Source organism: Lichenostomus cassidix, chromosome 12, assembly GCF_008360975.1.
Source record: "Lichenostomus cassidix isolate B80296 chromosome 12, HeHo_3.0, whole genome shotgun sequence".
NCBI classification, from domain to species: domain Eukaryota; kingdom Metazoa; phylum Chordata; class Aves; order Passeriformes; family Meliphagidae; genus Lichenostomus; species Lichenostomus cassidix.
Genome location: NC_139493.1, coordinates 3,215,655 through 3,320,115, shown reverse-complemented (window position 1 = coordinate 3,320,115; position 104,461 = coordinate 3,215,655). Strand labels below are relative to the sequence as shown.

The window sequence follows — 104,461 nt, the reverse complement described above, 5'->3', positions numbered from 1 at the left end:
AAGAAAGGAAAAAACACTTTAGCTGCTTCTGATTGTTTCCAGTCTTTCAACTTGTTGCTTTTAACACCTTTATTTTAAAGCACTACATGAACAAAGGTGTCCCTAAGACATCTCCATCCCTTTCCAGCCAACTCCTGGATGCAAAGGTCTCCTTCCCTCCCCTCTGCATAAAATCTGACTTCTGAGTAGAGGTTTTTTTTTCGTTTTGTTTTCCCAAGTATTGATACTTCTCTCACAGACTCAGCAAGCCTCAATTTTGGCTGAACAATATTAAAGCCCCAGTTATCTCTGAGAAGTGTCTCAGTGGATTATTTCTGGAGAAGCAAGGCTTCCCTTTCCCACAGACACTGCTGATCCTGAGCACTGCACCCGTGCTGGGTAATTCAGCCACAGGTGAAATTCCCATCACCCCACATGGAAAAACTTCCCACCCCAGCCCTGCAGAGGTCATGCAAAATTGCCATCAATCAATCAATCAATCAATCAATCCACAACAATCAACATCCCTTATCAGCTCCACAACCAGAAAACACAGTTTTACACAGCTTTCTCCAGCCCCTGCTGAGCTGCAGGAAGGTCCTGAGTTCAGCCCTGCAGTTTGGGGAGAGCAGGGCAGAGCTCTTTTCTCCTCAAGTGCATTTTCCCCCTCCTTCTCTCAGAGTTTGGCAGCTCCAGTGTGGATTTTATTGCTGCCATTTAGAAGAAAAAGTGCTCCCTGACACACAGGATGGGAAAGGTTTCTCCCCCAGGGAACAGAACACAGAGACTGATTAAGCAACCAGCAGGTATTTAAGAACATAAAAAATATTGGCAGGTGAGGGTTGCAGCTCTCACTGAGCAGGAGTTGGTGCAGAACAGAGCTCACCTGCTGATTTCCAGCAGGGAATAGCACTGGTAAAGAATGAGTCCTTTAGCTTAGGATTTTTTTACACTTTTTAATAAAAAAAGGTTGAAAAGTAATCAAAACTTGCTTCTCCAGAGGAGAGAACCAGGTAGGTGTCCTTCTGCAGACACTGACTACAAGCAGATGATTTACAGCAGCCACCCCATTTCAACCACAGAAATTAGCTAACAAACTGTATCAAACTGACTGGATTATTTGAACAGTATCAATGCAAAAAGGGATAGATAAGTAGGCCAAGGCTGTGGGCCAGACTAACAAAGCCAAGACTACACAGGGCAGGTTTGCTCTCAGTCCTGTTCCAAGATTCACAAACCATGTTGCTCCTTCACTCTGCTGTGGTAGTACTGAGAGCAAATGCAGAAAAACATTAAATAATTGAGATTTCTGTTCTTTGAAGTGTCCACACGTAGAAACATTTAAAAAACAACACAGAAGAATGAATCTATGACAAAACAGCTGAAAGAACTTGTGGAAAAACTGCAGAAATATAAACTTCTATCTCTTAAGACACATAAGATACAACCATTGGATCTTGTACTGATGACATAGAAATTCTTCTATTTTGCACAAAATTAGAAAATATATAATTTAAAATAATTCACCATCACTATTTAAACTTTTAAACTTATAACCATTATTTGACGTGGTTTGCTATAAAGCATTTTAAAATAAAGTAACAGTACAATGTCACAAACAATTTTATACAAACATAATGAAGATATTTTTCAAATAAATCCCAACAGCTAAAGAAAATTAAAATTAGTCATTTCAGTTGTAATTAGGGCATCCATTCTATCACTAATTAAGCTTAATGAAAACTGTTACTAAAAGTTTATTGAAATGATACATTTCACATCAAATCTGAGACTCTTGAATTGGAGAAAAATAAAAATTAACTGTGAGAGTATTTATCACACAGTCTTATCAATTCTTTCCAAAGCACTCTTGTCTTCCAACAAAAAAGAAAAACATCTTTGTGCAGCTCAGGACAGCCTTGGGACAGCTTGTTATAGAACAAGCTGTGAGCTCCTGGGTCACACTGTGCTCCTGCATGGTCTTTTAGTCCTCATCTTCATTTATGCTGCAGAGAAAAAGCAGTGGGTTTGGCTTGGGAGACACCTCCAAGAAATTTCCCTTCCCAGCAGCATCTTCTGAAAATCTGTCAGGCTCGGCTACAGGATTTTCTTCTTGTTCCTGTGAAATGCAGCCTGCAGTAGCCAATCCTTCAGGCTGCTCTGAAAGCCTCATTGCAGAGTGGATTTGCATTTCTAATTCTTCCACCAATTTTCCAGGAGGAGAGGTGGATTGCGAGGAAACCTTTGATTTTCCATCAGCAACCTCCATCGCCCAAGTGCTTGTGCCCTGCCTCAATCCATTACAGTCAATAAGTGGAGCTGTCCTCTCCTCCTGGAGCGAGCCTTGGGAAGAATTTATTTCCCCATCTTCACTGGTCGAGGACTCCTGCTCATCTGAATCAGAGCCTTCTGTCTCAGATGATGAAGTGCTGCTGGATTCTTCAGAGTCACTTGTCTCCGACTCAGAGCAAAGCAGCTGTTGCTTGGAAACTGTGCCAGCAGCTTTTAACGCCTTCTCTTCCTCCTGTACCAGCTCTGCTGCTGCTTCCAGCTCCTCCAGCTCCAGCCCCAAGTGGGACTTGCTGAGCGTGGTTTTCTGCAAGGACTCACAGAGTGCAGCCAACTTTTTTGACCTTTAACAAAGAACAAGATATGTTATTGAACCTGACAAACAGAACTTTCCCATTTGATAACGGGAGCACGGAGCTCAGACGTTTTTCATTTGCTTGGGATGCAAAGAACTTTCTTCTTCAAGCCTGATTGTAAAAGTAGATGTTACAGGAGGAAAAAAAAAAGTATTTATAATTACAATTATTTGGGGTAACTTTTCCCACAAGGTCAGACAATATTCCACTGAAAGGCTTTGAGGATACTTTCAGAAAAGATCCTGCTGCTTGATGCTTCAGCAGTGCACAGTGAGGCAGATTACAGAACAAACCTTTCCAGGTTTGCTGCCTCCAGCAGCACACTCTGCAGCACAGGGCTGGCTGGCTGAAGTTTATGTGCAGCAAAATCATTCTGGTTTCCTACCCTCCCAGATCTCTCTGTGAACTGCATATGAACCAAGAGAACACTCTGATTAGTGATGCACCCTCCTCCTCTCCTGTGCACCCATGATCACAGGAGGTGTTCAATACTCTGTCTGCAGATGTACTTTACCTTTCACTTGGAACTCAGCTGAAATATAATTCAACAGGAATACCAGGACCATTTAGATAAATGCCCCTAATAAAGCAGACACACCACACTGGCTTCAAATCTCTGGTCCAGCCCTATCCATTTCCTCGAGAGTTGGAAGGCAGCATGTGCTTTACCAGAAAAGGGCACCATGGATTTATAAATAGAGACTAAAAAGTAAGAGAGTGCTTTGAAACGGAGGGGGGTGAGGGCAGAGGGGAAAACGGGCATAAAAACCCAAACATACATCCTGTTTCTTGTTGTGGAGTTTTGCCTCAGACTATCAATCAGCTTTTCACCACTTCCTGCAGCAGCAGGTCTGCCATAAATCCTGCAGTAACTGACTGGGTTTCATTTCCTCTGCCAGAGCTGTGAACCTGCAAGGCACGACACACTGACACTGGAGCAAGGAGCTGGGGATGTAATACACGACTCCTGCGAGGCAAAACTTAAAGTGCTTGTTCTCTCACTTGAATGATTTTAAAGATCTTTATATTCTATTTCCCAGGGGGCATAATTATTCAGTATAAAGTAGATGCTTCCCACTTGGGTTTTTTTTTTTTTTTTTTGCTCCTAAAGGAATTGTATTTTAAGTGGGGGAAGGGAAATTCAGTGCAGCTTCTCACACGTTTTACAGACAGTGCAATATTTAAATGCTTTAAAGACTTTGAATACAACACACTAAACTTCCTTAGTTCAACCCATGGACTAGGAAACTGAAAAACAACTTTCCAAGAAGTAAAGCAACAAAATAATTTCTATTTCTAGAATTTTCAAATCTAAAGCTAAGAATTAACTACAACACCATCCTAATATAAAGAAGGGTACCAAATTAAAAAAACCTGCTTACTAGGCATTATTCTAATGTTTTCTTTCTGGCAATTTATTTCCTTTTCTTTGTTAAGAACTCAAATTCTTCTTGCAAAGTTATGGAGGATTTGAGAAATTGCCAACCTAATTGAGAACAAAGAAAGCATTCTCCCTGCTCCATCAGTAAAGAGAAAGGAAAAGAAGCCAAGTGATACATTGAGAGGTTCATGGAGTCTTGCAGGTAGGTGGGAACAGAACAAGTGGCTGCAGGGAAATCTGCTTCCTGAGCACACTGGGGAGAGGCTGATTTATACCCTGAGTCACTAGAGTTTATATCCCTTTCAGAAAGCATTTTGCTTTGCTTTTGAAACGATCTCTTTCCTTCCTTCCAACTCTGTGAGCACGTGTGCCTTTCCCCTGTGAGAGCAGCTCAGATCATGAAGCTGCAATTCCTTTTCCTCTCCCACTCCCTGACTGTCCACAGCCCCAGGAGCTCCAAAGGCTGCACTTGCCCTGTCACAGAACCTTGTTTGTCCCCTTTTTATGTGGTTCCCTTTAATTTCACTGACACCACGAGCAACTCACCACACACCCTCTGGCACCAAAATTTCCTCTGGTGATTCCCCACAGCTCCCAGTACACTACCTGTCTCACCCACCTGTTTTACTGCTGCCATTATAGACAGAAAAGCAATTTTCAAAGTCCTGTTTCTCCTCACATTTCCATCATGTCTGTCAATTTGTTTCCCAATTCTATATGGGTTTTTTCCTTCTTTTTCCTCTTTTTGCTCTTCTGCCTTTTCATGCCTATTTGCCCTGCTCCATCCTCTCAGTCCTTAAAATCCTCTCCACCTCCTTCACTATTCTCTTATAATGCAGTTTATATATGAAGATACAGAAACAGATCACATAACTGCATCAAGTATTAAGGAGTTGTATGACATAATGTGCTTTTCTGGCATTAAGAAATCCTTCATAGTGTCCAGGTTGCCTAATGCCAAATGTCAAGGAAGAAAATACACAGTGATAAACTCATTTGACTCAGCACACATTATGCTACTAAATTCAATGTGGTCCTACTGTCAGATAAAAAATGATTTCTCAAAGCAGTAAGTTGGTTTTTTAGCTCTTGGCCACGTCAGGTATTTGATGTCCCTGCTCATTGCAGGGGGTTGGACTAGATGGCCTTTAAAGGTTCCATTCCAACCCCAAATATTCTGACTCTACAAAAAAGTCTCATTTTGTTCACTCACTCACTTTTCTCAGCAGGTCAAATGCTTCTTCCCAACTTTCACTCTGGTCATCCAGTCTCTATCAGACTCTACAGAGCTCGATTTTTCAATATGAGACAAAACTGTCACATCTTGAGGAATTTATACATAAACCCAAAAAATTCCACCCCCCAATTCTGCAACCTTATATTGAAAAAAACAACAACAAGAACACTTGAACAGGGATGTTTCTTTTCTGCCCCTGTGCAAGGGACTAAGAGAATTACAATTAGCCATCAGTTCATCTCATTTAAGGCAATTATCTAATTTGAAGGAGAACCAAGTTTCAGGAGTGCATTTTACATCAGCTGTAAGAAAAGGTGGCAGCACTCCCAGGACAAAAAACAAGGCAAACAGCTGAAAATTTAGAGCATGGAAATGCTTTCAAAGGGAGACCATGGGTCTCTGAGCTAATGGCTTCCCAAGCTAAAAGCTAAACAACAATTCAGGAAACAAAAATGAGACAGCAGAAACGAGATCTTGTGTATGAGAGACCTGCAGTAAACAGGCCCTGCTGTTTCCAAAATCTTTCGAGTAGTGTTTGAGAGATTAGACAGCAAATACTTTAATTTTTCAAGTATGATTAATGGAATCCATGATTACTTTAAGACATGCTCATTCAGTATGCACATTTGTGGTAATGATATCTTATTATTATGGTAATAGTGTTCTTACATAAACATGCATAATAGGTTTTAAAGGTGCTACACATGATAATTATTAGTTATCACGATGTCAGTTGCTTAAGGAAAATGTTTAATTACAGGTTAAACTGATCAGATGCATGTTTTGTTTAATGCATGGCTTTGAGGAACAGATAAGAGAAGCATCTCGGGGCTTGTCCATGTAGTCTGGAATTAAAATTCCAAGACAGAACTACAGTAATCCTTGTCTAGGCACAGGAGAGTTTCTTCAGGTGCTAGAAGAAGAAAAAAGTCTTGTTCTACAGATCTTAGATTATAAAGGAGTGAAACTGGGCTGAGAAGAACAAAGAATCAAAGGAGATTTAGCAAATAAAGGGAGATGGATAAAACTGTGAGAAAAATAAAAAGAGGATTATGGCAATGGGGAAGGGAAATCATTAGAGGTTTACAGCAAAGGCCACCTGTGGCAGCAGGAAGTGCTGGTGATGGGACTGACTGCAGGGCTGAGACATGAGTGACAAGCTGGGTGGGAACAGAGCAGGACACAACTCCAGGTACAGACAAACTCCTACAAGCTCCAGTTCTGTTCCAGGGAGTACAGAGAGCACCAGGATCTGAAGAGGGAAGATAGCTGTTATCTCTGGAACATAAAGCTATGAGGAAGAAGTCTCACTGCAGACAGACATCAGGGATTTGATTGTTTCCAAGGAAGATTTCACATAAGCTGGAAGGAAAGACAAAAGTCAACCCAGACACTGAGAGTAAAAAACAAATGCAGGAGTTGGGGGAGGGAGGGGTGTATATCCAGCCACAAAATCCTCTTATCTCTGCCAAATTATGAAATAAGAAAATAATTATGTTTCTGCATACTATGTCCATCAATCAGCACTACAAAAGGAAAAAGGTTTAAAGAAAGAGTGTTAATGACTCAGATCTTCCCATCTGCCTGGTAATTCCCTTACATCCAATACTCTTGTTTTAGCAGTTATGTTAAAAAAAACCAAACAACTCAAAGAGAACTTGAAAATATGAAATTCAGCATTCTGCTCATTCTGAATGATGGTGGCACTGCATTCTCAATCATGGCAGGGGAGCTACAGACCTAAAACACTCTGCAGATTATTTGCAAACATGGGAGTGAATGCTGCTGCCCAGAGCAGCTGTGGCTGCCCCATTCCTGGAAGTGTCCAAGGCCAGGCTGGACAGGACTTGGAGAAACCTGGGATAGTGGAAGGTGTCCCTGGGTTGAAACTGGCTGATCTTTAAGGTCCCTTCCAACCCAAACCACTCCATGATTCTGTGAAAGAGTCCCAGTGGCAGCACAGCCTCCCAAAGCTGGAGTCAGTAACATCCTACCGTGGAACGAGAAGTGACTTTTCCTGCACAGGCACAAGCTCCAGCTTGCTTTTGTTTTTGTAAACAATAGAAGGATTATTTCTACTGCCTCATCAATTTGGCTTTGCACTCACAGATGTATCCAAACATCCCCTGTTCTCAAGTACACAGTGTAAACAAGGTGTAAGCCATAGCAAAACACAGCAGAATCTCCCTGGTATCTCCCCTGGCTCAGTCCTGGCCAAGTGACAGCACAGAGCTGCCAGGGCACATCTAACTGCTCCTGCCCCAGCACAGCAGGAAAGGAACCAAGCACAGCACCCTCAGCATCACAAACACTGACAGCAGCTTTGCTGGCCAGCCTGGTGTTTGAATGTGACCTAAGTGATCTTGGAACTAAGTAAAGATGATGTTGCTCACACGTGGTTAGGGCCCACTCAGTGCTCCAGTGGGAATCAGTCCTCCATGCTGGCAGGACTCAGCTCCACAGGGCTGACAAGCCCTGTTTCAGAGTGTGAAACACTTTCCATTAATTATCTTTAAGCCTTGCAGGCAAGATAAACAAGTCTCAAAGAGGCAGCAGAGACTTCAAGCACAGACGTGCCTCCGGAGCGGCGTGGGTTCCAGCGGGGATGAGAACGGGGCTGTGTCCCTGCCAAGCAGCCAGCCCTGGGAGGCCTGCAGCTCCTTAGGATGCATTCAAACACAAACCAGCAGCATGCTGTGCCACTCTGCAGGCCTGACAGATACAGAAAGGGCAGTTATTTAACTTATCTCCACCCAGCAGGAGCTCTGGACACACAGGATCCATCTAATAGTAAAGCTGTTGCATTAAGCAAAAGGCTCCCTGTCTGCTGCATCACAAGAGCCTTAATTTTGTGTGTTTAACTGACAAGAAGTCACTGAGTTTAAAGAGAAAGCACCAGGCTATATTTACACTACCTTCCTCCACAAGGCCTGGCAAAATGCAGACTTAGGAGAGAAAGTTTCACAGACAACCTCTTTCTTTGATAAAACAGATAAGATACCAAGCAAAACAACCAGACAAGTATCCCACTTTCAATGTGTTCCAAATTGCATACCTGGCAGCACTGCTTGCAATTTCCCACAATTATTCATTTAGCCAGAGGCACTGTAAGTATTAAGACAATTCTAGAGTTAATATTATCTCAGCTATCACCAGATATTATCCCAGAGTCTCAGCAGTTCAGATAGAAAGTGTGTGCAAATTTACTATCTGCGAGACATTGAAATGTCAGTTAAACTATAAGGAATAATGAAACTTTCTGCCTTGCCACCAGACTGGCTGAGGACAGGCTGCAAATAGGGCATCACTGGGGTTTCTGCACTCTGTCACTAGTGAACAAAAGGGCACCTGCAAAGGGACAGGACAGGCTCTCCACACCCTTCAGTTGGCCTCATTTCCCCCCTGCCCACAGTGGATCTTGCTGCTCCATCCATCCCTGTCTTCCAGCCCAAGCCTTATCTGCCCAGACATAAGGGGTATGAAGAGACATTGTTCAGTGTTCAGTCTCCTGATAATGCCAAATGAAGTCCCCACAGGAGCTCTGTCACTGATGGAAATGAATATCCCAAAGGCAGTAAGCCTACAGCTCAAGTTCTCTCAAAGTAGAAGGCTCAACGAGTTAGAGCCAAACATGAAAGCAGAAGAAAGTGAGGTCATGCAAGAATGACACAGCTGGCAAAGCAAACAACCAGTCCATCAAGAAGGAAATAAATTGTTCTTTGCTCTAAAATTCAGATGCAGCTTCTATCTAGTCCTGAAAAGCTACTGGAGCAACCAAACTGGTGATCTTTGGGGAAAGCTGGAAGCTGATGAGATCACCATGATCACTGATCAGCACATCCTGAGAGCCAGGGGTGGAGGATAAAGCAGAGCACAGACACATCCTCAAATGGCTGTAACAGAACTTAAACTTCAGGGGTTTAGCCCAAAAGTAGCATGATTCCATCAGAAAGGCAACTAACAACAAGAAACATCCCTCCACACCTGATATACATTTCCAAGCAGCTTGAAAGAAAAAAAAAAAAGATGGAATTCTTATGATACAGAATTGACAGACAATTTGATTTTAATAAAATATTCAAGACATGAAAGAGTCTAGGTTTGATCAGCCCTGACTGGTAAGACACAGGAGCGATAACGATGATGGCATTGAATACTAAAGCAGAATTCATTAATGCAGAAGCAGCTCAAGTCAACAGGAACAAAATTGCATAAATGGTCCAACAATGAGGTTAGATCACAAAACCCCTCCAGTTCAGGAAAAAAAGCCCTTACAAATGGACATTTAGGTACAATAATAAGAAACTCATCACACTAAAGGCACCATCCATTTGCCCAAACCACTCTTTAAAAAGTCATGGGTTACAAAAGAACTTGAGCCTCAGAATCTGCCTGGAGACAAGAGATGAAGGCTCAATTACACCTTTTAGACTGTGTTTTATAGCATCTCACATATTTCACCATTTATTGTTTCACTTTCAAGGTTATTTATAATGAGTGCTTCAATTATACGTCAGTCAGTGACCTCCAACCATAGTGAAATAGCTTTGAAAAAGCAAATTCAGAATCAGGGAACAAAAGTACTCCAAAGGAAGTTCTGAAGGCAATTTGGAGCAGAAAGTAGTCTTGGTAAATGCTACTAAATAGTGCCACTCACTTTGCTTGTCCTGTACACTGCTGTATTACAGACTGTGACAACAACTATCTTTACACTGGTTTTATTGCTAAAGTACCTTATTACACACTTTTACCCCAATTCCCCACAAGTCTGGGAAATCTGGGCACACATTTTATTTCATCCAGCTCTGGGAACACAACCATTCCTTTTAAGCTAAAACTTAAAGCCCAACATTACTACTATGAGGTTTAAGGCATGACCTGGAAAATACACATAGCACCTGAACCCTTTCATGGCAACAAAAGGCCCTCATTGAGAACAGCACAGAAAATATTTTTAGAATCATCAGAAAGATGAATATGTAACATCTGCTGAAGTCCTTCCCAGCTTTTATTAGCTGGTTAGCTCATCATACCCTGCCTGGCTTAGCAGATCTGAAAGAATCACACAATAGGTCATACAATTAACAGAGATAAACACAAACAGCACTATCCAACAGTTTCATGTGCTCAGTTTATTATACACTTTTATAGTAAGAGGCAGAAGACATAAATAACTCCATTAAAATCTCATTAGCTCTGATCAATGAGTACAGAAGATAATGGAAGAATGCTAGTAAAGGAGAAACAGGACCATTTTCTTCAGGACTCAGGTAAAAATTGACCTAAACTTTAACTAATCTTCTACCTTATCTGCAGTAAAAGAAAGACAGATGAGTGTAAACACTACAGCAAAAACACAACATTTGTTCACATGAATTAGTCCTGGATTAACCACTGTTTTCATAGGAAAGAAACAAACCATCTCCCCAACACACTAAAGACTGCTTAGTTTTTATTTCTAGAGTCTGTGCTCAAAAAAAAAAAGTGCTCAGTCTGTGCAAGATCTTTTATGCAACTGCAGGTAGGAATTCACGCTTTACATCTCTCAAGATGATGGATTCTGATTTTTAGCCCAAATGACTTAGCTTTACACAGCTGCACTGTCCATGTCCATACTGACTAAACCATTTCCTTTCTGACAACTCCTGGAAACATCAGGCAACTTCACCAATTTAAAAGCAACTAGAATTTAAAGATCTTTGAATTCCTACAAATTTCATGTAAATAAGCAGAGGTATAGATCCTGAGGCTGCTGAGAAAGGCTGGCAGGACACAAGGGCAGCTGATCCCTGCTAACTCCAGCTGTGGATATGTCCTGTGCCTGGTGGAGGTGTCAAAGGATGTGGGGAAGAGACAAGGGCACAAGGCTTGGGTTGGGTAGTTTTTATAAAATCTTTTTTTTTTCCTCCTTCCCTCATAGATACCAGACAAAGCTGAGATTGGAAAAGCATTCCCTGCACAGAAAATCTTCATTGCAAACACAGGAAAACCACACTGGAAAAAGGGAGTGCTGGGTTCCAAAATAAGTCTGGAAAATGCATCCCATGTGAGCAAGATGCCCCCACTTCAAACGGACAGGGCTGGAAAAGCAGAAATGCAGCACAAAAACTACTTTGGACATGAGAAACTCTCCATTCCCTGCAGGTGACAGAACACAGTTCTGCCCCATAAACAACAGCTGATGGGGCAGAATCCAGCAGGCTTAAGGGGAACATGAAATGCTTTAATCTTGGAATTCTGGCTTTCAAAGGGCATTAGGTGGATTCTGAAACCCAGAGAGTGATGTACTTACTCTGCAATCCAACTGGCAGTCTTGTAAACATGAACTGCTATCTACAAAGCTTAAAGTATTACAGTTTGTTAACCATAAATCAAATATAAAACATAGCACCATCGTTTCAATTTAAGTGACTTCTTTTATGTTAATAAGGCTGAATGTTTCAAGTGACTTTCCCCCCCATATTTATTCTGAAATTCCACAGTGCTTCTTTCATAATGAATCTAAATACTGCATGAGCTGAACTTCACATTTATAAATATTTAAAAAAAAAAGATGAAGCTTTCCAATATAACATCTTACTTTCATTACTTGGTCTTTTTGATAAGTTGAAACCAAACAGATCATGGATTATAAAAGAAATCAAGTACAGCTTACTTATGTAGATGATATTATGAAAATATTCATAAGAGAAAACAGACTTGGAATTAATATTGGACTATAAAAAGAAACTGAAGAGTATTTATATGTTTTAAGAATAGTTTAAGGGAGCTTTGTTGCCAAAATAGCTCCAGTAACTTGCAGCCAGTCCAAACATCTAATAATGGCACAGCTTCCAAAGTCATATATGATAAGCACAAATAATGAAAGATGAATAGATAACTCACCACAAAACAGATGCAGAGAAAGAAACAGATTTTATAGAACGATAGCAATATTGGCTCTGTTACAGAAATGGAACACTGACAACTGTTCTGTATTAGCCTCTTTTCCCTCAAGTTTCTTTGCTGCCATTATCTAGAACTTGGTGTTCACCATCACTGCTGGTGATCTAGGAGAAAATTCTTCTCATACTGCAAATTAACCAATTTGTGTTGCAATTACAGGATGGAAGGTACTCACACACAGCAGGGCAGAAAATGTGGATTTTAGTGTCAGGATAATGCTAGCAAAGTCCTGTATTACAAAAATAACAATGGCAGGGACTAGGCTTCAAGGCACAATTACTCCAACATGATCCAACCCCTTTACAGTGGAATTTATCCACCAAACAACACAGTGGGGTTGATCAGAGTTTAACTCTTCCACTGCTCCATCACTCTGACACCCAGAATCTTTGAAGGGAAAACACCACCTACAGCCTTCTCACTCAGTCCATTCTCAACTCACACAGTCTGAACAGGAAAAGACATCAAACCTGAGCATCTTGCAAATTCCTGGCAGGGGAAGCAGATTTTTGCAAGGGCTTAAAGTGGACAGTCTGCTCCCAGCTTCTCCCACACAACCCCTCTTCTGTTTGGGCATCTGTTATCAGCTGCTCTGGGGCAGCACTGAACATGGGGGGAAGGTTTGAAACTGCAGGAGGGTCCAGTTAGATTAGATATTGAAAAAGTTTTTAACAATAAGGGTGATAAAACACTGGAACAGGTTGCCCAGAGAAGCTGTGGCTGCCCCATCCCTGGAAATATTCAAGGTCAGCAGGTTGGATGGGGCTTGGAGCAACTTGACCAAGCTGAAGATGTCCTGCTCATTGCAGGAGGGTTGGACTGGATGCCTCTAAAGGTCCCTCCCCACCCAAATTATTCCATGATTCCATGATCATGCCTCACAGAAATTATTATTACTATTATTATTTATTATTAAGCTAGCTGCTGAGCAGGTTGGAAACAATGCTCCCAGCCTGGAGCTCCCAGCAGGAAGATGCTCCCAGCCTAGAACTCAGCTCCCCCCTTGGACCAGAGCTGCACATTCCACCTGCTCTGAAAGGCATCGACTGCACAAATTCATCCTTCCCCTCATCAAACCAGAAATCCACTCAGCTGAGCTGTGCTGACTGAAAAGACATGACACAGATCACTGACCCTTCTGCAGGCACAGAGGAACTGCCTCCCAACAACTTTGGAAAATCAAAGCAGTAGCCTGAGGGGAGAAAAAAATGGCTTTCTTCTTTGCCTTCTCTGCCCACAGCAAGGTGCATTCAGACACAGCCTGAAGGAATATGAGCTATAGAAAAGTGATGGAATAAATAGGGAAAAACAACAGAGGGCAGGAGAGCAAAAACATCAAAGGAAGCTGCAGCTAGCAGCTGGAAGGAGAGATTAAATCCCTTGTTAAAAATCCATGTTTTACAGGGCTTGCTAAAACATACATGAGGGCGAATTTCTGGTATTCTACACACCTGTCTATCACCTTTTTGAGCCCTCAGGGCAGTGTTTTGCCTCAAGGCTCTTAAATCAGTGTACTGTATTAGTTGGGTATTGTTATTTACAAGCGTGCGCCTCCTGCTTTACAGACAATTGAAATGACAGCTTAGGCCTTCAACAAGATGCACCACCTAAGGAGAGGCATTGGCAGCTCGTGATGGCAGCAAACAAACAGAAAATGTATTAAAAACATGCATCAAAACAGTGAAAGAGGAGACACATAGAACGTGCCTGTAAATTATTAGTTACTATTTTAAAATCCAAGAATTGTGATCCAAGATGTAAGAGCAGATGACCTGAGATGAAAATAAATAAATCTGGGGTTTCTACCAACAGTCCATGGACTTTGATAAACTGGCAAACTCCTATCCAAGTTTTAAGGAAAACGATAGCATTTCCTGTTTTAGTAGCACAAGAAATTGCTCAGAATCTCCAGTACTTTCTGCACCAGACCTAGAGCCCAAGTTTGAACCACGAGGTGTTTATCTGAGCTGTGCAATCTGGATAGAAACAAGTCAGAACTACCCAGCAACACAGGGAGAATGAGTCAACTCAGAATTACTTTTCACTAGGAGAATGTGAAAACTTACTGCTGTCTGAATTTTCTTCTGTTCAAGAAGACTAATGTGTGTTTGCTTTTGGTTTTTTGTTTTTTTTTTGTTACACAACTCAGTGGCTAAAACCTGAAATCTCTGTCCCATCATACTCGTAAAACAACTCCTAACCAACCTTTAACTTCCTTACCAATGAACTACTCCTGAGTTTATTTGGTGTCTTGCCTTAACACAGGTCACTCAGACATTTACATTCATGAAGCATTTTTCCCCCTAATCCTCTCCATTTTTCAACATCTTTTTGAAGAAGCACTAGAAGCAGTGTTTTAACACAGTCTTACAAATGATGCATTTTAAGGTCATGCCACTTCCTTCTTCTAAATGATACTACTCTGCTTCTTCAGCTGAAGTGTACTCACCCTCTCACCTGCTCAGGCTCAAACTGTTCTCAAGCATGACCCAACCTATTTTTCTGAAGCTGCTGCCCTCAACTGTCTGTTATTCTCCCATCCATAACTGTGCTCCACAAGCTTTTACTGAGTGTGTCATTTTAGACTTGCTTGTATGAAAATGCATGTTGCTCAAATAAGCAGTTATGGCCAGTCTGGGGCAGCCTGTGCAATTCAATTTCTACCTTTAAATAAATAACATTTAATGCTGCCAAAAAAATATTATCTTACCAGATACTGCATTTTCCTACAGATTTTTACATATGCATAAAATGAACCTCAAAGAGTCCATCTGAAGTAGCCACTCCCATTATTGGTAAGAGCAGCTGGGACAGCTCAAAGTTAATTCAGCACTCCAGGCCACCAAGGAAGTGAATGGGAAGCAAACCCAGCACAGCACGAGAACTCCACGCAGGCAGCAAACAGTGCTGCACACTCAACTGGCTGCCAGCAGTAGTAATGCCAGCTTGTAAAACCTGCTAAGAAGGAATTACAATAATTGGGGATTGTAGTCCTGAGCTACAATAATTGGGGATTGCAGTCCTGAGCTACGGCAGCAAGTCCTCACAGGACAGTGAGGGTGCAGAGTGAGGAACCCCAGCTGCCTCAAGGTGTGATCACAAGCAGCACCAAGGTTTTAGGGTTTGTCTTTGTACCTGCATGGCTGTTATTAAATGAGAAGAGCAAAAGAAAGAATAGCCTTCAAATTAAAAATCTGCAAAATACGAGTTTTTGCAGGGAGTGGGGGCAGAGGATTATGTGGCTTCAGTGCATCCACAATGACACTATCATTTAAAAGTTATTGTCAAAAATATAATCCTCTCACTACAAAACAGCTCAAATTAAGGGATTTTGGGATGGGGTTGTTACACTACCTGATAAGTAAACACTGCATCACAACACAAGCTAAAAGCACATGCTAATGGCCGAGCTGCTTTCAAAGCAGCACCACGAAAGCAATTTGGCTTTTTTCTGCACCACACACTTTGAAAACTGGAGTTTCTATCAAACCTGAAATTACTGCAGCCTCCACTAAACTAAGGCTGACATGGGCAGCCATGAAGGTAAAGTCAAACCCAGCCAGAGCAGGAACAGCTGCCCATGACCCTGAAACACACATGAAACACAACACCAGGAGGGGCATTTCCCTCACGCCTCAACTGGATGAAGTGCTTTAAACGTGCTGTACAAATCAGATTAATCCCACGGAGCCAAGAGGCAGGATTTTCATCCAGAATATATTACTGCTTATGCCTTTGTTCTTTGGAATCACGGCTGCTGAATCCAGGAGGTTAACAGCTGAAAATTAGCATATTCCTCTAACATTTGAGAATGCTTTAAAGCACCAATTCGTTTTTATTATGTGTTAACACATTCCCTCTTCCTCCCATCACAAATCAAAAATTTAATAAACGAACGTTAGCAGTGCACCATTTCAAAACCTTTTAGGATAGTTTTGTTTCTGAATCCCCCTGTCTGAACTCTGTATTTTCACAGTAGAGGTGCTGAGGCTACAAGAGTTTCTCCATTTACTCCTCATTTAGGACAGTCCTGAGTTTCAGAGGTTACAGTTAAATCCTTCCTAAGAACATGAAAATGCCATGAAGATGACAAAAACTGCAAGAAGAAACAGCTGCAAAAATGGCAGAATCAAGATCTGTCTGCATGCTTTGAAACATTTTTCAAAGTTTTCCAGATCTCAGCAAATAATAACCAAATCAAATTTCTTCAGTTTGATGATAGATGATCCATTTCACAAATTATTTTAACATACCATCGGAATGCATGTCAGAATCCTATCTACATTCACTGAAAGGTCATAATATTTGACTACAGAAGCTTAAAGATGTTTATATGTTACAAAATATTTTCCCAAATCTAGCAAAAGCCTGAGGTAAAACCAGTGCAGTGGACTGAAACTACAACACCTAAGGTTGAGTTCTTGACTCCCTTGTGCACTTTAGGATCTGATGTGACACAGGCAGTAAAAATCCTGTATCTCACAAATCTTTTTTTTCCTCAAAGATTTGGGTTCCTTCATGCCTTTGAAACATCAGGCTTTAACACTTCAGGGCAACATTACATTGTATTGATTAAACAAGGGATTCAGAGAACCTGGGGAAAAGAAAAGGGGGGCTGAACAATCCGAGTCGATCTCATCACCTCCGTGACATGCTGGGAATGTAATTAATCCTACATTTATTTAGGAGAAATTCACATCCTACACATCAAGCAGCAACTCCCTGCTGGCTTCAGACTGGGTAATTATGGTGTAACAAGGCCTAGGCTTTGATTGTAAGGAAGAGATGAAAAGGAAAACAGACCTACGAGGCCAACCCACCTTTCAGGGGCTGTCTCACCTACAGACCACGAGAGGCAAATATGACATGCTCAGGAATATCTGACTGTAATTTAGTTAGTGCCAATAAAGACAGCAGCTTCTCCAGAGAATGTATAAATGCCACCAGGAATGCTGGTTTTTGCTTTAAATCAAGGAGCCCATGCTCGAACTGGCATGTTACACCTACAGCCACCAAAATTAGCAACATTACATTTGTCTTAGGGTGCAGAGCACATATTTGTGAAGGATAACAAAGCAAGTTGCAGCTACAGCTCCACAGAACACAGCCAGGCAATTTAACAGCTCATCTGTCTTAGCTCACAGCTCTCCTTCCCTGCACGTGTGGAAGCTACTACAATATACAACACTAACAATGATATCCATAATTTTATGCCAAGTTAAAAAGTAGAAAAATAGTGATAATGAAAAATATACATGGGATCCAATGCATTCTCTTGCACACTTCATACCTATAAAACGATGAGAAGCAAACAACTATGCAACAGCCAGGCTGGATGGATGAGTAAGTTGGTCTTACAGAAGTGTCCCTGCCCAAAGCAGGGGGTTGGAACTGGATAATCTTTACAGCTCCTTCCAATCCAAACCATTCTGTGATTATATGTTGAGTACACTAAACCCTGGAAAACTGCCAGGAGCACTGACAGCTTCACCTCCGATTCAGGAACACAGAAAATACACATTTACCAATACTAGTGGTACAAGTTTAAAGCTAAATATGAATGCAAATATTAGGTAAAAATATTTTAAATTGCCATGGGCTGGAGCTGTTCCCTTAAGCAGGGATGCAGAACTGCCTGTACTGCCTGCCTGGCCAAGGACTTGTAGGAAGCTGTTCAGCCTCCCACCCATGTCATGGCCAGCAGGCACATATGTGCAACAGCAGCCAAAAAACCCCACGTGAATAGAGCCTGGCACAAAGGGGAACACAAAACACTGCAGAAAGACATCAGGCCACACAAAGGAACCTCAGCACAGCAAGAGGCAGTGGGTAAACTATTCTGACTTCTATAAAGGATGCAACTCCTGTGGGGTCACAGACACAGACTGCTGACAGAAAGGAGAAAAAGCTCTCCTGCAGGAAATGCACACCTGGATTCCCCTGGTCTCAGCTGCCCATACTGCACCTATCAACCACCCCAGTGGTGTCCCCAAAAATCCTTCTCCTCTCCCTCATTCCCTTCTGCTTAAAGAAGGTGTGAGAGATGGAGAAAACTCCAGACTTATTTAGAACACAAATTCAGTTCTAATTCCACCTCGGAGAGGCTGCCATATGTATCAGAGTGGCTTGTGAAAGCTCGGACCTAAAGAACAAAAGCATGCAAACCAGGCAAATTAAATTTAATTTTATAATGGAAATGAAAGCAATAACAGAAGTGACAGCAGGGTGGATGATAAGCTCACTTAGCAGGGGGATCAAATGAAGTGATGACATGTCATTATGACCTCAGGGGTTAAAGATGCAATTTTCCATCTGGCTGCATCTGGCTTTTCAACAGAAATGTTGACACCACCTGCTGAGAATTACCACAAGCTGCCTCCATAGGTCTTTGTCAAGCTTTTGTTACTCAGGTTAACATTTACTTTTCCCTCTTTTCTGATAAGTTTGGCTGAGCATGTGCTCCCTTTCTTCAAAACCTAACAACAGTTAAAAGGATTTACGTGTCACTTTACACAATGGATGGAATTATTAATAGTCACTTCATAAGCAGCTTGAAGGGAAATACTAGGAACCTAGAAAGCAGGTAGAACTAGCTTTAAGATTGCAACCAGGAAGAAAAAATTTCAGCTACACTTGCTAATACCTTATATTGTCTAAGACATTTGGGGATCTACTTTTCTCTTAGTAACAAGCACCTAAATAAAGCAGTTTTTCTGGGGAAAAAAAATTCCTTAGAATTCCAGATCCAGCTTGTACTCCCCATCCCCAACTGACTATTAGCCACCTGTGTTTTATTCAGCATCTTCATCATTTCCAATTCCAGATACACTGTGCTTAAAATAAATCAGCTTTTGCCAGCCCAGTGACACATTCACTTTTTTGTCTAATTTACCCACAGCCAAATTATGATCTCAACCCAAATTTGTAATCAGCTATTGACACACTGCTGGCCATAAGGTTTTTGTTTCCACGTGGAATATTTAAGAGCTACTACCTACCAGGGGTGTTTCTCTTTATCTGGAATAGGACTGTGTGCTCTCTATCACTGGATATATGTATTATGGTTTTTCCTGTGCCATACTTTCTTTGTAAACCCAGAGATCTCTGCAAGCACAGGTGAGCTGAAGAGCTTGTTTCCAGCTGTTTTTAAAGTGCCCAGATTCCTCACTAAAAAGAACCTACAGTTTGTTTTAACTTCCTAAATAGAAGCACAAGCCTCCACCAAGACTTGGTAACATACCATGGAAAGAAAAGGAAAAGCCTCCATGGATTTTGAGAGTCCTCAGCCAAAAAAGGACAGAAGGAAATGGAGACAAAGTTAATTAAGCTTGAATGGAGCAAATAATAACTAAGAACCAAAACAGGGGAAGTATCCAGACTGACTGAAGGTGGAAATAACTCCACTGAAAGATCACCACAGAAATACCTACAATTGCCTTCCCCTCCCAGAGCATATCCACCACAACAGTAATTACAGAATCATAGAATGGTTTAGATGGGAAGGGACCTTAAAGCTCATCCCATCCCACCTGCCATGGGCAGGAACACCTTCCACTGTCCCAGGTTGCTCCAAACCCTGTCCAACCTGGCCTTGGACACTGCCAGGGATCCAGGGGCAGCCACAGCTTCTCTGGGCACTCTGTGCCAGTACATCAGAGGGAATTACAGAGGGATGTCACAACTTCTTCCCCTGGAATGGGAGATGCAGCACCCTCCTCTCCCAGTGCCTCACCCTGGGGAGCTGGGACCTCTTGCCTTGAACAGCCAAATCACCACCCTGTCAAGGCATTTTCTGAATGACAAGTGAGCTTAGTTGTTCCCTTGAACATAAAGGAACAAAACCAAGCGTTCCCATTCCCTCTGCACTCGCTGAACTTCAAACACTGCTGAACTGCACAGCAATGACTGCAGCATATGCTTAAATGCTGTCCTGATTCAGGCCTAAAAATAGGACTGGGTTCTGCAGCTCCTCTCTCTCTCTTGCTCTCCTAATGACAGACAGCTATTGTGCCATGTCACTCTGACAATAAGATAGCTTAATTGCCCTCTTTCCAGCAGCTGTCAGTTCTGCTTAACTGGGACATAATGTGAGAGTCTGGGAGGAAATGTGTTAATCTATCAGTCACTTACAGCTACTGTGCATTTTCCTGGGCTGGATTTAAAGAAACCCGGGTTTTATGACTGACTTGCTAGACATTATATTCATTGATATGGGCAGCAGAGGTATTACTATTTAATGACTCATATCTTTGTGAAAGACCCATGAAATAACTTTCTCCTTTATTTACTGCACTTTTCCAACTCAACTTCAACCTGAATTTCCCACACTTTTAAGGTGTGGTTGAGAAAGGCCTCCTCGAATATGACAGTGTAAAATGAACTGGCTGTTTCTTCAGTTTGCAGAAGAATTATTCAGGATTGATGAATCAAAATGTTTGGAAACACCTGCAGTTGCTTTAGAATATTTTGTACATTGTTACCTGTAAGAACAGAGTCACTGAAAGCACACAGGGAAGAAGAATCAACATCTACAACACATAATAAACAGCTATGAACTGAGGGTCTTTAATCCTCCAAGAAGTACTGCTAAGGCTACACCTAAACCTAACAGCCTATGCAGGCTGGCTCAGTCCTCTGTCTCACTCCCCTTTCTGACCATGATTATCACCAAATTCCCCTTCAATGTCTTGTGCACTCCAGTTATTTTTTCTCCCACAGTCTCTTGTTAAATGCAAAGACTATTTTAGCCACTGGTTTAGGAGTCTGTCTTGCTGTATTAACCAATAAGACAATGACATTTTTTGTGTGTGTATTAGTCATGCCTGTTCCAACTCACACCTTCTTTAGTGGGCCTTCAGAGAAGGCTGTGAAGACATAAAAAGGGAAGAAAAACAATACAAAAGCTGTATGAAAAACAGAATAAATCTGACAAGAACAATATAAAGCTTAGTAAGATTTGAACATGCAGCTTGCTTTAATCATTTAATCCACTTCCCACTGTTTTCCTACCGATACTTTTGGTTTTAAGCCATTAAAACATGCTGGTGCTCCAACCAGGCTGGTTGCAAGCTTCCCAAAACTCTGGAAATAAGCCATGCTTATTAAAAGACTCCATTAAAAGAACACAGGTGAGACACAGAAGTGCAGGGACTTTGTCTGGAGGTGGCAAAGTCCCTGTTTCCTCTCAAGCAGTGGAAGCCAAAGCTTCCCACATTGCCAAGGGAGAGCTGCAGGAGCACAGAGCACATGGAGATTTGTGACACTTGTTCTGGTGTTAATAATCAATTGGTGCAACTGCTACAGCCCATAAATCAACATTTCATACAGCTGGGAATGGTTTGCACGTGCTGTCAATTTTGAACTAGAAGCTCCTTCCAAGCTTTACCCTGAAGTTAACTAAGTGCTATACAAACATTTCTCTTCCTAAAAAACATCACAATAGAATGAGAATTCCCCAGAAGCTGTTTTTCCCCCCCAAAACCCCTATTAATACATTAATGAAAACTCACATTTTTATTTAAAATCCAATTCCTCCCTCCTTTCTCCTTTGTCATGATGTCACTGAATTTAAAAAAATGCACTGAATGCCTTTGCTTCTGTATCATGAATAGCTGGACAGATAGAGTTACTAAATGAAAAAACTGATCATATTCCCATGTATAGGAGACAGAATTTATTTCACTGGTCCTTGTTCATAGATGAAGCATGCTAAAAACATCTCCCACACCAGTAACTACTAAAGAACTTACTTGACTTTCTGGATCCAGATGCAATAGTCTGTAATGAAGAGATCATTAAGGATGTAGGCAGGGTCACTCTCCATAAAAATCTTGTGAATGTCCAGCAGACACTTCAAAACTGCAGCTTTTCCTGGAAATCATTTTTGTTTTTGTAATTCACACGAAATCATAACAGATCATCTTCATCATCACCTCACCCTTGAGGGTTTAACAACCACAGCATCTACAACCACCTTGGAAACTGGGGTTGATTCCCAGGCTGGGAACAGCAGCACTCTAACTGTGCCCTTCAGCATCCATCCCAGGGGATGGGGAGCCTCTGGATCCAGCAGGAATCTGTGCAAGACCAAAGGCTGCAGGCCCAGCCATGCGTGTAATTCTCCACAGCTGAAGCAGCCCCTTCCCCCAGCCTTCCCACTGCTCCAAGCCCTGCTGGCCCAAACCTCTGCACAGACAGGCAGGCATTTGATTTGAAAAGAAGAAAACTAAGGTGAAAAGTAGCTCACAAATAACAAGAAGTTATGCCCCATCATCTCTCTTAAGAGGAGCATTTTTTCCCTTTATTCCTGCACAAACACCAGTGCTGGAAAATAATAAGGTTGGGAACACAGCTCACAGCAGGGTCAAGCACATGGAATTGTGTGAGGAAACGTAATGATTGCCTAACAGCAGACCAGGGCCTGGAATTAGGGAGAAAACTTTTCCTACTTCTGCTAGTTACAGAGTAGTTTTGCAAAATAAAAGAAAAAAAACTAACCTCATGCTCAGGAAGGAGCCATTTGACACACAGCCAATAAATACAGTAAAAGATTAAAAATGTGAGAGCTTTCTGATTCCACAACCAGAAAACTTTCTGTTGTCAGTTTGATTTTTCCTTCATATGCAGCATTCCAGTTAGCTGGAATCTCCACTCTTAGTTTTCTGATGACAGTTGCTAAAGGGTTAAGATCTGGAACACTTAAAAATTATTTTCACCATTTAATGGGGGGGAAAAAACCCACATTCAAATGAAAACAGCCACCACTGCAAATGGAATCTAATAACCCTCTCCCAAGAGGCTGGCTCCTCCTAGGCTATGAAACCTGAACAGGGATGAAATTACATTTTACAGATTTAGAGGAGAGGAGAGAGGAAAAAAAAAAAGGGGGAAAAAAAAAGATCAGAACTCCCCCTGCTGTCCAAGCACAAAATTTGTTTGCTTGTTTGCAAGTAATTCCATGGTGAAAAAATACAGCCAGAAAATGAAAGTTAAAGATAAGGAAGATGGCAATGAGGAGAAGGGATGTGGAGAGCAAAAAGCCATGGCAAACAGAACAGAAAAAAAACCCACTGGTTTTGGAACCAAGTCAGCAAAGAACACATAAAACCCCAAATATAACTAATAACTTCTAAATTGTATCCCCATCAATGCTTGTCAAACACCATTATTTTGACTAAAAAGAAGAGTGCTCTTTTACAAAGAAATGATGTGTGGAATTAAAATTTTGCTAATTTTTTCAGGTTCCAGCTGTCAAGCTGTCAGCCCAAACCATTTCCAACATCCACTCCTGTTACTCATCTGCCAAGTAACAATGTACATCAGTGAATGTTACACCAATTCTCAGCAAAAAATGTCTTTCTTCATAAATTAAAAGTTTTGGATTCTAGGATCTTAATGGGTCTCTAATGAGAGGCTGCAAATCTTGCCAGACTTGAAACAGGGAATCCTGCATCAGGCAAACTATCAAATGTCTGCTTTTAGAACAGGGAGCCATGGGATTTAACATTTTTGCACAGTTACAGCTCTGCATTATACTGATCAATAAATAAACTGCTTTTTGTGTGCAGATACTACTCCCTGATTATTCAAAAAACAACACTGGTTGTGTCTAAAAGTACAAATAAAAAGATTCTGACGTGTTTAAGAGAGAAGTCAGAGCATGGGCTGCAGATCACTGGATCCTTGTGGAGTTCCTCGCTGTGAGAGCTGCTTGACAACAGCCTCCAACTTGAATTTTACAGATTCACAAAGAAAGTCCTCCTTCCACAGATTATTTCAAAAAATAATATTATTTGGCACTAGCTCTGTATCTGCCATTTGATATGATAATCTGATTTTACATCATCATGAAATTCTACCAGCTTTCATCCTGTGTATTTGGAAAGGAAGTTTAAGTCATATTTCTATTTTACACAATTTTTCCTGCAGAATTTTGTGTGTTTTTCCACATTTTCAAGGAAGAGCATTCATCTAAAGATAAACTAAACTTTGCTGTTATTCTCTCTTTTTAATGAAACGGTATTCTGAGACACAAGAAAGGAATTCTACAGACTTTTAAATTGAAACATCCTGGTAATAACAACTTACACAGTCAGGCAATATTTCACTGGATCACTGAATGTTCACTGCAACACCATTTTCCATCGTGGCATTAAGGGAAAAACAAATTTCTTACCTCTCATGTACTATCCTCCTCAGGAAAAAACAAAAAACAAAACCCCCAAATGCTGTCAGCACTGTATCACTGCAGTTTTGTTATCAGAATTTTCTTTTTTCACACTTATGAACAACAACATAAGGCAGTGCAGATAAGTGAGGAGGGACAGCATCCATCTTCCCCTTAAAACTTCACTCCCTGACTGTTATAATGTCAATGGTATTTTGAATCAGCAACAGTTTTTGGCAGTAGTAAAGATTAATATTGCCATTTGTGTGGGTTTTTAATCCTGCAACTCACAAGCATTTAACATACACCACTGAAATACTGCTTCTCGATGATCCTTCTGTCCAAAAAATACATCTGATGCTTTTTCCAGAGATGCAATTCATGATAAATAGAGAAGTTGCAGGTAACTTCAACAAGCCAAGGTATAAGCATGGTTGTGTACAACTTGCAGTCCTTGAACACTCACCCAGCTGCAGGATCAGGACTGTGTCACTCAAGGCTCGTGTCACCAGCCCAAAATGCCTGTACAGGGGGTAGCACAGCACTCTTCTTCCAAAAGATACCAGGACATCATGGATGCTGGAGAAACTCTGTGTGTATCAGTGGAAAATCTGAGTTAGTCTGGGTGCTTGTTTGTTTTCCTTTAAGGACAAAAGCCATAGCAGAATAGGAGGAAAAAAAAACAAAAGACCCACATTTTAATATATTATGCCTCTAAAAATCTGCATTTGAATAGATATGGAAATCTACATGTTAAATAGGAACAAGGCACTGCACATTTCGTTTGCATGGCAAGATAACAGAATTCCTATACATTTTAATGGTTTGAGATTAGGAAAAGAACAGAGAACATGGGAATAAAACATCTAACTCAAGACTTTGCCATCCTTTAGATTAAAGCCATAAATTACATCTGTCCCACATTATTACATATATTAAGGAGAAGCTATAAAAAGCCTTTTAAGAATAAAGAAAAATTAAATCCATATGATATTAACCAAATACATGTGTACATATAAGATCTTTAAAAATGATACATGACTCTGCTTTTCATGAAAATTACAGATATTCAAGACAGGGATAAATATACCTGGCTGGGGAGAACAGTTCATTGTTCTCCTTTAGGAGTGAGGAAGACCTCTAATTTACTCAGGCCAGAAGCATTAAGGAGTTATTAAAGACTTTCTTAAGAGTGATTTCCTTTCCGGCTTTCACTTTTCAAGACAAAATACTCCATTTATTTATTAATAAAAAACCCCCACGTATTTCATCTTGAACTCTCCATCTATTAAAATTAATAAAAGCACTTTGCTGACAGCCAGCACTTCTTTGCATTCTGTGACTACCTCAACCCACTGTTCATGTTAATGGATCACCAGCAAGCATTTAAATCATTTATGGTTTGTATTTAATATTTAGAGGCTGAGGTGTGTACATGTCATGCCCAGCAAAATGGCAGTCAGCTCCAACAAACCAGAGCTGAGGCAATTTTTTTTTTACAGAATGATGAAAACTCCCAGCCCTAATGGTTTGTCTAACAGAGATAGTTATTAACAGCTTGGTGCCAGGATTCTGAGTTTTCAGTGTGAAAGACACTCTTGGCACAGGCTGCACCAAGAACTGCTCTGTCATAGGGTAAGCACATGCAGAAAACTCCTTCACTACATTAGGACATGGATCTGAAAATGAAAAATCATGAATTAAGGCAACCAGTGCATTTTAACTGCACTCCTTTGCAACCTGCTACTGCAGAATTCAAAATAAAAGATCTAGAAAAGCTGTTGTCACAGGACAAGTTATAACTGAATATAACATTCACCACTACTAGGAAAGTTTGAAGGACTGGATCCACAAATCCTGTCTAATTTCAGTTTTGATCCTGCAAAGTAAGCCTTGGCTCAGTCATTTCAGGACTGAGGCTGGGACAGTTTCTTCCACCTCCCTGCATGGTAAGAATTAAAGGATTTCAGGCCAGGTCAAGTCCTTTCCACCTCCAGCTCTGTAACAACTTCTTTACCCAGGCCTGTATGCTTTCAGTGAACAATCTGAGCGTGGAAAGAATGGAATTCAGCATTTCCTCTAATCTCTGTCAGTTTCAAAGGGTGAGCAGCAACTAAACAAGCAGGGATGTGACACTGGGATGTGACACTGGGATGTGATTTAATGGTGAACATGGTGGTGGTGCTGATAATGACCTTAAAGGTCTTTTCCAACCTTTATTATTCCAATAATAAGGCTGAAAATAAGGGCATAGGTAAAACAACTCATGGCCACTAACTCCTGGAGTCCAGAAATCAATTTCTAGTAACATTAAAAACAGGACATACACTTAGTTCATCTTCAATACTGAAAGAGTAAACTTGGCACTGAAACAAATACCCAAAAAAACTCCCAGGTAATACAGCAAACACAATATAAAACTTTACTTTTACCTTACCTCCAGCCAGCACAATGTTGCACTCAGTTTCCTGATGTTCCAAGATGATTCCACCTGATTTTAGGAGGGGACAGTAAAACAAGTGTTATCTAATCCAACACTGCTGGCAAACTGTTTAAGATAACATTTTGGCAGCAATTTAAGAGAAGCTGTCATTACATTATGTGCATTGAAATGGCCACAGGACAGCATTTAAAATTATATTGCAATGCAGATGTTGAATAACTGAATTGGTTTCCATAGTGGGAAGATCCAACCCATGCAGAAAATCTTTAAAATACAACAGCAATACGCAGAGAAATGGTATTAGAGTGGAATTGTGTCCCTTTAAACAAAGCAACAGAGATTTGAATCAACAAAAGCCAAGCTCAAATGCCTTGTTTCATGAAAACAGCTCAAGACTTTTGGCTTTCAAAGAAGGTCCTAAAGCCAGCAGTACATGTAAAATGTCATTATTCTTAATATGTGACAGATTCATAGTATTTGAGTGGTAGTGTGGTCTAGTGGGATGATTGGGGCAAAAAGCCAGGAAGCCTTGATCTGTAATCCTGGCTCTAGTAAAGATCCGTGTGGCCTGGATGTCTTGGCTTTCCTATTAAACAGAAACAAAGAAAAAAAGAAGGGAGGAAAGGAGAAAAAACCCCAGTGTGTTTTCCACATACACCACAGAGTTATTGCAAACCAATAAAGAATTGTACAACTTTGCTCCTGGCAGATTTGCAATTCCCTGCAGCACTAACAAGGAACACAACAACAATCCCAGATTATTCTGGCAAATAAACAGGTCTGGACATTAGCACTCAGAACCTAGCACTAGGTTCCTAAAACAAATGATATTTTTTACTTTAACTTACATTCTTGTCCCCTTCATTGACACAGATCTCATAGCAATACGCCAGAAGAATATCAATTAATCCAAGATACACGTGGTGACGGCTTCTTTTATCCAGAAGATAAGATTTATTTGTGAACTTTCTCAGCTGCTCTCTCTCTTCCTCAGAGAAGACAACTATAAAAAGTAAAAGGATAATTGATGAAGAATTTAAAGCTGGCACATTCACTTTAATAGGCGGTAATACTTCTTAAACAGTGCCTTTAAAAAGGAGCATGTAACTAATCACAAGTCACCCATCACTCAAGAAAAAGCCTAAATCACTCTTACTTTTCTTTTTAACTTCTATTAAACTCTGGTATATTCCTTTCAATGTCAAGCTCCAGCACAGCACTGCATGTACACACCAATGACTGATCACAAATGGAGATGATTTATCAATTTTCTATCAGTAAATTTTTTTGTAAGTTGATTCTTCAATGTAAATATGAACCACACTTCACTTTTAAACAGAAAGCAAAGAAACCCCAAGTGAAATTCATGACACATAGCAGTCAAGTTTTCTTCCTCTAAAATCTAAACTATGTAAAGCATCACAACATCTACAACTGGACCACAAACACAGAAATTCCAAGTCTAGAAAACAACAGAAAACAAGATGCAGACTTGACAATTCCCAAAGGCAAAGGTTAGAAAATGTTCATTAAGTTGCTGCAAAGTGCCAGGTGTTCCAAATAAAATATCTTTCTCTGGAGAAAATACTTCAATGTCAGATAAAAGTATCTATCCAATGCTTGAAGTTTTTGAACAATCAGTTATCCAGGCCTGAAACTCATTATTAACATGTCCAAACCACCACCTACTTTGCTTTCCCAGTTCAAAAACTCCAAGTAGATGGTGCAAAATTGTCAGAACATTTAAAATTGTAATTACATTTCCTGCTGTACTAAGCCTGCACACTTTTGTACACTTACACTGCCAAATTTTAGCTAACAATCTGTACAACAATCAGTATTAATCTAATGCAAAGCAGCAGTTGCTGCTACTGATCAAGTAAGCTTAATTGGCAAGTTTTTTGTAACTTTGATTTAAAGTTGTTTTGTGTATTTGCCAGTGGCAAAACCATGCCAGAATATAACTGTCTTAATATGTTCACATCTAAAGGAATCAAATTCATCTCACGAAGTTACTGACAGATGAGACTGCAGACATCACCTTTACATTTTAATCACCTCTTTTTCTTATTTTAAACTGGCCATCCCTCATGTTAAGGAAAAAAAAAAAGATACTTCAAATTGTCCTTCAGTAGCAAAGTGTCAGTGAAGCAGAGTTTAATCTCTGAGGGGAGGATGAGGTCTGACAGCCAGAGGGTGTTTTGTTACAGCCCTACTGGTATTTTACACTGTGATAACACCACTTAAATCACTGTGAGATCTGTATCTCCAGACTACTATGACACTTGCAGCTCTAAATGTGTTGGGGGCACTCAGATAAAATGTGCTGGATCCACACAGAGCTGACTCAGTGGTCAGCCAGGAAAGTACAGGTCAGAAGTACCTCTGATAATCTCCTGGTGAGAGCAGAGCCTCAGCTTATGGTCCTGTCAAGCTAAATCTTGAATCCCACAGCTCTCCCAAAGGGAAAGAGCTGAGCAGAACTGACCCCCTTCTTTCTCCCTTTTTTAATTTTCTTTAAACTAAAATATTATGTTACAATATGAAGGTTTTTAAACCTGTGCTTCTATCCCTGTAGGTTAAGAAATCATCAACCAGATAAAGATTAGTCAGTACAGAGCAGATTAGTCAGAATAAAGTCAGTTATTGATATTAATCAGTAGCAAACAAGTCTCTTTTCAAGCTCTTCCTAAGCCATTAAAAGATGAAAGGCAGCACTATTCTGACTGGAGTCACCCAAAGCCTTTGTGCAGGGTCAGTATCTTCCCCAGTGCTCAATACTGCCTTAAAACTTCTCAATAATAATGTAACCTTAAACAACTAACTGAAGTAATGAAGCTGATTTTCTATTAAATTGCTTGAATTTCTTGCATTCTGCTAAGGCATGAGAGGTTAGTGGAACTTCCCACCTCCTCTTTTCTGTACAGACTCTGCACTCAAAAAGTGGCACTGAAGATTCAGTAAAAGCTCGTCCCCTAGCACCTGGGGCCATTTTTGGAAAGTCACAGATTGTGGCCATCTTCAAATAAAGCTCTGTCGAGTAGTTTTTCAGGAAGTGAGCCAAAAGCCCTAAAAACACAGATCTATCTCCCTCTGCTCACAGTCACACTAACTATGGTCACTCTGCTTTGTTCATCCCTCCCGTCTCTGCAATTCTTTCTTAAGAATTTTAGCTCCTTCCAAATAAAGCTCCCATCTTGGTTTCCTGCAAAACCTCCATTTCTCAAATCAACATTTCCAGCACATTTCTTCTACATCACTTCTGACCTTCTTCCTCTAGGCATTCTCCATGGAATCACTGGACTTGGACAGCCTTTCCTGGATCTCGCAATTTCCTTTATATTCATTTTTCTTATTATTCTTTGAGAAATCCACAATTCCCGCAAACCTATCAACACCATACATCATCATCTTTCTTACTGCTCTTGCCTTTTAAAAGCTGAGATATTTTACATTGCAGGCTGATCATTATGAGTTTTGCATGAATAAAAAGCAGTATTTCCTCACGTGACAAAAACCTGCTCTGCAGCAGGAAGGAAAGCATGATGAAAAGCCCTGAAAACTGAGCAAAGCAGGTAGACAGCAAAATAGGAGAAATTTGCAAAAAAAGGAAAAGTAATCCATCCAAAACTTATGAATCTACCAGTAATGACATAGATTTGAGCTGAGCCTTACTGAAAGGTGGAACTTTAAAAGGAAATTGCTTCTCATTCTATAAAGAAATAAGAAAGAGAACAGTCACTGTAAGCATGAGAGGTTACCCTGAACAAAATAAGATATCCTTGGAGCATATAAATGTTAGATTAAATACATATGCCAGCCTGAGCCTTTGAAGATTATTGTGTTGCCTAAAGAGGAGTTTTTTACAGTTGTGCAATTGGAAGTAGAATAAAAATGAACTTTTAACCAAGCTGAATGTGACTGTTAGAAAATACAAACCCTTTCATCTGGAATCTGTAGAAGCAAGACACTAATGTAAACTTCAGCAGCAAGTAAGCTTTCCAAAAATTTTATCCCCTCATGGGAAAGCCTGTGTAATTAGTATGGTTTTATGGAGTATTACTTGACTTGAATTAGACATTGTCAGTGTGAACAAAAAGGGCTGGAAGAGAATATACAGTGAGATGTACAAAAAGGACAAATGAAAGAAGAGACACTTAGGATAAAAAAAAAAAAAGATGAAATTAAAAAATGGCAAAATACACAAACCATGCACACAAGCTGGAGAAAAAGTAAAAAGGTCAAATAAAAATAGATTCAAACGAAGGACAGAAGAGAGATGAAAACTTTAAATGTTAATGAGAAGAGATGAACCAAAAAGAAAAAATTTAGTAATGAGACATTAGAAGAACCTGATGATGTAAAAACAAAGAGAAAACAACCAGGGATAAATATAAGAGCAGTAATCAACCAAAGAAAATCTTCAGTTAATTGCAATGTCATGCAGAAAAAAAAAAGGCCATCTGTACTTCTAATTACTTCTTGCAGCCAAAGACATTATAAAGACAAAAGTAATCAAGTTTTTGGCTCCAAGAAGCCAATGAAGATAACAACTGAAAAGACATCAATGTAAGTCAAGGAAAGGAAGAAACAAAAAATAATTCTCTTCATTTAGAGTGTCTGAATAAGAAATTAAACTTTCAAAGCACCTGCTAATTTTTGTGTCTCTTTCCCACCCTAAACTCACTTCTACGTGTTGTAACTTGAGGAGCAGCAAGACCAAAACCTTCCTTCTCACAGACAGACAGAGAGGAATTCCTAATTAACTGCACTATTCCTTTGGCTGGATAAAGCAAAATAAAACCACAGGGAATACATCCTACTGATGATCAGATTCCAGGTGGAACAGCCTGGAGCCACCTCCTGCCCTTTTGTATTTCCATTCATGGGAGACCTTCAAGTAGAACCTGCACTCCCTCTCATGGTGGTTTCCTTCACCACAGCTCACTCAGGTTTAGGAATCTCCACTGATTTCAGTCACTTATTCAAACAGCATAAATGTTACCAAAACTGAGGTCTTTCCAAGGAAAAAAGTGGGTTGTTGCCACTAACATCACCCAAACTCCACATCACCTCTTATGCTTCTTTTTATTTCCTTAAGATCCACAAAACTGCATGAACCTCTCCACTCAGACCCAGGAAGGTGAGATTTTTTTGATCATTCTTATTAAATATATATCTGTTACAACATATGGTTTGGAGAAAAGACGATCCTTTATGAAGTCCAGTTTCTGTGTAATTTTCTTTAGCAGGCTTGCCAGGCTTTTGAGCAGTTTGTTGGTGCCCCTAAAACCCAACAAACATACATGTTTCTCCTCAGCGCCTCAATTTGCAGGAAAAACATTCCTTATCAATAAAATCACCCAGCAGCTCTTCATTTTAATTATATTCCTTAGCCCATGCAAACAGGACTAGTGTTTCATTTACTGAGGAGTGAATGGACGAAAACAAACAAAGGAACCTCTCATTATTGTATTTTCAAGCCTCTTGTACCTTTATCCTATGCTTTTTAAATCAAGTGTTTATGATGGACATAATTAACAATTTCTGGCCTCAGAGGCTGAAAAGAGACCAGGATTGAAGATCAGATTACATTCACAGTAAAATACACACCACCCAACCAAATTCTATTATTCTACGGAGAAAATGTGGAAATGCAGGTGTTATCAGTGCACTAAGAACCTCTGGTGAAGGGATTATCATCATCTACTTCAGTAATATCAGATTTTTCATACTACGTAGGAAATGAACAAAGGACAATAGAAGAAAATGCACAACAGTAACTTGTAATGCTCTCTGCAATCACTGTGTGCAGGGAGACAACCTCAGTTATCTGGTAACAGTGCTCCCAACAAGGTCACCTCCTCACCCTGGAAACATCCCTTTAGCTTTCTAAATGGACACAAATGCTTTTCTTTGAAAATAAAAGTCTGAAATCCATAAAAATAACAGAATAAGGTAATAAATAATAAATGTAATAGAGTAATAAATTTCCTTTAAGAACAATAATCTATACCATAGCATCACAGCAATTATCATTCAAGCAACAGATGCATGTGCATATATATTTCTATATATGTATATTCTCACCAAATGTAGGACTATATTCCTGATGACTTTCTCCCTGCAAGGCTGTCATCTTTTCATGAGCATCAATCCACCAGGGTTTGTACTTTAAAAGATGCTTAATAGCTTTATCTTCAAAAAAATCAGCTCTAGGGAAAAGAAAAAGAACAGTCTCATGCTATTTATTTCAATTCATATCATATGTGGGTATATATTAACACAACCACAGAATACATCTCACTTGGCTCCAGGTTATTTTCCATGTTAGAAGTAGGTTCTTTGACTTCAAAGCAGAAAATAGTAATTATTAAAAACAAACAATATTCTCTTATCTGTCAGTATTCCTTCCTCACTTCCTCCACCTTTCCTGAGCCACCCAGAAGCTCAGGGAATTCATGAGCTTGCAGCACCCCATGAAGGGGAACTAACCTGATTTGTTCTGAATGTAGCTAAAGGAAAACACTCCAAAGAGAAGGCTTCTCAGACAAATCACTTGATTTTACTGGGTAGCTCTCCCCTAAAGAACCAGAGAATTTGTGGGGAGGAAAGTGTGGAGCTGAAGGGTGAAGATGAAATAGGGATGGGGATGGACTTTAAGGTAACCAAGGACATGAAGCAGCAAGGTGGAAAAAGAAGAGTTGTACACGAATTCTGGAAGAGAGATCACCTCCATCTCAGCACAAAGCCACTGTGGTAAAAATTCCAATCTAGTAATTCTAGGAGGATTTATTCTAAAGGATTCAAGTTCTAACCCTCCTCTTACCATCTGAGAATTTTCTTCAAGGCAAACAATGGTATAAATACTGAGAATTGGAACAAAAACCACAGGAAATTTCTTATTACCTTCTTAATCACCACACAAAACCTGAACACAGAATGCAATTTGCTTCACTGTCACACTGACAGATTTTTTTTTTGTTGCCTCCCTTAAATGTCAAAGCAACTTAGAGGTATTAGCCAGTGTATGTTCCCCTCAAAGCCACCAGAACTGTTTGCCCCCATCTTTAGCAGAGCTTCTATTCTCCTCAGGAAAACAATTTTTGTTGAAGAAAGGCTTTTGTTGAAGAATCATCTGTTCTGAAACAAGCAAGGCACAGCCATTAAACTAAATGGTATAGCTCCACCAGGCCAGAACACAGAGTCTAAAATGGAAACTTAAAATTACTGCAATTTGCATCCCATTAGAGGTTAGGAACTACTTTAGTTCTAGTGAAATGTAGTTCAGGAAAGCTCTTCTATTTTCTGTGTGTTACAGGAAGACATGAGGCTGCCTCTGAAACATCCAACTGAGGAAAATTTCATGTTTGCAAAGTTACCTAACTCAAAATAGGTCCTATAATTTCCTTCCTGCCCCCAACAAAATACACCACAGTACTAATTTTCTCCCTACTGGGGACCACCCTCTTCTCCCACCAGATCCATCTTGCAGGAATCAACCTATTATTAATATATCTCATGGCTTCCATTTATTTTACTTACCTGAACCTAACTTGACCTGAAATACTCCAACCTGAAAGGAACAGAGTCATTTTCACCTCACTACATGGAGTGAAGCACAAAGAAACTCAAAGTCCTGGTTTGGAAATTTTCCTCATTCTGCTGTAAAACAGGTTTCATGTAACAAAGGCAAAAAACGAAGTGGCCAAGACAAAATCCTCCTAACTTCAAAACTCAAGTTACCTCCTCCTAGACCAGGATGGCTCACTGATCTTTGTTTCACAAGAGAAGAACAAAGTTCTGAATTTGTCAACCCAAAAAGCTGGAAAGGAGTGGCTGCTCAGCTGCTGAAGGGGCGAAATATGAAACAATGCTCTGCAACAGTTCACAGCAGCTCCTCCTTAACAGGCTTTAATAAAGAGTAATTAAACAGTTCAGTAAACACCCCAAAACAAATGAGCCCTGCTTTGTGTCAGTGTCACACTAAGAATAACCACTAAGGCCTGCTCTGATGAGACAAAAACAGATTAAAATAAAGTTGCTCTTCCCAAAAGTGATCTCAAATCCAATCACTTCTGGAAAGGAAAAGGGAATGTGTTTGAGGTACTTTTACTTGACCAGGTGAAGTCAATCAGTACTCACAGGTAATGATCAGGATCAAACTTGGCAGCCTCAGCTGCCAAACGTTTCCTCCTACGTTCCTCTGCAGGAGTTTGGTCTGGATCCTTAAAGTCAATAACATCACTGAGCTCATCCTGCAAATGGGGACAAAATTATAGGACCAAGCCACAGATATGACATGCAAGATTTATTAGGAATTTAGGAAGGATGCTTATCAGCATTGCACTGAAATCCCTAGAAAACACTCAACCTCCCTTTCAAATCTTCCAAATTCAGGCTCCATTGTACAAATAAAGCCTCCAAATTCCAAGGAAATGCACTTGTTTGAAGCTCCTTAGAATTCATGGTATTATCAGGTCTATTCAGGCCATTTCATCACAAAGCAGAGAGGTTATTTTGCATTAAGATATATTTGCAATATTTAACAAAAGCACACAATCACAACAAAGACAAGATAATCACAGACACCATTCTTGTGTCTTTTGTGAATATTCTCACTCCCTGAAGTGGCTGTACATTAATTAATAGGCAATTGCAGTGCCCTTTTAAACATCATTAAGTAGTTACATTAATGCTGATGAGAAATACATTTCTCCATGAATTTCATGGCAACAAACCAATATATATTTCCTAACAGAATGTAAATACTTTCTCCATAAACAGCAATCCTGCTCCACAACCTGAAAATAATGCAATCCACACAATAATTAGTTACATAACTGAGCTGCACTTTTCAAAAGCTGTTGTCTTGTGAGCCAGAAGCCTACACAGCAAGTTACACAGATCTTCTAAAATAGAAAAAGACAAAATGCATCCACCTGCAGTCGCTGGAACACCCCTGAGCGTGAATTCCCAAATCCATAGGGGTGCTGCAGTGGTAGAGTGCTTTCTTCATAAGGGATCTGTTCCATTTCCCAGTCAAACTCTTCTTCATTCTCCTCAGACAGCTCAGCAGAGGAAGATGTATCTATTGCATGGTCAGAGAAAGAAAATTATTACAGAGAAAAATATATATTACTTCCTAGAAAGGCAAACACTGGTAGCACAATAAGGTGCTACACTAGCACAATAGGTATGAAGAGATTAAAAAAAGCCTAATATTTTTTCTGTTAAATACTGGTGTTAAGCAAGACATGCACTAGACCTGCAGTTTTAATTAGCTTCTCATTTCAGCTAAAAGTCAAACTGTAGTTTGTAGAAAGCAGAAAACTGTGTGTGTGTTTTACAGCCACTAGAGGGGTACAAAGACCTACAGAGCATTAGCATATTTTAAAGCACATTTTAGAAAAATTTAAACACAACTAAACCTATAAAGTTGATATGTGTATCATATTTATTTCTACACTTATCCATATTTGGATTTATTCACACCCTTCTCATACCCTGGACTAGCCAACAACAGAAATACTGTGCTTTTCTACATCTATCACTCTACAGATCTATAACTGTTTCATTACACACATGTATCATTAGCACAAACAAGACTGATTTTACCATACCCATCTCTTCTACCAGAGGTTTTGCTGATCTTGATTTCTTTGGTGCTAAAAGAGATGTCAGCATGTCCAGCCCCTCAAAATATTGGCCAGGAATCTCCTTGGGTAAACGGATTGTAAAAGTACCTTAAAAAAAAAAGTCAGAATATAATTATTGCATTAAAATATCCAAGACAAAGAGAAATGTGCATTTTTCCTCTAATGAGAAAGGCTCAGAGCAAGTAGGACACATGCAGGTAGCATTTTATTATGCATTGATCCCTGTGCATGCTTTTAACCTTATTTCATAAAAAATCAGATTTTAATGATAAAACATGAAAGAGAATATTTAACCAGTTGGAGTCTCCTGACTCACACTGTATAAACACAAACTTACAGAAAAAAACAAGCTTCATTTAATTTTTAATCCTTCCACAGAAGCTACATTCAACAATCTGAATATTGTCTTAAGCCATGTAATAAAGGTTCTGCAAGCAACAAATTTATTGTTTTACTGCTGTTTTTGTTTTAAAGCATAAGTTACTGGAGATAGCAACATTTTTAATGACACAAATACCAATAACATTAACCAATACCTTCATCTGTGTTATAAGATGCTTTTTCTCTGCCATCCTCTACAATTCTTCCAGGAAGTGTCAATCTGCAGGCAAAAAATGAGATGTCTCACTGAAAGCCTGACTAATTCTACAAGTTAATATCTCAGCCTATAAAAATGTAAGGCACATTCCAAAAGCTGCACAAAGGACTTAACTATATGACTCCTTTTCATAGTAATGGAATCCATGCAGTTAAATCCCCCTGGAATCCTCCCAGGAAAAGACACACTCCACAAAATCTACACCCAGAGAGTTGTCTGGCCATTTGCAATTAAAAAACCATTGCACAGAAAATTTTAAAAAGTATTGCTTTCAATTCCCTTTAACAGGATTTAATGCCTAGGAACAAAGAGAGCAGATCCAAAAAACCAAATCTTTGCATGAAATGGGCTGTCTGCAGTTAACAGAGTAAAAGATGCAGATGAGGAACATTCTGAAGACCAAAATTCTCTATTATGAAGATCAATTTTTAATTTTTTTTCCCCATCACTTGCCTGAGAAAGTATGGCTTAGCATAAAATTTGAAATCTTCCCCATCAACATATATGTCAAACTCTGAAGCTCTGGCGTAAGGCACTCTGATTTTTAAAGTAAGAAAATCCACATCCTGGGTCAGTTCAAAAGCTGGAGTTATCATGATGAATCCAGCAGGAAAAGCAAACTCTGGTTGTGTGGTCCTATAGAAACAGGAAAAGAAAAAAAAAAGATTATTGTAGCTTCCAATTTATGAGAGCAAGTGGTGTGTCTTCAAAATTTTGTAAGAACATTACAGATTCCCACAGAATTATCTTCCACATGCTCCAGAAGAAAACACTCATGACAAAAGCAACATCAAAGTGTCCTCAAGAATGTGAAAGTACCGCCTCTCTGCACCTTAATGAAAAAACTGAATGTAGAGTTGGAGTACAGGAAAGCACCTGTTACATTCCACATGAAAAATCAGTCCTAAAAGTTTTCAGCTTTTTGTAGCTGTTATTTATAATTTCACACACAGCAGACATTAGACCTTTGTAGCTCTTTAGTGAACTGAACACAAATCACTATTAAATAAATACTAAGAACCAGTATTACTTCCAAAAATTAGAGCTGTATTTTATAATTCACCCACATAGTAACCAAAACATGAGCAACAGATTTAAGGACAGTTTAGGTAACATCCCTCAGAACCATATGTGAGTATATACACTGGCATGTGTATATATTTTTCATGAGAGAAGGAATTTATATAGTACTACACACCTAATACACAATTGTCTAACCATTCAATAGCTCCTCATCTCAGCTTTAATTCAGAACCCAGTTATGGATTGTTTGGGGTGTTGTTTGTTTTTGGGGGGTGTGTTTACAAAACATCACACAGTTTTGAAAGTTAACTTTTTTAACCAATACTATTTTAACCAAAATAGGCAGAATAGAACTATTATTTGGGAAAGAACTACTTTTCACTAACTTTTGGTCATCTTTACTGAACATGTCCTCATTCTGACAATTTCATGGACAGGCAGAAACCATTAACAGGGCTAAATTAACAGAGTCCCTTTTTCTCACATGGGTAATCAGCCTCGTTTAGCAGGTGTAAAAAAAAAAAAAGAAACTCCCCATTCCACCATCTCACATGATTCCCACCCTTTCCAGGCTGAGAAGCTGCCAAACGTTTCATGGAATTCTAACTAGATAAGAAGCACCTTGGCTTGCAGAACACCTGCACACCTGATGGACTTTCCGGTGAACTTTCTTCTTCTCTAAACACCACAAACTGGGATAAAAGGTAACAAAAACCCAACAGCTCATTTGAAGCCTTTAGGGATGATTTGCCAGAGTGCATTTTTTATTTTCCCGTGTCAGAAGTTTATTTATTAACAGCAGCCCCAAAAACCAGGCCCAGCTGTCCCTGCCCTGTGCTCCTGCTGCACTTGGAGCATCCCTGGCCAAAATGAATCACCCCAAACCCTTCTGGAGGGCCCCACACAAACCCTGGGTATCTCACAGCTGAGCAACCATTGGGACACAGCATTCCAACCCCAGCTATCCCAAATTATCACGCTTCCCAGCCTCTGCTGCGCAGACAGAGCTGTGCACTAGGGAAAGGCACAGGGACAGGGATGATGCACGAGGGGCTCGGCGTTAAACACGGAATGGCTCGGGTTGGGAGGAGGCTGTGGAGCCCTCCGAGGCAGGGTGACACTCCGAGGTGACACAGGAACCCCAGGGGGCTGGGATGTCCTCAGACAGGGACACTCCACGGTCCCCGCAGCCTGCTCAGCGCTCTGCCGCTCTCCACTGAAGAAGTTCTGCCCGGTGTCGAGGCGAAACTTTCTGCGGTTCATTTTAAAGCCATTGCTCCTCGTGCTGTCGCTGGGCACGACTGAAAGGAGTCTGGCCCGTCCTCGGACACCCCTCGGCGATGTTTATGTACATTAATGACACCCCTTCTCAGTTAACTCTTCTCAAGCCTAACCAGGCCCAGCTCCCGCAGTCTCCCCTTATCAGAGAGACGCACCAGACCCCTCATCACCTTTGTCCCCTCCGCTGGTCCCTCTCCTTCTCTTTCTTGCACTGAGGAACCCAGAACTGGACACAACCTCTCTCCGCCGTCACATGGGGCCACGCGCCGACCTCCGCCCGTCCCCCACCCTTAGCCACCCACCTGCGGGCCCTCCAAGGGGACAGAGCCCTCCGGAGAGGCGGCTGCCAGCGGGACAATCCCGGGAACAGCGCCAGGGATTCCCAACGTGCCCGCCCGCGCCGCGCACTCCCTCACTCACCCCTGCGCCGCGCCCGCCGCCGCTTCCCGCGCCCGCCCGCACCGGGGCGGTGCCGCGCATGCGCAGTGGGGATGGAGACGCATAACACCGCCCCTTATTACCATTTGGTACCGCCCCTTATGGCCCCGCCCTCACGGCCATGGCCACGCCCCCTCATTACCGTGGCCACGCCCCATTACTTCTCTTCATCGTTGTGGCCACGCCCCCTCACTGCCATGGCCACGCCCCTCATGCCTCCCCTCACTGCCGTGGCCACGCCCCCTTATGGCTTTCCCTCACTGTCATGACCACGCCCCCTCACTTTCATGGTCACGCCCTTCACTGCCGTGGTCACGCCCCCTCATGGTTTCCCCTCAGGCTCTCCCGCCCGCATCCGCGTCCTGCAGCTTCTCTCCCTGCGGCTCGGTGTTTATAACTCACCTCTTTCGCCTGAAACGTGCGGCAGTTTAAAGAGCTGCCTTGCGTTCTTGCTGCTCGTAAATTTGTTGGAGTTTCCCGATGTTTGCAGGAGTTGTTAGAAAGGGAGTGACCCACGGTGTGGTGGGCAGGGTGACTGTAAAGCGAGGTCATTTAGGGTGAGATTCGCAATCTGTCATCTTGGCAAATGGAAAGAATGAATTCTTACCTGCGATTGCGTAAAATACCTTGCACAGACCGTGAATATTTTATTTCAGCAGCTGCTTTTCGTAGAGAAGTGTGGAAATCGAACTTGAGTGTGTTGCGGATATGGTTTGTTTCTTGCCTGTGAAACCAGTGGGTAGTCCAGGACTAATTCCTGTGGACAAATGTGCTATTTCTGAGGTGTTTACACTCATCTGTCTGTTCCTTTGCTGCAGATAAGGTAGAAGACGAGTAAACAGCAGAGTGACCCCAGGAGCACTGTCAGTAGGAATTCCCAATTACATAAGGCTCTCCTAAGCCTCTGGATAAACGCAGAGATTGACAGGGTGAGCAGGGGGCAGAGCTGATGGATCAAAGAAATACAGCCAGAAGGAGAACAAGGAGCTCCGAAAGCAGAAAAGTTGCTTTAAAAGCTGTAATTTATTAAATTTAGCACCTGATGTAGCGTTAATCTAATTTTTCTGCCTTTGGACCATGAGAGGTATTCTGGTTCCAGATAATTCTCTACGTTTTTAAATGCTGCTGCCTGTCCTTCTCTTACTGCTCCTCTGAAATACATTCAAACATTTTTCCTGGAGGGAAAAAACACGAGTATGTAACTTCTAATAAAGTTTTCTTTAAAAAAAAAGAAGTAGACAAACAATCTTACAGGCTGGAAATCCACTGAATATTATACCTCTTTATGAGAAAACTTCTTTACTCCTGTATTGACCTGAACCAGCAGTTCAAGTAGTGCACAAGAATTAAATAATTTTGCTTCAAAATAGATAATTCTCCCCACTGGTTTAAAATTAATGGATGGTTTTAATGTTCAGCCTAAACTTCCTTGTGTCCCATTTTTTTAACATGCAGAAAATGAAGATGCATGTCTTATAAAAAGCTTTTTTTTTTTTAAATGTAAGAAGTTAATGATATCACATTTCAGAAGCTGATTTGGCTTGGACCAAGGCCTCAGTCATGTTCTCAGAAACTTTTGATGCATTCCAGAGAACTTCAGCACTAATTAACTTTTGGACCTTAACAAAGTAATCTGTAATAAGTGTATTGGACAGGAAGCTGGATTATGAACCAGCAGGCACCATCCTCTCTGGAAAGGTTCAAATTTGCAAGACAAGTCTGAGAAAGATAAGGAAGTTTCATCTGAGAGTTTATTCTTGTCTGACACTTTCGAAGACTGCCTCAGAATTATTTTTTAGAGCCTAAGAACTCAAAGCCTTTTTTTTGTGCTAATACTTTCCTTGTAAAAGAACTATTTATATGCTGATTTTAGTGAAGAAAGTGGTGCATCAGCCATTGTGCTGTTCCACCCAAGTAAAGTATGAAGCAGCATCTCTAGGGAATGTGTATTGCTTTCTTCTGTAAAATACATACTGAGTTTTTTTAGAACTGTAATGAAAAAGTTTTATTTGAAAATGTACAAAGACTACATCTTTTGGTGCATCCTTCTGATGAAGGAATGAATTTGGCTGCTATATGTTTATCGGAGCACTGAAGAATTAAAATGCATTATCTACAATGTTTTGGGCAAGTAGTTAGGAAAACTTGCTGTTTGTTTGAGAAATACAAACATGAAGCTTTGCGATTTTTAAGCACAATTGGCTCTACATGGCTAATAATAACAACTAAATCTGGCAACCTTAAACAAAATTACTAAAAGGGCTTAGTTAACATATCTAGGAAAAAAAGTGATTGTATTGATGATACAATATCACACATTTGAACAGCTCGAGGATTTCGGCAGGTTTCTGGTGCTCTTTGTCATTAAGTATAAAGTTTGGTAGGGTTTTATTACAGTGCATATATTCTCCAGAGAGAGCATATGTTTATGCATTGTGGCTTTTCTGTAGTTTCTCATTTAGTATTGCTATTTTCTCTTCAGCATGAAGTAATTTACATTTCCATATCTGGCCAGAATCCGAGTTGGATGAAACTCTGAAACAGTAGTTGTTCATTGCATTTGGACTGATGGCAAGGCAAAGTACATTTTGGGTTACCACTGGTGAAGGCATGTGGTGCCAGTGGTGTAAAGTGGACAGGCTGTACAGTTTCACTGCCAAGTGAATGCCAGTGTCACTTCAGTGACTCCATGAGGGACACAAGAGGCTTCTGCAGTACTAAACTCTCTGAGGGACTTGTGAGGCTCCACTGTCCCTTCTGTCCCCATTCCAACGTTGGTGTCTCCATTCTTGCACAGTTTATACTCCAGCTCTATGGGGCAGCAAGAATTCTTGTATTTCTGTAATTCTGTACTTTTAAAGGTCATAAATCAGATTATGAGCCCAATTAGAACTTGCTCTTGGGAAATTCAGTGTTGCGATCTCTGCTGATGTCCTTAGGATAGGTCACACGGGGACAAGTTCAAAGCCACCCACAAGTGAGTGAGCGCTTTGCTTCTTCACAATTCTACAAATATTGAACTGCACCGTGATACAACCTGGCTTCGGTGCAGGTGGAATGAGACGTGTGTATTGTATACAGGTGATAAACTGGGGCAGCAAGGCATCGGGAGGCTCGGCAGCAGTTTGGTTGTTAGCGCAGGCAGACGAAACCTGCGCGCTTCCGAGAGCAGTTTCCCCTTTTTCTCCTGCTCACCTTGCTGTGCTCACTCTCTGTGAAACCAAAAGTACCTTTGAGCAGCCCCGGTCACAACCAGACTTTCCCAGATCCCCCGAGCGCGGGCGATTCGGCGGCAGCCCCGCCGCACGGGAGGGCAGGGCGGCTACTCCAGACAGTACGGTAGGCGCGGCCCGGCCCGCCCCGCCCCGCTCCGCCCCGCTCCGCCCCGGGCTGTGCGGCCACGTCCCCGCTCGGGCCGGCCCGGGCGATGCGGGCGGCGGGACGCGGCCGTGCGGCGCTGCTGGCCCGGCCGTGCCGCGGTGCCGCCCCGGCCATGCGGCCGTGCTGACCCGGCCATGCGGCGGCCCTGCAAGGTGGCGGCGGCCCTGCTGTGCCTGGCCGTGCTGCTGCTGCTCTATCTGCTGGCGGGCAGCGCGGCCCCGCCGCCCGCGCCCTCCGCGCCCGCCCGCCGCCCGCCGCGCCTCGGCCGGAGCCCCCTGAGGAGGAGCCCCGCGGGCGGCGGCAGCGCCAGCGCCAGGTAACGGGGAAGCTCCGTGCCCCGGCTCCTGCCCTCGGGAGCCCCTGTCCGCCGTGTCGTGCCCAGCCCCACGCGTGACCCGCCCGCCCCGCGGGTCCCGTCGGCGCTGTCGCTTCGGTCCCCGGTGCGTCGGGCACTTTCCGCTCACAGATGTTTTTCCCTGCCGGTGTCCGCTGATGAGAGAGAGACGCTTGTTCGAACTGCCGGGTTCGCAAGTACAAACTTTTCCCTGCGTGTTTCCCCTGGCAGCGCAGTTGCCAGAGGTGCCACGGAAGCGCGAGGAGGTTTTCCCGGAGCCCGAGCGGGGATTTCCCTCCTCCGCGAGAAAAGCTGCTGAAATAGCGGCTTTTCCATTAGTTCTGGCCTTCTTTCGGAGGCTGACGTGGGCAGTGTGGCACTCGCTGTCTGCAGTGAGGAGCTGCTGTCATCTCGGGAGCTGCACTTTGCGGGTTTTCCAGGGAAAAGGGAAGGCGCCTGGTTATTGCCGTGTGGTGCCACTGGGCTCCAAACTGCGGAGGCACCGGCAGGTTTTAAGCTTTCGAGCTTTTTGTTTTGACTGGTTTTTATATGTAAATTTGTTTAGCAGAACTTTAAAGGAGTTTTAAATCGTGGTGTGTTGTGTTTCCTCTCCCAGCACCTTACAGGCAGAGTATTTTTTAAAGAACCAATTAGCTGAGAAAGGGCAGCTTTCGGTGGGTGGAGGACTTGCTTTCCCCTTTGCATTCCAATTATATTATGGTCAGTGTGATCTCATATATCTAATTAACTTGGTATGTCTTTGTGTCTCTGATTCATGATTTCACAGAGATGTTCTGAATGAAAGACTATTCCTGTTTTTTTGAGCTCTTACTCCTTAACTTATTAAAGCAGTTGGTTTCTCCCAGCATTGTTATCCCAGTGAATGCAGGAGATGTTTTCTGGGGCTGAGAGTGGGCCATGGACAGAATTCAAATGCCTGTATTAAAGCAGGATTATTTCCACTAGCAACTGTACCTCCTGAAGTCATTTTTCTTTAAGGCATATCTCTGTGATTATCATGGAAATCAAGAGGAACACTGAAGGAGGGAGCCCGGAAAGTATGGAACTGCCAGAGAGTAAACAACTGTTCCATTTCAATGAGCTTTTCAGTGGCATCTTCATGTTTCACGGTTTGACATTATCTAAGTTTTCGATTATTTGTTGACTTTGCAAGTACTTTTTACAAGGTCTGCAACACAAGAGCAAAAAAAGAGGAATTCACTATTCAAACCGTGCGTTTTCTTCAGCATTTTGTTTGTTTGTGGGCTTTGGTGGTTGTTTTTTCCCTTATGATCCTGCATCTTTGGCTCCAGCAAGTGTCTGTAAAACTGAGCAGCACAATTCTATGCATCCTGTTCAGCCACTTGCTGAAAGATTCTGTGTTCAGTTAGTTACTACTAAAATTTATCCAGGTGAGGGTATCCATAAGAAAAGAATTTTTGTGGGGAGTGTATGACATAAGTGGTTCAAGTGGAGGTGATGCTTGCCTGCTTGGGAAGGCACCAGGTCTTAAAAAGCCTGATCCGAGCTAGACTGAAGGAAGTGTAGGGGTGTGAATTTTTGTTGTAAGAAACAGGCCATGGTTATCATTTTAGTTCCTCTGTATCAGCAGAGGAAGATTAATTTTTTATTTGATGTGAGAGATCACTACTTACCTAACTGCTTCCTTCAGGATAATAACAAATCTGATTAGGACTGGATAAGATCTTGTGGTGCCATCCCAGTGTACAAGCTTATATGAGACTGCATGACTGAGCAATAGAGCCTTAGTGAAGTATTGTCTTCTGTGAATGTAAAACATTGTTTAAATTCAGTTTTGCCAAGTTGGTTTGTGTAGTTGGGTCAGAGGATGCAGGTGTTGGGCTCAGCTCAGAAATAAAGGTGTTATCTAGGATATCTGCTTTCTGAATATCATCATCTTGCAGGGAAGGTGAATTATATTTTAGCTGGGATTTGTAATACTGCTTTCTGTAGTCACATAGTAATAGGAGACATCAGTTTTTAAGTTCTAAGAAGAGCAGAATTCTTCTAACATAAGTAGCTGTACATGGTTAAAGCTTAATGTAAGCACATGTCATTAGCTGGCTGGTACCTCACAAATGTTGGCAATGACGTTCATTTGTCCTGCTTTGGTCATTAGATAATTTTGACAAATCTAGGTACGTTTCTGGTTAGCTTTGAAAACTTAATTTTTCATGGTGGTTTTACTGCTCATTCCTCTTGGAAGTAGCAAGTCCTATGCCTTCAGTAAGACTTTTTTTAATGAAGAATTTTAAACGTGTGCCAAACCAATGTGTGCAAAGTATCAAAAAGAAGGAGGATTGTTTTACATTTGAAGAGCGGATGTGACCATGCTCTCTATTAAACCCACGTGGCAAGGCTTGGGAAGTGAACCTTTGCCAGCACATTTAGTTCCCTGAAAGTAACTTTCCCAGTGTAAAAACATCTTTTGCATGGCAACCTGTCAAGATACTTTTTCTTTCTGTGCAGCCTGTGTGCACACACATGCAAGTTTGGCTTGAGTTTGATAATAACATGCTGAAGCCCCAAGTATTCCATACTTCTTTCATAAAGAATCCACTTCGCAAAAGGAGAGAAAAACATCCATTCTAGTTTTGAGTGGCTTTTTTCCCCTTTCTCTGAGCAGTAGGAGGAGGTTGAAACTTCAACCATTTTTTGATTGACAGTAGCTACAGTTGGTTTTGTGCAGCTGCATCAGAGTGAGAAAAGTTGATTTAAAAACATTTAGAGCCTTTCTAGTTTGCATTTTAAAATCTGCAAGAAAATGTGTTTCATATCATGGGCCTGCTGTTGGGACATTGACTCAGGGGTGGCTGTCAGGGAAGGAGCCTGTCCAGTGAATCACCAGTTTTGATACAATGCCTAAATCTACCCTTGTTTGTGCTGCATGAGTAAATGAGATCATAATAGGAAGAAGGTTTCAAAAATTAACAACTATATTGTGTTTTGGAAGAGTCTGCATGCATTATCTTTCTCTCAGGAATAAATTTGAAGGCTTGAATAGATTAGCAGGCTGTGTAATGAGGTGGGAATGCATTATTTTGAATGGATTTGGATTGATTTAGACAGGTTTTGGGTTAATTATGTTTGAGACACTTTGGCTGTGACTAATAAGAAAATTACATGTAATCTAAACTTTAAGACGTAGGAATGCACACTGTTGTGCTTGAGCACTCAGGCTGCTCCTGCTGTGTCAGTGCCTTTCTGAAAGAATTGTATGTAGTAAATAAAGTACCAGTGAGGAACTGGATGGGAGTTGCTCTGTATTGTTGGAAGGTCTTTGCTATAAACGTTTTATTGTGCTCCATCTTACCAAGTTTTGTCTTCAGCAACTCCATGGGGATGTGTTCTGCAAGTATTTTGTGATGCTTTCTGGAGGGCTTAATCTTAGTTTCTGTATTTGTTCTTGTCAAACACATTAAACTTTAAGGCCCAGGTCTCTGTATTGCTTTTGATTGTGTTTAAACATTTAATTTAGTTTATCAAATCCAACTACAGACTGTTCATAACAAACAAGCTGAACTATAAAGGAATGAATGTAAATGTTAGGAAGAACTGGCTAATGATAATAATTGTATTCCTCTGTGGATCTATGGGCTTTTTAATGTCTTGGGAGTCTCTTGTGGTAGGAAATTCTTACTTCTGTAACAGCTGTTCCCATTTTACAGGTAGGACAACTTGGCTGTATCCTGCAGATCTTTAAGGGATATCCTTTCATTCAGCTGTTGTTCCCCCCTGTCCCTTCCATTCTCCTTGCACTATATGAGGTGCATGCATGAGCAGAGCAGGCAAGGGGAGCTGGGATGTTTTTTGCTGTCACCTGCTTGTTTGCCCTCCAGGCAGTTTGCCCTCTGCATCTGCTTCTTCTCAGACTTCTGGATAATTGTAATTTTTTAAAGGCTGCGTTAAAATTGCTGTCAAATGCGTCCTGCTGGGGTAGATTTTTATCTCCCATTCCAGCTCATCTTTGTTTTCACAGTCCTCTACTTCAATTTAGATACTTTATAGAAAAGATGCAAAATCTTGTGTCCCAAAAGTCTTGTGTACCTCACTGCTACTCCTCTCACTGATTATTGCCCTCAGTGTCCCAGCCTATGACTGATGTAGTTCAAGTAGCTCCATTTCTCTGGGATTTTTATTCCCTTTCAGGCCACTCCAGGCTGCCCTGCACTGTTAATAATTCCTCACCTCCAAGACTCAGCTTTCTCTCCCGCAGTGTCTATGTTGGATGTCTCCTGTTATCCCTACTCCTGGGCTTTCCAGGCATTCTGCTTTCACCAAGGAATCCTTCTGCTGTGTCTGTCCATTGGAAGTGCTTGTCCACACATACTGGATTTTTCACTGCAAAACAGCTGCAAAATGCACAGCTCACTGGGGCTAGAACTGCCCAGGAAAGCTGAATGCTTTGGTGTGGGGTTTTGAAACGTTGCAATAAAAGTGCAGAGTTTAGTTCCTCTACCAGTGAATTCCACTGCCAGAAGCTACATCAAAGCAGCTCCCAGCCTGTGTGTGGCTTGATTTAGAGACTCAATTAAGGGGAGAAATTAAACAGATAGGGGGAAGGGGGAAAAGGTGATCTGTGTGATTATTCACTTCAATAATTCAGTGGGTTTTACACTAATAGGTTGGAAAGTAAATACTACTTCACATAGATGTAGTATTCCATTATTTATACACTGATGAAATTGGGGGTTAATTAAGACTAAAGCAGAAGATTTTAAACCCTTAATGAAACGTGTTGCTTTGTATAGTCAGTAAAGTGCCAGTGGCTGGTGTTCCTTTGCACAGAGGTGGGTTACTCTGTAGGGTAGAACGCTGCTGTTACACAGAGCAGCACTGTAATGTCTGGAAAAAATAACAGCTTAAACCTGTCATTTTTTTCTTTATTTAGAACTTGTGTTTGTAGCATTAACTTCAGTGATGAATTGTGTGTGTGTAATTGTGTGTGCTGAGCGGGGGCTGGGATTGATGTCCTCTGCTCAGAGATATGTCCAGGCCAGGCAGTGATCTATGATTTGCCTTTTGAACTTTCCTGCAGTGATTACTGTGCCTGGGATTTAGTTGCTTGGTCAGCTCCATCCTGTGTAATGGAGTCTAAGTGCCATCTGTGCTGGAATGTGGATATCCCACAGTAGAAGCATTCCTGGAGGATGCAATTTTTACCTCCACACCAAACACAGAACCGAAAGGCTGTTTTCAAAAGGTCTTCAACTCCCCAGGAGAATTTGATTTCTCTGGCTAGCAGGGAGCTGCAGTGTGCCTCTTGCTGTGTTCCCTGTATCTGGCTGAAATGTGTTTAAAACCAACACAGGTGGATGCTAAGTGAAAATCCCACAGTCTGTCCCTTGGAATATAGTCTGATTCATCTGGGATATGTGACTATATTTGTTTTCAAAAATCTCTATTTTAGCAAAATCTCATTGATTCCATGGGGTGAAATGGAGAGCAGTCCTTTGAAACTGTGCCAGCACCTTCAGGCCAGGATTAAGGCATGCATCTTTAATAGCAAAATTAATTAACTGTTAGAACAATTTACATATGGATAGAATGGGTTTGGTTTTTTTTTTAAAGTATGGATGTCTTCTAGTCTGGCCATTATGGGCTTGGAAATGAAGTTGCTGGATGCTGTTGTGTGATCTGCATTGTGTTAGAAAGTTGGCTGGGTGGTTGTAACTCTGTTCTGGCTTCCTGACCTCTGGGCTGGGGAAGGAGCTGTCATTTGCACAGGGCAAGGTGGTGTCTGCTCTGAGGTGCTGTGAAGTTGGCTTCATCTGTGTCTGTAGTGGAGGGATTCCTTCAAACCCAGAAAAATAGGAATAACAGAAAAATAGCCTATTTCTTTATGCTATAATTGTAACACTATTGATCTGTACCATTGACAAAAATTACCATGCTATTTGCACATTCTGTAGATATCTAATCAGGAAAAAACTCCTGATCCCTTGCAAAGTGACGGTGAAGAAAAAAAACAACAATCCTGATGTCTGATGATGCAGGATTCTCCTCCTGTCTACCTCAGTAATTTTTATATGCCTCTCTGAATTTTCAGGAAGCCTGGAGAGCAGAAACATCCAAAGGAGCCCTCATCCTTGCAGTGCATGCATCTGGCAGTGGTGGCATGTGGGGACCGGCTGGAGGAAACGCTGATCATGCTGAAATCAGCAGTTCTCTTCAGCAACAGGAGGCTCTGCTTCCACATCTTCGCCGAGGATTCCCTTAAGCCTGAATTTGAGAAGAAGGTGAGTTCTTTTTGTCATTTGGTAAATAAATAAATGAGTTAGTTGTGAGTTGCAAATGTCTGAGAAAAAAAATACATTGACAGCAGCAAGTCAATGAGCACGTTATTTACTGTACACAGTTATAAATTCCTTATGCAGGCATTTTTTTAAAAGAGCTGTATAACATGTGGTGTCTGATTCCTCCCACCATGTCTTTCAGCTGAAGGAGTGGCCTTCCTCGTATACAAAGAAGTTTGAGTCCAACATTTACTCAATAACCTTCTCAGTAGGAAATGCTCAGGAATGGAAAAAGTTATTCAAACCATGTGCTGCCCAGCGCCTGTTTCTTCCGGTAAGGCACCTGGATTTCTGAGTAGGTTGCTTCAGGAAAAGGTTAATTCCGCAGAAAGGAAGCTTTGCTGGTGTAATATTAAAACCATTTTCAGGCTGAAACATCTGCTTGAAGATATTTTAGTCTGTGCTTTAGACACTGTAAAAAAACAACACAAGAAATCCAGCCTGGCTTTTTCCCGGCTAACAAAGGATGTGTGTTTCTGATTTGTCTCTTGTTCCATGAGCCTCTCGGGCTCTCCACACTCCAGAGAGTGAGAGCTCTCTCAGGACAGATCTTTTGGGGTAGATGCTGTGTGCCTTTTGTAAATAACGTTCTTTACAACATGTCCTCTTTATCCAGCATCTTCTTTTCCATATGCTAGCCCTTAAAGTGATGCTCTCAGCATTCCCTTTTCCTTGAGTTTTATTTATTTTTTCCAAGACTGTCAGAACTACCCTTAAGGTAATAATTCCAATGTGTTCAAAGTTAGATTTTGTGCAAGAGCTCGGTGTATCCTGGGATCTTCAAGTTCACTGAAAAGTTGTGTTACACTCAGTGTCATAAACTTGGAGAGAAGGAAAGTGTTGATACCGATTTTGCATATCAGAAGTTGAAAGAACGTTTGCACAAAGCAATTTCTGTGGAACTGAGAATATCTATCAAAAATATCTTGTGGGTTGCTGTTGATTGGGGTGACTCCAGTGAAGTGACAAGCTGTTCACATGATCCAGATTTCTTCATCGCTGTCTTAGGAGAAGTGGAGGGGGGGACAAAGAAATCTTTCCCCTCTCAGATGGAAGCAATCAGGAGACAGCTGCACATCCAGATATGTAGCCTGTGAATACATATGTGAGAAAATATGTGCTGTCAGCAGTTCTGCTGATCTGCCATTTAGGGGTGGACTATCAACTGCACAAAGGCCAGATGGGCTGGAAGTAACTCCAGCTTCAGCAGGGATCCTCTCTCCCCTGAGTAAATATTTGTATCACCTGGAAAATAATCCCTAAGTGTTAGCTTGTTCAGTGCAGAGTGTCAGGAGGAACTGGGTAAACAGAAATCTCTGTTCTTCTTATTTCTGTGATATTGTCTGTCATTTTGGGAGACTAATCATAGGAATGATTTAACTTGTATTCTTCTTCACTGTTCTGATGGCAGAAAAGGGTTATGCATTCATGCTGATTCCTTCAGGCTGGGCAGTGGTTTGATTGATGCCTTTTTTGTCACTCACATGTTGCTGAAGCTCTCCAGTAACTTCTTGTGAGGAATATTAGACTGTTGCACGCTGTGTTAGCAGAATGAGGGGGCAGCTTGGACCATAGCTGTTTGTTTCTCTAGGGGCAGTTGCAAAATGCTGTGTGTGGTCAGGCTGAGGTTTATGGCTTTGTGTAGGAGGGGCTGTCCAAGAGGAGTTACAGCTGACACGGAGTTGATGTGGGTATAGTGAAGAAAAAAAGCTGCAGTCAGAGCTGAGGAGGCAAATGTCCTGTGGGAGCCTCGAGCTTTGGTGCTCGAGTTTACAGGCTGACACAATCTTGGGCTGTTTCTGGGTAATTCCAGCCACCATTATGTTTTCTGGTGCTTGATAACTATGTTCTGATATTAATATTCCATTTGAGCTGTCGCTGCAGTGGGAGCAGAGGGTTCCGAGTGTTACTGTTTAGAGAACTGGTTTGACTTTTATTTCTAATAAATACCAGCAGGATATCAGTGTTCTTTTTTTTTCTTATCCTTCCCTGTACTGAGCATTTTTCCCTGCAGCAGCATGAAATGTGCCTGCATTTCAGGAAGACCCCAGGAGAGCAATAGTTGAGTTTATCAGCTGTTTAGCTCTCAGTTGTGCAAATTGTCTTGCTCCTGATAATGCTAAGCCCGAGTGGAATGTGAGTCTTTGATTCACAAGTGCCTCTCCTGCCAAAGAAATCTCCTCTGCAGCACCAGCAGGCGTGTGAAAGTGGACAGGAGGGTCTGAGGAATGTGTTCAGGGAAAATCGGGTAAGAACCTTTCAGTGGTTTTATTTACTGATAAAAGTAGAGCTGTGGGATCTGACCCTGCAATTCGCAGTACTGAGCTGTTCTGTCCTGGGCAGCAGGATGAGGTGCACATTTCCCAGCTTGCTGAATCTACCCAGGATGCTAAAATATTAAGGAAAACTGTACAGCATCCTGCATTTTTTAGAGGCATTCTGAGCCATCTGATCACGTTTGCCACTTAGACACAGGGAACGTAGCTGGAGCCTCTGTGTAATCTCACAAGTCAATCTCTTGCTGCACTCTGCTGCAACAAAACCATCCAGGGCATTTGCAGAGACACAGGGGGGAAGATGTGGATCTTTTTGTGAGCACAGAATGAAACTTTAACCTAGGAGGGTGATGCTCTCAGCAGTCCCTGGGAGCTGGTTTGTACTCCTGACATGGATGTTAAGACAGCAGGTGAGGAACATCCTCTGGTCCCAGGGATGTTGGTCCCTCAGGGCTGGCTGCAGCTGTCTGTGCTGCTCTTCTGGAGCTATCAAAACAATCAGCTAAAGTATCCTGAAATGCTTAAGGGATTTTTGGATGATTTTTTGGATGAACATTTAGAGCCCTTCTCAAAACACTTAATCTACTTAAGAGCTTTTAAGATAGATTAGCAATATCCCTGTGTTACAGCTTTCCTCTTGAGGGATGCTCAAGTCTCCAGCACAGTGGGAATAGATGCCAGGGCCTTATCTAGACAGAAGTCTCTGCTGTAACTTGAGTTAATCACTTACTACAGTTAGGTTTAGTAACTCAGCTTGGTGGTACTGTTACTCCAGCATCAAGCTTTGTGATTTGTCCCTAATTTTGGATGAAGCTGTGCTGAGCTGCCATGTGAGCCCTCACAAACCCTTAGGTAGCCCAGCTTCACAGTACACCAGCGTGTGTTTACACAGGAGTGTGTTATTCCTTGCCAACCTTGCTAACACAGGGAGAATCTATGGAGACAGAAGTTGTGAAATCAAATTACAGATAATTGAGTATTTAAGTGAAGTGCCAGGCTAAATATAGCCAGTTCTGTGCAGAACTTTTTGACAGATTTACTAAGAATACTCTATATAGCTGCAAGGAAGGAAAAAAAAAAAGAGAAATCACACTTCTTTTAAGCTGTAAGTGCCTGCAGAGCACAGGGAAGAGAAACACAGCAAGCCATGTTTCTGGCCATCCCTTTCCAAAATCTCAGGCTGTCAGGTGTGGCTGTATGGTTTATGTGAGCTCAGAGCTCCAGACACAGCCTGGCAAAGCTCCTGCTCCAGGTCACTGCGTGTCCCTTTTAACCTGCCCTGCAGGCTCCTGCTCTGTGAGGAACTCCTACAGCTACAAATGGTGGAATTAAATCCCCCCTACCTAAGGCACAGCCAGGAGAGATGTGAGCAATTCAAACTGACATCTGCAGGTGTTAAAGGAGTCTTAACATGGGAAGGAGAAAAGTGTGAAGGGCTTAAAGGGGGTAGCAGAGCTCTTTTTGTAGTCAGTTGGGTGTCACTGCAGGGCAACACCTTGGACACAGGAGAAGGAAGAATCTTTTGACCAGCAGGAAGGAGGGCAGGTGAATCCTGAGAGGAAGGATGCAAGGTGGGCTCAGATGCTGGTAGGCTCTGCACAAAGAACTGAAATACCTGCTTGAATCTGTAGGAAGATTATTACAGTTTGTGGACTTGCACAGATTTAAATTTATTTGTGTGTTGAAGGCTGTTGTAAGAATGTTTTTCTGCTGGAAGAAGTAGAGGCCAGGCTGTCACTTGTGCTTGGGAAGGATGAGGAGTGTCTGTAGTCACCTGAACTGAAATTCAGGTGAAATACTGAAAATGTATTGTTACCTCCACGTGCTGGTGTGTGGGGTTTTTTTGTGGGAAAATAGTGTATGGCTATAATCTTCCATCCAGCAGAGCGATCTGGATTGTGTTGAATGTGTTTGCATGGAGTTTGCTGTAAGCATAACTTTTGTTTAAAATGCAAAGACAGTTCCTTCTCCTGCTTGCCCTGTTCTGTAGGAAGAGCATGTAGTTATCCTGTCAGAAATACAGGTCAGGGATTTGTTAAACTTGACTAAATGTCAGTCTGAATCCCAAAGTGTTCAGTCAGGTGAAAAATCTCATTTAAGTCTTTACTCACGGATTTGGCATCTTAGTGGATTCCTGTTGAGCATGCTTAGAGGTGATATTTTTTCATCCACTTGTTGAAAATCCCAATGTTGTTCACTCTATTTCACAGGTAATCCTCAGTCACAATACATTAGAGTTTATGTAAAACCCAATTTCTGTGGCAGAATTCATTGAAACCTGCATAAATAGGGGAGTTTGTCATTAATAGCATTGCAATGGGATGAGAAAGTCATTGTTGTGTTCTACAACGTGGTGAAAATCCAAGGCCTTGGATTTGCTTTTCAAAGGAAGAGCAATAACTGTGGGTTTTGGCTGAGACCAAAGTAGGACAATTTCAGTCCTTCAGGAATTTTTGGACAGTTTTAGCAAATAATGAAGAAGAGTAACAAAAATGCAGTTGGAACTAGTGGTCAGCTGTAAGTAATGGTCATTATAACTTTAGAAAGGCTTGAAGCCCCAGATGATTTGTCCCACCGTGGGATATTAAGGACTGAGTGTGTAAGGATTTGGGCAGCCACAAGGGGGAACATGGTCAGCAGGAACAGCTGGAATGTCCTGGCTCTGCTCTGCAGTTTACAGCTTTCTGACCTGACCAACGTTACTGTGCTTATTTCTCATACAGAATCTGGTAACGGAGGTCAGAATATGACCTGATATATTTTAATGTGGCACTTCTGTTTAACAGCCAAATTTTGTTCTTCAGGGGGATGCACGTATATTTGTGATTAATGGGGTTGTCTTCATAAATGTGAAACAGGTGTATATATTAATTATATATGAAGATAAGTCTAAATATCCTGGTCTCCTGGGTAACCCTTTCTGTCAGTGGAGAATGCTATGTGGTTCACCATTTACAGATCTTAAAAAGAGCTCTGTAAATATATATTATTTACATTAAATTTCTGAACAGATACTAAGCAGTCTTTGCAGGTGTTTTTGGGACTTTGGTGGTTTGTTGCTTTTTATGAAAGTTAAACCAACCTCAGTGCTCTGGTAACTGTTTTATTGTGCAGTTCAAAAAAACCCCACAGCAAACAACAAGCCAATAATCTGATAACTGTTGTTCCTCTGTGTAATTGCATCTAGCTGATAAATCAATAATCTCTTCCGAGTTATCAATTTAAAATAAAACCACCTTTTGCCAATAATTTCATGTTTGTTGTCTCCCTGATTCGTTTTTCATCGCCACGCAAACCCCAAAGGTGATTTTAAAGGATGTGGATTCCCTGCTTTACGTGGACACTGACGTGCTGTTCCTGAGGCCCATCGATGACATCTGGCACCTCCTGAGAGAGTTCAACTCCACCCAGCTGGCTGCCATGGCCCCCGAGCACGAGATCCCCAAGATTGGCTGGTACAGCCGCTTCGCCCGACACCCTTACTACGGCACCACCGGCGTCAACTCGGGCGTGATGCTGATGAATCTGACACGAATCCGCAGCACCCAGTTCAAGGTGAGAACAAATGCAGCTGTTGCAGAAACTCTGAATTGGTGTATTTCTCACATCTTGGAGAGCTTAGTGTAAAATTGCACAAAGTTCGTAATACAAAGGATCAGAGAAATATAGAATACGTATGGTTAGATGCGAAAAGAAATTGGTGAAAATGGTTATTAAAATAAGTGAAACTTGCTCAAATCTGGAGCAGTGAGAATTTGCAGCTGAAGCAGTCTGATAGCAGTGTTAAAAATGGCTTCCCCAGCTTCTTACCTTTCCCTGAAAAGACACATGAAATAACAAACTCAATGATCTTCAGTGCAGTCACTGTATTGTTTTTAAAAGTGGAAAGCTTGGTGTGAGTACCCAGAGAAACTGGGAATTTTTGCATCTGTAGTCTGTATTTTTCCTTGCTTTTATACATTGGGTTTTACCTTGTCCCTGCATTTTTCACTTTTTCACTTTTTCCCCCCCTCCTGTTACTTGGAATAGGAAGATTGTAAATAGCAGGAGCTCACATCAGAGCTGGGCCCAGGAGACCTTGTTTTCCTGTTTGGATAAATGCAGTGAGTTCTGCTGTTAGATCTGGACAGGGCAGTAACATTTCCAGTTCTTCATTCTCCACCTGGGTGTCCAACATGGCTCACCAGCATTTACAGATTTGTGTGTGCCCACTCTGAGTCAAATGCCACAGCACTGATCATGGTATTAACCTTTGTTTCTGTTTTCCTGCCCTGCAGAACAGCTTGATACCAGGTGGTTTGACTTGGGAGGAAATGTTATATCCGTTGTACCAAAAGTACAAAAATTACATCACGTGGGGAGACCAGGATTTGCTAAATATCATTTTTTATTTTAACCCAGGTAAGGGATGATTCTTGGAGTTGTGATTATCTGTGTTGAGAAAATATCTTGATTTTTTTTTTTTTAATGCTATTTGTTACTTATAATGTGCATAAAACTCTGGCATGAAGTTATTGTGTAACTGGATTCATAACCTATGAAAATACTACTGACATTGCAGGTAGTGGTGCTTGGACTTGGTTCCATTGAATATGTAAATCTGTAGATTTGAGAAAATAATGAAATATGAAATTAATGATAAAGTGAAGGGATGAAGTTTGGGTTGTGTGTGTGCTTGAGGGTGTCTCTGGACCAGGGTGTAGCTGCACAAATGTTCTTGTTTCAGATTTTTATCTGAATGTAAAAGTGCCAAACTTTCTGCAGAGCTAAGCCCTGGTTTTCTGAAATTCAGCTGACTTCTGATACTCATGCAAACGAGTAACAAAGCTAATATAGGCAAAAAGTGGACACAGTCATTGGAATATCTCGTCTTAAGCTGCTTCCAGCCTCTGAGCTGAGTGACTTGGCCTCAGCAGGCACCAGGATGGTGTCATCGCTGTCCTGCTGGTGAGAAATGCAGAGATTTAAACACTTGGAGCATAGCACATGCTTCCCACAGAAGCTGAGAACCTTATTTCATGCTTCTAAATGGATGCTGAGTATCCATCCTTACTGCTTTTCCTGGTTTACTGTGTGACCTTGTATTCCATCAGTGATCGTAGAGAATAAAACAAGTTTGGAATTATCTTTATTTATTCTGCTCCCTTTTCTTTTTCTCTAGGGAGTCACAGGGTAGGTAATTGGATATACCCAAATCCAGGCAAGTTGCAGGAGGGAGGAGAAGCAAAGCAAAAAGCAAACATCTGTTTACTGCAGACAGATGTCAAACATCAGTGTCCCTGGTATGCCATGTATTACCCCCAGTCCTAGGGAAAAATAGAGTGGGAATTAATTTCCAAAAAGAAGTGAATGTTACAGAGGTATGGTCTCCTAGAGAAAGAAAAAGATGGAGCCAGATTAGTTGTGAAGTCAAACTCAAGCTGCTCACTGAAGTGTGCAGGAAAAAAACAAAGATTGCAAAAACATTTTTATTTTGTGATGAGTGTTCTCTATCAAAGCCACGTGTGGGGGACTCCTCTGCACCACAGTCTGTCCTTTCCTTGGAACTGGTAAAGAATTTTTTATGAATTGCATAACACCAGACTGCTCAAGAAAAGAAAACAAAAGAACTGGATACAATTAACACAGAAAACTGGGCTTTCTGGGGTCTTAAGAGAGGACTGGCCAAGAGTGCTGCAGGTGCCTTTTCATAGATGTGAATTAGAACCACAGAGAATTCTGTTACCTGGGCCTCAGGAGCTGCTCTCTTTGCCCATCTCCAAAGACTTCTCTCCCTTTCTGGAGAGCTCTGCTAGCGAGGTCTTAAGGGAAGAAAAGGTTTAGAAGGATTTTCTTCTGCTTTTCAAGAACCACACAGGACCAGCTGCAGGCTTCCCGGGAAGCTGGGAAAGGCCAAGGGAGGAATTCAATCTTCAGTGCTCCTGCCATGCCCTGCTGGCACCAGCCATGATTCATTGTTCCCCAGGGTCGAGGCAGAAAGGTTGCAGGGACTGGAGTGATTTATGACAAGCAGATTGCAAGCACTGTGTGCGCAGAGTTTAAAAAAAATCACCAGGAGAAAGGGAGTTATGAGCCCTTTTGAGAAATTAGGTTCATCTCTAAATAACCTAGACCGGTGAAATTAATGGATGATGACTCTTTGGAGAGCTGTGGATAAAATACACCACCCCTTATGCTCTGCTGTGTAACAAATTGTCATGGCCTCTGACAGTTTCGGCAGCAAACACTGGATGTACTTTGCAACTTTTCCCATGCTGGCTCCAGGAGGAGTCAGGATTTTTCATAACCGTCACTGCTGTGTGTGCTTCCCAAGTCATTCCTGTCACTCCAAAAAGTCCTTTGGGTGGCAGAGGGTGCTGGTGGCAGAGGGTGCTGGCCATCTGGTGTGTACTCTCTGGTTTGATTCTTCCCCTTCAGCTTTATCAAGGGTTCCTTTGGTTTGTGTTTGGTCCCAGATCTTGTGTTGTCCTGTCTGTTCAGGACCCGCAGCTGGGGTGTGTAGTCACCCATGAGGGGAGGAAGTGTCTGTGTTGGGGATACTTGGAAAAGATGTAACTGAGTATTTCCCGATCATCGCTCCCAGCCTGGTTTAATTTGCTATAACTCATGTGTGCCATGTTTTTTCTCCTTCCCTGTGCCCTGGGCGCCGTGGGCAGAGTGTCTGTATGTGTTCCCCTGCCAGTGGAACTACCGACCTGACCACTGCATGTACGGCAGCAACTGCAGGGGGGCGGAGGAGGAGGGAGTGTCCATCCTGCACGGGAACAGAGGTGTCTACCACGATGACAAGCAGCCCACCTTCAAGGCCCTCTACGAGGTGATCCGGGATGTAAGTTAACATTAACAGAGCCACTCTTGTATCCCAGCCTGGATTCCTGCCTCACTCAGGTTGCTCTGCCACGGCATCAGGCTGGGTAGTTGTGTTTGTGTGAAACCCATCAGACACAAAAGAACACAGTTGCTTTGGCCTCTCATGTGTTTGTGGTTTAAACATTTCTCCTTCATATTATAGTAATCAAACAGGCTGATAAATTGTATTTTTTTATTATGCTGAAGGTAGAAAAAAGTGTTGGAGTTTCTCCCACTGAGGCTGTGTCTCTGGTCCTGCACCTCGAACCTCTGGGCACATGCAGGGCACAAGCTTGTCTAAGACACAGGTGCATGTGTCCACTTGGGATGTGTGTGTACAGCTCTGCTTGCCAAAAATCCTGTTTCCTTACAGTGTCCTTATGTTAGTAAAACTCCTGTTAATGCACACTCTGGAAGTGCAGTTAATGAAAATTGGCTGTTTAGATAAAACACCCAGACAAACTTCTGTGAAAGCAGAACTCTCAAGCAGGCAGGGTGTGATGTGATGGGGCTGGTGACACGCAGGCAGGTGAGGGACAAGACATTCCCCACCTACAAAAAGTTTTCTCTTATAGAAACTTATATAATGCTATTTCACATCTGGTGAAAACTAATATTTTTTTTTTTCTTTTCTTTAGTTTCCATTTGAAGACAATCTCTTCCAATCCTTGTACTACCCTCTGCAGTCAAAGTTTCTGGATACAGTGCACACTTTATGTGGGAGAATTCCACAAGTATTTTTGAAGCAAATTGAGAAAACTATGAAGAAGGTGTATGAAAATCGTGTTATTGTCTACTTGGGGGCCAACCACAGATACTAACTGTAGCTCTCTTTTTACACAGCAGTTTTAAGTCTTGTACTCCATTTCTTGAAGGATATAAATGAAGAATATGAGCTCCTTTTGCTGAAATTCAGAATTAAAATATTTCTTTATCCAATTTCCTAATAACCCTTGAAATTACAAAAAGCAGGAAATCCTAGAAGCCTGTTTAGATTGTTGCTGAGAACAGCAGGAGAATCCTTTCTTTGTGGAGCACATTTGTGGCCTGCCCCCCAGTCCCTTACAGTTTAAGAATGTATTCTCTGGCTTGCTAATATGAATTGCATTAGGCACAATTCAAGAATATTGTCAATGAAAAGTACAAAACCAGGTACCATTGATCCATTTTGCTCTTAAGTGCTATTTCCTGCACAGTAACAGCAGTGTTCCACTGCCAGACAATTTTCCATCCCTGCCTGGGGAGATGACCAATGCTGCTGCTAGCTCCCCTCTCCTACTTTGCCAGAAACCTGCAGCATGGAAATATATTTCTGCCTGGCACTTCCATTCCTGGGATCATAGAACTACACAATGCTAGAATGGTTTGGGTTGGAAGGGACCATCATGGACATCTTGTTCCACCTCCTACCATGGGCAGGGACACCTTCCACTAGACCAGGTTACTCCAGCCACATCTAGCCTGGCCTTGAACACTTCCTGGGATGGGGAAGTTGAGAGCTTTACACTGGGATCATAATGAATAGCCTCAAAGTGAAAGAGGATAGAAAAGGGCTTTGATGTTTATTTAAAATACTTCATTTGGCTTAATATCCAAAGTGTGATTATCATCTTGTGATATGCACAAAGAGCTTATTTAAATTGCAGTAGTTGAAAGGTGCTTGGGACCAATCCCTGGGGAACTGGAAGTGAGGACACTCCTACAGAGCAGCGATCCAAGAGCAGACTCACTCCTAAAGAGCAGTGATCCAAGAGCTGACTCCCAGAGGGCATTTGCTAGGTGTAAGCCCCAGGGGTGTGTGTAGGAGTGCTTCAAGGAAGCAACAGAGAAAATGATCTTACTTTTCAAGTCTGTTCAGCAGAAAACATCAGCCATAGCTTGGAACTGCTCACTTTTTTATCTGACAGGCAAAGTAGGAGTGGGGTGAGCTGGGTGAGATAATGAAGCTTTCCCCTAATGAAAGGAAAACTGGCACAGATGGGGTATCCTGTACATGTATCATACATGTGTTAGGGGAAAAGGATATGTTCCCAAAGTTAAAGTAGGATTTCTGAGGAATTGCAGTTTTGGGGGTTCTCCCCTATCCAGTCAGGACTGGTGCACAGTTTCATAAGAAAACAGACACCAAGAGTCTCCTTTTTATCTCACACATTTCTCTCTCCTTGTGTGGGAGTTCCTGAGAGGAGGCAAAATGTGGCCTTGCTGCCATCCCAGGCTGTGAGATAAGAGCCTGTGCACGGGATAATGCCAACAAGCCTTTCCCAAATGCTGGAGTGTGAGGGTGTCTGTGACACAGCCTGGCAGGGAGCAGCGCTGCAGACAGCAGAGTGGGGGAGTGTTGGGACAGAGGACTGGGGTAAGGGACAGCAGAACTGCTGGACCTCACAGGCATGATGGGAAAAGAAACCTTGTTTGCACCTCTGCTGTGAATTGTAATCACAGCTTGATTACACTGTGTTCTGACTCCATCCTTATCTCACAGTGTTTACCACCTCAGTGTAAATTGACATGTGAAGGACAGAGGCAGCACAACTGTTGTGATTGAAAGCCTGGGACCCAGAAAGTCATTTAAACTTGAGCAGAGATGCCTTTCCAAACCTGCCTTAGGATTTTCTATTTCAGCTGAAGTTTCAGTTGCCAATTTAAACAAGAGTAGACTTCTACCTACTGAGAGAAATTTGAACTGTGACCCAAATGACCATTGAAGATTTCAGAACCAGAAGGCAGAGATAAGAAGGTGAAGCTGCTGATTTGAAAAGTTAAAAATTATGTATTTTACCAGTACGACAGGTAAACCTTTAGGCCAGCAATTCTGAGAGCTTGTATAAAGTATTAGCTTGCTTTTTGGTCTTTATTTTCAAGTATCAGGGTAAAGCTGACGCAGGTCTAATGAGGCTGGAGGAGCTGCATGCTGGGCACTCTGAATTCCTGATTTCCATGGTGTCTCCAAACCACAGAAAGCTGCAGAGCGAAGTCTTGCTGCCCAGACAGTTGCAGCCCCAGTGCTGAGGCTCTGGAGTTTCGGAGGCTGTGGTTGTGTAAGCTGTGATTCAGCAGAACCCTGCAACTACATTCAAATGAAGGAGTGGAATTCATTACAAAACAAAGGCATTATTGCATAGGAACTGATTAGAGATTAAAGCAGTGCTTTTTATGTTCACAGGAGGTGCTACGTTTTGTTTAGGAAGAACTGAGTTATGTTCTCAACAGCTATTAAATATATGAAGTATTTGCTTTAACATGAAGACTCTTGTTAATGTAAAATCAGCTGGCAGGAAGAATGGGGGAGGTTCCCCCCTGCTGGGCTTTTTCTGAGGAAAAAAGCAATAATTTGAGCTCTCCAAAGTGTTTTAAAACAATTATGTAACTTTGTTTTTTGTTGTTGTTAGAATTATTAATTTATATTTCACTACAGCTTCCGAAACCATTTTATATTTTAGTTTTAACAGTAGTTGATTGTAATATTCATCTTATTTAGAAACCAGTTTTAATTCATTTTGTATTTCATACTTGTGGCTAATTTCATGTTAATTAGCCTTCATTTATCTTAATAATGGGATATGTAAATACTTACAAAGGCTTTATGTCCTCATTTCCCCTTCCTCGCCTGTATTTTAGTTCTTTCCAATGGTACAATGGATAGAGCTCACCAGCATTTTGCTTACAGTGGAAACTGGAAACTGCTCAGTGTGTGTGTGTGTGCACAACACGAGCATGTGTGTAAAAAAGTCCCTTTTCTCTGTCATTGACTTGCTTGTGGGTTTTTCTTTGACAAGTGCACTGATTGTTACAGCTCCCAAGGAGGCTGAGCAGTGCATTTCTGGGTTGAGGATGATCCCCTGGCTTACAATACAAATAAATGAAATTTTAAGCAAGCTCTGTACTTTGCTAGTTTTCTTTTAAATACAAGATTTTGTACTGGTCTGGTTGGGATATCATTTCATAGGTGTGATGTTATACTGTGTGTATGCAGAGGGTATGACAGCAGGAAGACAGATAAATGTTCCTCTTTTACAATTTTACTGTAGTGAGAGAGTCTGATATTGGATATAAAGAGACAAATATATTTAACTTTCCCCAAAGTGCTCATGTGTCATGCTGCAGCTCCTGTTGTGTTATGATGAGCATAGATCAGAACCTGCTCTCAAAGGAAGCTGAAGGTTTACCTTTTACTCTTCACTATTTCTCCATTACATTTCACTCCTTGGAGGTCATTTAGCATCATTGCCCTTCCCTCCTTCCTGTATGTATTTTTTTGATATTCTTGTATGGTCACTGCTGCACTGTCCTTTCTTGTGGCATCTCTGTGTGACAGGAGCTCCTGGCTTGTCTGTCCAGCCAAACCCTGGTGCTGGCACTGTTCCCAGCTGGGTGTTGTGTTGGGCTCAGCCCCAGCTCTCAGAAGTCAAGAATAAAACTGGCATTGACATGGACAGGCAGAGGTAGGGCCAGCTGTGAAACACCAGTCTGTGTTTAGGTTCTGGGAGGGCTGTGGGTGTGTGGGGTGTGTTACACACTCACTCTGCTCAGTGATCCAAGGTTTTTCACTGGCAAACTTGGCCCCAGCCACTAGTGCTGTGAGGAGAAAAGAGATTTCCCAAGCTGGGAATAAAGTCCAACTACCTGAAAAAAAAAAATCTTGACATTTCGTCAACTGTCAGAGAATCCATTTCTCCTCTCCATGAGGTACAATAGAATGTGATGGTAGTAAGTAGAGAGTGAGCACCCCTGCAGGGGTGGGATGGGGTGGGACAGGTACCAGGGGTGTTCCTCCAGAGGCTGGAAACATTCCCCCACTGCTCTTGAGGCAAGTGTTTGTCCATGGTGGGAGCAGCGTGCACCTCCCACTGACATGAGTTAAGGAACTGCTATCTGAGCTTCAAAGGAAAGAGCAATGTTTGGAAATTTTGCTTTCATTGTGTATCGGGGAAAAAAAGCCAAAGTGTCAACACTTCCTTTGAAATGAAAATGGAGACAAAACACCAAAATGAGAATCAGCACTGAAGATGAACAAAGCACTTCGTTAATGTTTTCTTTTGAGGTAAAATATTTTGGTTTGACTTTTACATTTCTATAAATGTACCTTAAGTGCTGCTGTTACTTTGTGAAAACTACAGTATAGCCCAAAAGTATAACAACACTGATACTAATAATAACTATACTAATAATACTGAAATAATGACACAGAAATGACACAGCCCTTTTTTAAAAGACCTGTTTCTCGTAGAAACATCTGTCCCCAAATCCTTCTGAAGATGGTTAATTCCCTGCTATGAGGGTTAGAACTTTGCACAACAGGGTTCTTCTTTGCCTTCTCAGGGTTCACACCTTTTAAAAAAGATCTCCTTCCCATTCTGCTCAGAGCTTCCAAAGGGCACCGTGATTACTCACACCTGAGGCTCCAGGTGAGAAAACAAGTCTGGTTTTAGACTGACTGGTCCTGTAGTGTGTGGAGTGATGTCAGGAGGGTCCTGTCCCAGGGATATACAGGGAGGAAGGTGTGAGAAACAGCTTGGAAGGAAAACTGCACCAGCCAGTTTGCCATGGGATCTTGGATTAATAGGAGACAATCCTTGGGGACTTTTTGGGGTCAGTGGCTGAGCCAGGTAAAGCCTGGAACGTTTGACACATCTAACCATTCCTTGGTTTTTTTGTATCTCCCTGTAGGTACTCTTTCAAAAGAAACATCAACTGCCACTAATACCATTTTTCTGTTTTCAGCCTCTTTTTTTTTAAAGGCGCTGTGTGTGAGCTGTTCTCATCTTTCAATACTCCCAAGTCTTCCAGATTTTTTAAAAGCACAGTAAAGATTTTTAGTAATTTTCTCAGCAGAGGGACATAATTTATCTCAAGGTGGCTGTGATATACTTTAAAGAAAAACAACTTTCTCTCTCTGGATGGTTCAGAGATACATGAATTTTAGTGCCGTGTTATTGTACCCTACTCAGGTTTCTGCAGTTGTAAATTAAACCAAACAAAATCCCCACGCTCCTTTTGTAAATCCTTTGATGTGTATCTATGTTCAATATTTTCTGAAGACCTAAATGGGTCTTGAAATATAAGATTGTTCTCATTGTCTTATTGTTCTCTCTGGATTCTGCTGCATCTCACTTGCTTGATGCTGTTTTGAATTGCTACAAATTGTTTCAAAGCACAACAATCAATTTTCGTTCAAACTGGGTGGAAGTGCCTTACAAATTGCTGTCACACATCAGTGAAGGGAAACTGCTTTAAGTCAAGTTGGGTCAGGGATCTCTAGATACCTAATCTAAGCTTCATTACTGAGACCAGAAGTAGCTGCTGTTCTTACACCTGAAGTAATTTTAATTATTGATCCATGCCCAGGGGTTGGACAGCCTATAACTCTCAAAAAGTATGTTTTTAAATCTAAAGCATAAATCTTAATGAGGCTTTGTGTAAGTTTAGTGCAAGAAAAAAAAAAAAAGAACCATGAATTGTAAAACAGTTTCTCATTGTTCTTTAGTTAGATGTTTAAACCACCACATCCTCCCCAACGAGGTGATTTTTCTTATTGTTGCATCTCAGTGAATATTCTACCAGCAGGCTGGGAACTGACACAAAATGAAATCATCCTCTCTGTGTACGTTTTTATTACAAGGTGTGTCAAATACCTTACAAGGAGTAATTATCATGTATGTTTCATTAATGAAGAAGCTCAGGTGTGATTGCCTCACCCCTTTGCCTGAGATCAGACAACAAACCGATGATGAAACTACCTACAAGCTTTTTGTGTTCTAGGATTATATTTAAATGTTCCAGCTTTGAAAATGGAAGGACAAGATGATTTGCTGTGAATTGAAATATTTTCCAGTTAGTAGAGGGGGCTGGGCTAGAGCCCATGATCTGCTCTTTGCCTCACCTTGGGACCTTAGCCAGGACAGAGTGACAGATCTGCCAGGGGCTCACATCCTCTCCTTAGAGCCAAGTGCTGGCGTGGGATGAGCGATGGGATCGTCACTGGAGTACAGGGGATGTGTGCCAGGGTGGAGAATCTTCAGGGGGACACTGAGGGGTGATTGTGATATCGTTGTGATCTTCAGCATCCTCATGAGGGGAAGCGAAGGGACAGGTACTGATCTCTTCACTGTCGTGACCAGTGAGGGACAGGACTCGAGGGAATGGCACGAAGCTGTCAGGGAGGGTTAGGCTGGATATCAGGAAAAGCTTCTTCCCCCAGAGGATGCTGAGCAGGGAATGGTCACTGTCCCAGGGCTGCCAGAGCTCCAGGGGCGTTTGGACAATGCTCTCAGGGATGCACAGGCTGGGATTGATGGGGTGTCTGTGCAGGACTGGATGGTGAGTCCTTTCCAGCTCGTGATTTTGAGAATGAAATGAAGACAGGCCCAACCCTGCACAAACAGGGGTTTGGGGTGAGCAGGGGAGCACGGTCACCCTCAGCCTGAAGGCGGGGGGGAAGGCACAAGAGCTCTCTGAGGGGCTGGGGCGAGAAGGTGCAAGGCTCCGTGTTCTCTTCCTCGAGGATCTGCACGGCGGGGCCGGCATGAGGAGGACGATAAGCCCCGGCTGGAGAGGAGCAGAGCCGCCCTCAGCCCCTCCCTGCCGGTCAGTGGGGAGGACACCGCCCCGGAGCTTTTCCCGCCGCTTTTCCCGCCGCCATTCCCGCCCCTCCCTCACGGCCGCCCGGCCCCGCCCCCTCACGCGGGCCCTCCCTTTGGCCCCGCCCCTCCCTTTGGCCCCGCCCGCCGGCCCCGCCCCGTACCCGCCCCCGGCAGGCGGGGCGGTGGGGCCGCGGGGCCGCGCACGGGCACGGCGCGGGCGCCATGTTGGAGCGTCTCTGAGCGCGGGGTCTCGCTGCGAGCGCGGCCCGGTCTGCGCGGGACTGGGGCGGGGGAGCCGCGCGGAGCCGCGGGGGAATCGCCCGGGCGGATCATGGACGTCGAGAGGCTCCAGGAGGCGCTGAAAGGTGGCGGCGAGGCCGGCGGCGGGGGGTGGGGGAGCGGTGTCGCCGCGCTGAGGGGAAGACCGAGGTCCCTCAGCCCCTGTGGGGGTAGCGCCCCTCGCTGGGGGCCACGGGTCCCCGCGCTGTGGGGAGGGGGCTGCTCGCTGGGGGGGTCCGGCAGGATGGGGAGTGCCCGGGGGTCGTTATGGGTGAGTGGAAGGTAGAGCCCCCGATCCCCGTACCCAACGACCCTCGGGGCTGCGTTAGGGGATCGGTGGCTCCCGGGTCTCCCTGGCTGCCGCCCTGTGCTCCCCGGCCTGGTCTCCCCTTCCCCACATCCCGGCCCCTTCCCTCATCCCGGCCCTGCCCGGACCTGTCCCCTTCTCCCTCCCCAGACCTCTCTGTTCTGGGCTCACTTTGAGGAAATCGGCCTCTCTCTCTCTGTGCCGTAGCTGCTCAGAAGTTGCAAATCAACTTTTGCTGCTCTGGTGCTGCGTGCGGTTTCTCCACAGGAGCAATAATAAGTGTTTCCCAGGTCTGGGGAGCTGGTGGAGTTCATGGGAACAGCCAGAACGCTGTGAGAGCGCGACAGTGTTTGTGTGTGAGCTGTACTTACAGTTAAAGTAAATCACTAATTACTGCGATTTTTGTTCTGTCCTGTCTTCTTTTACCATTCTTTTTGTGTCGTTCTCATGCCAACAGATTTTGAGAAGAGAGGAAAGAAGGAAGTGTGTCCAATACTGGATCAATTTCTTTGTCATGTTGCTAAGACTGGAGAGACGATGTAAGTGTGACTGTTTTGGTGGTCCTCAGTTGTGACTTACAACAATTCTGCATTTTAAGTCAATGCGATTCTACCAGGATTCTCTTTTTTGCCTGTAGGTTGCTTCAGTGAGCTAAATAAGCTTTCCTTAGTTCCCATTTAATTTTGTGTGGATTAGTTCAGTTTGCTGATAGTTTTATCTAACAGGGGCAGATTTCTTGTATAGGCTTTGCTCGGGGGTCTGTCAATTCGTGCTGATCCTGCTCAGCACAGCAAAAACCTGTTGCTTTTCCTGAATTTTAAGAGAGATCCAGGTTTTGTAAGTGGCAAGTTCAGCTGCTGTTTAACGTCTGCTGTACACTCTCGTCTAACTGTATTTATAGTATCTAATTGTGTTATTTACATAGAGATATCAGCGGCTCAGATTATTTCTTTCTGGGCTCTGCAACCACCCTGTGATTGTGTCTGGGTGCTGCTGGTGAGGAGGGGACAATCCGGAGGTGCTTTTTGCCGATGAGATGTGTGGGAACTGCTCTGAACTGCGGTCGTTTTTCAGCTCGCACGGGATATTCCCTTTTCCTGCCCTTTCTGGGAGGTTTCCCCCCGGGGTTTAGGGGTAGCGCAGGGAGCCGCGCTCCTTTCAGGGATCGGTGCTGCTGCTGGTGACTTCCTTGAGGATCACTATTTGGCAGGAAGGGGAAAGGCTTCCCCGGCTGCGTTGCCGTGGTTGTGCTCACTTTCTGGCGCCCAGGCTGTCTCCTTGTTTTTGAGGCCTAGTGCCAGACTACGGCTCCAGCAGGGGAGATGTGCTTTTACGAGTGTTTTGTGAGCAACCAGTGACCGCAGGGGCTTTGTTTGGGTTTCTAGAGTCCCTCTAAACTTGTAAGAGGTTTTGTTGTTTTTATTTTTTTTTCTTTCTTTTTTTTTTTTTTGGTAGCTTGCTAGTATTGCTTGGATTAATGGTTTAGAAAGAAAAACAAGTTCTGAAATGTACTTTGCTCTTTGAATAGAAGGCTCAGGCTCAGCAGACATACACAGTTGTAATGTTTAATATTTTGATGTAGTGCTTATTATACAGAAAAAACACACCACAGTAAGCCCATACTAAAATATGGTTAAAATATTTTTTCCATTTGGAGATATTTCTTCAGGTTGTTTTTACTGTTTCTGCCACTACCACATATATTCCAAAGTAATTTTATAAAAGTCATTCTATAGGGGCAAGTTCTTGGGAAAATTATTTCCTGTCTGATTTTATTTTCACTTAGGAAATCTAGGTTTATTTATTATTTTATTTTTACAAACATAAACCTGAACCGGAATCTATCATCTGTCTTCTTGTTTTCAGGGTTTTCTCTGTGGGTGTTTTGAGGTCTGTAGCTCTTTTCTTAATTCTTGAAATTTTCAGTTGCATTTAATCGTTTTTTTAAAAAGTGTTGGATGTGAACATCAGAAATGTCTCATTTAATCTGGAGACAGGCATGGAAATACTGTTCTATAATGTTAAATTTGCCTCAGATTATCTATCAAAGTCTGTATTTCTTTATCAAACGTACTTGTGTGTTAGCTGATGTGTTAGGTATCCAAATATCAGGAAATAACAGAAGAAAAATTAAAATCTCCTGGGAAGCACTTATGTGAAGATTGATAATGTGCATTTTAAGAACTTAATACATTTTTAAGCTGGTACAGCTTGACTGTTGTACAAGTATTCTGGAATACACAAACTGACCAAATACATATAGATTTAAAATGCTCCAGGTAGACTTTATTTTCACTTATGCAAAAGTAACTGTGTAATAGAATCTAAACCAGTAATAAATAGATACTTTGGAATGAGAAGATAAAATAATAGTTTGCAGTGACATTTGTTAGGATTTTTACAAAGTTCAGAGTATAGTTTAACGAAAACAAACAGCAAGGATGGTTTAGTCAGAGGTAATTACACCAATGGTTTGCAGACTTGATTATTGAAAAACAATGGATCTTACTCAGTCACAGCCTGTTCCTAATGTAACAAACAAAAAGTGCTGAGGCAAATCAGGACAAGTGAAATGTGAAATATTTTGGCTTTCAGTTATTAGTTCTAGGAGAGTTACATGGTCTTCCTGGGGGTTCTGTCAGCTTTTTAACTTCTTCACGAATACAGATATTTAGAGGATAAACTGCACTTTGCCTCCTGGGATAAATGTTCTCACCTCCCATATGTCTCCAGACACAGTTGCAGCAGATCATGGTGACTCTTAGGAAACGTGGTTTGAAAAGGTACTAATGAAGTAAATGAAAGTGACTCTTTAGGTTCTCATCAAAGCCTGATCATGGCACACGTAGTTTGCTCCACAGATGGCAAGCACAGGCTCAGGTAAGGTCGCTGGGTACCTCCCAGCCCCCACTTGCTCCAAAGTGCTTATTCATCTGAGGGAGTTGGGAACAGGTAGGTGCAGGTTTAGGTGAGGCTCTGATCTTCCTGGGATTTCTCTGGCAGCAGCCTTGGCTGCTGCAGCCCATGTGTCACTGTTTCACTTGGGCTGCTCAGCTGCTCCTGCAGCTCCATGGGAACGTGGGGCAGGAACTTCTCACAGTCCTGACGCTTTTGGACAAGGCTCAGTTCATTGATCCACATGTTTGTCCCTGCTAGCTGCTACATCCAACTGCAGTGCAACTGGAGAGGTGGTGAAGGGGAGGGACAAGGGGTGAGAGGTGGTAAAGCCACCACTGCACCTATGATAAGGTTCTTAGTATCTTTATTGTAATTAGAGGTATTTTTCATTTACAAGGAAGGTGTGGAACAAAAGCGTTGCTAATTTTGGTTCCATTATCAGTGTAAGCTTAGTTGTGTTATCGGTGCTGTGCAGTAAAATCCTGATCATACAATGATGTGCATTCACTTCATCTTTTTGAAGTTAGAGCTTTCCTGTTGTGCCAAGTTAACCATTCACTTAATTGCTGGTGAGATTATGGCCTACATTTACAAAAGCCAGTCTAAACTTCCTATATGAGAGGTGACAGAAGCAAAAGTCTGATTGCTTGGCTGCTTTGATATATTTTTGTTTCTTAACAGTTGCCGCGGTAAGGCTTAGCCTTAGGTGAAATATAAAGTCTTGAGTCTTAGGAATTTTTTTTTTCCAGAGGAGTGACATAGTCCTTAATTACCCTGGCTTTTTACTGACATATTAACATGGAATTTCCTTAGTGAGACCAAGTACAGTCAGGGAAGTTAGCTATAGCCTCCTTGTGTCCAGATTGTAACAGATCAGTGTGACTTGCAAAACCAAGGAAAGAAAAGAGAGAAGAAATTTTTTAGTCCTAATACTTTACTATATCTGAAAGACCTTTAGAAACAAGATGTGTTTTTGTGCTTTTTTTTTTTTTTGTAGGAAATCCACTTACCTATTTTTTCTGAAGTAGAAACACCTTTAAGAGATGGGATGGAAATCAAAGCACTGCATTACTAGAAGTGAAATGTAACAGTGAAATTTTTTTGTTGTTTCTGAAAAATTCTTGAAAATAGACGTGAAGATCACTTATCAATTGTGATGTGATCTTGTGTCCTGTATTTAAAATGTTTTCTTTTACCTCTTAGGAAATGCTCTTGGGTTTAGAGTCACTCTGCCCCTTCAATAGCAAAAATGTTTTTAAACCATTAATTTGGGTACTTCACCAAGAAAATCCAGTGGGTTGAACTGGAAAGGAGAACTAGGATTTTCTAAAGGGGAAAATCAAATTTAGAAAACAGAAGCAATCAAAAATTTTATGTTGGTTTTCTATGCATTTCCCCCACTCCTGCCCTGGGGCAGGGAACCTATAAAGTGCAGTTTTAATGGCTTTCTGTAGTGGAAAGTATAATGCAGAAGCTTACTAATAGTGAAGGAATCCAGAAAGTAGTGAAGTACCAAAATCTGGAGCACTACAGTTCATAGGCAGAAGTGATTAATTGCAAAATCCTTCTAGGCCTAAGTAGAGAACACTGCCCAGGATGTGATGCAGTTACACCGGTTCCTCCCCTTAATGCAGCATAAACAGCCATTAAAATACGTTCTGGTTTAATCTCTTCCTGAGTGAAATTCCTTTGGAAGCTCTGAAATGTTCATTTGAACCTCATCTGAGCCTGAAAACCGAAGTTGTGTCTTTGCATGTTTCCTTGAGGGCTGACATAAGTGTTATTTTGCAAAGTTTTTTGACTCAACTTTAATTCACGTGATTGTAGGGCAAATATGGACATCAGTACTATAATCACAGAATCGTTGGAAGCAGCTTCTGGAGGTGATCCAGGCAGACCCTGTGCTCAAGGGAAGCTAATTCCTAAGTCAGATAAAATTGATTAGGGCTTTGTGCAGCATTTCTGAAAATCTCCAGCCGTGGCAATTCCATAGCCTCAGTTTGGCTCCCTGTTTCACTGCTTACCCACGTGTACTGAGAAGAATGTTTCCCTTGGAGCATCCTGGGCCTGGTGCCTCTCACCCCACACTTGTGCACCTCGGAAAGGAATCTGTTCCTATCTCCCTGGATGCAATTATCCCTTCAGTGGTGAGGGTGAGCAGGGAGATTCCACCACCCCAGCCTGTTCTCCGGAGGCAGAGGTGCTGCCTTAGCTTCCTGCAGCAGCCTTGGTCACAGCACGGGCTGACAGTGCTCAGGTTCCCCTCTGCCAGCACAGGGCTCGCCCTGCTGTGGGCTCTGAGCAGCAGCGTTTGGAAGTGGGTGTGGTTGGACTTTGGATCCCCAGCAGCACAAGCACTGCAGTGGAGCCTGATGCTGCACTGGGGCTGCAGCTGCCCAGCTCTGCCAGGGCAGACTGTGCTGTGCCTTGCTCAGGCTGAACTACAGTGTTCTCTGGTCTCCCCTCCTCAGCAGTCAGTCAGGTGGATCAGGGATGATTTGCCTTTGGTAAATTACATAACTGTAAATGTAAGTTACATAACTGCAGTTCTACCAAAGATAATGGCAAAAATACTTTTGACCTTTTGATGCTGTTTCATGTACCTTATGTAGCAGTGAACTGTTTTCTTAATACATTTTTAACCTTTTTGAATCAGTTTAACTTTTCTATTAGTTTGTTGCAGCAGGGAAATAGTTTGTCAGCTGTGGAATAGCTGAGTGAAGATCCAGTAGCCATGAACTCCTACATGAATAAGTTTGCATTCTCAGTTTAAGTGTTTTTACTGTGTATTCTGAACACTTGTATAATATCCTTTCTCTTGTTACAAATATATAGATTTTTAGCCATATGTTCTCTGGCTTATTTCACATGCTTAAATTTAATTTTTTTTTAAAGTACGTTCTCTGCTTTTATTCAACGAGCAGTTTTCTTGCTCGACGTGTCTGCTAGCATTTCTTCTGATTTGGAGACAGCTTACTTTCTGGAAATCTTAATGCCTATTTGAGAAATGTAATTCCTTATGATTTTTTTTTAATGAAATGAAACAATTCTCCAGTTCTGCCATAATAATCAGGATCATGTTTTTCTGAAAGAAGCCTCTGTGTGCCTTTGTTAGTGTAAGCCTCTTCCATTTCTATGCTCTCAGCAAAGCAAGAGATGTGAGTAAACTTCCTTGCATTGTTGTCCACTATTATTCCTCACTAACTCCATTCCATTCAGCATCTGGAATTACCTCCCACTAATTCCCACTCCACTACCATTGTGTTTTCTCTTCCATAATCCACTGATGTCTCGAAAGGACAGGGATCTTTGGTCAAAAAGCCTACTGATGTACATTTGTCAACTGATTTAGCTTCCTTGCTCTTTTACCTCTACTATAAACAAACATTTCTGTGTGTATGAATTGTGCAGCTGTAGTACTTCAGACCAGTCGGTGGTGATGCCAATGAAATCACTTGCTGCTTTGGGAAACATACACTGTTGTAGTGTTTTATTTTAAGTGCTGCCACTTCATATCTGTTGGGAGTGGTGTTTACAGTATAAAGGTCAGACTTTAACTACCATTATAAAATGTATGTGATGAACTGAGCCTAATAAACATGAGTGTCTCTGTGGAATACACGTGTAAGGAAAGGTGAAAGGCAAACTCTGATTGCAGCTCTGAGGGTTTGGGGTAATTGGACTGTCTTATTCACAAATGTAGCTCTTTGCACACTGAGATTTGCACTGAGTGTGGCTTCCTTCCCTGTTGCTAGACACAGTTTGTTCTTGTAAGCACATTTCCTGATAATCTTTTTGGCAGCCAGTCCGTGTCACTTTGCACAGAAAACCACCCCATCATGTATCCTCTAGTAGTTAATGCAGTTGCAGGTGTTTTTGATGATCTTTTTTACTTGTATTCTATGGTCATCCTTCTCCTCAAGCTCAGTTCTCTGCATTGCTTGATAGGATTTGTTGTTGTCCTCAGGGTTTATCTCGGTTTGTACCTTCACCTCTCAGTGACGTTGCTGTAGTGACTGCCTCAGTGTGACCTCTGGTATTTTCCAGTGGACCTCAAGTGTCTATTCTGTGGGGGCTCTTCTTGTTAGTATTTGATCTGAAGTACTTTTCCAGGCATTTGGGTATTGTTCACTCCATATTACACTTCTCAGTGGCAAGGATGATTTTCCATTTTGACTTTGTAATTGGTGGGCCTTGATCCCTGTTCCTTTGGGAAGGTGTCCTGTATTGCTTTCTATTCTGCAATAAGAAAGTTAATTTTTGAATGAAAAATGTTGTAATCTTGTACTTTTTTGTTCTGTGGCCAGTTTTTGTCTTTAAAGTAAAAGAAAATGAAAGGTACTTGAGTTTCGTTTTAGAACTAAAGTTAGTTACAGAATGTTTTAGGATATTCACAGATGTACTTCCTAGAAAATTTTGGACTGAAATTTTCTTCTGTTCTGTGGGACAGCTGTATTCTGTTGGAGTTAGCTGAATATTTATCAGCAGAGATCAGAATTAGTCCCTTGATGATTACAGATAGTGTTTTAATGTCTTCTTTAGCTGCCTGTTTCCATAACTAAGTCTTAACCTTTGTTGTTCCTGGCAAGAGCAGTAGTAATTTGCAAGCAGCAGAGGTGAACACTCACACTATTGAAGTAGATGGAGTTCTAATGTCTGACAGTTTCCCTGGTTCTGGAATGAGCTCATTGTGCTCCTAAGGAGAGCAAAGACTGGATTTAGGCTGACAACAATCAGTGAGTGAAAATGGAAAAACACCTCCTGTGCTCATGGGAAATACCAGTTTTTCCTCTTTTGAGCTCTTCAATATATTTTTAATTAAAGTGAAAGGTAACGTGAGGTAAAATCCTACTGAAGATAAAATGTGAGAGTGTTTAATTTTACATGAGTTACCAGGTGAAAGGGAACAGGATGCTCCCCTAGGACGAGTGCTTTGCCAGTGTTTTCCTAACAGGAGCACTCTCTGCAGCAAGGCAGAGTGTTCAGTGAATTCACCCTACTAGAGCACCTCAACTTCTAAAATTGATTGCTCATTTAGAAACACCCATAAAGGATCTAGCACTTGCCTAGGGCTTTTTAATGTTAGGTTGAGGGATTTGTCTGCTTGCCAGAAGCATGTGAGAAGCCAGTCTCCATTGGGGTACAGGGGATTTTACTGTGTAAATCTGTTGTCATTGTTTGGAATTTCCCGTGTTAATCTGCACTGTGTGAATGTTGAAGATAGCAATAGTGTGCAAAATCATGACACTAAAATGAGTTGCATCAAAATACTGTTAAAATAAAGCCCAGGAAATTAAAAATAAGTTTAAAATATGAAGAATATTTGACAAAAGAGTGGAATTAGGTAAGGTGGGTTCTGTTAACCTGGTTAATGAGTCCAGCTGCTTAAAGGAATGCCTCAGCTCCCTACAGTCACATCACTCATCTTGTTCTGCCTTATCTGCAGCATTAGTTTTGTGGTTAGATCAGTGATCTGCCTCACCTCCCTGTGTGTGGGATCACAGCAATGTGTGGGAGCAGCAGAGCAGGCTTGTCCCTTTTGGTGTAGACCAAGGACAAGGTTAAGTGTGTGGTGGGGCAGCACCCTCCTGCTCTGCACTGGGATGAGATCCCTGTGGGAACCTCAGCATGGTTCATCTCCCCGTTAGTGGGAGTTCAGTGCTGCAGCTTTTGATCCTAGAACTTTACAGAGGTATTTTCTTAAAAAATTTAAAGCCATTTCTCTACCATTGAGCACACCTGGTTAAGAAGAAATCTGTTCCTATCATAAATAATGAAATAGTAATTCCTGTACAAAAGCTAAGATGTCAAATGGCAACAGGTTTGGGTTTTTTCATTTGTTGGTCTGAAAATGCTGGGAACTGTGTTTTACAGGCAGTTCTTAAGATTTTTAGCTTGTGCACTCCTTTTATATTGCTGTGTATTTCCAGGCATCCTTGTTTATACCCAGTGAATAGATCTCAAGTTAGTGTGCTGGATAAGGTAAGGATTGATAGAAAACCCTGGCAGAAAGGGTGGAGGGAGTTTTCTCTCTGTGCTGCCTTCCCACCCAAAGAGCAGAGATGCCCGAGGAAAGAGGAAAGAGCTGAGCATGGCCTCGGTCTCGTTCTCCCCCAGGCCTGCAGTGCTGGGGTTCCCCGAGCAGCTGCAGCTCTGTTGGCTGCTGAGAGGATCCTGCATGCTGCTCTGCTCCGTGTGCTGAGCCGCTGCCAGCCGGCAGGACAGGACAGGCAGTCCCGGGCAGGCTGCAGTGCTGCCTCCCTGCTGCTGCTCTTTGCACAGCCTGGGGGAAGGGAGCCACGCTGAGCTCCTCATGCCTGGCAGAAGTTCTGTGCTCCCTGCTGGCAGACACGGGCCTTGGATTGGAGCAGTGGCATATTCCATCTAGTCCTCAATAATTCCTGTTTGGATACATCTTGCATCGAGGCTGTGGAAGAGCAAGCTAGAAAGTTTGCTGCCTTGCCAGGGGTTTGAATTGAGTATGTGATTGCTGAGTGCACTTCATTTTCTCTGCCTCTTCTCTTTCCAAATAGTTCTGGAAATCCCATTGATAGACCAGAATAGAAAAGGAATTAACTTGTTTTGGATGAAACTTTAATTTTGCTTTTGACAGCCTGGGGAAATGACTGCGTCTTAGAGTGTATCTTCATCTGCTACGAGCTCTAGAACAAAGCACAAAAGAAAAGAAACAGTTATTGAAATTGGCAAGTTACTTCACTTCAAAACACCTGTTTCCTACTAGCAGGTCTCTGTGGGAATCTAAGCAAAAATCTGGGGGGGCAAAGGTAATACAAGTGACTCATATCTCTTGTTACGTGTCACGTGAATCACTCAGAGATTGTCCTCTGGTTCTGTCCTCCTGTATTCTGAGGACATTGCCTTAAAATCAGTTTGGCTGGACATAAAGTGTTGGCATCCGAAATATACTAATTTGTATTATTTATAATTATACTTTTTTTTTTTAGATTTTTGCTTGTCAGAGAGCCAATAGTAGGAGAAGTATGGAGAGGGAAATACTTCTTTTATTAAGTTCTGATATTTCTTTTATGGCCTTTTTGATGAACAGAATCAATAGTAGATCTACTTTGGTTTCATTTTATGTTCAGTGTGGTATGCAGCATCTCTCCAAAACAGATGGCATCCTTTTAAAATTTAAATCAAGTAATTTTGTAATGAACTTAAACACTGTGAAATCTGAAGACAGACATCCCACCAGGACTCCTGGGACTCTTCATGTTTTAAGTACGTAGCTGGGTCTCTGGAAGCTTAACATCTCTTCAATATAATGTTTTTCTTAATTAAACCTGTAATCTGTGAGGCAATTCCAGAAAGATTTATGAAATCATTTCAGTACTTCCATTTCAGGAGTTAGCCTTGTCTTAGGCACTCTGAATTCTTTCTCCAGTTCTTCAGCTAATTTTAGGTTTTGTCCAGCTTTGCTCCAGTGAGTCTTACTGGAGTTTGAACTTCAAAATCTTGTAGAATTGATGGAAAGTGTTTGGGCCATATGTTCTCCCTTAGGGTTCTGTCTGTAGTTTTGTTACAGTTTTTAGAAAGGGTGGTGAGTAGGTCAGGCTGGTTGTCTTCTGCAGTCCAACCTCCACCTCATGTCCAAGTCGTGTGTTGGTGTTGGGGAGCACTTTGTGTGTTGTAGCAAAGCCTTGCAGTGCAGTGCTAATTACATGAGAGAGAACCATACCATTTGTTTGACATGGATAGTTTCCCTTAAAAATAGTAAAGATTTTCATGTTTGTCAGGTCTTGCCCAGACAGCTTTGTTACACATTTCAGGCTTTTGGCTCTTGTTGAAACCTCATCTCCCAAAGTGGCTATGTGAAGTGGCAAAAGAGTCAAATGTAAAAACTTGTTCAAAGGTCAGAAGAAAATGTAAGTTAATTCTCTGACATACAAAAATAGTGCAGATATTAGCAGAGGGTTCTCCTTCTCTCCAGTAACCATTGTGGTAAGGGAGAAAGCTGCTTTCACAGTTTCACCAGTACAAGCATTTTGCATAAGCAGGAGATAAGGGAATGGGGGGCATGTCTCTTACACTCTGGTAGTGCTATGATCAGATTATTTCCATGTAAAATGCAATTTTGTTTGGATATGCATGTTTGGAAGGATGAATCCTATGCAAATCATGTTAGCAGAGACGCAGTCATTCCTTGCAAGCAATTTTGTGCTGCTAATTCTTTGAAATCAAAGCATTGCATCAGATTTCTTGCCCTGTTTTTTGTCTGAGGTGGCCTGTTCCTTGTTGAAGATGCTGTTCATCTAGTGAATTGGTGCATTTCTAAACTTGGTTAATGTTGCTTGGCAAATTCTGTTGATCTCTAGTAATGGATTAGTTCCAAGAGAAAATCGTGTAGTTCAAGTACAGGTGTGAAATAGATTGATTGCTTTTATTGGAGAACAGAGTTATTTAGGGTTGTACAATTCTTTTGTGTTTCTGCTCTGGCAATGTTAGATTGTGTCTAAATTAGTCTCTTTATTTGTTGTTGTTTTCTATTATTCTTCCCTGTGCAGTGGAGATATTTTTGCTGCTTCATCAGCTCTTAGTGACTCAGTGTATTATTGTAGCATTGTTCTGACTGTGGGCTTCCCTTATACTCCTTTGTGGCTTTCGTCTTAGGGCTTAACTTTCTTGTTTTCACCTACTAATTTTGACCCCATTCTGGGGTTTTATGTAGTTGTGTGTGGGATTAAAAAAAAAATGTAATTCATTGGCGATTTTTTTGCATAGCCTGTCATTTAATTTAATCTCTGCTGGCTCATTTTGTGTCTTATGTTTTCCCCCACCCTTTCCTAGCCTTTTGTCAGGTTGTCTCTCTAATTATATGTAAATCTTCTCAAAACTTGCTGATGTTTCTCATAGGATTGGCTGTTTGGTCAGTTGCTGTCTGCTTTCGTGATTGACTCTGAAAACACAACTGTCTTCAAACACTGAAGTCTCTTCCATCCGTGATTCTCTTATGTTTCTAATTTTTTCATGAAATTGCAAGGTCAGGGACTGCACTAGGGTACAATATTAGGGTGTTAAACATCTTTTCATACCTTAAAGTGCATTATCATGTATTAAGTGTTTAAGTTAGGTGCAAAGACTGATCTGTTGGACTCTGTGTGAGCCTTCATGCTCTCAGTTGCTGCTTGACTATTAAGGGTGCTTTTTAAAAAACAGGTGAATTGTTGAGTTACACTACCATCAGTCTCTCCTGGGAGAATTTGAAATGAGGGGTGGTGTCTGTGTGGATACAAGATGTAGTTCTGAAGTGCTGTGATTGATTGCTTCTCTTCAGCCATTCCTTTGCCTCTGACTCTTTTTCTTGTTAGGTGCTTTTTTCCTGAAATCAGTTTCTTCCTCTTGATTTTCTGTATGTCAGAGCAAATCATTTAGGTTGATAAAAGGGAAGGATGTATTCCTTCCAGTGCAGGAGCTGGTGGGAAGGAAGCAGAGGACTCTTATGATAAGCTGGCATTTTTTCCTAAATTATTTGGAGTATGTGTGGAACTACAGGCTCATTAGCCCAGGAGAGCTCTTTGTACAGGTGCATTTACACAGGGTGACCCAGATACTGCAGTGAAAGGTGCCTTGATGTACATAAAATGTATATAACTACAAAGCTGTCGTGCTCTAGAACGAAAGTACACTGAACCAAAACATCTGGGGATCAACTAATTTTTTGAGGTATTGTTTTTGAAGGTATTGTTACAGGTCATGCAATGCTCTCAGGAACTTTTTTGTTTGAGTGGCTATAAAGCTTTCAAAGTTGCTGGTACAAATTCCCAAGCCAGTGTAGTGGACAGGAAGAGCATGGTTTGGAAGAAAAGGCTGATTATGTGCAATGCTGAGTGGGAAGAGCAACTATTTATAAACAAGCCTGCTCTGAAAAAAGTATGAACAGTATTTTCTCCCTGGAATTTCTTGGATTTGTTATTCTTACAGACCTTAAGATGTTTATCAGTTATTTATAAAACTTAACTTGTACATAAAGCAGAATGTAGAAGAGTTTTCTCTTAATTTAACTACTGAAGTATTGACCAAACTTTTCTCTGGTTTTCAGGTTCTCACATTGTGTAACAAAGCAGAGAAAACAGAGGTCTTTCTCAGGAAGCTTGTGATACATGTGGAATATTTTTCTTGTTCTGAAAACCAATATTTGGCACTTGTTTGTCCCTTTTGTTTGTGTTTCTAAGTGACCAGTCTTTCAGTGAATGGTGAAAACTTAAAATCTCTAGAAGTGCAGATGTAGATTGCTCTCGTAGCTAGGAGGATATACTACTTTTAATCTTAATTTTGTATTGTCTAGCAGTTCTACTCATTGTTTATGAAGGAACTGGTCTTCTCTGTGGACAAGATGTGTGAATTAGTAGAGTTCAGCTGATGCCAACTTGTACATGTCATTTTCCTAGACTAGTAAAGCAGGAAAGGTGACTTTGCTCTTGTGGCACTCATTTTTGATCACTTCCACTAAGTAAACGGGAACTGAGAAAATCTTACTGTCCCTGCAGAAATAATTCTGGGTTTTTTGGTCAGAGATGAGTTCATTATTTTAACAACACTGATGTCAGGAGAGGTGCAGGACAGCTGTGTTTATAGTTTGAGCTGCAGTTCTGTCTGAGATTGCACTGAATGTACCAGTGGCCTTTGAGCAGTTCAGCTTTCCTGCTGCTGCTACTGCTGCCACAGCAGCAGGGAATTCAACAGTGCTGGAAAAAACTGCTGGAGAAACAGTAAATGTCTGAGCAGCAAGGCTGTGCTGAGCCCCTGCTGCTGTGGTTACACTGCTTGTAGCAACAGCTTGTTGAGTTGATTTAAGCTGGTGTTGTTGCTATATCTGGGTTAGCTGTGGTCAGCCTTGTGATTGCAGGATGAGTTTATCCTTAAACTCTGCTGCCTCTGTGTGTAACCTGTCCTGTGCTCCCTCCTCAGCAGGCATTTTACTGGTGTTTTGGAATGCAGGTTGAGAGATACTTTCTATGTCAACAGTTCAGCGTTTTGCAGATATAAATTCTGAACCTTTTTATAGTGAGAGAAAGACTGATTAAAAGTTAGAGTTTAAAATCTGAGTGATAGTTTTCTTGACTTCTCTATATGGGGAAAATGTTAGAGTCTTTGTTTTCTGTAGCTTCAACATTGTAAAGGAGCTGGTGGGTGCTGCTTTCAGGCAGCAGATTGCCTTTTTAAACCTTATGTTGTTGATTTATTTCAAACACTGATGGGCTAATAGTCTATGAAAAGATAAGTGTTACTATTTAGCAAGAAATAAGTAACAAAGGAAATAAATAACAGCTCAAGTTTTAAAGTGTGGAAATATATCCAAATGGGGTTGTCAAAGAATGTTTAGAATAATAGTGGAATCCCCTTTCATGAGGCAAGTAAAGCTCTTGGGATGCTCTGTGGGGAGTAATCCCACACTGTCATGGGGTTATTTACTGTGGTTCTTGGTGTGTTTGTGTATTAAATCTGTGATTTGTTACAAACACTTTGGTTTCATGGTGGTAACATTACAGAATTGTACAGCTTTTTTATTTAACATTTGCAGTAGTAATGCCTGGTATTGTGCATTGGATCATTATAGAATTCTGCTTTGGGTGTGGAATCCTGATTGGAGACTTAATCCAGTGAGACTCTGTGGTGCTCTTTAATCCATGCCATTCCCTTTCGGGACCTTGGTGTTTATTTATTTATTAATTTTTATTATTATTATTCACTCTTGTGTGGGAAAACAGAGGTTTGCTTTCCTCTTTGGAATTCCCCCATTCTTGCAAATCTGTCATTCCTAATAAAAGACAGGGGCTGTTTTCCCCCTTTTCATCTCATAATTATTTCTTGGAGACAAAGGAGAAAATTAAGGCAAAGATGGTGTGGCACTGCTTTTCTGGTGCAAGCAGGCTGATAGAGCTTCTTTGACCTGTGGTTTGGGATTCGGTGGTGCTGGAGAAACAATCATCACCACCTGTGGTTCACAACACAAATAGTTATGTCAGCCTCACAGAAGGGCAGCTGCTTCATGGGTTGAAAATAGTCAGGGCTACCAAAGGCAGCCTGTAGAAATACAGCCTTTGGCTAAATGGTTTATATATAGTTTAATATTGCTTTGAGCAGGAGCTGAAGGGCTGTCCAGAGGCTCACATTTTACACTTGTTTGATGTGAGCCTGCTCGTGCCAGATCGTGTATGTTAAAGGTAAATGTCAAAGATCATTTCTCTCTTTATTGTCGGTTTGTTATTCCCTGTTTCTTTTTCTCCATCCTGGAGCTGGGCAAGCTCCTGCATCAACAGGAATAGAATCAAATCGATCCTGAACTGAATCAGTTGCTTTCATTTTGCTCCTTGTGCTGCTCAGACATGCATGAGCCTAAGGAGGCCTGAGTGGCTCTTGGGGCTGCTGTGGGTGTGGAAGGGCTGGCTCAGCACTTATTTGTTGTATCCAGTGTGAGGGATCTGTTTGCTTGAAAATTTCAAAATCTAGAATTTTATAAATGATGAAACTTGAAATTGTAAGGCAGAAGGTAATTTGGAAACATCATCATAGCTTACTGCTGTGGGAATGTTTCTCAGGAGTCAAAGTTGTTTTGCTCGCTTATTTGTCAACAAGTGCCAACTGTGATATAGAAAATACTTGCCTTTTTGAATAAAAGGGGTACAGTGAAATGCTTTTAAGGTATGTGGAGTAACAAAAGGCCTTTTGGTAAGGGTTTATAAAGGAAGCAGATAATGCTGTGTACACTTGCTCTATAGATTCCAGACGTTTTGGTGTGGTGGTCGTTTTTTTCCTTTTCCTTGCTCCTTTTGTGAGCTCAGTGAAAACTTTAGGCAGCATGTAGGCTCACTTTACGTTGTATAGACACGTGCATATTTCACATTTAGGTTTGCATTGTCAGTGGATATTTGTTTTTTAAGGAAATGGCTTCCCCTACTGTTAATGGCAATTTATTTGTGTTACATTGTTCCAGTTTAATTGTTGAAATAGTTACCGTGCTTTAAATTCAGGAAGGAAAATAACAGTGCATTGCTTGCCTCCTTTATCTTAGAACTGGCATACCAGGGTGAATGTTGTTATGCAAACATAAACTTACACTGTTTTTCTTTGGGTTTAGAACTAACTTGCCTATGTATCAATGCTTGTGTTTTATGCAGGGTTCAGTGGTCTCAGTTTAAAGGCTATTTTATTTTCAAACTGGAGAAAGTTATGGATGATTTCAGAACCTCAGCTCCTGAACCAAGAGGGCCCCCCAATCCAAACGTGGAATATATTCCCTTTGAAGAGATGAAAGAAAGAATCCTGAAAATCGTCACTGGATTTAATGGGTATGTACTCTTTGTTTTCTAAAATCAGGATAACAAACATATTTTCCCAGTTTTTAACATAGTAATTTGTACTATCTGTCTGGGACTGTTCATTTTTCTTCCTCAAATGGATTAGCAAAAGCAAATATGCAGCTTGGAAGTACATTGCAGTAGTTTTTGAACTTTGTTATTTTGTCATTGAATGAAAAGTGTGACATTCTGTGATGTCATTCACTTTGTTTTTTCAATATGTAGTTAGTTTTTAAACAGTGGAGTTCAAAGAAGCACCATATTACTATATGCATCTGAACAGTTAAATAGACAGTAAAGTCAGATTTCTTTCAGTATGATTTGAAATACCAAATGGAAAGAGGTCTTCTGGTGTTCAGTTTCTGATTGTTTTGTGGTGGTTCACTGGCTTTTGAAGAAGTCATGCTGTGTGAACAGGGTGTGACCAGGAGGCAAAGTTGTACCTGGGTTGCAATTGCTAAATTTTGCCAGATTCAAATTTATAGCTGAAGTGATATTTGCTAATGAGGGACTTGGGGTGTTTGATCTGTTGCTGACAGTGTCCCAGATTGAAGTGTATCTATGCCTTTTTCTGGTTTCCTGATTTTGGAAGTTTTTGTTTCCTGTCAAATAAAGCTCCTGATGTTTTTGTCTTATTTGGTGTGTCCTTTTTACTAGCTTATTTTTGTTGTTTCTAAACTGGATTACATACTTGCCATAAGCTGAGTCATCCTGATTGTGGTGCTCAGTGCTTATTAAAAAAGACTTCCAGCATTTTTCTCAGCTTGTTGATAAACAGGCATGTCCTAAATCTTGCCTCCCTGGTACCTGAAATTTCAGGTTCGGAGGTGCTACTAACATGTCCTTAGTACTGTATTTTGATGCCATATTTATCATTTATACTGTCATTGTTCCATGCTACTTCATTTATTTGCAGTTTAGGAGTTAAAATCAGATTTCCTCTTCCCCCACCATTGCTCTTGTGTAGGAGACTTCTAAGAATGTGAAATTCAGCTTGTTCTCAGCCCCCCAATATTTATACCGGGCTGCTTCACTGCAGGAATTTAAAAACAAACCTATCCTTTATGCTCAAGTCTGCCTCTCTCCCGCCTCCCCCAGCTTTTTGTTAATGCTTCGTTGCCCACAGAATGGGTAATGTTCTCCCAGGGACAGCTAATGAATGGGCTGCTGTTATCTGCTGTTGTTCCCAAGTGCACTGAACAAACCTCTGGATGACAAGTCTGGAGCTTAGGCTGTGCCTGTGCTATTTTCATCCACTGCTGTAACACTTCAGGGTGCTCAGCTTCCTCGTGCTTTGCACTGAAACTCCCAGGCTTTGAGGAAGCAAACTGCATCCATTAGTTCCCTTGAAGGAAATAATGCCTGGGGATGTTTCAGGATCTGAGATTGCAGAGTGGTTCATTCAGTAAAGCCTGTAACCCCCACAGGGAGGATGTGATTGTAAAAGCTGAATTGTCTGGAGATCTATCCTAAAAGTAACAGCAGCAGGTTTTGGGTTGGGTGATTTATATATTCAGGCTTCTTTAGAGCTGTGGGTGTCATTTCAGGGTGCCAGAGCAGACATGGATGCAACTTGATGTGACTTTATTATTGGAGTGTTCTTGTTAGTGTTTAGGAGTGAGGGAAAGAGATTGTTCAAAGTAGCAAATTTTTGAAAAGTTTTAATTAGAAGAAGTAACACATTAAGAATGACCCCTGTTCTGGGCTCTTTCTAGCTGAAGTGCCTTTTAAAGAAATTACAAACTGGCTTTTTTAACCTGTCTGTATCTTATTTGACATAGTGTTTGTACAGGTTTGCAGAGCCAGATTCTCTTTACAATTCTCTTACAATTGCTTTGGAGCAGGAACTTCTTGCCATTTGTTATCCTTTTATCTTTTGTTAGTGAAACAAGGAAGTTCCAAGGTAGGTTGTTGGGGATCTCTGATGACTGAAGTTTTCACAGCATGAATAAAAGCGATCATGATCCAATTTTTTTTTTGTTTTTGGCTACAATTTAATGTAGCTGTTACAAGTAGTTTTCCCAGATCCCTCTTGAATCCTGTCCATGCAATGAATTTTTGGTTTGTAATTCATTCTGGACTGTAGTGCTGGAAGTGCAGTTTTGAGTGGGTTGGTATAGAATTTTAAGTGGTTACCTTAAGTGGGCAGATGAGGACTATTCATGCAGCTCATGTGCTGAGCTAATTAAATTTCTGAGCATTTACAGTCCCTTCTCATGCTGCTCACAGACTTTACATTGGCGTTCCTTTACAGATTTACACCAATTTAAATCGCTTCTCTTTTAAAATCAGGTGGTTGCACTATTTTAAAACAATAATTTCACCAAAAAGACTTCCTGAGATGAAGTTAACTTTGGGGTTTGCCGCATTTACAAATGTTGAAGGAGTTCCATGCAGAGGAGTGATTGTGTAATATCGGGTGCCCTCTGCTGCTCAATACCTGAAGTTCACTTTGCTGTGAAGAATTTGGAGGGAAATGAGCTGGCTTTTGCTTTTTTTCTTTTTTTATTTGTTTTTTTGTTTATTTTTAGAGTAAAATAGGAACACAGCCTTTACTAACTTTCTCAGAAAATAATAAAAGTAGAATTTTCACAAAAAAATGTACAGTGTAGGGATATATACATTCATGCATGTCAGTCTGTATTGATGCTGCTGTGGATTTGGTGTCAGTTGTATTCCCAGCCACAAAATGGTTCATAAATATTGTATTGTATCAAATATTATTCTTAGATAAACTTTTTAAATGCTTATGGCTTCAAATAGTTAACTGTAAAAATGCATATTTCAACTTTATTGAAATATTCTTGTCAGAAGTTTGTTAAAGCGTAACACTGAACTTGGATTGAAAGTGTGTGACACCTCAGGTAACTGGGAATTGTCTGTAAAATACTGCTTGTCTGAAAGGTCAGTTTCTCATTTCAGCAGGGGTGAAATTGAGTGCAGAATTGTCAAAAACAAAAATGTGTTTCTGTGGTTCCTGTGGGTTTATACGTCAGTAATTACTAATTATTTTTCCTGATCTGTTCCTTGATAGATGAGTACATTATCCAGTTGTGGCAAAATAGAGCATTTGTAACAGCTGAAGTATAATGATTCTACTAATTCCAACATTTACTGTTTTTTCTGTAACTGTGTTTTGTAAAACCTGAAATAAACTACAAGTTGAGACATTTTTAGCTCTAATGTGTATGACTCAAATTTGTTTTGAATCCCTTACAGTTTCTGTTCTCTGTATTGCAGTAGTACAGTCAGAAAATTTACTGTTGGTGATCTGATTTCCTTTTCGTTGTTTAAATGAATCCTTTGAGTTGTGGGATGATGCATTTAGGATTCTACTTGGGTTTTGGTGGTGAGCACAGGAAACAGCTTTGTGTGAGACAGGGAAAAACAAACCCTTGAGGTGCCACCCAAAATTGCTCATGGTAACAAATTTCAGTACTGGTTTTGTTCCACCTTCTCAGTAAGGGGAGGAGAAAGTAATAATGCTGTTGCTTCCTAACAGTCATACTTACTAAAATAAATTGTTATAAATCTATTTCATTGCAGCATCCCCTTCACTATCCAGCGACTCTGTGAGTTGCTGACAGATCCTAGGAGGAATTACACAGGAACAGACAAATTTCTAAGAGGTGTGGAAAAGGTATGTATTTCTCAGAGAGAACACAGCTCCTCAGTTGCAGCCACCACTTAATAACTTCCAAACTGCTCCCAAAGGTCTGCTGGTTTCCTTGGGGCTCAGAGCCAGAGTATAGCTAATGGCTCTTCTGAAGTGTCTGAGTTTGTTTCGTACCTTTCAGCAGCAAAAAGCAGTTTTAAAATAACTTCAGACATAAAAATTTAACTCTGAGCTGCAACTGCTGTGTTTCCTACTCACTGTGCAGTACTCCACCTGCAGTTTGTGGAGGGTGTGTTGGCAGTTTTTATATGGAGTCCTAGTTAGAAATAATTAGCTGAAATACTCTGATTCTTTTGATCAGGCATTTTTTTCCACATTTTTTACCATTCCTGAATACTTTGTTTTCCAGAGATCCCTCAGTTAGAACTTATGGACTCTCAGGCCTGAGGCTTAATTTATGCTGGTTTCATTAGGACACACTTAATAAAATCCTGAATTTTAGCATGATTATGGCCTGACCTTGTAAGTGGGAGCAGATGTACTTTAACAGATCTGAACAAAATCCTGTAACTCTTCAAGTTTTGGGATGTTGTCAAGAGCTGAAGCTTCTGTTTCTGAACTCTTGATGTGTTTGTTGTTTGTATATTACAGAATGTCATGGTTGTCAGCTGTGTATATCCATCTTCAGAGTGAGTATCATCTTTTCCATGAAATTTCAAGCTTGTATTACTAGCAGAATGAGTGTGTCTAATTTATTTCTCTTGCTGTCAGTAGTTGTATCTAAAAGCCACACATGCAGAGTTCAGATTTTGTTATCAATAGTTAAATCAGCATGGTGTCTGCAAGTGTAGTAATTTGGAAATAAATAAAAAACCCCTTGGGGACTGACAGTGGGTGCTGTGTATGTTTGGGATTGGGAAATTCTGTGCAAACAAGCTTAAAGTTATTTAAAGTTCATTTATTCATAACATTTTGTTGTTTTATTTGCTAGGAAAAATAATTCCAGTAGTTTAAATCGGATGAATGGTGTTATGTTCCCAGGAAATTCACCAGGGTACTCTGACAGGTGAGTTTACTCCCAGGGGTTAACTTCTACTGGATAAAAGCAGTGGAGTTCTGGGAATAGCTGGTTCAGATCCCTTTTTACCTGATGTGATCCCAAATAGGTAGCCTTAAAAATGAGGTGTGACATGGAATACTGGGAGAGTGGGGGTAGAGGAGGCATGAGCATAGACACTGTGTACTCCATATTTTGATCTCTCTGTAACCTCTTTGTTAAGAATTTTCTCTTGTTATTTAAATATTTTCATCAAAGTTTGAACGTTGTAGGCAAGGAGTGTTTTATTCAGTATCAAACAGCAAAGCACCTCATCTATTTGTTTAGTTCTGTTGATCTTTTAAAGCAAGGGAATAGCTGCTTTCTGCCAAATAGGAACAGATGACTGAGAGGCTGGGTTAATTATTAATTATTAATTTTAAAGATCGAATGTAAATGGCCCTGGGACCCCCAGACCTGTGAGTCGGACGAAGGTTTCTTTGTCAACTCCCATGACAACCAACGGTTTGCCAGACAGCACAGAGCATAAAGAGCCCAGCTTGCAGCAAACAGAGGAGAAGAAACACAGGTTTGTCAGGAGGAATCTGTTTGATTTTCTTTTTTTTTTTCCCCCTCAGGTTTTTTTATTTATGTTTAAAAAATAGTTTAAAAAAAAGACTAGCCATGATGGCTTTGAGGTTTTGTTATGTAATAAGTGAAGCAAATTCTATTGTTGTCACTTACAGAGTATTTAAATTAAAGTAGCTACTACTTTTTAAAAAAAGTGACAATATACAGAATGTTTTTCTTCAGTAAAAGCTACATTTGCTTTTGTTGGTTGTAGTGAATCTCCAGCATCTGAATCAGAAGGTGCTCAGAGCAGCCCAGTGAAAAATAAGCACTCTGAGGATGATCCTGCAGAAGCAGAAGGACATGAGGTAAAAAGACTTAAATTTGACAAGGATGGGGAAGCCAGAGATGCACCAAACCAAACTGCCTCCAGTGAAGGCTCTTCAGGCATGGGGGAGGAGACAGAAGCATCCTCTACATCTCAGGATAAAGAAAAAGATGCTACTTGTGCCAGACAGCACTGTACAGAGGAAGAGGAGGAAGGTATTTCAGATTTCACTGTCTTTGTGCATTTTCCAAGGAGTTGGGACTTTTCTTTTCTGCAGACCAGTGCTGGTGGGATTGCTGAATGCTTCTAGTTGTGCTTAAAGATGAGCTGCTTGTTCATACTTCAATTCTGCATAATTTAGCAGTTCTGTTATTTTTTCCTTGGTTCTGCAACTCAATTTGAAACTTACACAAGAGTCCTTAAAATCTTCTTAGGCCGTAAATTAGATCAGGGTGCACCAAGAATTCAAAAATCCCTACTTTAGGGTATCATTGGGTGTCCTCATCCTTTGCCCAGAATGGGGATGGGTCATACTCATGTTTTATTGTCTTTATTAATAATGGAATTTGCTTAAATACAGATATAAATTTATGTTATTTCACTGAGGAGACTGAGCAACAGTGTCCTCAAATCCTATAAGAACAGTAAAAATTATCTCACTGTAAGGCAGGCTCTGTACCTAAGTGAAAAAAAAGTAAATAACTGCAGTTAAGAAAGTAATCTATTTCTTACATCATCTTCAAAGTTTCCTTGGGGGCTCATGTGTTTGTACAGTGATCCTGTAGATGATGATGGCTGTACACTTGAAACAGCCATGGTTTCATAGTTTGCAAAAAACTGCTTCTGAAGGCAAATAGAAGATGTGGGGAAGCAAGAAAAAGTTACTTCTTAAAGTTTGTCTTTATCCAGTGAAGCTTAATTAAGTGAAACTACCTATTAAATAAAATAACTGCACTTTATTTTATGCTATGTTGGGGTAGTTTGGATATCCTGACAAAGGTGGCTACTAAATCTTTTAATAAAACTGAGATTTGTCTGTTTTTCCCATCCTTGACTGTTTTGTGGAAGTTTTGCTCAGCATAGCTGGGAATGGAAATAGCAGAATTAAGGTATGCTGAAAAATCCGTTGGTAATACTGTTCTTTCTCTGTTCCTAGAATCCTTCATGTCTCCCAGAAATGTTGGTGCAGACAGAAAAGATCAAGAAAAAGACAGTGACTCCTCAAGTGTGGCCGAAGAGAGCTCTGAGGAGAGCAGTCAGATGGAGGAGTCTGAGCAGTCCCGGGCAGAGAAGGATTTACACTCGGCTGACACTGAAGTCAGTGCATCTGCCACTAGTGGAGCTGACTGCAGTGAAACAGAAGAGCTGGGGTCCTATGCTAGTGAAACTCCAGAAAATTCCTCAGAGACCCCCATGGAAAACAGTGATGAAGCCACAGAAACTGCAGATGAACCTATGGAGCAAGACTAATTTAAATAAACTTAGAGGCAGTATTTTCCATAAGGCTCCAGTTTTACACTGTATAAATAATTTTATGTAATAAAGTGGACCTTTAGTTTTACAAAAAGAAGCAGGTTGTAAAATAAACTTCTCCATGGATTGAACCTTGAAAGAGTTGTACATGATAAGAACTGTGAAATACCAGCTCCTTCAGGTCCTGCTTACCGCTGAACTTTCGTTTGGTCAAATCAGTGGTTTGTGTATAGTTTTTTTTATTTAGAATAAAAGTTTTTAAACTGGAAGGTAATTATAATTTTGACAACTTTTTTGGAGATCACCACACCTAGTTGTATGTAAGCAAGAAAGCTTTTTGTCTTGTCTTTTTCTGACAGCTCTAGCAGTTACTTCATATTTTGGTTACAGTTTCAACATTTGACATGTGAAATACGGGGTTTCAGGCTGGTTTCCGGATTTTTATTTGAATACACACCAAGAAACCTTCTGTTGTGTGTTTCAAATGTGTTCCATTTCACACACACATCTCCACACAGCATGCACACCTCCGTGTACCCTCGCTGTTCTAAGGGGGAAAGGGTATATTTTTCTGTTTCTATAAAAGAGAAATACAGCAAATACTTTTTCTATAGGAAAAGACTGAGTTCACCTCTCAAGGCACTTTGCTTTGCCTCTGGAAAAAACAAAGCAAATGAAATCTGGCCCATATGAAACCCTGGAAATACTAACATTGTTGAAAACACCAGAGTAAACACATTCCAAGAGAACTGTTCCAATGACAACATTTTTGTATACTTCTGAGGTGCCTGAGTGAAAGGAGTTCATTTATTTATGAGAAAATGTGCTTTATGTTGAGAACGTTGTAATCAAAACATTAGCTTAAACTTTTGTAGAAGAAATGTTTGAAAATAAGACAATACCTTGGAAGAAATGAGCAGGTATTTGCTTTTTTTGAGTGCTTCTTGGAGCTTTGTGAATATTGTAGAGAAGTCTCAGAGTTCCTGCAAGATTTGCAGGAGGCATTGGGCTGATCACACCACTGCAGGGGAAGGAGGGAGATGTGACCATGGTCATGTTCCTGAGCTAAAAGGGTTAGGGGTGCAGAGAAATCACCATGATTTGTATAACATTTTGGAAGTGAACTAAATATTTTTGAACATGCTACTTTGACAGCCAGTGTTACATTTTTTTCAAACCAGCTCAAAGCACAAAACTACTGCTTTAAACTCAATATTTTCCAGTTCCCATATTTAAAGACATGCAAGCTGCAACCTCCCAGTCACAATTACTGGCTGCCAAATTTATACCTGTTTCTTCAACTGTACCTTTTTGATATTTAGAATTTTTAAATTTCTGTAAAGTAGATTTTTTGTAGATTGTAATGAGTGCTCACTGCCATTGTGAAACGGTATATAATTGTATAATTTCTGTGTGTAAACTGAATGCTTGGGCTTTCAATACAGTATTCATATAAAGCAATAAATATTAATGTTATGAAATATCTGAGTACATTTTTATCACAATTGTCCCTCTTTGGTTTTAAGTTCATGTACCTGAAGTACAAAAATGACCTCTAAAATGCATGCTGATAGTTTCTTGTACTACATGGTCTGCTTTGTATTGTTTGGGGGGAAATTTAGGTTTTGATTAATACCAGGATTAATTTGGCTCAGTTGGACTATTTATGAAGTTATTTCTTGCTGATGTTACCTATCAAGTTGTGAGCAGACAGGATTCAGGGAGACGCTTGCAAGAACAACAAAAAAATCTTATTGATCGAGATTCCCCTTGCAGAAGGAAAATTGTACTTTGACTCATTTTCATTGTGCTGAAGGGTTGGATGTGTGTTATCAGATTAAAGGACTGAACCAAAATGTTGAAATTAGGAAAGTTTGAATATATAGTGACATCTTACACTTCTTTTTTTTTTTTTTTTAATATTTTGCCAATGAGAAAATTTTAAAATTTCTAAGTTTAGAGATTTCTGAAATTTTCTTTAGATTGTTTATTTGTGACGATATTGTCAATAAACTTGTTCTTTAAGCACCTGTGACCTTTCCAGATGTTTGTTTGAGCAGCATTAGTGCCACTCCTGCAGAAACCTGCAGAAGGACTTTGAGATATGCATCCATTTCTGTATCTGCAACTTATTTTAATGGCTAATAAAAATTGAAATGATGCTTCAACCTCACAGCAAGGATCTTAATCCTAAATGTGTACCTACTTTTAACGAAATCTGCTTTAAATTCTCTAATTACACACCCCAGAGCACATGGCTTCAAACAGAGTGGGTGTAGAATTGGGGAAGAAGGTCTGACTGATGGTGCTGAGGCCCTGCATCCCTGCAAGTGTGCATGGACCAGAATATAATTGGAAAGTGAAATGGAGTTTATTTTTCAGAGTTCAAGGGCCAAGTCAACACTTAATTCTGCTCTTGATATTAAAAAAAAAAAAAAGTTAAATTATTTCTTTATAGTATCCAGGGTTCTCTGTCTTTTGTAAATCGTCTTTGATCTACTGTGGCCTTTCACAAAGTGAACTTTTTTTAAAATACGAAAATTTTGTTCTGGAGGTTTCCAAGGCTGGGGCACCTCTGCTGCACCAAGCATTGTTTTTAAGCATTTCAGTAGGAAGTACTGTAGGTGGAAGAGTAAATTGGAATTGTGTTTCAGTTGATGACTGGCCTGGGGGATGCAGGAAACAGGCTAAAAAAATATTCTGCTTCAGCCTATGAGTTGTTTTGTGTGTGTGATGTCCTTTACTCGAGCAGTTCACTGAGAAGCTGCAATCATAACTGTCCTGGGTCTGCAACAAAAGAATTAAATTTTTATTTTTAGCTGCTTTGTTAATTGTATGTGAGTGGGGAAAAAATAATCCAGAGTCAAAGCCTGGTAGAATCTTAGTTCTATGAGTTTTCTGTTGCAATAGTGAAGTGGCAGCACAGTGATTTATTAAAAGTAAATAGTTTTTTCCTAGAATGGATGCCTTCTATTGACTGCAGCTGTACAGAACACCCTTCTGCAATTCTTTGGCCTTTTTCATTCATACATAGGAAGAGTTTAAAGGTTATTTGCAATTCTGTGTGTCTCGGGTCAGTGTTTTTCAGTGAGACGAGTATGGAAGAGCTATGGATTGCTGACAGCATCCCAATTCCATCCCTCCATTACCAACGGGACACCCCTGGTTTGTAACTTGGAAACTTGTTCATCAGCTCTTCATCCTTGTTCACCTCAAGGACTTGGAGTAGTTGTGTAATCCTGCAGGAAGCAAAATAAGGGGTGTGAAAAGGGTTGTAAGTGAGATAAAAAGAGTTGTGAGATAAAAAAGGCTGATGAGAAAGCAGAGCTGTCTGGACCAGCAGCACAAGGGATGTACCGGGGTGACATGGATGGGGACAGCGAGCCCAGCACGGCACAGCCTGTCCTGGCTGGAGGTGACACAGCTCAGCACAGCCATGTGCAAGGGGAAGGACGAGGATTCCCGGGACAGGCGAGCAAACTCTTGTGCAATGCCGTTCCCGTGACGGGAAACCCGAGCTGTGGCTGCTCCGGACACGGGGCAGAGCACGGGGGAAACCCGAGCCGCTGCGGGAAAGCGACATTCATCCATCCATCCATCCATCCCCCGGTGACAGACGTGTCCCGCTGCTGCCGCAGCTCAGCGTGCAGCATTCCGTGTGCCAAGGGCCGGGACAGGGACAGGAGAGGGACAGGGAGAGGGAAAGAGACAGGAACAGGGAGAGGGACAGGGACAGAGACAGGGGAGGGACAGCGACAGGAGAGGGACAGGGAGAGGGACAGAGAGAGGGACAGGGACAGGGACAGGAACAAGGAGGGGACGCGCGGCCGGCAGAGGCCGCCTCGGGAACGTGGGATGAGATGAGACATCCCAAGAGCTGCCCCAGCAGCGCTGTCACAGAGCCGTGCCCCAAAAACAAACCTAACCCCCCACATTGCAGAAATCACCGATGCCTTTGGCATTTTAAATCTTGTCCCTTTAGAGTTCACACCTTTGCGAATTTCCCCCGCAAAGTTACACCCTGATTTCAGGGAGAGCTGAGCTTCTCAACTGTGTTAATTCAGCGGCTCCAGGAGATGGAGCTTTAGAACAGACAAACATCACACTCTGGGAAAACGGGCACCGAGATGCTGCAGCAGCAGCCTGAGAGATGGCAGCTGAGGAAGTTTTTTTGCCTCTTCCCTGTCCCGAGTTGGAAAGATGCTGAGGAGATGCTTTGTTCTGCACCAGCTGAATGCCTGTTTGTGTGGGAGACAGAGAGACTCCTGCCTTCCCCTGGCGTCATTTATCTGCCTGGGGATCTCAGCAAGGAGTGACAGTCCCTGGCACAGGGGCCTCTCTCACTTTAATGAAATGAAATCTGTTTTAAGCAGAGGAAATGTTGTGTGCTGAGATCTGATGCATTAATAAATGGCTGGGGTGCTGACCCGGCAAATTAAAGGTGTAATTTTTGGAGGGTGATAGGGCTTTTTGTAAAAATGCCTTAAAATTTTAGGGCATAGAGTCAGGTGCCTTTTGCCAAAGGGGGATTTTAAGGCAGGCCTGGCTGTGCCCTGGGGGATGTAGAGGGTGTGTAATGAGTGTGTATGTGTGGGGTGTGCTCTCTCTGAAGGGGAAAGGGGTAAGAGGTCCAGCTCTGAAGTTATTTCAGCTGAATTTGAGCTGAGGAATTCTGGATTGACCAGAGACTGCTCTGCTTCCCCTGCCTTGTTTTAAAATGTTTACAAAGGGCATTTGCTCCATTCCTGTTGAGCATTGGCTGTTTGGACTTCAGCCAGTGTCTCCTTTTAGGAAACTGCAGCAGCTCATGGAGTGCATAATCTCCAAGGCCTAGCATGGCCTTGATCAGCTTTTGTTAATGAGCAAACAACTAATTATACCTCACCTTCCACCAGAAGTATTTCTTCCTTATGAGACACTGGCAAGCAGTTTTGTAGTGGTTTCTCAGGGCTAAAGCAGGACTTTTGTTTTACCACTGGGTTTTATAGGAAAAAAATTATTCCATGCCCTCCTTGGGGAGGTGAAGCACACATGTGAAGTGTGAACTGTGTGATTGACAGAGCACAAGAACAAATTGATATTGTGGAGGGAAGTGAGAAAGTACAGGCAGATGGACAGGTGAATCCTCTTCCAGGTCTTCTGATACAGCTGAGCTCTCCAAAAGAGCAGAGTGAGGAATGGCTAAGCTCTCTGGAACTGCTGCAAATCCCATGGTGTGATGGTGCAAACCACCTGTGAGCACAAGGACTTCTGCTCTGTGTGCTTTTCTGGCCAGAGCAAGTAAGGTATTGATTCTGAGCTCCTCTGGGGTGTTTGGCTTTGATTTTCTCATGTTGCTTCGACTCTGGTCAGTTCCTACCCTGCAGGAATAAATGACCAGGTTTGCACTTTCCACCTGAGCTGTGGAAAAAGCCCACCTGGGACTGAAGCAGCTTCACCTTGTGTGTGTGCACCTGAAACTGGATTTGCTCTGTGACCTGTGAAAGGTCTTAGATGGGAGTGCTGAATTTCTTTTCATGGGGGTAATTAAAAAGTCTGAGTGAAGTCAGCCAGCCTGCCATGGCTCAAACAGCCTGACAATAAGAGTGGCTTTTAAAACTTTCTCTTCTCTACAAGTTTCTTTAATGGGAGTTCCAAATCTTGGCACATTTCAAGATTGGTGATTTCTTCCATAAGTCATAGAGAGTAAATGTTTTATACAACTGCATTGGAAAGAGGTGTAATTTTACGTTGGAGTTTGATGCTTTGAAAATATTTATGTGATGGGGGACTTGTCAGTTGTGGCTGCACAGCTTCCCTTTGCCTGGCTGGTTGTTAAAAGCACCACCCCAGAGCCAGTGCTTGCACTCTGGACAGACTTGTGCACATCTGGGGCTTTTTAAGCTTGTGGGAAGACTGGACAGTTTGGGTGTTTGTTTTTTTTTTTTAAATCAGCATTGTTTAAACTAAGTTTTTGTAGAAGTGTAACAAAAATTTATAATACAGGAGAGAGGTAAAACAAAGGAAAGGAGAAAGTGGAAATGAGTGAAAAAATGTAGAAGAAAGTCTGTGTTAGAGTGGGAATCCAGACCTTTTACTTCTGAGTACAGAAGGCTTTGCTTCCCAGAACTCAAAGCATGAAATGCTGTTTAACATTACCCTGTCCTTAGCCATCAAAGGCTGTTCAAAGGATCTGAGTGTGTCTGTGTGGTGTTTGCTAATCTAAATCCACTGCAAATGGATGGAGGAGCTGGTTAACTTCTTGTGTGAAAGGTTATTCTGGAGCTGAAATTGCTTTAGGTGGCTCAGCTGTATTTTGTCAATAAAATGTGCCATCAATGGAGGAATTGGCAGTAAAGTCTCTTCTGTGAGCTTGTAAATGGGAAGCACGTTTGAAGGGCAGCAACAGAGGGTTTGGGAGATGTAGTTGGCAATTGTATCATCGCAAAGTCTGTGGGTTTTTTTTGGATTTAGAATTCCAATGTGTTTAATTGCAATGGGCTGATATGATTTATAGCCTGGACGTGATTCTTTCATCTCTCTTGGCAGCTGTAAAGTGAACTGTGTGATGTGTACGAGTTCAGTGAAGGGCAGGAAAGAGTGCATTCCCAAAATATTTATGGATGTGCTGGGAATACACCCTGTAGCAGCTCTGTGAGGCTCAGTGGGTGTGTGTGGGGTGGTCATGGTACATGATATCAACTCCTTTTTCATTTGAGGCAGATGAGATGGAAGGAAAGATCTTGCCAGGCCGTGAACTTCTCATATACTTTATGAAGTTTAGGTGTTGATTTCTGTCTCCATTCTGCCCTCATGGTTGTTCCTTAGGGTAGCTCCTCCTCCTGAGAAAACAATTAGTCTTGATAATAATGCTGCCAGCTGATGCCTTGTGCTTTTTGCTCATTTTAAGAGCAAGAAAGGATGGTCTTGACAGTAACACCCTGTAAATCAAATATCCTTCTTGGTTCTGATGTGGAATATCTGTGACCTGGTGTGAACTACTTTATCTTTAATTTGCCCACTTCCTGCTTGTTCTGTTTTAGGCTGCACTGACTGGGATCCCCAGGCTTTAGCTGCACACTGTGGTTAATGCAATGAGGTCTGAGCTGCATTAGGGTCTTCAGGTGCTGTGGCAGAGCAGGGGAGCTTGAACAGCATTTAACAGACATTTAACAGACATTTAATAGACGTTTAACAGACCTTATTTGCAAAGGACTTTGCCCCAGAGTTATCAGAGAGCAGCAGGCTCTGCTGTGTGTGAAGGGAAAGAGCAAACTGTGGTCCCTGGAAGCTCCCAGCTGATCTGATCAGCTCTGTCAGGGTGTCTGCTGCAGTCCATGAGGGCAGCAAGGGTACCTTGCTGGTATTTGGAATCTGCCCTTTGAAATAATACTTATAACTAATTCTTCTGCAGTGTTTAGGAAATGATTTCATCAGTTGATAGAAATGTGGAATCTGCTGTAGCTGGGCTGTGGGAAGCCTTCTAATGAGGCAGAGCAGCCCTGAGTGTGTGTGCTGTACAGAGAGCTTCAGGGTCACTTTGGGCACCATTTCTGCCTTTCTGCAGAGGGTTCTGTGGGTTCTGTGGGGCTCTCTGGGGTTCTGTGGGTTCTGCAGAGGGATCTGTGGGCTGCACAAACACAAGTGGTTTTTTTCAGCTTGTTACCATTTCAAGGCAAGCTGAGCAATGAGCTGAGGCTGCTGCTGTGCTGAGCTGTCACAAAGGGCACAGGGCTAGGATCCTGTTTGCCGTGGGAATACAGATGTGCCCAGGCTTTGTTGTGGCTGGGGCTCTGTGAATCACTGCTCCCTACTGTAAAATAGCGCTGGGAGAGGGCTGGCTTTGATAAAAATGGAAATATTTGTCTGTGGGTGGAGAGGCTGCTCCACCTCTGGCTTCATCTGCTCTTCCTGCTGCTCTCTGTCCTGAGCAGCAGCAGCTTGGGTAGGCTGGGACAAAAGATTTGTTGATTTAGCCTTTTTTTAGCCTTAGCTCTTTACTGAAGAGTCCTGAACGACAGAAATGCTCTGGGATATGTCATCCCAGCAAGGTGGTTGTGCTCAGTTTGGCATTTTGGAGAGTGCTGTCCTGCCTGATGATAAAAATCCAGGATTGTGGAGCAGCTGTGTTACCTCACTGCAGGGAGGGGAGAAAGATGTGGGTTTGGGAAAACTGCTGGGGGATCAAGTGTCTGTTTAATACCAGGCAACCTAAAATAAAAATGATGTGTATTCAGACCAGGGAACTGATTCAAGAAATATGGAAACACTAAAACAAATCCTAATTATAACTTTCCACAAACCTCAGGAAATAAACAGGTTTGTTCTTTGCAGGTTTTATGTGTATTTTTTTTGTCATACAAGCTTTTCATGATTTTTCTTGTTACAGTCCAGCATAGGTTTGGTAGCTCAAGGAGCAATGCAATTCATATATTCAGTTTATATTCATGAAGCACCCAGCAGCCCCAGCCAGAGATCAGGGCTCTTTCAAATGAGATATTGTGCAGGTTTCTCAAAGAACAGTGCAAAGCCTTTTCACCACACTCTGCAGTTTATCAGTTTCCTACAGCTTCAGACCCAGGCAGCTCCTGAGGGTGTGTGTTCAGTGGAGGTTTAAATCAAATATGAGTGATGTTAGGGAGGAATATCCATTGAAAAATGAGGTTGATGTCAGCAGTTCTGACCAATGTGGGATCGTTTGCAGCTTTTGCACAAAAGCAGCTGGTTTGGTTCTCTGGTGGCTGTTTGGGGAGCAGAATGAGCTCTGTCGAGGTGGAAGGGGAACTTTGATGGGGTATTTGCTCACTCACAGGGCAAAGTGCTGCAGAAATACTGAGAGGGATGCACAGGCTCTCCCAAAATCCGCAGGATACTGCAAGAGTGGTGATAAAATAGGTGTAGAGAAATTGGCTTGTTAGCTGCAGGGGAAGCACTAATTACCTGCTAGGGGAGTGTGTCCAGGGATGTCTGTGGAGCCAAACATGGAATTAAGCTGAATCTGCTGGGCCCTTGGACTTTAGCTTCTGGTTTTATGGTGTTTTTTTTTTCCCCACATTAAATAAAATAATAAAATTGGAATTTGTTAAGAAGATCCAGAGTCTGGGATTTTGAGCATCCTTTTAGCCCAGAGTGGGGAATTTTTTCTTCTGTTGAGATAAGTTGTTTTTGTTGTTCTAAGTGAAGATCTTCAATGTGGACCCTTATAGAATTCCTTGATACTGGGGCAGTTTATCTTCTTTTTGGTTAGTAAATTAGTCAATGTTCCAAGCTGGGCTGTGCTCACCTCTGCTGGGTTTTGTGTTTGAAATAATATTCCTGTGCCTGGTGATGCCTTGATTGGCTTACCTAAACCAGAGGCTAGACAAAGTTAGGAGATAAAATTAGTTAAATAAAATAAAATTTTAAAAAAAAAGTAGTTAAAGTAGTTAAATAAGTAGTTAAATAAAATAAAATAAAAAGCAGTTAAATTTCCTGAAGGGCCTTCAGGGTGCATTTAGGGCAGACAAAGCCTGCTGGAGAGGCTACACCCAAAATGGACAGAGAGTCAGTGGTTTGCATTTGGCCTGGGGGAAGGACTTAGAAAGATGAAATTTGACACTGTGGTGCTCAGGAAATAGTTTTTTTCTTTTTTTCTTCTGTTGCTGCTCCTGTTGCTCACTTAATTATAAACCCTGGATAAATGTATATTTTGGTATAAATATTACTAACGTTGTCAGTAATTGAAGGTGAACCTGGCAAATGTATCTATCAAGCCATTTCACAAAGTAATCATTTATGAACATAGCTCTATTAATTTGTTTAGTCAGATGCAGAGAAGCAATAAAAGTGATTGACTAAAAACAATTAAAACAGTAAAAGTAAATTGTCGTGTGCATTAAAACCTGCTGAGCCTGTCAGATGAAAATTGTAGGTTTAAATGTGAAAATTAAAGCTATTGATTTTAGCTGGTGTGTATGTAGCTACACAGTCCTAATTTGTTCTAGTTTCCTTAGCTAAAATTTGCTGAGACAAGAATAAAGATAATCCCAAAACTCATCCCCCAAAAAGGCATAAACCTCCAGAAAGACATATCTGATAAATATTTGTCTTGTCTCAGGAAGATGGGAACGTTTTTTGGAAGACTTAACTGTCAGTATCTTGACACTGCAGAACTGAATAGAAATATTTACCAATAATGGTAACTTACTGTGCTTCAGAGAAGGTGAGGAATGAGACAGAGCCATGAGAGAAAATACAGCACTGCTCCAGACCAGATCAGAGGGCTTTTTGATTAATTTATGTGTGACTTTATTGTCATTTCATTTTTACATCTGATAGTTAATCTTGCATTCAGCCAACTATTATATTTTAGTGTTCAATTAAAATGATAGCACGAAGAGAGAGCTGTGTGTGGACAGGTATTATGGGATAGTGGTTGGGCATGAGACCCCAAACTTCAGCCCCTCACTGAGGGCTGTCAGCAGCCCACTGAGCCTGGGTTTATCCAAGTTATTTCAGGTGTTCACTTGCCAGTGCTGAGCAAGAGGTCACTGCATTATTTCCTCTTAGAGTTTCACTATATCTCTTTATATATCATCCCCCTAGACTGCAAAATGTGTTATTTGATAGTTAACTACCTGATCAATAGACAGAGGGTTTTTATCTTGCTTCGAAGAGTGGAAAGCACGTTTTCCACTGCCTTGTTTTTTTTCCCTCTAAGAAGCAGACTGAGAGTTTCTGTGACCTACAAACACTGAATCTATCTAGCCTAAAATGGGGAAAGTCTGAATTTTTCTGCATGCTTGAGCAGCCCTGAGTTCACAGGCAGTGTTTGTCTCAGCAGGGGATTTTTTAGCTGAGAAATTCAACTGCTGGGGCTGATTCATCAGAGCTCTGTGGCACACCCCAAATTCTGGTGATCCTGCTCCCCCAGATGACCTCTGAGCATGTCCTTGCAGCAGATGACACAAGGAGCTTGCAGGCACTGCACAGCTCACTAAGTTTGTGTTTAAGTTTGTCAGAACTCCCAGCTGTGCCAGCAGGCAGTGGGACAGCACCTCAGGGCTGCTGTCACTGCAGTGCCATCGAGGGAGCAGCGAGAGCTCTCTGATTCCAGGGCAGTTTGGGGATTTGGAAGCAGCAGCTCCATCACCCTGCTTTAGCAGTGACACTTTGCTGGTTCACAGTGTGGTGTTGGAGCAAAGATCAGCTGCTGCCCAGTGCCCTGAGCAGGGCCAGTGTCCCCAGCAGCACAGGGACACCTCCAGCCACATGTCCCCTCCATCCCAGGCAGGGCTGGCTCTGAGCACTGACAGGGAAACTCACAGGGTGTCACTTCTGGGCTCTGCTTCAGCAAAGCTCAGCAGCATCTGCTGAGGTGCTTTGCTGAATCAAGTTCCACCAAAGAAACTTGTCAGAAGCGTTTTACCTCCTCTGTGCAGCTGTCAGGGTGATCTTAATCCTCCCAGAAACTTCTGTGGGAAGTATATTTTTCTGGAGTGACTCTCAATTTGAACTAAGGTTGATAGTGGATTTCAGTTGTAGACTGGGAGTTAAGCCTTGCAATTTTTTTTTCCATTTCTGGCTTTTAGATTGGTACTGTTTTCCTAGAAAATAACAAGGAAACTTTATTAAAAATAGCATTAAACCTTTGATGCAACACAGTGTGTCAGTCACATTTATAAAATCATTGCCTTGTACATCTGTCACCTCTGGCATGACCTCTACCTCTCAAGAATTTTCATCTGAAGCAGAGATTGTGAGGAAGAGGAGGAGCAATGACTCTGAAAATTAACCTGAAGCCATTCTTTGGTGGAGCATGTTCACTTTGTTTTAAATTTTTGATTACAGTACAGAGGATGACTGGGAAATGTCTTCAAATGCAAGTTGGGACACAAACTGTATCCCCACAAGCTTAGTGGGTCTTCTCACTGCTCATCCAACAACTCCCTGCTTACTCCTAAAGTAGTTTTACCTCATTTTCCATTAAATAATGGAATGCAGTGCTCAGGCAGTGAGCCTTGCAGACAATGAGGATAAATGTTTGGCCACAGATGGACAATAGCTTTCCCCAGTATGCTAAAGCAACAAAGCGAGATACTTAAATTTTATGGCCTTACATATGTAGTCATTGTCCTGACTGTGCATTTTCATATAAATAATAATTTATTCATGCCAATTTTACTTTCACCAGTCCTAAAATCCAACGTGTTTTATGTTTAGCATTATCACAGGAGGAAACTATTCCCTGGAGGGCAGGAACTTAGTGAATTTTCACATAAGCACCACACTAGCATTTCCTTCCTTGTGGAGACTGTAGCATTCAGCAATTCCAGTCCTCCTGGGGACTATAGTGTGGCACCTTTATAGCAAATAATTGGAGTGGTTATGCTCCTACGTGCTGCTACTGGCAATGCCATGCTGAGCATTTGAGGCAAAGCAGGTGGGATTTTGAGCTCTGGTTTAAGAATAAGAGTGTTTCTTTGCCTGTTTATCAAGATGTGGCTTGATCAGGATGAATATGTTGAAGTGAAGGTTAGTTTAAAGAAATAAACTGAACTCACCTGCCTGTTTGTAAGGGGAAAAGGGATGTGATGTGGAGTTCTCATCTCCCTTCCTGTGAGCAGCAGGTCAGCCCCAGCCCAGGGTGGATGAAGGATAATGGCTGTGAGGCCAAGTACTCTGAATAGAAATGTGAAATTCTGAAGCTTTTCCAGAGGGCAATTCCCCATTGAGGAATGGGAGGTAGAAATAACACTGAATTTCCCCTGAAGGACTTGCTGCAGGCCAGAGAAGATGCACCTGCAGTGGGATATTAGAACCATGTCAGCTCTTCTCCACATGAACCTTGGACTGTTCTTTAGGAAGCACACAGCAATTAAGAATAATTACTCATTTCTATACTGACTATCTCCACATCTTTGGTAACATATTGATTCTGACATGAATTCTGTTTGGTTCTGAGAGCTTTGCTTGTCTGTGGAGATGATGAGGTTTTGAGGGACGAAATTTAGTGATTCCAACCATTGCAGAAATTCTTCTCTGGAATTGCAACTCCTTCTAGTGCTGAAGCTGAGATGCAGTTAGAAGTGCTCTTAGTCCTGAGTCACCTTCCTATCCAGAAAAAGACATAGTTGGATGTTTAGTTCCCAGTGTGTTACCTCCCTGCACATTTAATCTTTATATTGTGGTGAGAGGAACACAAACCTTTTGTAGAAGTGACTCTCTTCTTAAGACTCTTCATGCACCACAGTGCTTTAAAATGTAAAGTTGAAATACAGTAATAGTTTTGTAATTGTATTTTCGGTCAGGAATTAATAACCTGTTACTTTACATATTGTAGAAACTCAGTTTTAGTTCTTTTCCCCCTAATGTATTGATAATATAAAACTCAACTTTGTTATAGAACATTAATACATAACTTTCCCCATAGTTTTAAATGCAAACTGTATTTAATATATATGCAAATGACCTTTTCCATAGAAGTAAAATTTCATATAAATTGATAATTAGCAATTCAGCTTCTGCTGTGTAATGTGCATTAGGACATTAAAGTGCTAAACAGATCTGATTTTTTAAAAAATTCAATGTGAGCTATGGCTTTTGGCACCACATTTTGAAGCAGTACAATGAAAAAATAGTTAGTCCTATACATATAGGCCTAGTCATACTAAAGAAGTTTTTTCATGATCATCAGAGTGAGTTTCAAAAGCTAAGTTTTGTACACCATCACTCCTGAAGTTTACTGGTTGGTCTTGAACTCTTTTGGGATATATGGAAGGATTTACATGCAATTCCCTGTACTTTGCATGCTAAAATCCAACATGAAAGCAGAATGTAATTTTAATTTGTGTCAGGGTACCTTGTGCTATCTGCATTCATTGGGCTGCAGTGGGGATCACGAAAGGTATTAAAAAGCTGCCAAGGTAAGATCTGCACAGGAGATGTTGGTTCCTCCACCTTCTCTCACTCTGGAGGGTCCCAGGCTGTTTGCACTGCTCAGATGGAAACTGAGGATTCCCTGTGGCACTCACTGAGGGCTTGGCAGATGTTTCTAAGGTCCAAGCCCATCTCTGCAGCAGGGTCAGGCTCTGCCCAGCAGCTCCTTCCTGGCTCAGGTTGGTGCTCCCTCCTCTGCCTCATCCC

The 104,461-nt window shown here is 41.6% G+C and overlaps 3 protein-coding genes across 5 annotated transcripts; 2 read left to right on the top strand and 1 right to left on the bottom strand.

Moving 5' to 3' along the window:
• Positions 1-893: 893 nt before the first annotated feature.
• Positions 894-39,818, bottom strand: SHQ1 (SHQ1, H/ACA ribonucleoprotein assembly factor). Of its 3 annotated transcripts, none has more exons than XM_085072276.1 (12): positions 39,778-39,818; positions 37,507-37,689; positions 36,992-37,056; positions 36,420-36,542; positions 35,739-35,887; positions 34,942-35,054; positions 32,887-33,011; positions 27,645-27,799; positions 26,791-26,844; positions 24,820-24,943; positions 21,937-22,057; positions 894-2,612 (listed from the first exon to the last, which is right to left on the bottom strand). In XM_085072276.1, exons 2-12 carry the CDS (start codon positions 37,647-37,649, stop codon positions 1,964-1,966), a joined length of 1,821 nt encoding a protein of 606 aa, XP_084928402.1. In that variant the 5' UTR covers positions 37,650-37,689; positions 39,778-39,818; the 3' UTR covers positions 894-1,963. The 3 variants fall into 3 exon arrangements, with proteins under 3 accessions (XP_084928402.1, XP_084928400.1, XP_084928401.1); XM_085072274.1 differs by lacking the exon at positions 39,778-39,818 and adding an exon at positions 39,528-39,662; XM_085072275.1 differs by having other exon boundaries at positions 895-2,612; positions 39,660-39,780.
• A 3,381-nt stretch (positions 39,819-43,199) lies between these two features.
• GXYLT2 (glucoside xylosyltransferase 2) lies at positions 43,200-62,827 on the top strand. Its single transcript, XM_085072273.1, has 7 exons — positions 43,200-43,492; positions 49,581-49,770; positions 49,970-50,101; positions 55,407-55,658; positions 56,381-56,504; positions 58,760-58,932; positions 59,591-62,827. The coding sequence occupies exons 1-7, from the start codon at positions 43,311-43,313 to the stop codon at positions 59,771-59,773; spliced, it is 1,236 nt and encodes a 411-aa protein (XP_084928399.1). The 5' UTR covers positions 43,200-43,310; the 3' UTR covers positions 59,774-62,827.
• A 3,882-nt stretch (positions 62,828-66,709) lies between these two features.
• Positions 66,710-92,386, top strand: PPP4R2 (protein phosphatase 4 regulatory subunit 2). The gene is made up of 9 exons (XM_085072272.1): positions 66,710-66,897; positions 67,576-67,657; positions 83,156-83,326; positions 86,882-86,975; positions 87,603-87,640; positions 87,943-88,017; positions 88,433-88,576; positions 88,832-89,100; positions 90,042-92,386. The coding sequence occupies exons 1-9, from the start codon at positions 66,864-66,866 to the stop codon at positions 90,353-90,355; spliced, it is 1,221 nt and encodes a 406-aa protein (XP_084928398.1). The 5' UTR covers positions 66,710-66,863; the 3' UTR covers positions 90,356-92,386.
• The last annotated feature ends 12,075 nt before the right edge of the window (positions 92,387-104,461 follow it).

Coding starts and splice junctions, on each gene's coding strand:
- SHQ1 (XM_085072276.1), bottom strand. CDS start 37,649: ATGATAACTCCAGCTTTTGAACTGACCCAGGATGTGGATTTTCTTACT. Junction 27,800..32,886: donor GGAATATAGTCCTACATTTG/GTGAGAATATAC, acceptor TACTTTTTATAG/TTGTCTTCTCTGAGGAAGAG. Junction 26,845..27,644: donor TCAATGAAGGGGACAAGAAT/GTAAGTTAAAGT, acceptor TCCTAAAATCAG/GTGGAATCATCTTGGAACAT.
- GXYLT2 (XM_085072273.1), top strand. CDS start 43,311: ATGCGGCGGCCCTGCAAGGTGGCGGCGGCCCTGCTGTGCCTGGCCGTG. Junction 56,505..58,759: donor CATTTTTTATTTTAACCCAG/GTAAGGGATGAT, acceptor CGCCGTGGGCAG/AGTGTCTGTATGTGTTCCCC. Junction 58,933..59,590: donor TCTACGAGGTGATCCGGGAT/GTAAGTTAACAT, acceptor TCTTTTCTTTAG/TTTCCATTTGAAGACAATCT.
- PPP4R2 (XM_085072272.1), top strand. CDS start 66,864: ATGGACGTCGAGAGGCTCCAGGAGGCGCTGAAAG. Junction 66,898..67,575: donor GCTCCAGGAGGCGCTGAAAG/GTGGCGGCGAGG, acceptor TCATGCCAACAG/ATTTTGAGAAGAGAGGAAAG. Junction 83,327..86,881: donor ATCGTCACTGGATTTAATGG/GTATGTACTCTT, acceptor ATTTCATTGCAG/CATCCCCTTCACTATCCAGC.